General features: G+C 43.1%; 5 protein-coding genes across 7 annotated transcripts in view; all 5 read right to left on the minus strand.

Moving 5' to 3' along the window:
- LOC143805890 (cytochrome P450 2A5-like) overlaps positions 1-12,021 on the minus strand; it is a 15,657-nt gene extending 3,636 nt beyond the window's left edge. The window contains exons 1-9 of the mRNA XM_077285636.1: positions 11,948-12,021; positions 11,405-11,600; positions 9,683-9,845; positions 8,947-9,096; positions 7,415-7,575; positions 7,132-7,308; positions 6,854-6,995; positions 5,327-5,514; positions 4,981-5,122 (exon numbers count right to left, since the gene is read on the minus strand). Of these exons, the coding sequence (XP_077141751.1) occupies positions 4,981-5,122; positions 5,327-5,514; positions 6,854-6,995; positions 7,132-7,308; positions 7,415-7,575; positions 8,947-9,096; positions 9,683-9,845; positions 11,405-11,587 (1,306 nt within the window). The 5' untranslated portion in view covers positions 11,588-11,600; positions 11,948-12,021. The remainder of the gene's footprint in view (positions 1-4,980; positions 5,123-5,326; positions 5,515-6,853; positions 6,996-7,131; positions 7,309-7,414; positions 7,576-8,946; positions 9,097-9,682; positions 9,846-11,404; positions 11,601-11,947) is intronic.
- A 16,045-nt stretch (positions 12,022-28,066) lies between these two features.
- Positions 28,067-52,264, minus strand: LOC143805891 (cytochrome P450 2G1-like). 2 transcript variants are annotated; one of them, XM_077285637.1, is made up of 10 exons: positions 52,085-52,264; positions 47,585-47,777; positions 36,735-36,897; positions 35,756-35,905; positions 33,808-33,968; positions 33,534-33,710; positions 32,596-32,737; positions 30,574-30,761; positions 30,142-30,283; positions 28,067-28,351 (listed from the first exon to the last, which is right to left on the minus strand). In XM_077285637.1, the coding sequence occupies exons 2-10, from the start codon at positions 47,762-47,764 to the stop codon at positions 28,170-28,172; spliced, it is 1,485 nt and encodes a 494-aa protein (XP_077141752.1). In that variant the 5' UTR covers positions 47,765-47,777; positions 52,085-52,264; the 3' UTR covers positions 28,067-28,169. The 2 variants fall into 2 exon arrangements, with proteins under 2 accessions (XP_077141752.1, XP_077141753.1); XM_077285638.1 differs by lacking the exon at positions 47,585-47,777 and having other exon boundaries at positions 52,085-52,217.
- Positions 52,265-55,994: 3,730 nt separating this feature from the next.
- Positions 55,995-118,204, minus strand: LOC143805887 (cytochrome P450 2A5-like). Of its 2 annotated transcripts, none has more exons than XM_077285630.1 (10): positions 117,936-118,204; positions 67,351-67,542; positions 64,273-64,435; positions 63,775-63,924; positions 63,003-63,163; positions 62,745-62,921; positions 58,760-58,901; positions 57,982-58,169; positions 56,926-57,067; positions 55,995-56,225 (listed from the first exon to the last, which is right to left on the minus strand). In XM_077285630.1, exons 1-10 carry the CDS (start codon positions 118,113-118,115, stop codon positions 56,038-56,040), a joined length of 1,683 nt encoding a protein of 560 aa, XP_077141745.1. In that variant the 5' UTR covers positions 118,116-118,204; the 3' UTR covers positions 55,995-56,037. The 2 variants fall into 2 exon arrangements, with proteins under 2 accessions (XP_077141745.1, XP_077141746.1); XM_077285631.1 differs by lacking the exon at positions 117,936-118,204 and adding an exon at positions 78,667-78,930.
- LOC143805893 (cytochrome P450 2C18-like) lies at positions 105,481-117,544 on the minus strand. The gene is made up of 7 exons (XM_077285642.1): positions 116,377-117,544; positions 116,048-116,208; positions 115,670-115,846; positions 115,434-115,575; positions 112,572-112,759; positions 110,700-110,841; positions 105,481-105,709 (listed from the first exon to the last, which is right to left on the minus strand). The coding sequence occupies exons 1-7, from the start codon at positions 116,489-116,491 to the stop codon at positions 105,528-105,530; spliced, it is 1,107 nt and encodes a 368-aa protein (XP_077141757.1). The 5' UTR covers positions 116,492-117,544; the 3' UTR covers positions 105,481-105,527.
- A 9,672-nt stretch (positions 118,205-127,876) lies between the features above and the next one.
- Positions 127,877-140,495, minus strand: LOC143805888 (cytochrome P450 2A13-like). Its single transcript, XM_077285632.1, has 10 exons — positions 140,198-140,495; positions 139,503-139,727; positions 136,757-136,913; positions 135,212-135,361; positions 134,626-134,786; positions 133,015-133,191; positions 131,982-132,123; positions 131,699-131,886; positions 130,406-130,547; positions 127,877-128,959 (listed from the first exon to the last, which is right to left on the minus strand). Exons 1-10 carry the CDS (start codon positions 140,315-140,317, stop codon positions 128,778-128,780), a joined length of 1,644 nt encoding a protein of 547 aa, XP_077141747.1. The 5' UTR covers positions 140,318-140,495; the 3' UTR covers positions 127,877-128,777.
- Between the last annotated feature and the right edge of the window lie 463 nt (positions 140,496-140,958).

Raw genomic sequence — 140,958 nt, forward strand, 5'->3', positions numbered from 1 at the left:
AGGTAGGTAACAAGATCTCCTGGGATCTATGAAAACTAGTGGCTACTTTAGGGAGATAACAAAGGTCCGTTTTTAAAATTATTCTATCAGATGTCACGGATAGATAAGGAGGGTCAATTGACAAGGCATGGAGATCACTCTCTTCTAGCGGATACTAACGCTACTAACAGTATTGTTTTTAGCGAGATGTTCTTTAATGAGGCCGCCTGTAGAGGCTCAAACGGGCTTTGTTTCAAGGCATCTAGGACCAGAGATAGATCCCACTGAGGCACCTGTGGTATATGAATAGGTTTTGATCGTTCACATGCTGATATAAAACGAGAAACCCATCTATCTCCCGCCACATCATAACTAAAGAGGGCTCCTAGAGCTGAAACCTGGACTCTTAGAGTATTTACAGACAGTCCCAATTCAAGTCCTTTTTGTAAGAACTCCAATATTGAAAATATAGGTGCTTCAGCGGAAAGTTGTGCAGTATGAAATTGAAGGAATTTTTTCCAAACCCTGACATAGATTTGGGTAGTGGAAGGCTTTCTACTCTTCATAAGAGTATCTATAAGCCCACTGGAAAAACCCCTTAGAGTTAGTAAGTGCCTCTCAAATTCCATACCGTCAGATTCATGCCTTTTACCCGAGGATGGAAAAACGGTCCCCGAGACAACAGGTCCTTGGTCTGAGGCAGGATCCAAGGGTCTGTAGTTGACATCGCCCTGAGCCAGGAGAACCATGGCCTTTTGGGCCAGAATGGGGCTACCAACAGAACTCTTGCCCCCTCCACCCTTATTTTTCTTATTACTATAGGTAATAGATTCCATGGAGGGAATGCATAGGCCAGGTCGTATGTCCATGGCACCTGAAGGGCATCGAATATGTCAGGGTTGTCCAGTCTGCAAAGGGAAGCAAATGTTTTGACCTGACGGTTGGACCTTGTTGCGAATAGGTCTATTTGTGGCACGCCCCATCGGTCTGTTATCAGCCGGAAAATATCTCTGCTGAGCATCCACTCCCCTTGATGAAGGGTATGGCGACTGAGGAAATCGGCACGAATGTTGTCTATACCTCTGATGTGTACCGCTGATAAGGACAACAGATGACTTTCGGCTAACGTCATGATGTCCGATGAGATTTCCATAAGATTTTCTGACCGTGTACCTCCTTGATGATTTAAATAGGCTACTGCCAAGGTGTTGTCTGAGAGGACCCTTGTGTGAGAGCCTCGTAGCTGGGGAAGAAAGTGGAGTAGGGAATAATATATGGCTCTTAATTCTTTTACATTAGAGGAATTAGCCAATTCTGACCTGGACCAAAGGCCCTGAACCACCTCATCACCAAAATGTGCTCCCCAGCCCTCCGGACTAGCATCTGTGGTTACTACAGTAGAAGGGGTAATGACCCATGGTACCCCCTCTGATAGATTTCCCCAATCTAACCACCATGTAAGGGAGTGTACTACCTCTGCCGTTAAGAAAATTGTTCGATCTAAATGTACCCTATTTTTAGTGTCGTCCTGTAATACCAATTTTTGGAGTTGCCTGGTATGGAATTGAGCCCATTTAACCGCAGGGATACATGATGATAGTGAACCCAACAATGACATGGCATTTCTCAGTGACATATTACGCTTTTTGATAGCTAAATCCACTTTGCTAATGATCGAAAACTTTTTATCATCAGGCAACCAACATTTTTGGTCTACTGAATCCAGAAGGAGACCTAAAAATCTCTGACAAGTGACGGGTTGGAGTCTGGATTTTTCCCAGTTAACAATCCATCCAAGCTTTTGTAAAGAGGATACTACCTCCTCTAACCTTTGCTCACACTAAGAAATTTTTCCCCACAATTAGTAGGTCATCCAGATATGGGATGACTAACGTGTCTTTTAATCGTAGAAAGGACATTACTTCCAAAAGTAACTTAGTAAAGACCCTAGGAGCCATAGATAGACCAAAGGGCATTGCTCTATATTGAAAATGACGAACTTGACCGTCTATAACCACTGCTACCCGAAGAAACTGCTGGTGTGACTGGTGTATAGGAAGATGGTAATAAGCATCTTTGAGATCAAGTACTACCATGTAACAGTTAGGGAACAAATTTTTAATGCCTGATCGAATGGATTCCATTTTAAATGTTGTGGGTTTTATGAACATGTTTAGTTTTCTCAAATTAAATATAGTTCTATAGGATCCGTCAGGTTTTGTAATCAGAAACAAGGGGGAGTAGAACCCCTGCCCCGTTTGAGATGACGGAACCTCTATTAAGACCCGTTTTGCAAGAAGGGACTTAACTTCTACTTCCAATGCTTCTTGTTGTAGTTTGGATTTTAGGGAGGTGAGCAGAAAGGAATCCGGAGGTTTTCGGATGAAGTCTAGGGTGAGGCCTGAGGATATTAATTTTATGGCCCATGGGTTGACAGTTATTTCTCTCCACTGATTGATAAATCCCAGTAGTCTACCGCCCACTGGTGGAATAGGGTTCCCGGAATTTTTCGGCTGGTTTGAAGGGACGTTTGTTAAACAAATTGCCTTTCTGCCTGAAGTCTTTGTTCCTCCATTGCTCTTTAAAGCTTCCCTTTCTGCCAAATGTTGGCCTCCTAAATGCCCTTCTGTAAGCAGGAACAAAGGGATTAGGAAAACCATTTTTACGTTCACCCGCCTTAGTGAGTATCTCATCCAGAATAGTTCCAAAGAGGTACTCACCCTGACAGGGTATGGCACACAACTTGGATCTGGACTGGGCATCCCCCTTCCAGTTCTTTAACCATAAGGCTCGGCGGGCAGTATTTGCGAGGCTAGCTGTCCTGGCCGCCAGGCGGAGAGAATCCACGGAGGCATCAGATATAAATGCCGCAGCGCTCCTAATTAAGGGGATGGATGCCCGCAATTTCTCCCTAGATATACCACTCTTGATATTCTGGTCCAGCTGGTCTAACCAAACCAGCATAGATCTACTGGTACATGTGGTTGAGATTGCCGGCCTAAACGCAGTGACAGGCCTCCCACGATTTTTTCAAAAGTGCATCCGATTTCCTATCCATGGGATCAGATAAGGAGCCTGCATCTTCCACTGGTAGGGAAGAACGGCGGGAAGTGGATGCGACAGCCGCATCAACCTTTGGAACTTTAGTCCAGGTATTTAAATCTTCGTCCTCAGAGGGGTAATGTCTCTTACAGGACACTGGTGTAAACCCCTTCGGCCCCTTGCTCCACTCTTTTTTAATGAGGTCTTTTATAGTCTGGTCTACTGGGAATACGTGGCCCTTTCGCTGAGATAGACCTGCGAACATAACCTCCTGGGCCGTTTGGGGTTCTTTAACCTCCGACACCCCCATAGTTTTCCTCACTGATTTGACTAGACTATTTACTCCCTCAGTCGGGAAACAGACATGTTCCTCCTCATCTGAGGAACCAGACAAGTGGGAGACGTCTGAATCAATCTCCCCACTTTCCACCGACGTGTCAGCATTAGGTGAGGATTTTCTCCTACTCCTCTTTTCAACACTGCCTGAGGGACCACCACCACTCAACGATTGGAGTTCCTCCCGAATCATAAGCCGTATTTCGTCCATTTTAACGGACTCCTCCTGCCGCAGGGTGTCATCTATGCATGCCTGACACAACCTTTTAGAATAAGAGTCAGGCAGGGGCTCAATACACATAGCACACTGCTTGTGCTTGGTCTTCTCCTTGCTTTTTGCCTAGAGGGACATAAGCAGAGGAGACCAATATAAGCTCTGAAGGAGCTGTATACCCAAACATTCTGAAGCATACTATACCGATTGTTGGGTGGATCGTCCGGTCTGGGGTGTGGAACGGGATGATTTCCTTCCCGATTTATCAGTGGAATCACTCTTCCTGGAGTGTCCACTATTCCTTTTTGCAGCATTACCACTTTGCATTAGTGGCTCTTCTACAGGGTGCTCACTGACTTCCTCGTGGGACGACAATGCGCACTGTTTTCCCTTCCTAACGGACTTTTATAGTGCGGACTATCAATCCCAGCCCCCGCAGCTGCAATCCCCCTTTTTTTTTTTTTTTTTTTAATTACCTGCATCAGGAGACCTGCGAACACCGCCAGGAGGAATCCAACATGGCGGTTCCCCCGGAAATTCAATGCCGACCTCAGGGGGTCGGCCATACTACATCCGGGATTCTGGACGCACTGCGCATGCGCCTGCCGCATTTTTTCGGCACTGCAACCCCACGCATTGTACCTGAGGGACCGGGGGGAGCCACAGCTGTTCAGCGCCACACCGTTCCAGACCGGGATCGACCAGGTAACTTGATATTCTGGTCCAGCTCACACTGCTATGGTCGTCCTTCAACAACGATGTCCCAGCAGGGAGATCGTTGGAACTTTTCAGGCCCCACTATTCGGCCGGTGCAGACGAGGGGGGAACCATCAGGAATCCCTGACTCTGCTTTTACTCGCTCTGGAGCCCCTGCCACTCAGCAGAGACGTACAGGCGGCATCCAGGCGAGTTTTCCTCTTCTCAGACACCGCTGTACAGTGTCTACAGAGATCTTCTCTGTGGGCTTCCTTCTAGGAACAGGAAACCAACTGAGGAGCGAGGGGGGGCCGCCCCTTTTATCTCTCTGTAGGTTTCCTGTTCCTAGGGGCAGATCCCCTCTCTCAGTGGGTGCGGTCGTGGCGAATAGAAAATAAAGATTGTGTCAGCCACCCTACAAAGGTCCAGCCATAAGTTGCGCACACATTTTAGCATCTGTCAGGATCATCGTTAATTTACTAGACAACTGGTCACTGCACTAGAAACATTAAGGTTTGTGTGGATTCGACAGACCTTCAGAATAAAGTGGACCATGTAAGTCTTTGTAGATGTGGTAAATATTTACTACTTATCCTAGTTCTGGCCAAGTATATGATGCATTGACAGAATCAGTGATCCCAGTTTAAGCCACTACAACACCATCAGTGGACAACTGCCACAATACACTGATGACAATGTTTTGACCAAATTACCTAATGAGAAAGGCACAAAGGCGTCATTCTTACGGAAGCTTCCATTAGCATTCAGGAAGTTTGTGGGATCAAACTGTAGAGGGTTCTTAAAATATTTGGGATCCTTCAAGACAGAAGTCAGCAATGGAAAAATTGCAGTGCCCTGCAAGAGAAGAACCAGAGCATGAACTTTACCTCAAAATGACATGAGCTACAATCTTTGAATCTATGGTTTCACTGTATTAAACAGTGGTTTACCCCCTTTGGATGAGCACATGACAATCAAAGTTTCCCAAAAAATAAAAAAAAAATAATAAATTGCTTGGACTACCAGCCCCTATAGAATTGAGAGAACTGAAATGCTAACCTTAGGAATGTTGTATCCTCGGAACCTTGTGTTTCGAATGGTTGCGTGTGAAAGTCCCATTGGAGTGATGTCCGCGAACCTTTGAATTTCATGTACAACGGCATTCGTGTAAGGCATCTTGTCTTGATCTTTTAATGAAGGACATCGATTCTGGCCAATCACATGATCCACCTCCACATGAATCTTTCCTTTTTGGCATAGATGACAAATCATTTTAAGATGTTATACAAAGTATAGTAAATATTCCTCAGCAATTTCTATGTGGCATCAGAAACGTGGACAACTTGGGTTGTCTACAACATGGCTCTAGTTTGGCATTACCAGGAACTACCCATTCCCCTCCCCCCTGCCAACTACAGTCTTGGTTTGCAGACATGTTTTGGTCAGTGGCCCTTCAGGCAGGCTGCCCAATTTGGTTTGTATGAGAGTCCTGACTGGTCTAAAGGGTAATGTCTCTCCTATGCCACGCAATGCTCTGTTACTGGTAATTGAGGATTTGGTCATCTCATGTCCTAAACTTTGTTACTTTAAAAGATTAAAAAATAAAGTTTAAGCACCATTTAATCACTTAATTCCATCTTTAACAAAATTGTGTTAATTGGTTCTCTGCCTTGGCCAATTTACTTGGGAGTCAGAGAGCCGTATAACTTGGAAGATATTTCTATGCAGCCGTCACGCTTGGGACATGAGCGCTGAAGGCCAGTCCAAGAGTTGCAATCCTCATCTATGTTTTTTGGCTGTATGACACTTCCATAAGGGTCCCCTTAATAAAATCATAACGTGACCTTCTAATAGGTTACCGCTAGTGGTTGTAGGCCCCATGGTTAGGAAAGCCTTCAGTAGCAGTTCATATTTCCAGCAGCTTAGCCCAAGTGAAACTGTAGCTTTACAAAATTCCCATTCCAAACCATGTGGTTGTTTGGTGCAGAATAGGACAGGTCCTACATTGAGAGACTCTTAACCTGTCTACTCTGGTCAAAAGTTAGATATCAAAGAGAGACCCTTTATTCACTTACTATAGACTTTATGAAAATAGGTATTGATTTGTAAGCTTAACCAACATCCATCCATTACAAAAATACCTCAACCTCAAGACTATGCTTCTATAGCATCATAGTCCACAGCACAGATAAATGTTGACCCCAATGGGGCTCATGATCTAACTTCCTAGTCTATGTTTGAATGTGGTAGGAACTAGAGAAATCCATGCAACCACCGCAAGAACTCCTTCCAGATGTTGTCCTTGTGGGATTTGAACCCAGGACCCCAGCATCTGTGCTAACCCCTGTGCTGAACTAAACGCTCTCTTCTGGAGATCATGTTTTATAAGACTAGGGCAATTTTTTTTTTTTTGTAGAAAAATCAAACACCATGCCTGTTCATAAGTTGTGTCTAATAACAGCTCAGTTCTATTCACTTTAGCCAAGTTGGAAATTAAGAAATAAGCGATTAACTTTTTATGATGGAAAGCAGCCATGTTTTTATAGTCCTTGACCAACCCGCCAACAAGAAAAGAGAAGCACTTACTTTCCACATGTGGATATTTGAGCAGATAGAGCAAGCCATACTGCAGGGTTACACTTGTCGTTTCTGTTCCAGCGAAAAATAGGTCGATGATCGTACCAGACAAATTATCAAAGTGGAATTCAGTTTTTGGATTGTACTTCTCCTGCAAAGTCACAGAATATTTGTAATTGTCATAGGCAGTGTGGTTAGTTAATTTTATAGTGTTCTATGTAGATACTATGAAAGCCAACTTTTTCTTCACCTTTCATAAAAAGTTTTACATAATGTTTATACATCACCTCCTCCATCTTTATTATATAAGCGTCAAGGAAACTCTTGGGACAGTTTGGGTCAAGTGTCACTTTGTGATTTTCCATGGACTCTGCAATAAAGTCTTGCAGTTTTGCCAAATTTATAAATATTCTCTGATGGGGTCCAGAAATACGACTGAGGATACTAGGAAACATGTTAAGAAACTGGAAAAAAAAAAAAAAAAGTTGGTTTGATAATTCTGCAACCCCTTCTGTAGTAGGGCAGGTTCTCTAAAGACTTAACCAAGAGTATAGAAAATTATTAACTTACCATTCCCCAAGATGTAGACATAAGTATGGTCATTTCTTTCAGCAAGGTATAAAAGGTCCTAAATTTGACATCTTGATAATCAAAACGTTCTCCAAACACAACGGAGCAGAGAACGTTGCAGATAGCCGAGGTCAATATATGTGCTGGGTTAAAGGGAGTGCCTGAAAAGAGGGAGGAGGCATTTGATTTAACAGAATTACAGATGTGCCCTTCCTGAACGTGGCCTAAAATGGGAGATGGATGGGGAGTGGAGACAAGTTTTTATTTACATTTACTGTATATTCTTGGAAAACCCTCTAGGTTAGAGTGCACACTGCAGTTATTTGATAGAAAAGGCACAGCTAGGTTACTGAGATTCTAAGGCTGGAGTCACACTACCGTTGAATATGAGTGATATGCAAGAAAACATTGCATAGCACTTCGACCAGTGTTAATCTATGGGGCAGCTCACATCACTTTTTTGTCATGCGTATTCAAGGTGTGTGTTAAAAAAAAAAAAAAAAATGCAGCATGTGATAGTCACCAAGACTCGGCCAAGACTCGCCAATGCAAGCCTATGGATGCAAGAAAAACCTCAGACACCACACGGACCATCAGTGTAGCTTGTGACAGATATGCACACATTATTTCAACCCATTTAGCCATTAAACTCAATGGTGAAAGACAGTTAGAAATGTAAAGCCATATGCAAGCATAGGTGTGGAAAAAAAAAAAAAAAAGTTGTATTGCAAACATTACACACGGATGACCATATGGAGAACACTTGTGCGACTCGGACTAATTTTGCATACAGCAAGTGTGACCCCAGCCTAAATATGTACACTTAGAAATTTTTACATAAGACCTGTTGTGTGCATTTTAAGATATGCAACATGTCAATTTGTGCTGAATTTTGTAGTATTCACGCTTGCAATTCAACATGTAATACATGTGGAAATAGAGTTGAAGAGTTGCAGAAACTCCACATCTAATCCATAAAGTGTGCATACACCAAGGGTTATTCTTCAGCAGTACCACATTTCAGAGCCTCCACTTTGCTTGACAATTTGTATGCAGTAGTCTGGTCTTTTCTAAGATTCTGCTGGCTTCTATGACAAGTTAATAGTCTTAATGTGTTGCTTATTCTAAAGTCACTGTTAGCTTGTTTGATCTATATGCAAATATAATGAATAGGAATAGTGCTCTAGAAGAGAGCTGATGGTGCTGGCTGGGGATATTTTGCATGACAGCAGTACATAGGAAAGGGGGAGGTCAGCAAGTGTAACTGAACAAGAGCAAATGGATTGGAGAAGGGTGGCTGGGATTTCAGGAGTTAACTCCCCAACCTGCAGTGCAAGTACCACACGGTCAGGCTCTGATGGTCAGTTTCCTCAACAAGCTATAAACTATGCAAGACAGAAGATTTTACAAAAGGAGAATGTCAGCAGATTAAAAAAAAAAAAAAAAAAAAAAAACACACCACAACCTTTCCAAATTACAAGTTTCATTAGCACCCCCCCCCCCCCACCCTTTCCAATTATTTTTTAACTCACCTTTGGTCTTCTCAATCTCTTCAGTCAAGTAATGCGCTTCCTCTTGTATACGTTCTTCAATGCTTTTTGCTCCCATTCCAAATTGTATCAAGGCAGAAAGAGAAAAACTGCGCAACTGTCTCCATCTCTCACCATTGGTCAAGATCAATCCTGATTAGGAGAAAAACAGACACTTCTCCATATCAAGTAACTGCCACTGCCATTTTGTGATGTAAGATCTGTGCTCTTGTGGGACATTTTTTGTTCCTTCTCTTTTCACCTCCAAAGTGTTAAAACACAGTTACAGCATCAGAGCCTGTTCAATCCACTGATAGAGAGCATCTAAGAGGTGTGAAAACACACGAGAAACTTAGCTGGTCAACAAGTAGAAATTTCACATACTGCACTCCAAAAGCAACAAGTATGAAAATTTCTGCAAGTGTAGTGATGCAGTGTAAAGTGGGAATGAACAGCAGACTCATGGACACTGGGAATTTCAGAGTCCTCAACTTTCTGGGTTCAAATGACAGGTACTCAGTGATATTGAATGTTTTTATGATGAGTTCCTTGGATTCTATACAGTTTAACAAATTATTTGTCAGTACTTTTGCATACATGAGATTGGCCTTTTGAGAGCCACAACTTATTTTTTTTCCCCATTTAAAAACTGTTACCTGCCACCTCCCCCCCCCCCCCACCATAATAGGGAGCAATTCTTAGCCAAGATCCAATTGTCTCAGCAAGATCTGTAACACACCATAATCTCTGAAGAGCAGATCTCCAACTTCTGAGGGTCCTCTCATGCTGAATACTTCTCCATTATCTACTAAAGCCTCTTTCACACAATCATAACCGATAAGGACCACAACGGGTGAGTTGGACAGGTAGATGGTGAACACTGGACCGAAAGTCTCACTGAGCTGGAAGACAAAGATAAAAGAAATAAAATATGAATTTTACACTATATAAAAATATGATGCAACATTTGGCACATGGATCAGTAATTTATGGCAAAAAAACAAAACCAAAACAGATAGTCCTTTGATAATCAAACTTCAAAATTAGTTTATGGGGTGCTAGGAATATGGTCAGAGTTTTATCATGCAACAACAGTGTTAAGGAAAGATCATGAGTGGTAATTAATTAATGGATGATCGGGAGTAGGGGGATGCAGCTGCAACTTCTTTGCCATGTATGGACTGGATAATGGGAAGAGGATGAACAAGTTGACCCCTTATGCTACAGCACTTATGTTTTGGCCTGTGGAGCATCGTTACATGCCAATATGCCTGATATTTAGGCATTAGAAATTAGTACGGTAAATCAATTTGATATGAAGTTTAGGAATTCACTGAAGCTGGCAAACTTGAACAATGTTGGAGCCTGTGGCTGGGCATCACAGGCAGGCTCGGACTGGCCGACAGGGTAACAGGGGAATCCCCTGATGGGACCCTGTGCAGAAATGGGCCCCCAACCCTACTATATGGGCTTTATTTGGCATAATTAAATTCACTCTGTACATAAAAATCAGCATCTCATCATTCATTAACTAAACTACCCAGTTTATTATAGAGATAGAAGTAAATTTGTGAATGATGGCAGTATATTTGTATGCAGGTGAAAAGTGAGCCCCCACAGTCAGTTACTGGTGGGCCCTTAGCACCCCAGTCCAACACTGATCACAGGAGTACAAAGATGTCAGCCATGGGGGACCTTCAGCAGGCACTGGGAAGGGGATGGGTGTCAGACACTCCAATTGGGCATCTCAAGGGAACTTGACAGCCGATACATTGATGGACTGCATGTATCAGGCGCTGGTTGTATGGTTTCAGTCATGCATGTGAGGGAGAGGGTTCTAACAGTTTCTCACCTGGAGGAACACTCCCTGCATGTATAGGTTGAAACTAGTGATGAGCGAAAGTGGTCAGGCAAGGTGTTATTCAAGCATGCTCGAGTACAATCCAAGTGTGTCTTTGGCATGCTCAAATATAGGTTTCACGCAGCAGATTTTAGACAGTGGCAACATATGAGAAGATTGCCTGACAGCTGCACCATATGCAGGGATTGCCCAACAGGCATGAATCATACAGCCACGGGGTCTGGAACATATTATACGAGCAATGCGAAGACACTAAGATATAACCCGAGCATGCTCGATTGTCACTAGTTGAGATCTGTTAGTCATGGGCAGCAGGCAGGGAGAAGCCTTAATCTATTTCATAGCAGTTTTTAAAGTAGGATTTTCTCTGACACAATGCAGTGTGAGTCACATAGCCAGTGTGTGATACATGTGCCTGAGAATCAGGTAGTACACATCAGATGTCAGGTTCCCTTTACATGTAAGGGAGCCTACTCCATACAAGGATAGGGGTTAAACATGTGTGGTGTATGGCAGAAAAAAAAAAAAAAAAAAACACGTTAGTGAATATGGGGGTCTAGAGAATATGTATGGATATGGGACATTTGAACCCAGACTAACCTGCAACAGAGACTCGGGCATTTCTTTATTATCCACATGGAACGTGGTGCCCAGAAAGGGCAGTGGCGGTGGTCCAGGGGGCAGATTTTTCTTTTTGAGAGTCTTTCTCCATGCATAGATATACAGGACAAGCAAGAACAAGATGCCAAAGATAATAGTCCGGGGTTCGATATCCAGCTCCATTGTGATCAGTAACCTGGAAGACACACAGGAGTGCATTTTACACAACATAAAAAAAAAAAAAAGCCACACACAATTCTTGGATACTGTTCTACACTAATATATATATATATATATATATAATGCAGTAATAATTTGTATAGTGCAATGTCAGTCTGACCCAGATGTGGCAGCTAGCATTTGTAATCTTATAATATGCACCACTCATCAATGGACCAATAAAAAGGAGATGTGAAATATTCTATATATATTTTCCCTTTCTTTAAGCAAGTACATGAAACACAATTACTATAATAAAGAATAACAGGCAAATAATGAAAACACCAGCACAGGTGCCCATACAATAAAAAGTATAGGAAGAACCTGTAAGTTGCAGCAGAGGCAGGAGAAAGCCCCCACAGGTATCACTAGACCTATGGCTTCATCAGGGGTAAAGTAAGGCAGGTTAGAAAGAGTCCTTTATATATGCGACACATAAGGGATAATCAATTAATTAGTTACCACATGTGGAGACCAGCTGTCCAGAAGATCAGCTCCGTGGTAGCAGAAAGCAGCATGGAGTCATGAGTATAGCATTTGTGCAGTGTCAAGACATAAAGTTTGCTGATAGTGTTCACTGTGTCTGCGCTATTAACAATAAAGTTGTGTGAAGATAGACATAAAGTTTGTTGAAAGTGTTCATAAGTTGATAATAAAGTTAGGTGAAAAAAATTACAATTGTAGATTTACTTTTCATGATTTTTCATGTATGTATTGATATGGTTTACATTCTTGTAGATTGCTCTCAAATGTCTTCTTTACATGTATTGATAGTGTCTAGATCCAAATAGCTGCCTATAGCTGTCATACCTCCCAACTAGAAATAGGGGCAGAATATGCGGCCCATGTAGCACGCACTGGAGAACTTTGACCGTCTCCCCTTGCCACACCCCGAGCTGTATCCATTTATCATTTCTTTCTACCCTGGCAGGAGGAGATGTCAGATGCCCAAGACGGCAGGACCGTCGGACTGTCCGCTGTATCCAGGACAACTAGTTGGAACTAGAGATTAGTGGATTCACCCACGGGACTCCAGTCCAGCATGCAGGTCAGCCCTATCTGGTGGCTGGGCGGACAGACCGTGAATCTCTTACTTCCGGCATCCGCGGCGCCTCTTTTGATTACCCAGAGCTGACGCAACGTCATCTGTGCGTCCTGCTCATCTCTAGTGGGGACCTATGGGATTATTTTTTGTTCATTCACTCAGTCAAAGCCGCCAGAACTTTCTTATCCTTATGTAGCTTCACTATTAAACATCTGGCTTGTTGGTGTCTGTAAGGCCGTGTTCACACATAGCGTAAATGCTGTGTCTTTTGTTTTCCACAGGTGTCCTCACCAAACTATGCAATAACAATCTTCTCTGACTATTGCAGTTTTGTTACACTTTTTTTTATGAATGCACCTTTTATTTGATATATTTTGGTGCAAGTGCAGATGTGAAGCAGCATTTTTTAAGTGTTTTTTTTTTTTTTATAAAGTAACCGCAGTTTTTAAAATGCTTTTTTTCCAGGCTCTCAATAGAAGCCTCTATAAAAGGAGAAAAAAAAATTAGAGAAGATTATTATTGAGTCATTTGATGTGGAAACCTGCAGAAAAAGTTTACGCTACATGTGAACACAGCCTCAGCATTTTATTTGTTTTTCATTTTTTTTTGCTCCATTTACCGATAATCATAAATATTCTGATCTCTGTGTTTTACAGGTTATTATGATTACAGGGACATGACATTTTCTGATTTGTGATGTTTATTATTTTTTAAAAGTGCATTAAAATTTACATCTCTGTAATTGTTTGTTTTACTTTTTTTTTTTGTTATTTTGCAGGAAGAAAAAAAATACTTTTATTTTCCCTCTAGAATACAGAGACATAAAGATTCACTGCTATATACACTATAAGGCTGCCGTCACACTATCAGTATTTGGTCAGTATTTTACATCAGTATTTATAAGCCAAAACCAGGAGTGGGTGATAAATGCAGAAGTGGTGCATATGTTTCTATTATAATTTTCCTCTAATTGTTCCACTCCTGGTTTTGGCTTACAAATACTGATGTAAAATACTGACCAAATACTGATAGTGTGACAGCAGCCTAAGGGTATGTGCACACGTTGCGGATTCCATTGCGGATTTTTCCGTATCCGCAGGTAAAATGATTTGCGTTTTTACCTGTGGATTCCCTGCGGGTTTTGTGCGGATTTCACCTGCGGATTCCTATAATGGAATAGGTGTAAAACGCTGCTGTACAATGCATGGAAAACTGCTTGGATCCGGGTATGTGCACACGTTGCAGATTTTGCTGCAGATCTGCAGCGGATTGGCCGCTGCAGATTCGCAGCTGTTTTCCATGCGTTGTACAGTACCATGTAAACCTATTGAAAATCAAATCCGCAGTGCACATGCTGCGGAAAATTCCATGTGGAAACGCAGCGGTTTATTTTCCGCAGCATGTCAATTCTTTGTGCGGATTCCCCAGTGTTCTACACCTATTTCTTAATAGGAATCCGCAGGTGTGAAAACGCAGGCAAAATCCGCACATAATCCACACTAAATCCCCAGGTAAAAAGCAGGGAATTTTACCTGCAGATTTTGCAGAATCTGAGCAGGAAAATCCTCAACGTGTGCACATACCCTAACTCTATGCACTAGTATAATCTTCTTATGGGTTCAGAGCCTACAAAGTAGCTTGATGTATAGAAAACTCCCCCAGCAGTGTCAATGCAGGTTGTGGCTCCTCACTTTAGCTGTTGTCTGTAATTTTAGAGGTTATGGGTTTGATTCCCAGGGATCAAAAAAGAGAAAATCACATTATTTTGTAATTGTTTTTCAAGCCTCCATGTCTCCTCCACAGTTCTTCAATTGTTGTCATGTACTTTTTGTTTAGTATGTTTTTAATGTAATGTTCTAATAAAACCTTGCTTATACTACTTTTGGTGGTTTATGGATTACGCAACCATCTTTTCAGTATTGCAAATCGGGACAATCCATCTGTATCTGTCAGTTTAGTTTTTGGTGTTTTTTGGCCTGTTTTTCATCAGCAAGGGAAAATACACAATATAAGGCCAGCATCACACTAGGCGTATGAAAATACGGTCCGTTTTTTACGGCCGTAATACGCAGAAATGTTCCCAAAATAGTGATCCCTATGTCATCTGTAGGCAGGGTGTGGCAGCGTATTTTGCGCATGTCATCCTCCGTATGTAATCCGTATGGCATCCTTAGGCTGGAGTCACACTTGGCGTAAGACAATACGCCACGTATTATACGTCCGTACTACGGCCGTAATATGGAGAAATGTTCCCAAAATAGTGATCCGTAGGCAGGGTGTTTCAGCGTATTTTGCGCATGGCATCCTCCATATGTAATCCGTATGGCATCCGTACTGCGAGATTTTTGCGCAGGCTTGCAAAAGCGACATCTAATGGATTTATGTGCTCAAATGTTCGGGAAAACATATATACAGTATATATATATATATAGAGTACAATGAAAAGAAAAAAATGAGCGGCACAGTCCCATCTATTGAACACACGGACAATCACTTCTGTGGGGAAACCCAGATCGGGAACCCCTTGATGCAAAAACTAGTGCGACCACGGTGCTCCTCATGGGAAAACAAAGTCTATGTGAAAATGCTGGGAATGAGATGAAGCAGAGAGGGCACTCACCGGTCTTCTTTTAAAAACACTTCTTTATTAGAAACTAGACATCCAGAGTAAAGGCAGCGGCCGGGGGAGAGAGAAGGAGCAGGGGTGGACGACGGCCGTTTCGCGCTTGTCCTGCGCTTCTACGGGTCGATTAGTGTTCAGGACCGGCAGCGGTATATAGTGTGCCAGACTGGACACCTCCCACCGCTCAATCCCTCCCACCAACCGGAAACTACACCAAGCACATTATAAAAAACTTAAAAAGACAATTTAAAAACAAATAGTATCGGAGTACAAGCATTTACAGGAAGTGCATTACAACAAGGCATTAGTATATTACACAGCAGAATTTCAAAACCGCCGCGCTCAGCGGCGAACCAATCCCATTAGTTTTATAGAGCAGACACTCCTACGCCACCTATAGGAAAATGGACATATCGACCCTGTCGTTAAAGCCAAGCGGACCCATGGCGCCAACGCGCAGGATCCACCTGGCCTCACACCTCAGGAGCAGATTGTCCAGATCGCCACCCTGAATGGGCAAAACCACCTTCTCAATACCAGCAAAGGTAAGGCACTCAGTCCTACCTCCATGTTTCTCCCTCATATGATTGATCAATCGCGGGACTCCCTTCCCGGACACCACAGACTTACAGTGCTCCCGAAATCGAATATACATCGGCCGAATGGTTTTGCCGATGTAAAAGTACCTACAAGGGCAAAACACAATATATACCACATGATCGGTCTTACATGTGATAAAATCTTTAACCACATGACTTATGGATCCTATCTGAAGGCATCGATCTAAGAGATGTTGCTGACAACATGGACAGTGGCCGCACCTGAAATTCCCTTTGAGAGATCCTCCTAATAGCCAATTATTACTCGGCTTAACCACCCGATTTTTTACTATTTTGTCTCGCAATCTGACACTCCTCCTGTTAGCTATAAGTGGGCCTCTGGCAGCTATTTCAAATAGGTGGCGTAGGAGTGTCTGCTCTATAAAACTAATGGGATTGGTTCGACGCTGAGCGCGGCGGTTTTGAAATTCTGCTGTGTAATATACTAATGCCTTGTTGTAATGCACTTCCTGTAAATGCTTGTACTCCGATACTATTTGTTTTTAAATTGTCTTTTTAAGTTTTTTATAATGTGCTTGGTGTAGTTTCCGGTTGGTGGGAGGGATTGAGCGGTGGGAGGTGTCCAGTCTGGCACACTATATACCGCTGCCGGTCCTGAACACTAATCGACCCGTAGAAGCGCAGGACAAGCGCGAAACGGCCGTCGTCCACCCCTGCTCCTTCTCTCTCCCCCGGCCGCTGCCTTTACTCTGGATGTCTAGTTTCTAATAAAGAAGTGTTTTTAAAAGAAGACCGGTGAGTGCCCTCTCTGCTTCATCTCATTCCCAGCATATATATATATATATATATATATATATATATATATATGTCATTGAGACACATATATATATATTCTGTATTTAGATTTCATTCAGTGCGATATCTGTGAACAGCCGCTAATTCAATTGCCGGCTTCTCATTTCTCCTGCACAAACCCGACAGGATATGAGACATGATTACATACAGTAAACCATCTCATATCCCCTTTTTTTTTGCATATTCCACACTACTAATGTTAGTAGTGTGTATGTGCAAAATTTCAGCGCTGTAGCTGCTAAAATAAAGGGTTAAATGGCGGAAAAAATTGGCGTGGGCTCCCGCGCAATTTTCTCCGCCAGAATGGTAAAGCCAGTGACTGAGGGCAGATATTAATAGCCAGGAGAGGGTCCATGGTTATTGGCCCCCCCTGGCTACAAACATCTGCCCCCAGCCACCCCAGAAAAGGCACATCTGGAAGATGCGCCTATTCTGGCACTTGGCCACTCTCTTCCCACTCCCTGTAGCGGTGGGATATGGGGTAATGAAGGGTTAATGCCACCTTGCTATTGGAAGGTGACATTAAGCCAGATTAATAATGGAGAGGAGTCAATTATGACACCTATCCATTATTAATCCAATTGTATGAAAGGGTTAAAAAAACACACACACACATGATTTAAAAGTATTTTAATGAAATAAACACAGCGGTTGTTGTAATAATTTATTGCTCTCTCAATCCATTTCCAGGCCCTCGCTTGGAAAAATAATAAACGCACAAGATACATACCTTCTGATGTCAGATCACATCCAACGAGGTAATCCATCTGAAGGGGTTAACTAATATTACAGGCACGAGCTGCGATAAACCACTCGCTCATGTCTGTAATCCCCGGGTGCTGAAAGGAAAGCAGTGATCTATACTTACATTGAGTCGCGGTGATGCGCCCCTGCTGGATGTTCTCATGAACTGCAGCCTGGGAACTTTTTCCCACGCTCCAGGTCATATGAGGACATCCACCAGGGGGCGCATCACCGCGACTGAAGGAAATGTAGGTCAATGACCTACATTTCATTCATTCGCCGGGGATTACAGGCACGGAGCACAGCTGCATTAGCAGGGCTCGTGCCTGTAAAATTATTAACCCCTTCAGATGGATTACATCGTGAGAAGTGATCTGACATCAGAAGGTATGTATCTTGTGCGTTTATTATTTTGCCAAGCGAGGGCCTGGAAATGGATTGAGAGAACAATAAATTATTAAAACAACCGCTGTGTTTATTTCATTAAAATACTTTTAAATCATGTGTGTGTGTGTTTTTTAACCCTTTCAAACAATTGGATTAATAATGGATAGGTGTCATAATTGACGCCTCTCCATTATTAATCTGGCTTAATGTCACCTTCCAATAGCAAGGTGGCATTAACCCTTCATTACCCCATATCCCATCGCTACACGGGAGTGGGAAGAGAGTGGCCAAGTGCCAGAATAGGTGCATCTTCCAGATGTGCCTTTTCTGGGGTGGCTGGGGGCAGATGTTTGTAGCCACGGGGGGGCCAATAACCATGGACCCTCTCCTGGCTATTAATATTTGCCCTCAGTCACTGGCTTTACCACTCTGGCGGAGAAAATTGCGCGGGAGCCCACGCCAATTTTTTCCGCCACTTAACCCTTTATTTCAGCAGCTACAGCGCTGAAATTTTGCACATACACACTACTAACATTAGTAGTGTGGAATATGCAAAAAAAAAGGGGATATGAGATGGTTTACTGTATGTAAACCATGTCTCATATCCTGTCGGGTTTGTGCAGGAGAAATGAAAAGCCGGCAATTGAATTACCGACTTTTCACTAACACCGCTGCGTATTTCTCGCAAGTCACACTGCTGGTCCGTGTGGAATCCGTATTTTTCTCGCCCCCATAGACTTTCATTGGCGATTTTTTTGCGCAATACGCTGACAAACGCAGCATGCTGCGATTTTGTACGGCCGTAGAAAGCCGTATAATACTGAACCGTAATATACAGCTAATAGGAGCAGCCCCATTGAGAATAATTGTGCCGTATGATATGCGAGTTTTACGGACGTAGTTTCTGCGCTCTTACGTCCGTAAAACACGCATGTGTGACCCCGGCCTTACTGTGATATTTTCTCGCAGGCTTGCAAAATGGACATACAATGGATCCATGGGCTCAAATATTCGTTAAAACATATGTACAGTCTATATATATGTATATAGATATATATGTCAGTGAGACACATATATATATATATATATATATATATATATATATATATATATACAGTGGGGCAAAAAAGTATTTAGTCAGTCAGCAATAGTGCAAGTTCCACCACTTAAAAAGATGAGAGGCATCTGTAATTTACATCATAGGTAGACTTCAACTATGGGAGACAAACTGAGAAAAAAAAATCCAGAAAATCACATTGTCTGTTTTTTTATCATTTTATTTGCATTTTATGGTGGAAAATAAGTATTTGGTCAGAAACAAACAATCAAGATTTCTGGCTCTCACAGACCTGTAACTTCTTCTTTAAGAGTCTCCTCTTTCCTCCACTCATTATCTGTAGTAATGGCACCTGTTTAAACTTGTTATCAGTATAAAAAGACACCTGTGCACACCCTCAAACAGTCTGACTCCAAACTCCACTATGGTGAAGACCAAAGAGCTGTCAAAGGACACCAGAAACAAAATTGTAGCCCTGCACCAGGCTGGGAAGACTGAATCTGCAATAGGCAACCAGCTTGGAGTGAAGAAATCAACAGTGGGAGCAATAATTAGAAAATGGAAGACATACAAGACCACTGATAATCTCCCTCGATCTGGGGCTCCACGCAAAATCCCACCCCGTGGGGTCAGAATGATCACAAGAACGGTGAGCAAAAATCCCAGAACCACGCGGGGGACCTAGTGAATGAACTGCAGAGAGCTGGGACCAATGTAACAAGGCCTACCATAAGTAACACACTACGCCACCATGGACTCAGATCCTGCAGTGCCAGACGTGTCCCACTGCTTAAGCCAGTACATGTCCAGGCCCATCTGAAGTTTGTTAGAGAGCATTTGGATGATCCAGAGGAGTTTTGGGAGAATGTCCTATGGTCTGATGAAACCAAACTGGAACTGTTTGGTAGAAACACAACTTGTCGTGTTTGGAGGAAAAAGAATACTGAGTTGCATCCATCAAACACCATACCTACTGTAAAGCATGGTGGTGGAAACATCATGCTTTGGGGCTGTTTCTCTGCAAAGGGGCCAGGACGACTGATCCGGGTACATGAAAGAATGAATGGGGCCATGTATCGTGAGATTTTGAGTGCAAACCTCCTTCCATCAGCAAGGGCATTGAAGATGAAACGTGGCTGGGTCTTTCAACATGACAATGATCCAAAGCACACCGCCAGGGCAATGAAGTAGTGGCTTCGTAAGAAGCATTTCAAGGTCCTGGAGTGGCCTAACCAGTCTCCAGATCTCAACCCTATAGAAAACCTTTGGAGGGAGTTGAAAGTCCGTGTTGCCAAGCGAAAAGCCGAAAACATCACTGCTCTAGAGGAGATCTGCATGGAGGAATGGGCCAACATACCAACAACAGTGTGTGGCAACCTTGCGAAGACTTACAGAAAACGTTTGACCTCTGTCATTGCCAACAAAGGAAATATTACAAAGTATTGAGATGAAATTTTGTTTCTGACCAAATACTTATTTTCCACCATAAAATGCAAATAAAATGATAAAAAAACAGACAATGTGATTTTCTGGATTTTTTTTTCTCAGTTTGTCTCCCATAGTTGAGGTCTACCTATGATGTAAATTACAGACGCCTCTCATCTTTTTAAGTGGTGGAACTTGCACTATTGCTGACTGACTAAATACTTTTTTGCCCCACTGTATATATATATATATATATATATACACACATATATATTGTATTTATATTTAATTCAGCGCTAGATAGCAGAAAAGCCGGTAATCCAATTGCCGGCTTTTCCTATCTCCTTCACAAACCCGACAGGATATGAGACATGGATTACATACAGTAAACCATCTCATATCCCTTCTTTTATTACATATTCCTCTTTACTAATGTAAGAAGAGTCTTGGTGTCAAATTTGGGGGCTCTAGCTAATAAATTATATTCTGAAAAGTTCCCAGGCTCGAGTTCATATGAGTTCATCTAGCAGAGGGCGCATCACCGCGACTCGAAGTAACTACAGGACATTCCCCTGCATTCCATTAATTCACCAAGTTTTACAGACAGGAGCACAGCTGCCTTAGCAGAGCTCCTGGGTGTAAAATGATTTAACCCCTTCAGATGGATTTACAGCGTGGGACAAGACTGAATGACAGAAGGTATGGAATATTGTTGTTTGTTTTGTTTAACTTTATTTCAGGTGACAAGGGTCTTCAGGTGGATTAAGAGTATAATAAAATATTAAAACAACATGTGTCTTTATTTCATTAAAATACTTTTTAATAATGTGTGTGTGTTTTATTAACCATTTCGTACTATTGGATTAATAATGGATAGGTGTCATAATTGACGCCTCTCCATTATTAACCTGGCTTAATGTCACCTTACAATAGCAAGGTGACATTAACCCGTCATTACCCCATATCCCACCTCTTCATGGGAGTGGGAAGAGAGAGGCTAAGTGTCAGAATAGGTGCATCTTTACAGATGTGCCTTTTCTGGGGTGGCTGGGGGCAGATGTTTTTAACCAGGGGGGGGCAATAACCATGGTCTCTCTCTAGGCTATTAATATCTGCCCTCAGTCACTGGCTTTCCCACTCTGGTGGAGAAAATTGCGCGGGAGCCCACGCCAATTTTTTCCGGCATTTAACCCTTTAATTTAATAGCTAGAGACCCCAAATTTTACACAGAGACACTTCTTACATTAGTAAAGAGGAATATGTAATAAAAGAAGGGATATGAGATGGTTTACTGTATGTAAACCATGTCTCATATCCTGTCGGGTTTGTGAAGGAGAGAGGAAAAGCCGGCAATTGAATTACCGGCTTTTCTGCTATCTAGCTCTGAATTAAATATAAATATATATATATGTGTGTCTCACTGACATACAGTGGGGCAAAAAAGTATTTAGTCAGTCAGCAATAGTGCAAGTTCCACCACTTAAAAAGATGAGAGGCGTCTGTAATTTACATCATAGGTAGACCTCAACTATGGGAGACAAACTGAGAAAAAAAAATCCAGAAAATCACATTGTCTGTTTTTTTATCATTTTATTTGCATTTTATGGTGGAAAATAAGTATTTGGTCAGAAACAAAATTTCATCTCAATACTTTGTAATATTTCCTTTGTTGGCAATGACAGAGGTCAAACGTTTTCTGTAAGTCTTCGCAAGGTTGCCACACACTGTTGTTGGTATGTTGGCCCATTCCTCCATGCAGATCTCCTCTAGAGCAGTGATGTTTTCGGCTTTTCGCTTGGCAACACGGACTTTCAACTCCCTCCAAAGGTTTTCTATAGGGTTGAGATCTGGAGACTGGTTAGGCCACTCCAGGACCTTGAAATGCTTCTTACGAAGCCACTCCTTCATTGCCCTGGCGGTGTGCTTTGGATCATTGTCATGTTGAAAGACCCAGCCACGTTTCATCTTCAATGCCCTTGCTGATGGAAGGAGGTTTGCACTCAAAATCTCACGATACATGGCCCCATTCATTCTTTCATGTACCCGGATCAGTCGTCCTGGCCCCTTTGCAGAGAAACAGCCCCAAAGCATGATGTTTCCACCACCATGCTTTACAGTAGGTATGGTGTTTGATGGATGCAACTCAGTATTCTTTTTCCTCCAAACACGACAAGTTGTGTTTCTACCAAACAGTTCCAGTTTGGTTTCATCAGACCATAGGACATTCTCCCAAAACTCCTCTGGATCATCCAAATGCTCTCTAACAAACTTCAGATGGGCCTGGACATGTACTGGCTTAAGCAGTGGGACACGTCTGGCACTGCAGGATCTGAGTCCATGGTGGCGTAGTGTGTTACTTATGGTAGGCCTTGTTACATTGGTCCCAGCTCTCTGCAGTTCATTCACTAGGTCCCCCGCGTGGTTCTGGGATTTTTGCTCACCGTTCTTGTGATCATTCTGACCCCACGGGGTGGGATTTTGCGTGGAGCCCCAGATCGAGGGAGATTATCAGTGGTCTTGTATGTCTTCCATTTTCTAATTATTGCTCCCACTGTTGATTTCTTCACTCCAAGCTGGTTGGCTATTGCAGATTCAGTCTTCCCAGCCTGGTGCAGGGCTACAATTTTGTTTCTGGTGTCCTTTGACAGCTCTTTGGTCTTCACCATAGTGGAGTTTGGAGTCAGACTGTTTGAGGGTGTGCACAGGTGTCTTTTTATACTGATAACAAGTTTAAACAGGTGCCATTACTACAGATAATGAGTGGAGGAAAGAGGAGACTCTTAAAGAAGAAGTTACAGGTCTGTGAGAGCCAGAAATCTTGATTGTTTGTTTCTGACCAAATACTTATTTTCCACCATAAAATGCAAATAAAATGATAAAAAAACAGACAATGTGATTTTCTGGATTTTTTTTTCTCAGTTTGTCTCCCATAGTTGAAGTCTACCTATGATGTAAATTACAGATGCCTCTCATCTTTTTAAGTGGTGGAACTTGCACTATTGCTGACTGACTAAATACTTTTTTGCCCCACTGTATATATACCTATTCTATGTGTAGACATTTATTCTACCTATTCGATTGCATTCTGTCAGTGTGATTTTACTGTACACCGCAATGAATTGCCGGCTTTTCTATAGAACACCGCTGCGTATTTCTCGCAAGTCACATGCATGGTCCGTGTGTAATCCGTAATCTTCTCGCCCCATAGATTTTCATTGGCGTATTTTTTGTGCAATACGCTGACAAACGCAGCATGCTGCGATTTTCTACGGCCGTACAAGATCGTATGATACGGATCCGTAAAATACGGCAGATAGGAGCTGCCCCATAGAGAATCATTGTGCCGTATGCAATCCGTATTTTCTGTGCCTCTCATACGTCCGTAAAACACGCCAGTGTGACGTCGGCCTAATTCTGATTAAATACAGTTATAGCTGTCAGTGCCACCATCAGGCATTGCTGTCCTAACTACTGTATGGGGACCGGTGAGTAGAAGAAAAGAGGGGGCATAGACCCAGTCCAGGCTCCACTCTTATACTTTTGCTCACTCGGCCCCAGGGTTTTATAAAGTGTTGTGCGCAGCTCACACCTCGGTGCTCTGAGCTTTCCTGGAGCTCCATGGACATCAAACACAAATGGTTGCACAGTTCCTGCTCCATCCCCCTTTTTTGGATGTCTGGTCAGGTGAAGGTACATACGCGATGACATAATTGCGTATGTGCCAGCATGTATGCGCCACTGTCTGCTGCCAGGAAGCCAGAAGCAAAGCTGCACCTGCAGGGGATTGTCAGTGAGGTAAGTATGAAATACTCCTTTTTTATTTATAAAATTAATTAAATGTGTGAGAAGAAGATTGCAAATGATGAAGTGAGTGTGAAGGGGGACTATAAATTATGAAGTGATGGGGGACTGCAAATTATGAAGTGATGGGAGAGGAGGGGGCTGTAAATGATGAAGTGAGAGGGGAGGGGGACAGCAAATGATGAAATGAGGGTGAAGATGACTGTAAATGATGAAATGAGGGGGGAGAGGGAAAGCAAATGATGAAGAGAGGTGGTAAGAGTACTGCAAATGATAAAGTGAAGGGGAGCATGACTGTAAATCATGAATTGAGGGGCAGACGGGGGACTGCTAATGATGAAGTTAGGGGGATTGCAAATGATAAAGTGAGAGGGAGGGGGACTGAAAATGATGAAGGCGAGGAGGACTGTAAATAATGAAGTGAGGGAGGACTGCAAATGAAGTTATGGAGAGGAGACTGCAAATGATGAAGTGAGGGGGGACGAGGGACTGCAAATCATGAAGTGAGGGACAGGGAGACTGCAATTGAATTGAACGTGGGGGAATAACAAATGAATTGAAAGTGGGGGTGTGGAGAACAAATGATGACTTGGGGGTGCTGGTGGAGGACGAATAATGATTAATTTTGAGGGTGGAGGAGTAAATGATGTACTGAGACTGGGGGATTGGGGACAGTAAATAATGATGAATTGAGGGTGGGGGACAAAAAATGATAAATTGGGGTGGGGAAGAGAAAATGATGTATTGATTTTGGGGAGAGCAGTTAATAATGAATAGATGGTGGGGGTGAGAGAGCGAAGACATGACATAATGAATTTATATATTTATTAGGTGTGGAAAGAGGCTATTGAGACTTAGTGGGGGGCAAAATGGTGGATTAAAATTTATATTTGGAATGGTGGGTTGCATAATAATTAATTATGTATTAATGGTGGGTGCATGTCTGTATTCAGCTGTGTAGTGTAGAAGAAAGTGAAAAAGTGGAGACTGTGCTCAGGAAGTGGTGCTCTAGATAACAATGTGTTATATTATGCAGAGACAAGTCCTGGAAGAAGTGATGGCCGTCTGCTTTGGACAAAAAAAAAGCAAAAAAAAGCAAAGATGAAGGACTTAAACTAGAGATGTCACTGGGGAGTCAGTGTGTTACTTGTACACTGACACTATATACTATATACAGAGCGCCTGTTTATAATGTCATAATGTCACTGGTGATCCCTGTATTACCTGTACACTGACACTATATGCAGAGCTCCTGTGTATAATGTCACTGCTGATCCCTGTATTACCTTTTATTACCAATTATTATTGTTTAGGTTATCCTGATATTAGAAAAAAATCCATTTGAAAATGGCGCCCACCGTGCCGGCATAGTAGCAGCTGTCGGTGTATGAAGAGGTGATCCGATAGCTGCTAATGCACAAGCGCCAGCGGCACCATCTTGCTAGAGAAGAAAAACAATTCCTCCTCCAAGATGGAGCTGGCAGCGCATGCACAGTAGCAGCTATAGGATCACCTGTATATATACCGATAGCTGCTACTGTGCAGGCACAGCGGGAGCCATTTTCAAATGGATTTTTTTTAATACCAGGATAACCTCATCTCATCTTAAACAGCGGGCACACATGACAACTTGGCCGCTGCAGGGAGGCTGCGACTGACACTGCGCGCTACTAAATATCAATGAATACTCACTTACATAGTGTTAGGGATAGTGGAACGCACCAAATAATATAAAGGAAGATATAAGGTGCGTTCGCAGCCCGGGGTCCACCGTGCAGAGATATTACCTGCTGCTCAGTAATGGCGGACAGTATATGGCAGTATAATGAGAACACACACGGGTTAACGTCCCCTGGTATGTATGGAGACGTATCCTGTTGGGTCACAGAGCCGCTATACCCTTGAACGAATGCCAGTGTTCAGTCACAGAACTCTACCCCAAGGACACAGGGTTAGAGAGAGTCCCTCTAGACCCACTGGCGCAAGACGCCGCACCTGCGGTGCCATGGAAAAACTATAATAAATTGAGTGCACTGGCGTACACCACTAACCTCCCTAACTAGGGACCGAAAAACACACTAGTTGCACACGGCGCTGCACTGGCGAACGCTGCTAATGACGCTGTAGGAAATGTGCTCTGTGCTGGATGGCACTTAACTGATGCTAGTCAGCTCCAATCACCCATACTCAAACAACAACGCTAGGGAAGGGGTTCAATGAAAAGCTTTCACCAAAATATACATGCATCCATACACACCATATTTTGAGGTTATACTAGCGCATGGCCAAGTGGCCATGTGCACCTTTTATAGTCACAGCCTTCCTGCAACTTCCTAGTGGTCCAATCAGAGCCGCTTGAGGACCTGGGCATGTGACCCTCAACCTCCAATGAGAAGTTGTCCCCCGGGCATGTCAGTAGGCAAAAAGCAGGACTTAGTCCCAGGAACGTCTGCTCGCCGCTGACTAATGCTGGTTACAATAGCTGGACCTGGGACGGCAGTAGTAATCAGATGCACAGTATCAGCCTGAGTCAGACTCTGGGACCAACGTCTCTGCTGAGCAGGCTCCTCTGTGGCTGGGGAAGAATGGGAGACCGCAGAGGACATGGTTCGAGATTCCCCCTGTGCAGCAGTGGGAACTCGACACCTAACACATAGTCCTGGGGTGAAGAGCAGTGAGTATTCCAGCCGCTGTCCTCTGCTTACAAGCAGCACATGACATCACTGCCATGTGCTGCTTGCAAGCATAAATCAGCTTCTGTCACCGGAACAAGATGGAGCGCAGGGACAGTAGGTAGAATGGTTTAATTTTTTATTGTTTTTTGATGGGGGTCATGCATAGAAGGATAGTGATGAGGAGCCATGCATACCAGGATAGGGATGAGGAGCCATGCAGACCAGGATTGGGATGAGGAGCCATGCAGACCAGGATGGGGATGAGGAGCCATGCAGACCAGGATGGGGATGAAGTGCCATGCATACTAGGATGCGGATGAGGAGCCATGCAGACCAGGATGGGGATGAGGAGCCATGCAGACCAGGATGGGGATGAAGTGCCATGCATACTAGGATGCGGATGAGGAGCCATGCAGACCAGGATGGGGATGAAGTGCCATGCATACTAGGATGCGGATGAGGAGGCCATGCAGATCAGGATGGGGATTAGGAGCCATGCATACCAGGATAGGGATGAGGGAGCCATGCATGCAAGGATAGAGATGAGGAATACAAGGATATGGATGAAGAGCCATGCATACCAGGATAGAGATGAGGAGATAATGTATACCTGGCTTATACTCGAGCCAATAAGTTTTCCCTTTTTTTTGTGGTAATATTAGGCGCCTCAGTATATACTCGGATGAGCTTATACTCAAGTATATACGGTACTCTATTTTCAGACTCGTGTTTGCCCTTCCTCAGTGCAAAGCAAGGGATCTCATTTGGCTACATACAAATAGAGTATCTGGTTTTGATTTTATCCTAAGACATAAAGCAATGTTAGTTTTCTTTACTTTTTGGATTGCTCTTTCCAGTAGGTGGCACTAGAGTTCTAGTCCTCTTCCTCTTTGAAGAGGTAATTTGCGCATTGAACACATCACTATGATGCACAAAGGCTTCTTTTACACACTCGTAGCCAATAAATGTACAGTAGTTATCACCAGCCCATCCTTCATACTGAGGTTTAAAAATAGAAAGATAGCTGTGTATATTATTGTAACAATTGACAGATTAAACCTGTCATTCAATGGTAAAATGACCAAAAATGCGGAAGACAACCTTACAATATGTGCTAAAGTAGCGAATTCCAGAGTATGGGAGACAAATGGGAGAATTTTATGATCATACAGGAGCAAATCAAAGAAGGAGATCTTGTGAGGACATGAGAGAAATCTAGCACAAGAGTAGAAAAATTTCTACACAGAGATACTGTAGCATGCACAACAATATTTCATAATGCAACTTTTAATATTTATTTTTCTTGTATAACAAACCAGTAAATTATTGCAATTGTTAACCAATAAAGAAAAAAGTTTCCCAAGAACTCTTCAGTCATCTGGGGATCACAATCATCTGGTACGTCCTTGGTATTGCCCCATTTTTATTTGGTTCTGGGGTGATCTCAATATCCTCCAGGGCTACTACTGGTTTCAGGTGGAAATTCTGTAATATATTTGTCAGAAACAGAAATAATTCCATCCGTGCCAGACCTTCTCCAATGCAACTTCTTTTGCCTGTGGAAAAAGGTTAACAAAAAATGATAACTGGACAATCCAACATTTTTGTAATAAACTAATACAAAACAAGATGACAACTTTGATAAGTCCAGGACACCACATTAATAATTGGTGTTGCAAAGAGTGAAACTTGTAATGAGTTTTATCACCTTGGAGCCTGAGGCAAAAGCAGTGCATGATAAAACAGTCAACTGCCCCAACTGCATTCCAAGGCTTTAACTCTCTTTTTTGGTCAAAGAAAAGTAAAGTTTATACATGTTTTGAAAATTGTGTGGTATTGAGAAGAGACAATGACTGAACATTGCATTGAAAAGTATTCGGTTTATCAAAACGACAAACTTCTAAAGTTGATCATCATGGTTTCACTACCGTGTCCTGTACATCACTGCCTCACCCTTTTCTCTATGCACATTATTTCTCGTTCATCATTACCATTTTTCAGATGTCTCATCTTTTAGTGCCAGTGACTAATAGCTAATGCTATAATGGCTAATCTAGGTCTAAAAGTATCTTTAGGCAGGTGCAGATGAGCGTACAGTCTCTTATCCAATAGAATCGGACTGATCATGCAAATTACACTCTGATCAAACTCTAATCAGAGTTTCATCATAGTATGATCCAATTATCTCAGAAGAGAAGATGGAGAAAAATAAATTTTCCATCTTCTTCATTCTGTGAGTCCGTGGAAATCGAACTGTACTCAAATGTCAACCGATGTCTCACAAGCAGTCATTGACTTGCATGGCCAAGTGCGAGCCAAATATCAGATCAAGCTCGGGCATGCAGCTATTTTTTTCTTTGAGAGTCTCTGTCCAAGGTACAAATTGTGATTCCATGCAAATATGCTCATCTGCATGAGCAAAGGCCATTTAGTTGACATTAGGCAAAGTAGGCAAAGAGGAGGCCACTCTTAATTGGATCCCATAAACAGTTACAATGCCTAATACTCTTTTTGTTACCCCATTGAGCTCCAACCATGACAATCACATAGAGCAGCCACTGACCGACTACATAAATTCCTTTTAGAACAGTACACAGGGACTAAAAAAGGCAAGTTATGTAAGGATCATGGCCAACCACCATGTGACAACTTTGGATGTGACTTTTATAGCTACTTTTTACTCTACCGCAAACCAATGCCGTTTTTAGAAAACATAAGATTTCAGTGCAGATTTCATAACTGAATTTAACAATAAAGTGCAAAATCTGCCATCTATGTGGGCGACACCTAATACTTGTCCCCATTCTGGCTAAATGTGATGTTACGATGTATGATGCTTTGACAGAATCAATGATCCCACTTGATGCTTCCATAAAACCATCAGTGAACAACTCGTGATGAGCGAGTGTACTCCTTGCTCTGGTTTTCCCGAGCATGGTCGGGTGGTCTCAGAGTATTTCTAACTGCTCGGAGATTTGGTTTTTGCTGACACAGCTGCATGATTTATGGCTGCTAGCCAGCCTGAGTACATGTGGGGGTTGCCTGGTTGCTAGGGAATCCCCACACGTATTCAAGCTGTCTATAAGCTGTAAATCATTCAGCTATGACAAAGAAAACTAAATCTCCGAGCAGTTACAAATACTCGGAGGTCACCCAAGCATGCTCGGGAAAACCCGAGCCACAAATACACTCGCTCTTCACTATTAACAACCATTGTGATACACTGCTGACATCCCACCTCTTTAATTGAAAAGATCAATCCATATTGTTACTAAATTGTGCCTGGGAAATATTTGTGGAAGTAAGGAAACATTTGACATTTTAATTAATGTGGCAAAACCATTACCTAATGAGAAAGGCACAAACGCTTCATTCTTCTGGAAGCTGCCATTATCATTCAGAAAGTTTGTGGGATCAAATTGTTTTGGATTCTTAAAATATTTTGGATCCTTCAAGACTGACGTCAGCGCTGGAAAAATGACAATATCCTGTAAAGATGAAAACCAGAACATGAACTTCACCTAAAAAAAAACAAAACAGAACACTGGACAGCATCATGAACCTTTAGAATCTTATAGGGTTTCTTGAAACATGATTTTATTTTTCTTTTATGTAATTATCACTTTGGTTTATGGTTTACTTTCTTTGACATCAATAAAACCTTTATCTTTTTGGAATTATGTTTAAATGACAAGTCCATCTTTGGGACTCCTATAAAAAAAATGATGGGACATGCCACCACAGTACCACCCAGCTTTATAGTTCTCTCACTTCTGACCTTGGGAATGTGGAACCCTCGAAATGTTGTGTCTTGACTGGATGCATGTGGAAGTCCCAATGGTGTGATGTCTGCGAACCTCTGAATTTCATGTATAACGGCATCTGTATAAGGCATCTTGACTCGATCGTCTACTGAAGGACATTGATTCCGGCCAATCACCTGATCCATCTCCTCCTGAATCTTACCTATGTCAATACACATTGGAATTCATGGTTTTTAGAGGGTAACAAAAATATAAAGTTCCTCCATTACCTTTTATTGTTATATTATATGCATTATTGTGTAGACACATCAAATTTTATTGTATAGAAATGGCTAGGTGTCACCAGAAAGGTGGTCATCGTGGGTTGTTCACATCAACATTGCTCTAGTTTGGTTCTACCAGGAACTACCATTTCCTGGATTAACCAATATAGGATTCAGTGCTCCATTGTGCTAAAGTCTGCAGGTATTAAACAATTATTCCTGTTTATTGGAGGGAATTATTGCCCACTAGGACATTTGGAGACAATTCGTACTTGGATTCCATGTTTTCTCTGGAAAAAAAAATCATATTATTCAAGTCTGAAAGAAGCATTGTTACAAAATCCATTCAGTTTTTCTATTCCATAAGTGGAGGTCACTTTTTGACTAAAATAATGGTCTCTTGCAACGATATGAGAGGATTGGATCAGTTTATATCCTAAACTATGGGACTGTAGGCAATAAAATTTAGGGGCCATTTTATGTTTTTGATAAAACACTTTTATAAATATGCGCTTGATTAATTCTCAGCTTTGGACAATTCCTACGTGTTACGCAGGGATCACACGGTCGTAGATTCTCTCATGCGAGAGAATTGGGCCGATTATTCTTATGTCACTCAGATCAAACTCCATTGGAGATTGATCCGAGTGTGATCCGATTCCCTTGCATTTGAGAATCGCAGCACAGGTGCAGAGAATACGAAGGACTTAATTTCTCCCTCTTTTCCATTGTCGATGACAACCGAGTGCAGTCCAATGTTTCATACGCACCCGTAGACTTGAATGGGTGCACATGATCTGATCATCAGAGCCACATGCAGCATCCTGCAATTCTCTCATGCTGAAAATTTCTCCATCCTCTCCATTCTGTTGGTCCATGTAAATTGAACTATAATCAGAAGCCATGCGAGTGTAGTCCAATGTTTTCCACATAATTATTGACTTTCAGGGCCGAGAGCGATCCAAATATAGCTTCAAACTTGGGTATGCTGCAATTTTTTTCCTTGGACATGCAATAACATGGTGTCGAGTGCTATTTGGCAAAACAATAGATATCACTTTTCTTATTATTATGGTAATCTGCACGAACCCTTTGAAGGATCCATTGAATATAAACTAATCATGAAGTGCCGTCCTGCTGGGACCAATGGTCCAGTGTTTAATTTTCCAGAAGCATATCCAAAGTGAAAATGTGGCCTTACAAAATGGCCATTCCCATCAATGGGTAGCCTTTGTAGAGCAGAATAGGACAGGTCTTACATTACGAGAGATTCTCTCATTAGGTGCTCTACTCTATGGCTAAAAGATGCAAGGGAGATCCTAAAGGGAACTCTTCTTGTTTGCTCCTAAATAGAGTTTATGAAGATAGGTTTTGGAAAGTTGACAAACCTCTGCAACGACATCCATGTCTATAGTTACATTTAAGTTGAACCATAGTGTTGAAACCTCCTAAGCTCTCCCTTTATGAAATCTGAGATCATCATAAAATAAATCATCTCGCTTCAGATTAGAGGATCATTTCCTTTTGAAAGACTATTCTAATTATGAAAATGTGGCTGTTTTCTTCCAAAAACAACAATGTGCTTGTCCACATTTTGTGTCTGGTATTGCAGCTCAGTCCCATTCACTTTTACCAAGCTGAGCTGCAAAACAAGATATAACCAAAGAACAGGTGTGCCACGCTCTTTTTGTTGGAAAGCAACCATGTTTGTATAATCCTTGACAGCCCTTTTAGGTTTTACCAACCTTCTGATAAGAAAAGGGAAGCACTTACTTTCCACGTCTGGATATTTGAGCAGGTAGAGTAAACCATTCTTCAGGGTTGTGCTTGTCGTTTCTGTGCCAGCGAAAAAGAGGTCCAAGACTGTGCCAAATAAATTATCAAAGTGGAATTCAGTTTTTGGATTGCTCTTCTCCTGCAAAGTCACAAGAGTAATTGTAAGTGTTTGTCGTAGACAGATTGTTTGGTTTATTTTGTGATGAGCTATGCATTATCTATTTGTTTTCCCAAAATAAATTAAAGCCATCACCTTTACCTGCTCGATCACAGTCTATTGACCTGTTTCTAAGCCCCGAACTACACCTGCATAAGTAAAAAAAATATCTGAAAAACTTCTGGCATAGGGCACGGTCCAATCCAATGAATGTCTTTTTTCGGCAACTCCTCAATTCCTGCACCTGTTGTCCTCATGGCTTGGTTGATGTGGAAGATGGGTCCTACGTCAATCACAGATAGTCTTGAATCTTGCATGCTCTATACTCTGTCATAGTAAGGACAGATCAAAGTCCTGTACTGCACATGTGCTGGCACTACTTCACTTCTGGGTCAATAGGTACCAGCACAAGCACATAGAATCTTGCCCTGCGCTTAGTATGGCAGAGCATACAGTGCCTGCGCAGACTGGTGCCTCAACTGTGCAGGTACATGATTTATTGTAATCTGTGGATAGCACAGGATGCATCATCCACATCAATGAAACCAGGAGAATGTCAGTTGCAGGGATTGAGGAGGCGCGAAAAATGAAAAAAAGAAGACACCCTTCGGCCTGGACCACACCCTATGCAAGAAGTATATAAGGTATTTTTTGGCACATGCAGGGGGAATTCGAGGCTTAGAAACAGGTCAATGGACTGTGGTAACAGTGTAGATAAAGGTGGTGTATTTTGTTTATACTTTGAAAACCTGAAGACTGTTTCCCTTTAATACATCACCTCCTCCATCTTTATTAGGAAGCAGTCAATGAAATCCCGAGGACAATTTGGGTCAAGTGTCACTTTGTGATTTTCCAAAGATTCTGCAATAAAGTCTTTCAGTTTCTCCAGATTTGTAAATATCTTCTGGTGGGGTCCGGGAATAAAGCTGAGGGTCTTGGGAAAGATATTGAGAAGCTGAAAAAAAAGAATGCAATAATTGATAATTTTGCATCCCCTTCTATATTAGGGCAGGTTCACCAAAGACTTAGAGTTACGTAAAATGTTAACTTACAATTCCCCAAGTGGAAGACATAAGTAAGGTTATTTCTTTTAGTAAAGTAAGAAGGGTCCTAAATTTTACATCTTCATAGTCAAAACGTTCTCCAAACACAACTGAGCAGATAACATTGGAGACAGCCAAGGTCAGCAGATGCGTGGGGTCAAAGGGGGTGCCTGGAAGGACATGTTCAAATCTGTTAAATCAATTACTGATGTCACCTTTCTCGACTTTGCTCCTGACTCGACATACAATGTGTAAAACGAGATGACTAGCTAAAAAACAACATAAAAACAAAACACATGTTTTTAAAAAAAATCTGGCTATGCTCTGTTCTGTGGCTCACTTCCTTAATTTTGCTGATCAGATGTGGTTCCGTAGATCGGACACCCACTGATGAATAGGCCTTCAATATATTCTGGGAAAACCTCTTTAGGTTAAATGCTCATGAAGCAGATTTTCATGTGGAAAATACATGGTGTAATACAGTACCTGCTAAGTTAATGACATCTTAAAAATCTCATCCACATGTTGTGAAAATGTTCCACATGAATAGACCTGCTGCAATGTATGGATTTTAAGATCTGCAGCATGTCAATTTTATGAACAAAAGTTATTGTGGTCTTCACTCTTGCAATTCATAAATTGAAACTCTCAAATCACAACAAAATCCACATGTTAAACTTGAGGATTTGCTGTGGAAATAATACATTTAATCCATAATGTGTGCATACATCAAGGGTTGGTCTCAAGATGTGTATTCAGCAGCAAATACTTCACAGCCTCCTTCACGTCCTTTATGCTGGGGAAATGCACTCCTGCTTGAGTGACTGTTCTGGTGCAGCAGCTTCGTACTTTTTGCTAAGCTTCTGCTTACTACTGTGACACAGACAGTCTTTGTCAGGGGCTTGTTATGATGTTTCCACTGTTATCATTATATTTGCACATAGATATAGCAGGCCCTTAGCACAAACTTGTGGCTCATGTGAGCAATAAAAAGCAGAACTCCCCCCAGAAATAGCTAAATGTATGGGCTGATGCTTGTGATTTTCAGGACTGATAACAGCAGCTCTGGCTCAGGAGTAGACAGGAAGAGGGAGATAAGCAGTTGTCTAAATGCTGTATAGAAATCAATGGACTGACGAGAGGAGGCTGCGAACTCAAGAGTTAACTCCTGAACCTGCAATGCAGCTACTGCACATACTCAGCCAGGCTCTGTTGCATGATCTTCTTGGCAAGAAGCTGCAAACAATGTAAGATAAGGCTGCTTCCACACTAGCGTCGGTACGGGGCCGTCGCGCTGCATCGGCCCGACGTACCGACGCATACTGTGAAGAAAATGCCCGACGTTGGCAGTGGAAGCAGTCTTAGGACGCTTCCGCTGCTTCATTGTAAGGTTCGGGGAGGAGGGGGCAGAGTTTCGGCCATGCATGTGCGGTCGAAAATGGCGGTCCCGACGCACAAAAAAACGTTACATGTAACGTTTTTTTGTGGCGGCAGTGCGCCAAAACACGACGCAACCGCCGCACGATGGTTGCGATGTGTGGCACTGCGTCGCAATACGTCGGTAATGTTAGTCTATGGGGAAAAAACGCATCCTGCAGACAACTTTGCAGGATGCGTTTTTTCTCCACAATGACGCATTGCGACGTGCAGTGCTCAACCCTAGTGTGAAAGTAACCTAAAAGCTCTCACAGCAGGAGAATGATAGCAAATATAAAAAATAAGTAAACTGCAAACTTCTTATTTTCATCCTGTCTAACTATTTCAATTTTATTATATGAAAATGCATCTTTAATGTTCCAGGTAAAGATACAATATGTAATAAACCATGGGATATACAGTGCTTTATTTATATTATTACATTCAATTATAGCATAATTCTTAATTGCAAAACTGAAATAATGTAAGTCAAACTTCAACGCCTCATCGGCATATCTCCTCCTAAACTTTTTTGACTCACCTTCATTCTTCCCAATCTCTTCCGTTAAGTATCGCGCTTCTTCTTGTATACGTTCTTCAATGCTCCTTTTCCCCATTCCAAAATTTCTCAGGGTAGAAAGAGAAAATCTGCGTAAATGTTTCCATCTTTCACCATTGGTCAATATCACTCCTATGGTTAGAAGACAATAAACAGACTATACTTCTCACTTTCAAGTAACCGCTACAACCATTTAGGGTTGCAACTATTTTGGCATGTTATGTTTCAGTCGGCTTGAGTACAACATTTTGGTGCATATTTTTGGCACAAATTAAGCCAAACCAATAAGTGGCGTTTACTTAGACTAGACATTCTGAAGCAGCACTAAATTTATAAAATGGCATAAACCGCTGTGATAAATCTGGTGCATTTGAAGACTATCTAGTCCATGGGGGATATTATATTAGGACAAATTTTTATGGTGGTTCTGAACCTATAGCTCAATGAAGTAAGGTGCAAAAACTTAAATTTGGAGAATATTTTATTTTGAGCAGCTTGCGCACGAGAAAATGGAATCTATGGTAGCTATAGGTTTCAGCTACAGCATACATCTTTTTTCTGATAGATTAGTTGAAAAAAAGAAAAACAACAACAGCTCATCATTCGTAGCGGCAGAGTTCTTTTTCTTTGCAAGGAAGCCCCATGGTAGCTCAATAACAGGGTTTAAGGGGAAGCCGTTTCACTTTATGGAGAATGCCAGGCTGGTGTAAGGAGACATTTAGGCCTTGCAATGCTCCTCTGAGAATTTAAATAGACTCCTCTGAATGAATATAAAAATATATTTATATTTTTTCTGCTACTTTTATACACACTCATGCACCAAATTGCCTGAGCGCAACCTAACTGAAAGCCATACGTTTTATTTTTCATTTAAGCTTTTTTTTTTTTTTTTTAAATTAAGCCACAATAGGGTGTAATATTTAGCCAAGGTCCATTTGTCTCTATGTAAGATGTCACTCACCATAACCTTTGAAGAGTAGATCTCCAAATTCTGAGGGTCCTCTAAAGCTGAACATATTCCCATTGTCTATCAAAGCTTCTTTCACACAATCATAGCCGATAAGGACCACTGCAGGTGCGCTGGACAGGTAGATGGTGAACACCGGACCATAGGTCTCACTCAGCTGGAAGAGAAAAATATATATATATTTTTTTTAAATATTGAATTTGTCTGCCTGCTAGTGATGAGTGAACATACTCTGATATGATGTTGGAATGCCTGCTGCAGTGCAGTAACACACAACCTCCACCAGGGGGTGCGGGTGAAGGAAAACAGGTATACTCACAGTGAAATCAAAGAGCAGCAGGCAGGAGCCACTAGGTGGTGAAAGAGTAGTCAGACAAAGCCGGATCAGCAACAGAGAGGGAATGAAGTACCAGAGGTCACAGCAACACACGTAGTCAGAAACAAGCCAAAGAAGTCTGAGCCAAACGGGAGCAGGAAAACCAGAAACGCAAGACAGTCAAACAGGTCAGAGAACAAGCTGGGTCAAATACCAAGGGTTCACAATACGGAGAGAGAGTACAACAATGAGCAAAGTAACAGGGGAACACAGGAACCAGACCTAGGTAAGTGGGCAGAGGAGAAATCTAGGTATAACGGGGTGAGCTGCTCAAGCCAGGTACAGAAACTATAACTGACACTGCTTGCAGGTAACAATCGACTGAAATAGCGAGACAGATCCCAAAACAAGGCAAGGAAGATTAACCCCGGCATGACCATCCCGGTGAGAGAATAATTAGAAACAAACCCCAGACTGGATCATTACAGATGTTATCTGAGCATGCTCATGCACTGAGTGCCTTCGGCGTGCTGGAAAAATACGGTCGAGTCTCCACAGCTGTTTGACAGCCCCAATACATGTAATGCAGCCGCGGGGACCCAAACATATTACTCCAGCACGCCAAAGACACTCGGTCAGCACCCAGACTAGAGACTCTCATCTGAGAAAACTGGACCAAATATGCAAATGACACTCTGATCAAATTCTGATTAGCGTTTGAGCATAATGGGATCTGATTTTCTCCGATGAGGAAAAGGTGAAAAATAAATCTCTCCATTGTGCCAGTGCACAGAAAGGCTGTCCGATGAAAAAGAATCGGACATGTGCAAGGATCCAAAGACTAACATTGCTCAGAGTGAAATATGATGTTTTTGTCGGATTGCACTTGGACCAAAGATACGGTCATCTGCAGGAACCCTAAAAATAATTTAACAGCTAATAAATGCTGCTCATGGTTTGGGCACCATGTATCAGGTACTAGCTGTATGTTCTCAGCCAGGTATGTTTGACTTTGAAACACTGCGACGATTCAGAAAAAAGTACCGTATACTTTGAAATTGCTGGTGACTAGTGTTGAGCATTCCGATACCGCAAGTATCGGGTATCGGCCGATACTTAGCGGTATCGGAATTCCGATACCGAGATCCGATACTTTTGTTGTATCGGGAATCGGTATCGGGATCGATATAATGTGTAAAATAAAGAATTAAAATAAAAAATATTGCTATACTCACCTCTCCGACGCAGCCTACACCTTACCGAGGAAACCGGCAGCCTTGTTTGCTTAAAATGCGCGCGTTTACTGCCTTCCGTGACGTCACGGCTTCTGATTGGTCGCGTGCCGCCCATGTGACCACGACGCGACCAATCACAACAAGCCGTGATGTAATTTTCAGGTCCTGAATGCCTAATTCTAGGCATTCAGGACCTGAAAATTACGTCACGTTCCCTTGCTCCGAAACGCGTAGGAATTGGCCCTCTACACTCTCCATAGGCTGTCACGTGAGCTATCACGTGTACGTGACGTCACGGAAGGTCCTGCGGTCAGCAGTGTACCTATCAGCCCAGCCGAGCAGCGTGCAGAGACTGCACAGAGATAACGAGTGCGAGATTTTCTGTTACCGGCCGGGACAGTATCTGCACCTCGTAAATCTAAAAGATTTTGTTGCCAAGCCTGCAAAACAGACTGCATTGACCTTGGATTACATGAACGAACAGAACATCACCAAGACACAGCGGAGAAAGACAACTATATCAGCGGTCGTACCTTTCTGGTTCCTTCATCACCAGGTTATTACACATATGTTTCTATTATATTTATTCGTAGTAGTTTTAATGAGTTTATGAGTCATTGCCCACATATAGAATTGTAAATTGTTTTTGTCTCTGAGATTTCGCTCCGCTGGAGATCCCGCACAGCAGGTCAGGATTGTAATTTCCTTGCTCCGGGGCGACCCTCAGGATTGGGCATTTGCATTGGCACCAGGGGATCCTGCGTTGCTCAATGTGGATGCGTTTTTTTTTGGCCTTGGGGTTGCTTTATGAGGAACCTCATTTAGAGATCCAGGCTGAAAAAGCCTTGATGGCCCTGTCTCAAGGGCAAGATGAAGCTGAAATATACTGCCAAAAATTTCGTAAATGGTCTGTGCTCACTCAGTGGAATGAGTGCGCCCTGGCGGCGAATTTCAGAGAGGGTCTCTCTGATGCCGTAAAAGATGTTATGGTGGGGTTCCCTGTGCCTGCAGGTCTGAATGAGTCCATGACAATGGCTATTCAGATTGATCGGCGTTTGCGGGAGCGCAAACCTGTGCACCATTTGGCGGTGTCTACTGAGAAGGCGCCAGAGAATATGCAATGTGATAGAATTCTGTCCAGAAGCGAACGGCAGAATTTTAGGCGAAAAAATGGGTTATGCTTCTATTGTGGTGATTCAACTCATGTTATATCAGCATGCTCTAAACGTACTAAGAAGGTTGATAAGTCTGTTTCAATTGGCACTTTGCAGTCTAAGTTTATTCTGTCTGTGACCCTGATTTGTTCTCTATCATCTATTACCGCGGACGCCTATGTCGACTCTGGCGCCGCTTTGAGTCTTATGGATTGGTCCTTTGCCAAGCGCTGTGGGTATGATTTAGAGCCTTTGGAAGTTCCTATACCTCTGAAGGGTATTGACTCCACGCCATTGGCTAGTAATAAACCACAATACTGGACACAAGTAACTATGCGTATTAATCCGGACCACCAGGAGATTATTCGCTTTCTCGTGTTGCATAATCTACATGATGTTTTGGTGCTTGGATTGCCATGGCTGCAATCTCATAACCCAGTCCTTGACTGGAAAGCTATGTCTGTGTTAAGCTGGGGATGTCAGGGGGCTCATGGGGACGTTCCTTTGGTTTCCATTTCGTCATCTATTCCCTCTGAGATTCCTGAATTTTTATCTGATTATCGTGACATTTTTGAGGAGCCTAAGCTTGGTTCACTACCTCCGCACAGAGATTGCGATTGTACCATAGATTTGATTCCGGGCAGTAAATTCCCTAAGGGTCGTTTATTTAATCTATCTGTGCCTGAACATGCTGCTATGCGTGAATATATTAAGGAGTCCTTGGAAAAGGGACATATCCGTCCTTCATCATCTCCCTTAGGAGCCGTTTTTTTCTTTGTATCTAAAAAAGATGGCTCTTTGAGGCCGTGTATTGATTATCGGCTTTTGAATAAAATCACGGTTAAATATCAGTATCCTTTGCCACTACTGACTGATTTGTTTGCTCGAATAAAGGAGGCTAAGTGGTTCTCTAAGATCGATCTCCGTGGGGCGTATAATTTAGTGCGAATTAAGCAGGGGGATGAGTGGAAAACCGCATTTAATACGCCCGAGGGCCACTTTGAGTATTTGGTAATGCCTTTTGGTCTTTCAAATGCCCCTTCAGTCTTTCAGTCCTTTATGCATGACATTTTCCGTGAATATTTGGATAAATTTATGATTGTGTATCTTGATGATATTTTGATTTTTTCGGATGACTGGGACTCTCATGTCCAACAGGTCAGGAGGGTTTTTCAGGTTTTGCGGTCTAATTCCTTGTGTGTGAAGGGTTCTAAGTGTGCTTTTGGGGTTCAAAAGATCTCTTTTTTGGGGTACATTTTTTCCCCCTCTTCCATTGAGATGGATCCTGTCAAGGTTCAGGCTATTTGTGATTGGACGCAACCCTCTTCTCTTAAAAGCCTTCAGAAATTTTTGGGCTTTGCTAATTTTTATCGTCGATTTATAACTGGTTTTTCTGATGTTGCTAAACCGTTGACTGATTTGACCAAAAAGGGTGCTGATGTTGCTGATTGGTCCCCTGCTGCTGTGGAGGCCTTTCGGGAGCTTAAGCGCCGCTTTTCTTCCGCCCCTGTGTTGCGTCAGCCTGATGTTGCTCTTCCTTTTCAGGTTGAGGTCGACGCTTCTGAGATCGGAGCTGGGGCGGTTTTGTCGCAGAAAAGTTCCGACTGCTCCGTGATGAGACCTTGTGCGTTCTTTTCTCGTAAATTTTCGCCCGCCGAGCGAAATTATGATATTGGTAATCGGGAGCTCTTGGCTATGAAGTGGGCTTTTGAGGAGTGGCGTCATTGGCTTGAGGGGGCTAGACATCAGGTGGTGGTATTGACCGACCACAAGAATTTGATTTATCTTGAGTCTGCCAGGCGCCTGAATCCTAGACAGGCGCGCTGGTCATTGTTTTTCTCTCGGTTTAATTTTGTGGTTTCTTACCTGCCGGGTTCTAAGAATGTGAAGGCGGATGCCCTTTCTAGGAGTTTTGAGCCTGATTCCCCTGGTAATTCTGAACCTACAGGTATCCTTAAGGAGGGAGTGATATTGTCTGCTGTCTCCCCAGACCTGCGACGGGCCTTGCAGGAGTTTCAGGCGGATAAACCTGATCGTTGCCCGCCTGGTAGACTGTTTGTTCCTGATGATTGGACCAGTAGAGTCATCTCGGAGGTCCATTCTTCCGCATTGGCAGGTCATCCTGGAATCTTTGGTACCAGGGATTTGGTGGCTAGGTCCTTCTGGTGGCCTTCCCTGTCGCGAGATGTGCAAGGTTTTGTGCAGTCTTGTGATGTTTGTGCTCGGGCCAAGCCTTGTTGTTCTCGGGCTAGTGGATTGTTGTTATCCTTGCCTATTCCGAAGAGGCCTTGGACTCACATCTCGATGGATTTTATTTCTGATCTCCCTGTTTCTCAGAAGATGTCTGTCATCTGGGTGGTGTGTGACCGTTTCTCTAAGATGGTCCATTTGGTTCCCTTGCCTAAATTGCCTTCCTCATCAGAGTTGGTTCCTCTGTTTTTTCAGAATGTGGTTCGCTTGCATGGTATTCCGGAGAATATCGTTTCTGACAGGGGGACCCAATTCGTGTCTAGATTTTGGCGGGCGTTCTGTGCCAAGATGGGCATTGATTTATCTTTTTCGTCTGCTTTCCATCCTCAGACTAATGGCCAGACCGAGAGAACTAATCAGACCTTGGAGACTTATTTGAGGTGTTTTGTGTCTGCGGATCAGGATGATTGGGTTGCCTTTTTGCCGTTGGCGGAGTTTGCCCTCAATAATCGGGCTAGTTCTGCCACCTTGGTTTCTCCTTTTTTCTGTAATTCGGGGTTTCATCCTCGTTTTTCTTCCGGTCAGGTGGAGTCTTCGGATTGTCCTGGAGTGGATGCTGTGGTGGAGAGGTTGCATCAGATTTGGGGGCAGGTGGTGGACAATTTGAAGTTGTCCCAGGAGAAGACTCAGCATTTTGCCAACCGCCGTCGTCGTGTTGGTCCTCGTCTTAGTGTTGGGGACTTGGTGTGGTTGTCTTCTCGTTTTGTCCCTATGAGGGTTTCTTCTCCCAAGTTTAAGCCTCGGTTCATCGGCCCGTACAAGATATTGGAGATTCTTAACCCTGTGTCCTTTCGTTTGGACCTTCCTGCATCTTTTTCTATTCATAATGTCTTCCATCGGTCATTATTGCGCAGGTATGAGGTACCGGTTGTACCTTCCGTTGAGCCTCCTGCTCCGGTGTTGGTTGAAGGTGAGTTGGAGTACGTTGTGGAGAAGATCTTGGACTCCCGTGTTTCCAGACGGAAACTTCAGTATCTGGTCAAGTGGAAGGGCTACGGTCAGGAGGATAATTCTTGGGTGACAGCCTCTGATGTTCATGCCTCCGATTTGGTCCATGCTTTTCATAGGGCTCATCCTGATCGCCCTGGTGGTTCTGGTGAGGGTTCGGTGCCCCCTCCTTGAGGGCGGGGTACTGTTGTGATTTTGGTTTTTGGGAATCTCCCCCGGTGGTCAATGGTGGTATGGAACTTGTGTGCTTCACCTTCTCTGTTCACCTGTTTCCATCAGGATGTGGGAGTTTTCTATTTAGCCTTGCTCCTCAGTCATTCCTATGCCGGCCAACAATGTAACCAGAAGCCTTTCAGTTGCATGTTCCTGCTTCTAGACTACTACCAGCTAAGTTGGACTTTAGTCCTTAGTTTGTTTTTGCATTTTTGTTCCAGTTCTCAGTCTTTGTATATTTCTGAGGCTGGAAGCTCTTGTGATCTGAAATTGCCACTCTGGTGTCATGAGTTGATATTAGAGTCTTAAAGTAATTTCAGGATGGTATTTTGAAAGGGTTTTCAGCTGACCGTGAAGTTCCCTTTTCTGTTTTTCTACTATCTAGTAAGCGGACCTCTATTTGCTAAACCTATTTTCATACTACGTATGTCAATTTCCTCTGCATTCACCGACAATATATGTGGGGGGCTACTGTCTGCCTTTGGGGTTAAATTTCTCTAGAGGTAAGCCAGGTCTGTACTTTCCTCTGCTAGGGTTATTTAGTCCTCCGGCTGGCGCTGGGCGTCTAGGGATAAAACGTAGGCACGCTACCCGGCTACTGTTAGTTGTTGCGATAGGTTTAGCTCACGGTCAGCTCGAGTTCCATCTTCCAAGAGCTAGTCTGTATTTATGTTCTCTTGCCATTAGGGAACCATGACACGATACTTTGCCGGTATCGGCCGATACTTTCAAGTATCGGACGGTATCGCTCAACACTACTGGTGACCAAGCTGCATGGGACAGAAGACTAGCCAAAAAGACCGGATCCTGGCCACTTTTCCCTGCCCATTCACCTGGAGTGACAGGTGTGTCCCCATGTCCATGTATAGGGAGAGACCTGCCGGTCACTGGCAACATGATTGGAGAAGCCGCCGTGGATCCGCCCGTCCGACTAGTCTCTTGTTCTTTGCATCTTGGTCCCCAGTGGCTTTTAGGCTGCCATCAAACTAGCAGTTTTTGGTCAGTATTTTACATCAGTATTTGTAAGCCAAAACCAGGAGTGGGTGATAAATGCAGAAGTGGTGCATATGTTTCTATTATACTTTTCCTCTAATTGTTCCACTCCTGGTTTTGGCTTACAAATACTGATGTAAAATACTGACCAAATACTGCTAGTGTGACAGCAGCCTTAAATTATTTTCTCAGAAATGCCACCGTATTTCATTGTCAAAGATACCTAGCTAAGATCATACATCCAGTGCCTGATACCTGCTGCCTGTGGATCGGGAAGCATGTATCAGCTGTCAGGTTCACTTTAAATGCACTACCATATGTTAGGAAAGGTTTACACATATATGTGGCTATGAAAATGACATGTATTATAAGTTTAATCTATGTATATATTTACTTAAAATGCCATATTTGAAAAGAGTAAATGATTGATTGTTTTGATTTCCAGGAGGAGTTCCAGAAGAACACCCCAATGCAGAGTTCTCAGATAGGATACTGAAGAACAGGTGTTTTATAGGGAATAAAAAAGGGAAATTTGACTTGGATTAAACAAAGTATGTATATTTTTGTATTATGAAAAGGTATACAATTTTCAGCTGTTTAGTGTGGGGAAAATAAGAATTTCATACACTGACAATTTTGCAGATTTTCCCACCTACAAAAATGAAGAGGTCTGTAATTTTTATCATAGGTACACTTCAACTGTGAGAGACAGAATCTAAAAGTAAAAACCAGAAAATCACATTATATGATTTTTATTTGAATTATTTATACATCATTCATATTTTTAAGATTTCTGTGTCACAAAAAGCCATGAGACCTCTGGAGAACTAGTGCAGGATGTGCCATTAATGAGGAGAGATTGCCATCTGCTGGTCAGTCGAAATCAAGTGGAACCAAAGTGTTCTGGAAGATTTGCAGGGGGAACCACCTTGTGTGCTGGATTGGATCAGGTGATCCTCTGGAAGGACTTCCCTGATATAAAAGCCCTGCACGCCCAACCATGAGAAGATTTGGTGCCATGGAAGAGTGCAGGGCAGACGTGCTCCAGAGACACCAATGAGACCACCATGACAGGTCTCAGTGGGAAGTTTGAGGCACCCAGGTGCCAGTCACCACCTGGCAAGGTCTGGATCCCCCAGAAGATATTCCCAAGTACAGCTTACACTGGTCACAGTCGGAGTTTGTGCCCTGCACTAGTCAAGCATCCAATGCCAACTACGCCTGTCAAAAGTTGAGGCCCATTCCTCTCTGCCCCGAGCCTGAGAGATTTCTGCCGATGGGAGAGGCGGGCCTGCTATTGTGGAGGAACAGTGCGAGTGAGAAGGGCTGTCACTTCCAGCTATCACCTATGGCACTGGAGGTTGACTGGGATTAGGAGTGCAGATTGGGAGGGGGATGATTGGTGCATGGGAGGCTCAATGGGCTTTAATAGACTACGTCAAGAAAAGACTTATGGCCTATCGGGGAAACCGAGTGACCCCCGCTAGGGCCAGAGCTTTGAGTGAGACCTCAGGTTGTGACTCCCAAGACTGAGTGCACCACCTTTGTGAAAAGGACACTAACGTTAAGTAGTGAAAGACTTTCTTGTTTGTTCTAAACCTGTTCTTATTCTTTCTACTGTTAAATCTTCTAAATCTACTAACACTAATTGTTTAAAAGTTACTGTTGTATAAAAATAGCATCATATCAACCCCTGCCCGTTTCCACCTCGTGAACTCTGCTCGTTGCATCCAGACACCTGCATTACATCTGCTTGGTGTCATTTAAGAGGATGCTCCATTATTTACTTACAGTGTAGGCAAATCTGTCCTGGTCCGTGATGGACACTTAGGAGCACGGCTCATTACATGATATAGATCAGATAGTGGAACTGCAATTGGCAACATTTTTCAGGTCCCATTGATGCCAAATTAACCCCTTAATGATATATGACCTACATGGTCTGTTATATGCTCCTCACACACGGAGCTTGCATCTTTTCCTGCGGATTTACTCAGCCATCATGTGCCTCTAACAGCTGCGGGTGGAGCTAGGCTCCACCCAAGGTGGTTGATCTGTCAAATGCCGCTGCCAGTCTGTGAAAGAATCATTGACAACATGTCGGCAGTGGGGGCATGTCATTCTATGTGCCATTAGGCACATCTATGATGTGATTGCAGGCACCGATGGGCTGTCATGATGGATGAGAGTCTGCTGAAGTCCCTTGTGCCTGTCATGATAGTACTCCTGTGAAAGCCAGCCCATGGCTGGTATTCATAGGAGTCCATTATTTTTCCTCTATACAGCAATAAGGTGACATTGTATGATCGTTTGTCCTATACCTAGCAATCACAGCTTCTGGTTCCCTAAGGGGACTAACAAATACAGTGAAAAGTAAAACAGAAAAAGTTTTGAAAAATATGAAATACATAAAATATAAAAGTTTAAATCAGTCCTTTTTCATCCATTAAAAATTATTCGCTGCATTCGTAAAAGTCTTATCTAATAAAATATAAAATAAACTAAGCTAATCTGTAAACAAGACACTGCTACAACACAAAAAAAAATGTAATAAGGAAGAAATCAAAAGATTGTATCTACCCCTAAATATCAATAAAAATCATTGGCTCAGAGCGCAAAAAGCAAATCCTCACACAGCTTTATTTCCCGAAGATTGAAAAAAAATGTTATGGCTCTTGGAAAATGGCGACACAAGGAATTTTTTTAATGCAAATTTCTGAATTTTTTTCACACTTAAAATCCCGCCAAACCTATGCATGTTCGATATCACTGCACTATTGTACCGGTGAATCATATTGCCAGGTCATGTTTACCATAAAATGAATATTTTTATAATTAAAAAAAAAACAATTGTGAAATTACACTATTTTTTGCCATTTTGCTACACTTGGAATTTTTTCTCCCACTTTCCAATGCATCACATTATTAAACGAATGGAGTCATTCAAAAGTACAACTCATCCCACACAAAACAAACCCTCACACGGCTATATCGACGAAAAAAATGTTATGGCTCTTGGAATAATGGGAGGAAAAAATTAAAGTGTAAAAACAAAAAATCACCCCATTGTAAAGGGCTTAAAAGAATTTTAAAGAAATTGATCAATTACTTACTTGTACAGTTTTTGTAAGGCCAGGGTCACATGATCATGTTCTCCACATCTGAGGAAATTGGTCCAATTATGCTAATCACACTTGGATCAGAGTGTGATCTGATTTTCTCAAAGGCGGTGGAAAAAAAAATTCTCCACTTTCTCTATTATGTCGATCTGTGAAAATTGGACAGCACTTGGATGTCCTATGAGTGCAGACCAATTTTTTTTCCAAGAACTCTTAAGGGATGAATGGGGTGATACCCTTCGATTTTCGGAAGCAATTTGTACATGCTGCAATATTTTTTTTTTTCCTCAGACCGATGGAGAAAAATTGGACATTTGCATGGCCCCATAGAATAACACAAGGACTAGTGACGAGCGAATGTGTTATCCGAGCATGCTCAGGTACTATCTGAGTGCCTTCGGCGTGCTTGAAAAATGATCGAGTCCTCTTGTCAGCATATTTCGCGGCTGTTTCTTAGGCAAGGCGTGGGGACTTGAACATATTTTTCAAGCCCGTCGAAGACGCTCGGTTAGCACCCGAGCATGTTCCTTATCACTAATGAGGATGTGTACTATCCCTTAAAATACGGATAGCACTTGACCGAGTTATGCCGTCGTCTGCACGAGTCCCAACTCACCTTCATCAGAGACTGTGGCATTTCCTTAGTGCTCACATGCAGCATGGTGCCCAGTAAGGGCAGCGGCGGTGGTCCGGGGGGCATATTTTTCCCCTTAAGATTTCTCCTCCATGCGAAGAAATACAGGACGAGGCTGAGCAAGACGGTGAACAGGAGAGTCCCGGATACTCCCAGCTCCATTGTGGTCTGTAATCTGAGCACAGGGAGAGGCACTTATATACAGTATTACAGACAATGTATACAGGAGCACATTATGCAATCTGTGACCTTTAAACTTTCCTGTCCACTGTTCAAGATTTACACTAGGATATCAGCAGACGAGAGATTTACACTGCTCCTTTAAAGGACATGGAAGCGGACATGGAGTGCCGGCAGCAGTACCGGGTATTGAGGCTCAAGTTTCTCGCATTGCACTCGCAAGTGTGACCCCGGCCAAATGATGAATCAGGCAAGAGGTCTGGAAATGTTAAACTCCTCCCTACCGTGGCAAACATAAAAAAAAAAAAATGTACAGATGTATAAAAAAGTGATTTTGAAAAAGACACAAATCGAAAGACGAACTTGCTGCAAACAAAACAAAAAGATGCAAAACACTGAAAACTAAAAAAAATAAAAAATGGGGGTCTTACATTACAATCTCTCCAGCCATCTTTTTTCTCTGCCAGGAACAAAAAGCACTATATTAAATTAAAATTACAAAAAGAAAATGCATGAACAGAAGACTGGTTGCACAGTCTAAATTTTAACAATAGAAATCATTATTAGGCTCTGTTCACAACTTGCTTTTTTGTAGGGTTTTTTTTTATGCTAATTTTCATCTGTGTCTTCCAGTACCAGCAAAGCCTATGAGATTTCAGAAATCTCGTGCACACACTTTGGTTTTATTTTCCTGACTGATTTGGAAGAACTGCTGCGTTTTTGCAAACTGCAACATGTCACTTATTTTCAGCACTTATAAGGCTACTTTCACACTAGCATCGGGCTCGGCCCGTCGCAGTGCGTCGGGCCGAGGTCACCGACGCTAGCGTTCTCTGTGCCGCACAACGGGGGCAGCGGATGCATTTTTCCAGCGCATCCGCTGCCCCATTGTGAGGTGCGGGGAGGTGGGGGCGGAGTTCCGGCCGTGCATGCGCGGTCGGAAAAAGCGGACCGTCGGCAGCAAAAAACGTTATTTTTTGCTCCCGGCGGACCGCTACAACACGGCGCAACCGTCTCACGACGGTTGCGACGTGTGTCAATGCGTCGCAAATGCGTCGCTAATGTTAGTCAATGGGAAAAAAACGCATCCTGCAAGCACTTTTGCAGGATGCGTTTTTTTGCCAAAACGACGCATTGCGACGTATTGAAAAAAACGCTAGTGTGAAAGTGGCCTTAATTGTATTTGCAGCGGGTTTTTTTCACCAACAGGAAACAATGAGTAAGTGAAAAAAATGCAAATATCAGTTTTTAATGCAAAAAGGGAAGTTAAATCAGGCTTGTTGAGGGGTATTATACTTTATCAACATGCACAAGAGACTGCAAAAACTAAGGCTAGGTTCACATTGCGTTAGGGCAATCCGTTTAGCGCTAGCGGATTGGGCTAACGCAATGTTTATTTAGGGGCCGCGTTCAGGGGTCACGTTAACGTCCCCGCTCTCGCAGATCCCCGATCTGCGAGAGCGGGGAACGGACCTCGGGCGCGCCGCGGATGCTGCAAGCAGCGTCCGAGGCGCGTCACAGAAGAACGGCACATCACTAGCGCGAGCCGAAAAAGGCACGCGCTAGTGATGCGCTGCAGGCGAAATTTACATTGCTGTCAATGGGTGCGCTAACGGACCCGTTGCACGGCGTTAATTGCGACATTTTCGCCGTGCAACGCTGTCCCTTAGCGATCACCCACTAACGCAATGTGAACCTAGCCTAAGCAAAGCCTGCTTTTTGAAAGCAGCTAAAATTCGCAAAAACACGTGTGAACATAGCCTTAATAATAAAGGATCAGTGAGCAAGATTTATACCTGTGCTGACGATCAGTGATTACATCATCATTGCATCATTAAACAGAAAAAAGGGAGGAGCGGCAAACACAGATCAATCATTATGTCAACATTTTGTGTGGCATATCACTGCAATAAATGTTGTGCAAAACAATTAATGTGGCATTATATGACAATACGTCAAAAGGATATAGGAATCCAACAAAGTAGAATTCACAATTGTGTTCAAACCCATAAAAAAAAAAAAAACAAGCAAACAAAAAACTTCACATACTCAGTAATAGTTTATTTAAAAAAAGCTCCATGATGAAAAATAATGAAACCCAAAAAGTGATCAAAATGGCCCATGTTTTTGAATGGTATCTTTTATTTAACTCCTTTTTAAGCTCTCTTCTTTAACTCCCTTTTTTTCCCCAGCGCTGGGTGCTGAAGAACGCTCTCATTATTCTCCCCTGCTCTGCCAGCGATCAGTGCTAGCAGGGGACAATATTGAGAATTGTATTCAACTGATAACAGCAACAGCAGGCGGCTGATGGGACAACTACTCCCATCAGCCTACACCTGCTGCCGCTAATAGCAGTGAGAGCAGGCGGCAGCTAATGTGAGTATTCATCAGCCACCACCTGCGCTATAAATAAATAATTTAAAAAGCTATGTGGATTCCCCTGTATTTTTGATAACTACCAAGGGAAAAATTGACAGCTGCAGGCTGCATCCCTTAGCGTTCAGCTTCAGCAAGGCTGGTTATCAAGAATAGAGGGGTCCCCACACTGCTGTTATTTAAAATTATTTAAATAAAACAAGTGCTTATTTTTATTTTTCGGCGTTGACTACACTCGTTGGACTGGGTGCAGGTACTGCGGTGTCTCTGATTCAACTATTTGGGTAAGATTAATTATATGTGAGTTCATGGTTGTGCACCTATTATGAGGTTACTGCTTGTTGAGAAGTTATTTATATCCAGCTACCCATTTTAGTTGAACACTACTATTTACTGCAGACATTTGGTCTATACATATATTATTTTGTATTCATATATATACTGCTTGCCCCTTGCATCCTTTGGATGTTTCCGACGCACATATACATTTTGTCTCCCCCACGTACCTGCTCTTTAATGTGACATTTAAATAAAGCTTATTTTACTTTATATTACATTGGATCTGTTCAGTCACTTTTTCCTTTGATTTTGCTGTTGTTAATAGGCTGGGAAGCTTTATGGCTATTGACCCATTCCTCGGAATATTAACACCAGCCCCCAGCTGTTGGCTTTCCTTCAGCTGGTTAGAAAAATTAATGGGGACCCCATACCATTTTTTAAAATGTATTCATTTATTTATTTAATATGCGCGATACACAAATGGTGGGTGCTGACTACAAGTCTCAACAGCGTAGAGGTCGTGCAGATAGCAGAGAGACCAGGCGACGATGATTAGTGCTGGATTCAGCACCCGGAGTCTGGGAACAGTGCTAACTGCACTGCTTTTCTCATACTCTGGTACGTATCACACTGATGACATACTGATGTCATACGTGTGTCATCAGTGTGCACATATGCGGGACGAATGTTGGCAAAAAATGGACAAATCAACTTGTTTTGCCTATGGACACATGGTCCATGGAAACACGCAGACAGGTGCGCAGACCCATAGATCTGAATGGGTCTACGTGTGTAAGTGTCACCACACGTACTGGAAACACTGATGTGTGAAGGAGGCCTAAGCCTATCTGCTTACAATTAATTTTTGGTAAGTTTTAGACTCGACCGGGAACTGCATATTCGCCCCCTATTGATTTGAATAGAGAGTGAAGGTGCCATATCCAGCTGTCACCATAGAGTTGTTGGAGCTGTGCAGCAGCTGAGAAGTTCCGGCCACTGCTGACAAACAAAACATCTGCTCTGTGGGAATGCCGGGTATCGCAGCCCCCCACAGATCAGACATTGATGACTTATGTTAAAGATCAATGTTAAAGTTCCCCTTTAATGCCTCGGTGTACAGATGTGTCCTACATTTCCCTCGAGAAGCTGGTTGACATCCTCTATTAGAGCTGCAGTGGTGGCCACATTGGTTGTCATCCAACTTTCCCAGTTTACAGTTCTAAACTTTTATTCACTTTTCTTCACACATGTCCAGTTAAATGCTTTCTTCTGTGGTGTTCTTCTCGAGTATCTGCGCTGTCACGAGTGACTTCTACCCAGAAAACCTTTGCACGCTCTCAATAATGCATCCTATAAACACTACTGCCCCTATATACACATCACACCCACATCCCAACTCCACCTCCAGCATGACACACAGTCTGTGAATATTGTGAAAGAGCAAGCAGCGAGTAAAAGGAAAAATAATGGAAATGCAAATACCCATAAAGGGATCATAAAATCAGACACTTATCTGGGATTTTATCTAGACCCGTCGAACACCGCTCAAACATCTAATAGCGTCAATGATTGTGTTCAGTAGCAGATCAAATTTTGGGAGTCAGACAGAAAGATTTCCAAAATAAAAGTAGAGAGGGTGAAGCTCACCTGGATCTCGATCACCCAGGTGTGCGACTGGAGGAGGAATTGTTACCTAGGGGGAGTAAAGTTTTCTCCTGCAAGCTGCAGGCCTTGTAGACTATGTCCTCTCTCTTGGGTTGTCCTCCCCCATCTGATCAGGAAGTAGCACGGTATGCTTTACATACACGCAGGGCCATTCTTCTCCGCTATCTAGGAAACCTATCCAGCAAGCTCACTGTGTAGTCAGCAGGGAAACCGTTCCCTCCTCCCTTCATCACGTCCTCCATATGTTGTTCTTCATCGCATTTTGCTTTATTGCATACTGGATGTATTATATCATTTTCCTCTAAGGTTTTCTTCCCACATTTGTTTTTATGGTGTTGTTTTTTGTTTTTTTACTTCTGTAGTTTTAGATACTTTTTTATTTTTGATACCCAGATGCATCTTTTAAGCTTTTACTTTCTAACGTCACACCTAAAGTATTCTTCGGATAAAAAAATATTAGAGACCCCAAAAAGGAAAAAAAAATGCAAAACAAAGTTTGATGCATCGAATAAAAAAAATATAATAATCAGGGGCTCCAACGAAAATTAGACTAACTTTCTGTGGAGTGCCAAATATATTCCTTTTAGTTAAAAGCTAACACAGTGTTTTTTGCCACAAAAGGAGCAAAAACCATAATAAACAATCAACAAAAATACATTCAATATAAGGCATAGCCATCAGCTTTTTTTTCATTAATTAGTAGTACACATGAAAATAAGAAACCTTTTAATAAATCCTCACGGACTGACCATTTATTCTCAAAATTCTCAATTCCTGGGTAAAATTTGTCTTCGGTAAGCACTATGTCAGATCTTTTGGATCTCCTAAAAGTGAACCCGCAGAACCACAGCAAACCTCGCAAGGATAAGCTGGCCTGGTGGACCACCCCCTTTACAGGGAGCGTTAGGGGCAGGCCCAAGGGAAACTGTTGCCGCAGAAGCTGATACCGGGGAACAGGAAGTAGGAGAGGAAAGACATGGAAGTGGCTAAGGCAGAGACACAGGACAGAGTGGCAGTGACTGAAACACAAAGTGAACTGTATATGGTGGATGCTCAGGACAGACAGGGTGAGGCGGAGACACAGGATGGGCAGGATATGGCGGACAGACAGGATTTGGCGGAAACACAGGACAAGCAGGGTATGGTGGATGCCCAGGACTGACAGGATAAGGCATAGACACAAGATGGACAGAGTATCGCACTGGAGAGAGCAAACCTCAGAGGGACCTGGGTCAAGTGAGGACAAATGACAATCAGGCAAGGAGCAGAGGAAGGAGATACCTTAAATAGACCGAGTCCTGCAGAACTTCTGGGTCGAAATCCTCCAGAGTCATAGAGAGGAGGAACCGAGCATCTGCAGAGCAGAGGAAGGAAGTGCGCATGCACAGAAGGAGTTGGAGAGAGGAGTGCGCACGCGCACCCGACGGGAGCCAGGGACCGGTGGCAAGACTGGAGGAGTAGAGACCGGAAGGAGCGCGCACACCGCAGGAGCACTCCGGGTCGGGTAAGTATGTCGGCGAACAGAAAGGTGAGTAGCAGGCATGGCAGCAGGAGCAGCGGCAGATGCGGCGGTGCGTAGAGGAGCTGTGACACACTAGTTATCCCATTACTGAGATATAGGATGATAGTTGGTGCTTATAAAGTTCTGTGGAGAACTTGAAGAATTTCTGTCTCCGCCTTTAGCTCCTCCCCTCCCCATGGATCATTATGAGCACAAACTGTCATCTCATATTTAAGTAATGAGAAAATCTGCCTTCACTGAATACAGATTTTACCCAGGAATTAATCATGAAAAATAAGTCCAGGAGGAGAAAGAAGATTTCACAGATAAAATAAATTATTATTTTGGTTATTTTCATGTGTTCTATTGATTTATAAAACAAAAATGAAAATGGTTACTCTTTAAGACAGGCATTTTATGTGTTAGTCTTGCTAAACTGACGTGATTTTTCATGAATATTCTGGGTGGACCTCGTCACGCCCTGTTCTTCCTAAACTCCGCCCAGTTTGGTGGCGCTGGCCAGGAGGAAATTAACGTTATTCTTCCTGGCAACGTTTGGGTTCGTCTTAGGGGAGGCGCCAACAGGATTTCAGTCATTCTCAGTGTATACAGAACGAAGGCTGTAACCGCACCCCCAGCCATGACTGACAGCAAAATCAGCATTAGAGCCGGCTTTCAGCCAATGCCGGGGGTTCAGTTAGAGCTGAAACATGCGCCGGCGCCACCCGTATGACTGAAAGCTGAAACTTAATTTCCGCCCCATAAAAGATGCATGGAAATTTCAGAACTTGGACTGCACTTGGTGTTTGTGAACCTGAAGATGCAAGTGAAGAGGATGTAATTCATGGGCACAGAAGGGCAAATTTGTAAAAACTATCTTCTAGCTCACAGCAACCGATTACAGTGCAGCTTACATTTTACCAGCAGTGAGTAAGAAATGAAAACTGCTCTGTGATTGGTTACGAATGAGGAATAATAAAATATTTCTTTCTTTCAGACAGTTTAGTAAAAGAGACTTTATTCTTTAAGTAGCGCATAGAAATGAGTAAATTGATTCAATGCAAATTAAACTTGTGGCTAAGGGTACCGTCACACAGTGGCATTTTTATCGCTACGACGGCACGATTCGTGACGTTGTAGCGATATCGTTACAATCTCGCAGTGTCTGACACGCTACTGCGATCAGGCACCCTGCTGAGAATCGTACGTCGTAGCACATCGTTTGAAACTTTCTTTCGTCGCTGGATCTCCCGCTGTCATCGCTGGATCGTTGTGTGTGACAGCGATCCAGCGATGCGTTCGCTGGTAACCAGGGTAAACATCGGGTAACTAAGCGCAGTTACCAGCGTAAAAGTAAAAAACAAACAAACCGTACATACTCACCATCTGATGTCCGTCAGGTCCCTTGCAGTCTGCTTTCCGCTCTTACTGTCTGCCGGCCGGAAAGTGAGAGCAGATCACAGCGGTGACGTCGCCGCTGCGCTCTGCTCTCACTGTACGGCCGGATCTCAGTGAGAGCAGGAAGCAGACTGCAAGGGACCTGAACGGACATCAGATGGTGAGTATGTACGGTTTGTTTGTTTTTTTACTTTTACGCTGGTAACCACGGTAAACATCGGGTTACTAAGCGCGGCCCTGCCTTCGGCATCGCTCCAGCGCCGTGATTGCAACGTGTGACCACAGTCTACGACGCTGGAGCGATACTCATACGACGCTGCGACGTCACGAATCGTGCCGTCGTAGCGATGTAAATGGTACTGTGTGACGGTACCCTAAGTTTTAGGAATTATCGGGACCAATGATTTGCTTTGCGCTAATTGCCAAAAATGGTCACTGACATTTTATACATTGCATAAGATGGCATCAGCAAGAAAAGACTCACATGACCTAATTTGCAGCCTAACGGACTCCCCCATGAAGCCTTGCAGCTATCACTTTACATAATATAGCACAGCCAATCAGGAGGGACTATCATAGCCTGTATAAAAGCAAAGACGGGGAATGCAGCAGTCATTTTGAGGTGAAACTGGATAGTGAAAGGATGTAACAGCTTAGCAATAGAGATAAGGAAAGAAAGCAATAAAACAGTGGACAACCTCTACAGATGGTGTGTGATAGCACAGAGATGAAGATCAGATGCCATTCATTTATCTGTAGCCATGTATGTTGAGGTCACTTTGATGCTACTAAGGTTGTGTTTGGGTTAAAGAACTTGAAAGGGGTTGGATACAGTCTGAGGGGACATCAGAGAGTTTTGTGCAAGGAACTTGATAGCACACACAGACATATTTGATCCAATGTCATTCCAATCAGTTACCTTGCCAACGTTTTCTCAAACAATGCAATTGGTTTTATGTATTGTCTTCAATAACATGAATAAAATGAAGAACATACACTATAAAGAGAGGTTTATTCTATTTTAGCAGTGGTTGGATTATTGACCTCGGGGTTCAACATAGAGCTGATACGTTCTGGCGGTGACTCCATTTGTCCCGGGTTCAGGGGTTATTTCAAGATCTTCTGGTGCTTTGTTAGATTTCAAGTGAAACTTCTGCAATATGTTGGTCAACATGAGGAAGAGCTCCATGCGAGCCAACCCCTCTCCTAGACAGCTCCTCTTTCCTATGGATAATACGTAAAGGGTTAGAACTCTTCAGAATGTGCCATATTGATGGGACATAAAGAAATGTTTACAATACAAATCTGGAAGATGGCGTATTGTCTTCAGTTATTATCAGTCAGCTTTACCTTATCTTCCACCACTGAGAAAAATGTACTGCTGTTGACAATACAGACTCATTATTAAGTTAGGTCATGAGAGAAATGTATTAAAGGGAATCGATCAGGATTTTTTAGCTATGTATTCTGAGAGCAGCATAATATAGGCACAGAGGCCCCAATTCCAGGGATGTGTCACTTATTAGGTTGTGTGTTGTAACTTCAGTGCAATCAGTGTTTTATCAGCAAGAGATTATCACTGCAGGACTAGGTCTCACATGCAAGCCAGTACAGCTAATCTTCGCAGCCACGCCCACGTCACTGATTGGACGCTTTCTGACAGTGTACAAATGAAGCTGCCAATCAGGAGTGTGGGCGGGGTTATGTACAGCTCAGCATTTTAACAACTGTTACATCTACAACAAAGAAATCAGGGATTTTATCCAATCTACACCAAGCAGCCCAGTAAGTAACACATCGCTGGAATTAGGGTCCTTGCCATTACATTATGTCGCTCTCAGATTCCACAGCAAAAACCTGCTGAAAGATTCCATTTAACTCCCAACTTTTTACGTAACTGACCCTCATACTCATGTCATATTACCAATAGAGAATGGAAGAAAAGCCTCGTTTTTCTTAAAGCATCCATTTTCATCCAGGAAATGTCTTGGATCAAACTTTTCTGGTTGCTTGAAATACTTGGGATCTTTAAGAACAGATGTCAATAGTGGCGAGACGATCGCATTCTGAAACATAAGATTAACAAGAATGAAGATCAGTAAGTAAGAGGTAATTAATTCAGACCATTGAAATACTTTCTAAGCTCCTCTATTCTACTTTAAAGATTGTCTCCAGTCAACAAATATAAAAAAACCAAACAGATTTTTCTTGGCAAACTTGGCTATAAAATTACTTTTTAAGGTTTGCATCTAGGCCACCCTAAGTTTTGAAAAAGCACAAGAGGGCGAACTTATTGTAAAACTGGCCACAAGGAGTAGATAAAAGTCAGACAAAAAAGGGGAAATATTCCGGCACAACCATCCAGGAATAAAATGGATTCTTTATTGAGACGTGGTTAAAACACTAAAAGGCGAGGCCTCGTACCTGACGCTTTTCAGGTGTATACACGCCCTCAGTCATAGGCTGTCTGATAGATAAAAGTCAGTCAAATCCCCTATATTTGGGTAGTTATCTAATATCTATGGAGGCTTCCGAAAAGTAGAAGCCATATTTAATTTCTTCATGCACAATCCTCTTTTCTTGCCGAAGATAAAAAAAAACTCAGACATCGGCTTCTTCCTCACCCTTATTGATAAAAACAGGCAATCATCCAGTTCATATATGTGTATGACGGAGTTGGCCAATTTTGGAGCTGTAGCTGATTTTGATGACAAATTTAAAAGATAGGTCATCAATATCATAGTTATGGACGGCTCCTTTAAGATATGAAAAGTTTGAGTGTAGTACCTTTCAGCAATGTATCCTCACCCTTTGCTCTTTGAATAAACTGAGGTTTTATGGATTCTGATTTATAACTGACCAGTGACCACTATTGATTGAATACATATATCATGATATTTACTGGATAAAATTTCTCTCTAAGCAATTAACAACAAAAAAGTCACAATTTTTTTGTAATGATCCTTCCTATTATTCTCACCTTTGGGATGTTGTATCCTCTAAATACGGTATCCTTACTGGCCGCATGTGGAATCCCCATAGGGACTATGTCAGCAAATCTCTGGATTTCGTGGATCACTGCATCTGTATATGGCATATTAATACGATCCTCCAAGGCAGGACATCGACTCTGTCCAATCACGTTGTCAATCTCGTCCTGGATCTTCTCTGTAGATAAAAACAACATGTTCACTAGATCTTAACCGGTAACCAAGTCCAGCAACCAAACTACCATACTACCTGTATTATTACCTTCTAAACCTATATGATGATTTATAAAAAGTTGACAAAGTCACCAAAATTTTGAAAATTTTGATATATTAATTATAAGCACTAGCACAATTGGAAAACCCTCTTTAGAAATCCATTACTTGTCCATACAAGGAAAATCTTATTGCCAATGTTTGCCTCCAGTAGGCCCACATATTCTATGCTAAATCCACCACCATACATAAGCCATCAGTTCTGTTATGTCTCCCTTCTCTTTCCTCATGATCTAAAATCTCTTGAAATCCCCTTCTGCATTCTTTGACCTACCCATTCATATCAACCACAAACTAAGTGAATGGATCTTCGAAAGAATTGCAGCTAAGTTTGGAACTTAATAGGTCAACATGCTCCTAATATGTTTAGAATGAATGCATGGCAACCATATACACATTGTGAAAAGTTGTCCAATGTGTCATCCACTTCTTAATATTATGAAATATTTGACGGAGTGCAGCACAATTACTGTAACTACTCAGGACTTTACTTACTTGCCACATCGGGGAACTTGAGGAGGATGAAGAGGGCATTTTTCAGAGTTGTACTTGTAGTTTCAATTCCAGCAAAGAATAGATCTATCACCGTTCCAAACAAGTTCTCAAAGTGGAATTCAGTGTCTGGTTTCTCTTTCTCCTGTAGATTTGGACAAATCATGTGATTGGCCACAAAATATTGCTAGTTGACATCAGATTTTCAGTGCTTTTATAGATGTTATGATGCTGGAGTACCCCTGGAAGAAGCCACGGCGAAACGCACTTCGGAAACTTTAGATAATACACAATATGCACTATGCATCTATTATGAGTATATGGCAATTTTATCTATATATAATTGTCTAAGGGGCACTTCTGTCTGTCTGTCTGTCACGGAAATCCCGCGTCGCTGATTGGTCACGGCCGACAGGCGAATTCGCCCCTTCCTACTCTCTGTCAGTGCCCCCTCCAGTCAGTGCTCACACAGGGTTAATGGCTGCGTTACATCGCGTTATGCTGCAGTGTAACGCAGTCCGTTAACGCTGCTATTAACCCTGTGTGACCAACTTTTTACTACTGATGCTGCCTATGCAGCATCAATAGTAAAAAGATCTAATGTTAGAAATAATAAAAAATCATTATATACTAACCTTCCGGCACCTTTCCTGCTCCTCGCGATGCTCCGGGCCATGCATTGCGGTCTTGCGAGATGATGACGTAGCAGTCTTGCGAGACTGCTACATCATCTCTCGAGATGGCTATGCATTCTTGGAACCGGAGCGTTGCGAGGAGCATCACTAAATGCCTCGCCTGGATCCGGGGGCTGACGGGAGGTGAGTATATAACTATTTTTTATTTTAATTCTTTTTTTAACAGGGATATGGTGCCCACATTGCTGTATACTACGTGGGCTGTGTTATATACTACATGGACTGTGTTATATACTGAGTGAGCTGTGTTATGTACTGCGTCTCTGTGCTATATACTACGTGAGCTGTGCAATACATTACGTGGCTGGGCAATATACTATGTGGCTGTGTTATATACTGCGTGAGCTGTGCTATATACTACGTGAGCTGTGCTATATACTAGGTGAGCTGTGCTGTATACGTGGCTTTGCTATATACTACATAGCTGTGCAATATACATAGCTGGGCAATATACTATGTGGCTGTGCTATATACTACGTGGCTGTGTTAAATACTACTTGGGCTGTATTATATACTACGTGGCCTGTGTTATATACTACGTGGGCTGTGCTATATACTGCATGGGCTGTGTTATACACTGTGTGGGCTGTGCTGTACACTGCATGGGCTGTTATACACTGCGTGAGCTGTGTTATATACTACGTGGGCTGTGCTATATACTATGTGGACTGTGTTATACACTGTGTGGGCTGTGTTATACACTGTGTGGGCTGTGCTATATACTGCATGGGCTGTGCTATATACTACATGGGCTGTTATACACTGCGTGGGCTGTGTTATATACTACGTGAGCTGTGCTATATACTATGTGGGCTGTATTATATACTGCGTGGGCTGTGTTATACACTGTGTGGGCTGTGCTATATACTACATGGGCTGTTATATACTACGTGAGCTGTGCTATATACTACGTGAGCTTTGCTATATACTACGTGGCTGTGCTATATACTATGTGGCTGTGCTATATGCTACGTGGCTGTGCTATATGCTACGTGGGCTGTGTTATATACTACGTGGCCTGTGCTATATACTACGTGGCCTGTACTATATGCTACGTGGCTGTGCTATATGCTACGTGGGCTGTGTTATATGCTACTTGGCTGTTGTATATTTCTCTGCTGTATCTGTGCATCATGGTATGTGTTAAAGAGGGGGGCCCACTGAGACTCTTTCGCCCCGGGCCCTCAAAAACCTGGAGCCGGCCCTGACTTCACTGATTTGACGCGCCCGGCCGGCCGAATCCTGTGTATAAATTGCATTATTCTGCAGTCTTCATAAATACATACATGTTCTAGAATACCCGATGTGTTAGAATCAGGCCACCATCTAGTACTATATATTTGGCATGTTACTGTAGTTATACATCTAGTAGTCATCCATTTACTCTATCGATTTACCGTACATTTTTACTATGGTCAGACACTACAAGTATTACATTATTTGTCTTATATGCATTATTTTTTACTATTTGTCCTGCGTCTGTATCACGGTAACTTGCCTCAGTTGACAATTAGTATATACAGTATATTTATATACTCTTTCCTTATTGCCTTCCGACTTTTATATCTTCTTTGGCATGTTCTAATGATAATATCACCCTTTCTTTTTATTTTGTATTTTGTTAATTTTAAGTTTGAAGTAATAAAGTTTGTATTTTAATACACTTGTGGTCATAAACTGTAAGTTTTGTATTTGTATGCTGTCTATGACTACCATAATCTTCTCTATCCTTCATATTGCCCCATTAGCTTGCTGCCACTATTTGTAGGTAATATATAGGTAAACTATACAGTAGTACTTGTAAAAAAAATTGTAAAATGAGTGCATATTATGTGTAAATCATATACCCGAAGTCATTGGGCAGTTATGTGGAGTCACCATTGGTAACCTTAATGACATCCCCGCCGGTCACACGCAGCCGGGTTCTTACTCTCAGCTCATTGTCTTCCGGCTGGCGTGGTGAGAAGTCGCATCACTGATGTGACCACTCACCAAACCATCTGGATCGTCGTGGGACAAGGGCATTAATAGATTATCGGCAGAAAGTTGATTGTAACTGTTTTTGTTGTTGTTGAATAAATGGATACAAATGACTTAGTGTGTTTATTTCAATGAAAGGACTTTTCTGTGTATCTTTATTACATTTGACAAAGGGGTTAGTATTGGAGGTGTCTTATAGGCGCCTCTCCACTACTAACCAGTAAAGGCTAAGCAAACAGCTGTAAGCTCATATTAATAGCCTGGGAATCTTTATGGCTATTGGCCCCTACCCGGAATATTAACATCAGCATCCAGGCTTCCCTCAGATGGTTATGAAAGTTAGGGGGGTCCTAAGCAATTTTTTAAAAATTTAATTATTTATTTGACACACGCTGCACAGACAGGGGGTGCTGACTCCAACTCTCATCAGCGTCGCCTGGTCTCATTGATCACAGTGACATCAGGCAACAATGATGAGAGCTGAATTCAGCACCCAGTGCCTGGGAACAGCGCTTATTGTATTGATTTTATCATTCATGTGTCATCAGTTTGCATGTGTGCAGCACGCATTTTGTCCGTTCACACGGCCGGCATGAAAAACGTGACATGTGCACATGACCATTAAATACAGTGGGTGTGCATATGTCCAAAAAAATGGACTGCATACAGACATAGAAAACGAACGTGTGAAGAAGGCCTAATACTGAAGGAAGAGAGGAACTGTCAGAATCATGAGTGGAAACTCTGGTGGGTATGTAACAATTTTGAAAAACACTAAGCTAAATATAAGACTAACAGGACTAACATGCAGTCTGTAGTAGCAGTTAAATGATCTAATTCAAGTGAATGAAATGGATTTCCAATTGCAGAATTTTCTGCAACAAAATATGGGAGGTGTGAATTCACCATTAGGATGAAAATGAACTATAAAACAAACCTATCTGTACACTTTGCCATTAAATCGAATCAATGAAAAATGGCTGTGATGAGAGTTATGACTGTGCGACTCGGGGAAGTGCAAACACTGACCTAATCACTCCGGTCATACTATTAGCACCTATTGCGTGCTGATAAACTTATTTTTCTGCCAGAATGTTGAAGAGTCTTCTGGCTTCCTCTTCCAACTAGGCATCATTACAGACTTTAGACAGCAGACCCTGATAGAATACAGAGCTCACATTCTGTAGACTACAGTGGTCAACTTATGGCTCCCAAGAAAAGAGGAAGTGTGAAGACAGATGAGGAACAGAGCAGAGTACAGAGGTGTGGTAAAAATCAGGATGAGGAAAATGTTGTTTTATTATTTACAATACCTCCTCCATCTTTATTAGGAAACTATCAATGAAGTCTCGAGGGCAGTTCACATCTATTGTATTTTTGTGGTCCTCAACAGCTTGAAGGACAAATCCCTTGAGCTGATCCAGGTTTCTGAAGACCTTTTTATGAGGTCCTGGGATATAATTTGACGTCTTTGGAAACAGATGGAGCAGCTGTGGAAAGAATGTATTTTTACTACCTGACTCAATAGTTGGAACTCATTTTTATTGAAAATTTACTGTATGTTGACTTACAAGCCCCCATGCAGAGGCCAGAAGGAAGAACATTTCGTGCAGCAGTGACAGTAGGGTCATAAACTTCTCATCTTCATAATCAAAGCGTTCTCCAAACACAATTGAGCAGATGACGTTAGAGACGGCCAAACGCAATGAATCAGTTGGGTCAAACAGATTTTCTACATATTAACACAAAAGATTGATCAGAATTTGGGGTAAGCTCCTAACTGCAGGTATTTCCTTCAACTATTTTATACTGATATTGGACTTTCGAGATTTTGCCTGTTGAGAGATGAGCAGATTAATTTGCATGACTCCAATACAGAGTTCTGGTCAGTGATATTTAGATGGAAGTCTCGCTGATTCCTTATCTTCTGATGTCCCTAGGGCAGCATTTGATTCATCTGAGCTGGTGCAATGTCATTTGTTCGACATGACACACAGATGATGTCGTGCCAGCCTTGGACTATCAAGAGCAGCAACAAAGATACTGGAAGATAAGAGATTCATAGGACTTCCGTCTAGCCACCAGGCATCACTGATCAAGAAGCTGGACCAGAGTTCTGCAAATAGATCAGCTTATCTCTAGTCACTGTCACTAAATGCTCTTTTATGGAGGCTTTATAGTTTTTGCAGCTTAACATTCATAAGGGCATACTGTGACTGCCATTGATATCAGGAGAACCATGTCTGGGTCTCTTGGCTTCCCAACCATGCCCTCCATCCGGCATCTGGAAAATACCTTCATTACAACATCAGTATCCAATAATATACATAAGTCCTCACAAACCTCCATTATTTCTGAACCTTTCTACCAGAAAACGGGCTTCTTCTTGAATTCTCTCCGCGATGCCTCTTTTCCCCATCCCAAAGTTCCTAAGGGTGGTAAGTGAGAATCGACGTAACAGTTTCCAACGCTCTCCGTTGCTAAGCACAATCCCTAAAATCAAAGATGAAAATCAGCAATGTAAAAAAACTAGAAGGGTGTAGCATATTAATAATTTATGCATGTGTAATTGAAGGATTTTGTTCTACATTTAATCTCTGGAAACCAGAGAGTATTTTCTCTTGCTGGAAACCAGAGAGTATTTTCTCTGGTTTCCATGTGTTCACTGATATTTGTATACACCAATCCCTTTTGTCTTTTGGTTTGTTGTCTCCCTTCTTGATGCTTTTTGTTTGGTAGACCATGTGGCCAACATGTGTTTTGCATTTAATTCGCTGGTATCCAGTATTTGCCGTCTCATTTCCTGATTTCTATAATTGTATAAAATATATCACTACTCACCATAGTCTTTGAAAACTGAACTCGCAAAAAATGTGTTTCCTCGCACAGTGAACACATCACTATGATCCACTAAGGCTTCTTTTACACAATCATAGCCGAGAAGGACCACCATGGGGATATTGCCAATAAATATAGTCATCACCGGCCCATACTGCTTACTGAGCTGAAAAATTTTAAGATAAAAAGACAGTTCAATTACATTGTCACAATTGGCTCATTGAACCTATCATTCAATGGTAACATGATCAGAAGTGAGTCAACAGTGAAGGAGCCAATTAGTGACAAGCGAGTATGCTCGTTACTCGAGTTTCTCAGAGCATGGTCGGGTGGTCTCCGAGTATTTCAGCATGCTCGGAGATTTAGTTTATGTCTATACAGCTGCATGATTTGCGACTGCTAGACAGCTTGAATACATATGTGGATTGCCTGTTTGTTAGGACCAAACCCTGGTGGGTTGTTTGAATTTCAAATTGCATGCTTGAGCTAGATTATTTATAGGCATGAGGTCTTGCAGGACGTGGGTACATAAAAGAAACCCGTGGTTTTTCCTATCAGCAGGAGTATAGAGAGAAGGAGAAAACCCTTTTTTAGGAGAGTTACAGAACCTACTTCCTGAAAAAGAAATTGTTTGATACCCTTAGAGCAACACTCCCAGTCAATAGATATGATACCATGTAGTCACAGTGATCAAGATAAATATCTGTGATAAGTTCAAGTATGGTATATTGTGCTGCTAAGCTACTGTTGCAAAAGGCTAAATAGTATAACGTGCAGGACTTCATTTAAAGAGGCGAAATCCCTAACAAGGACTTGGATTCAAGCTGTGTTGACCACATCGCCGTCAGGAGCTGCACTCGAGTTGAACAAATATTGTTCTGTGTTCACATTTGCACTCTAATAACCACTGAGGTAAGTAAGGTAATTCCTGTGCAGACTATACTTTTACAGAAATTAGCCTTGCTGATAACAACAGCAGAAGCTTCTGACCTCCTGGAGGACTAGTGGTGTAGCGTATGATCCACAGGACCCCCAGTGCTACAGAAACAAGTTATAGTTGGCTTTTGGGTAATATTCAAAAATAATATCCAGCCCAGTGGAACCACTTAAAGTGACACTTAAAGTAAAAGTAGTAACAAAACTTTTGAGCCTCTTTGTGATAAGCAAAGTAAAAAAATAGAAGTATCTGTTTTACTATTAAACATTGTCTGCGACCTTCCATTAAAGTGCATCTAGTCAACATACTGACTAAGGTCTAATTCACATGTCCTGGTGATTTCTGTATAGGAAGTACCAGTACCAGTGCTGGTGAAGTCCATGCCTGTGTGTGCAGATGTGACAGCCATGTGCCGTCTGTGTTTACTGTCCATGTCTCATTGTGTCCATATGTTACATCCATGTGTCATCCATGTGCCCTTGTGACATGTACCGGCTCCAGGGAAAAAGCGGTACAGTTTGTGCTGTTCCCTGGCTCCGGCCAACTGCTGAAGGCAGCTCTCATCATTGTCTCCTGCTCACACTGAGATCAGCGTGACCAAGAGACAATGATGGATGTTGCACTCAGCAGCAGCTTTGCATCTCCTGTGTAAAATAAATAATTAAATTAATAAAAGCGGAGTGGGCTCCCATGCAATTTTCATAACCAGCAGAGAGAAAGCTGGTGACTGATGTTAATAACCCGGGACAAGTGGCAATACCCCAGAAGGTACCCATGTTATTAATAGCAGCTCACAGCTGTTTGCTAAGCCTTCTCGAAGGAATTTACGAAGGACCACAGAAAAAAATGGCGTAGGGTCCTCACTATAAATTGTGACCAGCAAAGGCTAAACAGACAGCTGTGAGTTGAAGTTAAGAGTCTGGGAAGGGAGATATTGCCCCCACCAGGCTTCCAACATCAACCCTCAGCTGTCCCAGAAATGGAGCATCTATTTTGTTGGTTGATTATTTTATACAGGAGGTACACAGCTGCTGCTGAGTAATACTCCCATCATTGTCTCCTGTTTGCACTGATCTCAGGACCAGGAGACAATAATTAGGGCTGTCTTCAGCAGCTGGCCAGACCAGGGAACAGCGCAAACTGTACTGCTTCTTCCCAGGTGCCATTACAATGCACATGCATCAGTGTGCAGCACGCATTTTTCACAAATTTTCACCAGAAATCACGGTCCTTGTGAAAAACTTGACATGTGCACACCACCATTGAATACAAGTGGTGTCTGTATTTGCTTTCCTTAAAGAATGGACCACATATGGACATACAAAACAGACTCGTGAAGAAGGCCTAAGAGAAATGCTTAGTCGATCTGAATCATTGCAGCTTTGTAAATGATCCTAAAAACACAGGTCACCATGAACAATGGCGAGTGCAACATAGTTATAGTGCAACATATACTTCAAAATGCCTCTTCAGAGAGGAAGAGGACTTGAACTCTAGTGCCACCTATTGAAAGTAGCAATCCTAAAAGTCAATATCGACCCTTTAATGAGCCATGCCATATGACTTAGGATAAAAGCCAAACCAGAATCTAAATTTGCAGATGTGTTTTGGTGTATTGCCGGTTACATCGGTAAGGTCCAGGGGCCGCCAGAGGGGTGAGTGTATCCATATTTTTTATTTTAATTCTTTTTTTTTTACATGAATATGGATCCCAGGGTCTGAAGGAGAGTCTCCTCTCCTCCAGACCCTGGGAACCATACACTGGGAACTTCCGATTCCGATTTCCGATATCACAAAAATATCGGAACTCGGTATCGGAATTCCGATACTGCAAATATCGGCCGATACCCGATACTTGCGGTATCGGAATGCTCAACACTACTTGCAATATCACTTAGGATAAAAGCCAAGGCAAACCAGAATCTTAATTTGCAGATACTTGTTAGATTGCTACCGCCAAAAAGTGGCACTAGAATTCAAGTCTTCTTCCTCTCTGAAGAGGCAATTTGCATATTTAACTCACCATAGAATCATTTTATGGCTTATAAGTCTCCTTCAACTGGCATGTCAGGCATGTCAATCTCCACAAGGAGAAATGTTACCCTTTATATACCTCTGAAAAGATATAGTTCAGTACTACTCACCTTCACCAATGACTGAGGCATTTCAGTAGTGCTCACGTGCAGAATAGTTCCCAGTACTGGGAGCGTAGGTGGTCCAGGGGGTAAGTTTTTACCTCTCAATTTTCTTCTCCATTCACGGATGTACAGGACCAGTGTGACACACAAGGTCAGAAAGATGGTTCCTGTTACTCCAAGCTCCATATTCTTTGTATACTGGAAAAAGAGAAATAGAAAGAATGATACAACCAGCGCACAAGAACAGGCTGCACCTAGCAGCGGGGAAGTGTTGTCTAACAGTCTTTCATTTGAGTTCACGTGAGTCCAATGTACAAGATTGGCGTAGGTTTTATGGAGCAGAGTGACTGTATGTGTTCACCTACTGACGGCGGTTATTTACACAGGATGATAAGCGGCTCTGAGTGAATAAGAAGTCTATCGCTAAATAAGGTAATTTCACACGGCGATCCGTATAAGGAGTCTGATGTGTGTGTTGTGCAGGACATGTGTACCTTTACCAGGAACAGAAGCTCATGGAAAATATACCTATTATATCATATTTGTTTGCAAAAATTGTTTATAGTGAATTCTTTGAAAAATATATTGTAATGAGAGGATACTCTGGATAGTTACATCTTCCGCTCTTTACCAAACCATGGACAAACATCTCACTAGGAAGTGTCACGTTGAAATAGTTCAACTTTACTAAACACAACAAAAGGTGCAATGACACAACAAGCTATTTGGTTAAGAGGGACGCTCTTAAGTTTGAAAGTTATCCGTGGGATAGGGTATAACTCTTCGAACTCTTGAGGTCCGACCAACATGAACCGCACAGTTGCACAGTGATGCTACATTCATTTTTACTGTAAGCCCTTGAGATCAGCCGAGTCCAGATTTTGGTAAAAATTATTTTTAATGTTACAAAAGACACCAAAATAATAAAACCCAGAAGAGTTTGTGTAACCTCCTTGACTGGGATTTTGTTTAGCTCATAGGGCCTGCTCATAATACTGTGTTGCCTCACACAGTCTCACACGATATCTCAATTTTTGCTTGATATTTGCCACTCCCTCTCTTATCACTAGCCCTGCTCCCAAGGACTTTGCCTTTCTGACCAAGATCCAGCTTATTCAAGGTTCAGTCCACTCATACTTTTCTTTCAAATACATCTACATGTTTTAGGCACAGAATATTTAGGCCATACTTCAGGCCCACTTGACTTTCACGCCCATGGACACTAGGACGGCAATTTCACTTTAGTACTGACTTTTATTGACACCACTATGCTAGTCCATACTTGTTCAGGACACACAACGCCTGAAGGGCAACTCATCTTGACTATGGATCACAAGGATAGGAACTCATCTTGACTGTGGATCACAAGGATAGGAACTATCTTCAGCCCCCAAAAGGGCATAACTATAGCTAACTACCATTAAACCCTTCACCTCGAAGCCTGTTTTCACCTTCCTGACTAGGCCAATTTTCTTGATTCTGACCACTATCAATTTATGAGGTCAAAACTCTGGAATGCGTCACTGGATCCAACTGATTCAGAGAATATTTTTTCTTGATTACATATTGCACTTCATGACAGTGTTAAAATTTCTTTGATATGACTTATGTTTATTTGTGAAAAAGTTGACAAAAACTTTGAACATTTCACAATTTTCAACCTTTTCATTTTTATGCCCTTAAATCAAAGTCATGTCACACAAAACAGTTAACGAATAACATTTCCCACATGTCTACTTTACATGAGCACAATTTTTGAAACTTTTTTTGGGGGGAAAGTTAGGCTACGTTCACATTTGCGTTGTGCGCCGCAGCGTCGGCGCCGCAGCGCACAACGCAAACAAAAACGCGGCAAAACGCACGCTAAAACGCTGCGTTTTGCGCCGCATGCGTCCTTTTTGGCCGAAAGTTGGACGCAAAAAAAATGCAACTTGATGCGTTTCTTGCGTCCAACGCTTGCGGCCATGCGGCGCAAAACGCAGCACAACGCATATCCATGCGCCCCCATGTTAAATATAGGGGCGCATGACGCATGCGGCGACGCTGCGGCGCCCGACGCTGCGGCGCTGACCGCAAATGTGAACGTAGCCTTATAAGGGTTAAAAGTGGACCAGCGATTTGCAAAACCATTTTTTTAGGGACCACATCACACTTGAAGTGACTTTTAAGGGCCTATATGACAGAAAATACCCCAAAGTGACACCATTCTAAAAACTGCACCCCCCTCAAAGTATTCAAAACCACACTCAAGAAGCTTATTAACCCTTCAGGTGGCTCACAGGAATTAATTGAATGTGAAAGGAAAATATAATTAAACTTTCTTTCACAAAAATTTTCTTTAGACCCATTTTTCTTATTTTCACAAGGGTAGCAGTAGAAATTGCGCCATATGGAGTACACCAATACAGGACATGTGGAGGAAAACTACTGCTTGGGTGCACGGCAGGGCTTGGAAGGGATGGAGTGCCATTTGACTCAATAGCAGTTAGATTTTTGAGCCCTGATGGTGTTATCCGAGTTCTTTTTGTTACCTTTACAATCATTATACTCTGACTTATTATATTCGCAGGTGAGTCCAAAACTTTTCTGAGGAGGACCTAAGATTAAAGGTGCCGTTACACTAAGCAACTTACCAGCGATCGCGACCAGCGAAGTGATCGCTGGTAAGTTGCTGTGTGGTCGCTGGGGAGCTGTCACACAGACAGCTCTCTCCAGCGACCAAGCGACTTCGGCATCGCTGAAACTGTCTTCAGCGATGCCGAAGTCCCCATGTAAAAAAAAAAACCACTACATACGCACCTTCTGTCGTCCTTCATGTCCCTCGGCGCTTGCCGCACTGACTGTGTCTCAGCGCCGGCCGGCCGTAACAGCGGTGCCCAGCGGTGAACCGCTGTTACTGCAGGTTCACCGCTGGGCTCTGCTTTACGGCCGGACGGCGCTGAGACAGTCAGTACGGCAAGCTCCAGGGGACGTGACGGACAACAGACGGTGAGTATGTAGTGTTTTTTTTTTTTACTTTTACCATGGTATCCATGGTAAATATCGGGTTACTAAGCGCGGCCCTGCGCTTAGTAACCCGATGTTTACCATGGATACCAGTGAAGACATCGCTGGATCGGCGTCACACACGGCGATCCAGCGGTGTCAGCGGGAGAGTTGCGACAAAAGAAAGTTCGTCCACTCTCCCTGCAACCAGCGATATCCCAGCAGGATCCAGATCGCTGCTGCGTGCCAAACATAGCGATATCGCTATGCAGGACGCTGCAACGTCACGGATCGCTGGCGATATCGCTGCAACCTCGCCTAGTGTGACGCGGGGGCTGGCTGGCAAATTTTAGCCTGGGGGGCAACCACACAGCAGTGGCCCATGAGTCGCGGCCCATCCTTAAAGGGGTTGTCGGATCTTAAGCTACATGTCTAAAGTCACTGTGTGTGAATCCCCATATCGTGCACACTGAGAGGATTCTCTGGTGCCGGCGCCGGGAACAGGTGGTCTTGTGACTGCAAGCATGCGAATGAATATATATATATATATATATACATATATATATATCTATATATATAATTGTCTAAGGGTTTTTCCGTCTGTCTGTCTGTCTGTCTGTCCTGGAAATCCCGCCTCTCTGATTGGTTGAGGCCGCCAGGCTTCGACCAATCAGCGACGGGCACAGTATCGACGTAGATGTCATAATGGTTGCCATGGCGACGATGATGTCATAAAGGTTGCCTCGACCAATCAGCGACGGGCACAGTCTGCCGCGAATTCTGGAATCATCATTGTCCATATACTACGGGGACATGCATATTCTAGAATACCCGATGCGTTAGAATCGGGCCACAATCTAGTATATATATATATATATATATATATATATATATATATATATATATATATATATATATATATATATATATATATACACTCACCGGCCACTTTATTAGGTACACCATGCTAGTAACGGGTTGGACCCCCTTTTGCCTTCAGAACTGCCTCAATTCTTCGTGGCATAGATTCAACAAGGTGCTGGAAGCATTCCTCAGAGATTTTGGTCCATATTGACATGATGGCATCACACAGTTGCCGCAGATTTGTCGGCTGCACATCCCAAAGATGCTCCATACAAGGCAGGATGGATCCATGCTTTCATGTTGTTTATGCCAAATTCTGACCCTACCATCCGAATGTCGCAGCAGAAATCGAGACTCATCAGACCAAGCAACGTTTTTCCAATCTTCTACTGTCCAATTTCGATGAGCTTGTACAAATTGTAGCCTCAGTTTCCTGTTCTTAGCTGAAAGGAGTGGTACCCGGTGTGGTCTTCTGCTGCTGTAGCCCATCTGCCTCAAAGTTCGACGCACTGTGCATTCAGAGATGCTCTTAGGCCTACCTTGGTTGTAACGGGTGGCGATTTGAGTCACTGTTGCCTTTCTATCAGCTCGAACCAGTCTGCCCATTCTCCTCTGACCTCTGGCATCAACAAGGCATTTCCGCCCACAGAACTGCCGCTCACTGGATTTTTTTTCTTTTTCGGACCATTCTCTGTAAACCCTAGAGATGGTTGTGCGTGAAAATCCCAGTAGATCAGCAGTTTCTGAAATACTCAGACCAGCCCTTCTGGCACCAACAACCATGCCACGTTCAAAGGCACTCAAATCACCTTTCTTCCCCATACTGATGCTCGGTTTGAACTGCAGGAGATTGTCTTGACCATGTCTACATGCCTAAATGCACTGAGTTGCCGCCATGTGATTGGCTGATTAGAAATTAAGTGTTAACAAGAAGTTGGACAGGTGTACCTAATAAAGTGGCCAGTGAGTGTATATATAAAACACACAGTCCTACTGTATACAGTGACAGTCACACACACAACCCCACTGTATAATGACAGGCACAGCCCCACTGTATAATGACAGGCACAGCCCCACTGTATAATGACAAGCACAGCCTCACTGTATAATGACACACACACGCACAACCCTACTGTATAATTAATGACACACACACAGCCCCACTGTATAGTGACACACACGCACGCACAGCCCCACTGTATAATGACAGGCACAGCCCCACTGTATAATGACAGGCACAGCCCCACTATATAATGACACGCACAACCCCAATGTATAATGACACGCACAGCCCCACTGTATAATGACACGCACAGCCCCACTGTATAATCTCACACACAGCCTCACTGTATAATCTCACGCACACACTGTATAATCACACACACAGGGCTGGACTGGGACAAAAAAAAAAACAGCCCTGCCACACAAACCCCACCAGCCCACATACTATAACACTCCCCATCCCGATCAGTGAATTTTGCTATGCTTTGTCCTGCCCTTCAACACTTCTCTTAAAGGCGTTATTTGAAGAGCCACATGTGAATGGCGCCACAGTGCGCATGATCGAACACAGGTCCATTTACATGGTGCTCTTTACACCGCAGGCAGGCATCAGGGACACCCTGGGGATGAGGAGAGCCCAGAGGATGGCAGAGGACTGAGGAGCACAGCGCCCAGTGACCGCTCTGCAGAGGACTCACAGCAGAGGTGCCATCTCCCTCACAGGGGACCAGCGCTCCTCCTGCCGCCCAGCAGTATCTGCTCCGGAGCCAGGCGCCTCCTCCTCTCCTTCATTAGTGCCCCCGGCGCCTGCGTTGTAAGTTGGAAGGGCAGCGCAAGCTGCGCATGCCCGAAAAAAAACTTACAGCGCAGGCACTGGAGACGCTAATGAAGGAAGAGGAGGTGGCGCCTGGCACACAGAGTACTGAGGGAGGCGTTTGTGTCAGGGGGGAAAAGACATGCCCCCCTGACAAACTACAGGTATGACAGGCAAATTCTAAAAACAATTACTTCAGCATTGGAAGGGACCAGAACTAAAAGAGCCACCTTCACAGAGTGCAGCATTAGAGCTGCACAAGATGGCTTTTTTAGTTAAAACCGCCGGGGGGGTGAGGGGGTGACAGGTTCCCTTTAATACAGGTGCTCATTAGGGTGGAATAACACTAGCATATGGCATTGGATGTGATCTGCCAATGATACTTGGCTCTTGCTCTGCTGTGAGCATGATCCGAGTGTCCGTGCTCCAATGCTCTCGCAGCACAAGTGTGGAGGAGACGGAGAAATTAATTTCTCCATCTTCTCAATGGTCTGACTCGCCGTGTATCAGACTGCAACATCTGCTGAGAAAAAAAAAAACGACTGCACACGAACAGCAAGTGAGAAGAGAATCGTACCACTTTTGTGGAAGAAAATGGAACCGATTTTTTTTTTATACACTATATTAGTCCATGTGGCAACATTTCACTTCCATATCAGAGAAATGTGCAGTTATGGATCCGAAACGTTGCCACATGAGCCAATAAGGAGTACGCTACTTTTCTCACAATTAATCAGAGTGATAGATAGACAGATACACACACATACATAATAAGAATAGATACTGAGAATTACACCATTTATGCAGGACAGTAGAAGTATACACAGCTCCACAATATACCGTATATACTTGAGTATATGTCGACCCAAGTATATGCCGAGGCACCTAATTTTGCCAGAAAAAAACTAGGAGAGCTTATTGAGTCGAGTATAAGCCAGGTATGCATTGTCCCCACACCCCCGTCCTTGTATGCATGGCTCCCCTGTCCCTGTATGCATGGCTCCTTATCCCCGTCCTTGTATGCATAGCTCCTCATCCCAGTCCTTGTATGCATGGTCCCCCCATCCCTGTCCTTGTATGCATTGCTCCTTATCCCAGTCCTTGTATGCATGGCTCCTCATCCCCATCCTTGTCTGCATGGCTCCCCCGTCCCCATGGCTCCTCATCCCCGTCTTTGTATGCATGGCTCTTTATCCCCATCCTTGTCTGCATGAGCTCCTTATCCCAGTCCTTGTATGCATGGCTCCTTATCCCCGTCCTTGTATGCATGGCTCCTCATCCCGGTCTTTGTATGCATGGCTCCTTATCCCCATCCTTGTCTGCATGGGCTCCTTAGCTCCTTATCCCCATCCTTGTATGCATGACTCCTTATCCCCGTCCTTGTATGCATGGGCCTCTTATTCCCATTTTTGTATGCATGGCTCCTTATCCTCGTTCTTGTATGCATGGCTCCTTATCCCCGTCCTTTTATGCATGGCTCCTTCCTTGTTCATGTATGCATGGTTCCGATAAAAAAAAAAAACCACATCCTACTTACCTTCCCTGCATGCCCTCGCAGCATCTCGTTTTGGTGCCAGCAGCTCCTGTGGCTGGGTGATCACGTGTCCCCCACTCATTAAGATAATGAATATTTACCCACGCCTATGGGAGTGGAGAGGGGTGAATACTCATTACCTTAATGAGAGGCAGACACATGATCGCTCGGCCTGAAGAGCTGCTGGCGCCAGAACAAGATGCAGCGAGGGAGCGCAGGGAAGGTAAGTAGGATGTGTGCTGGAAGCCGGCGGCTGTGGCTGTGAACCCTATAAGAGAAATGAATAATCACAGCACTGGAATATTTTGTGACTCGCTGCTCCCCCTCCGTTTTTCTGGGACAATGACTCGTGTATAAGCCGAGGGGGGTGTTTTCAGGACAAAAAAAATATGCTGAAAAACTCGGCTTATACATGAGTTTATACGGTATACTACAATCTATTATATACACAGAGGCATATTATATACCGTGTTAAGGAATATAGAGCGGTGTATATATTATATTAGATGGTGGCCCGATTCTAACGCATCGGGTATTCTAGAATATGCATGTCCACGTAGTATATTGCCCAGCCACGTAGTATATTGCCCAGTGACGTAGTATATTGCCCAGCCACGTAGTATATTGCCCAGCCACGTAGTATATTGCCCAGCCACGTAGTATATTGCCCAGTTACGTAGTATACAGCACAGAGCCACGTAGTATATTGCACAGCGATGTAGTATACAGCACAGAGCCACGTAGTATATTGCACAGCGATGTAGTATACAGCACAGAGCCACGCAGTATATTGCCCAGCCACGTAGTATATTGGCCAGTCATGTAGTATATTGCCCAGCCACGTAGTATATTGCCCAGCCACGTAGTATATTGCCCAGCCACGTAGTATATTGCCCAGCCACGTAGTATATTGCCCAGCCACGTAGTATATTGCCCAGCCATGTAGTATATTGCACAGCGATGTAGTATACAGCACAGAGCCACATAGTATATTGCACAGCGATGTAGTATACAGCACAGAGCCACGTAGTATATTGCCCAGCCACGTAGTATATTGCCCAGTTACGTAGTATACAGCACAGAGCCACATAGTATATTGCCCAGCCACGTAGTATATTGCCCAGCCACGTAGCATATTGCCCAGCCACGTAGCATATTGCCCAGCCACGTAGCATATTGCCCAGCCACGTAGCATATTGCCCAGCCACGTAGCATATTGCCCAGCCACGTAGCATATTGCCCAGCCACGTAGCATATTGCCCAGTGACGTAGTATATTGCCCAGTGACGTAGTATTCAGCACAGAGCCACGTAGTATATTGCACAGCGACGTAGTATACACCACAGAGCCATGTAGTATATTGCCCAGCTACGTAGTATATTGCCCAGCCATGTGTGTCACAGGTTAAAAAATAAAAAATAAACATATACTCACCTTCCGAGGGGTCCCTTGTAGTTCTATCGCCTGTGTGCCATGCAGGAGGCAGCTTCCGGTCCCAGGGTGTGATGACGTCGCAGTCACTTGACCGTGACATCATCGCAGGTCCTTCTCGCGCAGGCGCTCAGGACCCGTGATGACGTCGTGGTCACATGACCGTGACATCACGGCAGGTCCTTCTCGCAGACCATCCTTGCCAACGGAACCTGCCGCTTGCATGGACCGGTCACCGGAGCGTCGCGAGGAGTGGGAAAGGCGGCGGAAGGTGAGTATATAATGATTTTTTATTTTTTTTAAATTATTTTTAACATTAGATCTTTCTACTATTGACGCTGCATAGGCAGCATCAATAGTAAAAACTTGGTCACACAGGGTTAATAGAGGCGGTAGCGGAGTGAGTTACCCGCGGCATAACGCGGTCCGTTACCACTGGCATTAACCCTGTGTGCGGTGACTGCGGGGAATAAGAAGCGGGCGCCGGGCATTGACTGCAGGGGAGTAGGGAGGGACTAATCGGACTGTGCCCGTCGCTGATTGGTCGCGGCAGCCATGACAGGCAGCTGGCGATACCAATCAGCGACTTGGATTCCATGACAGACAAAGGCCGCAACCAATGAATATCCGTGACAGACAGACGGAAGTGACCCTTAGACAATTATATAGTAGATAGTGTAGAGATGTGGCAGCAGTGTATATATAGTGTGTGTACACCAGTCACAGTATCACATACAATATATAGGTGACACTACAACTATACACATCAGTCGCAGTGTCAACTATATATTGTATATATATATATATATATATATATATACATAGCGCCATACTATACAAACATCTCTACACTCTCTCTCTATGTAATATATATATATATATATATATATATATATATATATATATATATATACACCGTATATATATTCAAAAAATATATACACACATCTCTACAATATACGGTAATTAGGACAGAATTATACTATGTTATGATGCATACATCACGTAGGAGACACAGAGGCTGATGTACATAGGAGACACCGCGACTGCTGAATATATATCACATTGAAGCTACTGTATATACAATATATAGTTGACACTGCGACTGACGTGTATAGTTGTAGTATCACCTATATATTGTATGTGATAGTGTGACTGGTGTACACACATTATATAGATGAAACTGATAAAATAAAATTATATATATATATATATATATATATATATATATATATATATATATATATATATATATATATATATATATTAGACACAGATAGATAGTGCTGCTATACACAGCAGTATCACCTATACAACGTATATGCAGTAGTCTATACATTATACAGGTGATACTGCAAATGTTGGATACACGATATATAGGCGATACTGCTACTGCTGTATATAATGATAGTATCACCTATATATCATGTATACAGCAGTCTATATACATTATATAGGCAATACTGCTACTGATGTGTATATATGTTATATATAGGTGATACTGTTGTGTATATATGTACGTGTGTGTGTGTGTATACACACACACACACACACACACACACCAGTATCGCCTATATAACGACATATATACACAGCAGTATCACCTATATACACATCAGTAGCGGTATTGCCTATATAATGTGTATAGACTACTAAATATACATTATATAGGTGATACAGATGTATATAATCACTATACTACCTATATAATGTATGTATAGCAGTCTACATCTTATATAGGTAACACTGCTACTTATATGTATACTAGACTGTGGCCCGATTCTAACGCATCGGGTATTCTAGAATATGCATGTCCCCGTAGTATATGGACAATGATGATTCCAGAATTCGCGGCAGACTGTGCCCGTCTCTGATTGGTCGAGGCCTGGCGACAAACCGTCGACCACTCCATATAAGGTATGGTCTACAAACTGCCGACCACTCCATATAAGGTATGGTCTACAAACCGCCGACCACTCCATATAAGGTATGGTCTACAAACCGTCGACCACTCCATATAAGGTATGGTCTACAAACCGCCGACCACTCCATATAAGGTATGGTCTACAAACCGCCGACCACTCCATATAAGGTATGGTCTACAAACCGCCGACCACTCCATATAAGGTATGGTCTACAAACCGTCGACCACTCCATATAAGGTATGGTCTACAAACCGCCGACCACTCCATATAAGGTATGGTCTACAAACCGCCGACCACTCCATATAAGGTATGGTCTACAAACCGCCGACCACTCCATATAAGGTATGGTCTACAAACCGCCGACCACTCCATATAAGGTATGGTCTACAGCGGGATTTCCAGGACAGACAGACAGACAGACAGACAGACAGACAGACGGAAAAACCCTTAGACAATTATATATATAGATACTTTATATAGGTGGTACTGCTGTGTATACATGTACATATATGTGTATACATACATGTGTGTGTACAGTATACTGTATATACAGTATGTATACACACACTGCAGTGTCACCTATATAAGGTATATACGCATCAGTAGCAGTGTCACCTATATAAGATATAGGCTGCTATACATACATTTTAGTGGTATAGTGATTATATACAGCAGTATCACCTATATAACGTATATATATAGCAGTCTATACACATTATATAGGTGCAACTGCTGTATAGACATTAAAAAATCATCTTGGGACTCACCCAGGTCCCTGAGATGGGGGGGGGAGGTCGGGAGGATGAAGGGCTGAGGTGTGTCGGGTCCTCTCCAGCGTCGGCAGTGAAGAGGATCCCAGGCATTGGTGAGCAGTCTTCTCTGACGCTGGTACAGGCCGGCCAGCGTCAGACACAGTCAGGTGGAGGCGTCCTATGCGCGCCGGACTTTTCAAATGTGCGCGCGTGGTCTCCTGCTTGCCCGCGCTGACACGGGCAGCAGACGAGCACGCGCAGGAACTAGGACCGCGGCCGTGCTCGCGCACTAGCGTGGGCCGCCGCGGCACTTATCAGCGCGGGCAACGCGCGCACACAGGACCTGGCTTTTAAAGGGCCGGCTGGAGGGATGCGGCGCGCTATGTATTAAAATCGCTGCCGGTCCTCCAGCGGCCATGTGCAGCTGCTCAGGCACCGGCCCCGGGGGCATATGCACTCCTGCCACCTGGCCCAGTCCGCCCGTACCTTAAGTTATATGAAATGTCTGCAATAAGAACTGACTGGGCTTGTTCTATTCAGTGCTATATCAGAGAGAAAGGTCAATAGTGCTGATGATAGTGACACAGCAGAGGAGACTAGGGGTAATGAACATTAATATCTCCCAGTAAAGATATGAAGCGACATATACATTAGTTCAACAGTCCCTCTTATCAGACCAAATATAGAAATCATAAGCAGTTGGAATTACCTTAAATGGTTCTAAAAGTTCTGAAAATTGCTTATAGGGCATCAACTTATTCCAGTCCATTGTATAAAATACTCACTATTCACATTCGTTCCTGTCTGACATATAGCCCACAATCTAATATCTCTAACACACACAATATGTAGAAAGCAACAGCGCTAATTACTCAGCAACTAAATCCCACGATACATAATTATGCCAGGATTCGCCTAGAGGTTAACTCCTTCACCACAATACACAGAGAAATTGTCACAGTCACCAATATAGACATGAAATACCATAAAACTCACAAGACCATGAGACCGCAAGTCATAAATTTCCTAAAGCACCAAGGATCTCTGCGGAGATTAACTTTTAAAACAAAAAAAAGCCGGATTACTCACCGGTAATGCTCTTTTAGTGAGTCCACGACAGCACCCTACTGGAGAGAGGGATCCGCCCCGCAGGAACAGGAAACCTATTGAGAAATAAATGGAGGCGGTCCGCCTCTCCTCCTCAGTTTTGATTTCAGAGTACCCGGAGGACCGCCAGTATTAGGCAAATATCATTTATTTCATTGTTTAAACTTATTTGCTTATGATTAAAAGGATTTTACTCAAATAATATGTATTTATATTAATCTAGGGAGGGATGTAAGAGGGTGCTGTCGTGGACTCACTAAAAGAGCATTACCGGTGAGTAATCCGGCTTTTTACTCTTCGCCACGACAGCACCCTACTGGAGATCTTTCAGAGACCATCACCTAGGGAGGGGACCACCGTGCTGAGGACAGTCCTGCCAAAGTCTAGGTCAGAAGTTGACGATAGGTCTAGCCTATAGTGGTTATAAAATGTAGAAGGATTTGACCACGTTGCCGCCTTACATATAGTTTCAATCGGGACGTCTCCCCTCTCTGCCCAGGAGGATGCCATCGCTCTGGTAGAGTGTGCCGTTATGCCTTCCGGAGGGTTTTCTTTCCTCGCGGAGTAAGCCAGTCTGATAGCCTCTCTGATCCACCGGGATAAGGTACTTTTTGTTACTCCATGACCCTTCTTGACGCCCTGGAAGGAAATAAACAGAGCCCTACTCTGTCGCCAGCTGCTGGTCTTTTCAATGTATTTTAACACTACTCTTTTAACGTCTAGAGTGTGATATTTTTGTTCTTCAGGAGTGGATGGATTACTGAAGAAAGTGGGCAAGATTATTTCTTGTGACCTGTGGAATTTTTTTGCTACTTTGGGCAGGTAGGAAGGGTCTGGTTTAAGAATTAGCTTATCCTGAAAGGTTAACAAAAAAGGTGGATCTATAGAGAGTGCTTGGATGTCACTGATTCTCCTAGCTGAAGTCAGTGCTACCAAGAGGGCCGTTTTTAGTGATAGACATTTAATTGGTATTGAGTCTATTGGCTCGAATGGAGAGTCTGTTAGGGCTTGTAAGACTAAATTTAAATCCCAGGGTGGAATCCTAGGTATGTTAACTGGATTCATTCTTTCGCAGGCCGTAATAAATCTGGATACCCATCTATCCCCCGCGATGTTATGGCCATAGAGGGCTCCTAGCGCTGAAACATGAACCTTTAAGGTGTTTACAGTTAGACCTAGTTCTCTCCCTTTTTGAAGAAACTCCAGGATAGAATGTATCGGAATTTCTGATGTGTCGGTAGATGTATGGAATTGAAAAAATTTTCTCCATACTCTTGTATAGATTTTTGTGGTGGAGGGTTTTCTACTATGGAGAAGCGTATCAATTAAACCCCCCGAGAATCCTCTCGATCTTAACATCTGCCTCTCAAGTTCCAGGCCGTCAGGTGTAGATTGTCCACCTGAGGGTGGAAAAACGGACCCTGGAAGAGAAGGTTGGGCGTTGAGGGGAGGACCCAAGGATCTGAGACCGACATGGTCTGTAACCATGAGAACCATGGTCTCTTGGGCCAGAATGGAGCTATCAGTACAACTCTCGCCCCTTCTTCCCTGATTTTGCGTATAACTTGAGGAAGCAATATGATCGGAGGAAACGCGTACGCCAGACTGAACTGCCAAGGGGCTTGGAGAGCGTCCAGAATGTCCGGATGATCCGCTGGAGATAGAGAAGCAAATCTCCGGACTTTTCTGTTTTTCCTTGTGGCGAAGAGATCTATCTGAGGACGGCCCCAAAGAGATATTATGTCCAGAAATATCTGCTGGTTTAGACACCACTCTCCTTGCCTCAGGGTGTGTCTGCTTAAGAAGTCCGCCTGCTGATTGCTTGCTCCCCTTATGTGCAATGCAGTAAGGGATGTTAGGTGACTTTCTGCTAGATTTAAGATTTCCGTAGCAGAAGACATCAGAGTCTCTGATCGCGTACCTCCTTGCCGATTTAGATACGCCACCGTGGTGGTGTTGTCGGACAGGACTCTGACGTCTTTTCCCCGAATCTGTGGGAGGAAATGGTATAAGGCGTATTTTACAGCATTCAGTTCTTTAAAGTTAGAGGAGCTGCAATTTTCTTCCCTGCTCCATAAACCCTGGCAATAATCGTTCCCCATATGAGCGCCCCATCCATGAGGACTGGCGTCAGTGGTTATGGTGTGAGATGGCGTTATTACCCATGGAACCCCACTCAACAAATGGTTTGAGTCTAGCCACCACTCTAAGGAAGTTAAAACCTCCTGAGATAAGGTTATTTTTGTATTTAGGTGACCAAATAACCGTCTATCCTCTTGTAAAATTTGATGTTGTAGGACTCGAGTGTGGTGTTGAGCCCATCTCACTGCTGGTATACAAGAGATAAGAGACCCTAGTAACGACATAGCTTGTCTTAGGGATATACGAGGATTAGTTATTGCGGCTAGGACTTTGTGTCTGATCAGTAGGATTTTTACCTGCGGCAGGAGACACTTTTGAGATATGGAGTCTAACTGGAACCCCAAAAACGCCTGACGGGAAAGCGGAGTGAGTCTGGATTTGTCGGTATTGATTATCCAGCCCAGGTCCTGTAGAGAGGAAATTGCGTGAGCCAAACGATCGGCACATTGAGTAACTGAATTTCCTATTACCAAAAAGTCATCCAGATAGGGCACAATCAAAGTTTCCTTCTGGCGTAGGTATGCCATCACCTCTAGCATTATCTTGGTGAAGATCCTCGGTGCTGTTGAGAGGCCGAAGGGTAAGGCCGCATACTGGAAGTGACGAACCTCGTTGTTGATTTTTACCGCCACTCTGAGGAATTTTTGGTATCTGTTATGAATGGGGAGATGATAGTAAGCATCCTTTCGATCAATGCCCCCCATCATACAGTTTGGGAAGAGGAGTTTTATGGTGGACCTAATGGACTCCATTTTAAATGTATAATTTTCAATGAATGAATTGAGTTTTTTAAGGTTTATGATGGTTCTGAAAGAACCGTCGGGCTTAGAGATTAAGAATAGGGGAGAATAGAATCCCCTACCCTCCTGTCCCACTGGCACTTGGACTAGGACCCGTTTTGATATTAGGGTTTGAATTTCAAGCTCTAAAGCCTGTTGCTGTATAGGCGAGCTGAGAGTTGTTATAATATAAGACTCGTGGGGTACACGAGAGAATTTTAATTTAATTCCATCTCGGACGATATTTAAAACCCACGAGCTAGATGTTATCTTCTCCCATTGGGTGGTGAAAAATTTAAGTCTGCCCCCAACTGGTATGTCCTCAGTATTTGTCTTTTGGGGGGTTGGGTCTTCTAAACATGGTACCTCTCTGCTTGTCGTCTTTAGGGGTCCATGTTGTAGACCTATCCGTTTGCCTCCTTTTGCCAAACGGCCTCCTTTTAAAGGCTCTCCTGTAAAACGGAATAGAGGTTTCAGGAAAAGCTTTCTTCCTGTCCTTTGCCTTTTTGAGTATCTCATCTAAGGTTTTACCAAAGAGGTACTCACCCTCACATGGGATTGCGCATATTTTAGACTTAGATTGCGCGTCCCCTTTCCAACTCTTCATCCATAGGGCTCTTCTTGCGTTATTTACAAGGCCCGCAGATCTTGCTGCTAAACGGAGTGAGTCGGCGGAGGCGTCTGCCAGAAAGGCCGCTGCTCCTCGTATCAAAGGGATGGCTGCTCTTAGTTTTTCCCTCGAGCTTTTCTTTTCAATTTGCTGGTCTAACTGATCAATCCAGATGATCATTGACCGGGCCGCGCAAGTGCTGGCTACTGCAGGTTTGAATATCCCTGTAGCCGCTTCCCAGGAACGTTTAAGGGATGATTCAGCCTTACGATCCAAAGGATCGACCAATAGTCCCGCATCCTCCACAGGTAGAGTGGATTGTTTGGAGGTAGAGGCTACAGCTGCGTCGACCTTAGGGACTTTGGTCCAAGTAAGAAGCTCCTCGTCACTAAACGGATATTTGCGTTTTGAGGCTGAGGGTAGAAAGCCTCTCTGATCTTGCTTCTCCCACTCTCTTTTTAGTCCATGAGCCGGGCCAGATATCGGTACCACCCGGAGTGACTAATTTTCTTTGGTATTTTTAGGTAGATGCATGTCTGTAGTTTATTTTTTGATATGATAGCCCTTACATATACGTAGCTTATTAACCCCTTCAGCCCTAGGCCTATTTGTACCCAAGTGCCTAAGCCAATCTGACCTGTGCCACTTCATGGGCTAATAACTTTGGAACGCTTTCACCTATCCAAGCCATTCTGAGATTGTTTTCTCGTGACATATTGTACTTCACGTCAGTGCTAAATGGGAGTCAATATATTTTACCTTTCTATATAAAAAAATGCTAAATATTCGGAAATTTTGGAAAAATCGGCAATTTTTTAACTTTGAAATTCTCTGCTTTTTACAAAAATACTGATACCCCCCATAATAGTTATTAATTTACACTCCCCACATGTTTACTTCATATTGGCATCATTTTGAAAATGAAACCTTATTGTTTTACGACGTAATAGGGCTTATAGTTTTATGCGCAATTTTTCACATTTACAGCAAAACCCACTTTTCAAAGGACCAAGTCACTTCTGAAGTCACTTTAAGGGGCTTACATAACAGAAACCACCCATAAATTACCCCATTTTGCAAACTACACCCCTCAAGCTGTTCAAAACTCATTTTTAAAAACTGTTAACCCTTTAGGTGTTCCACAGGAATTTTAGCAGAATGAAGGCGAAATTTCAAAATTTCATTTTTTTTCCAGATATTACATTGTAATCCAATTTTACCTGCAACCTAGCAAGGGTTAACGGCAAACCCAAACTTGGTTACCCTAATTCTGCAGTTTATAGAAACACCCCACATGTACTCGTAAACTAAAGTATGGGCACACAGCACAGCTCAACACGGAAGGAGCGCTATGTGGTTTTTGGGTGGCGGATTCACTGGAAGAAATCTAGGGGGCCATGTCACATTTGAAGGCTGCCTGAGGTACCCCCACAGTGGAAACCCCAAAAAGTGACCCTATTTTGGAAACTACACCCCCAAGGAATCTTTTAGGGGGTATAGTGACCACTTTGACCCAACCAGTGTTTCACAGTAGTTGGAAACACTTGGTTGAGAAAATGGAAAAAGTGCATTTTTTACATGAAGGTGTCATTTTAGGCTCATTTTTTTATTTTTAAGAGGTGTACCAGCAAAAAATGCACCCCACTATTTGTTCACCAATCTCTCCCGAACACAACAACACCCGATATGTTGTCGTACACTGCAGTATTGGGGAACGGCAGGCCTCGGAAGGGAAGGAGCGCCAAATGACTTTTGGAGTGCAAATTTTACTGGAAGAAATCTAGGGGGCTATGTCACATTTGAAGACACCCTGAGGTGCCCCAACACACGCACACACACTGACACATACACGTTCTGTGCTGAACAGGACTCTCCGGTCTTCTCTGCAGAGCTCCTATCTCCCTCTGTAGAGGCTGACACCTATTTCAGGATGCAGGCCTTAGAGATCTGTGTGTTGAATCCGGTGTAATCGCTGAAGGATCAGTGTCTGGAGTGATGGACGGCCGGAGGTACAACAGAGCAGTGAGACTACACAAGCTGGTCTATGAAGCACTTATGAGGCTTGCATGGAAAAACTTCCTTCCATGGCTAGAAGAAAACCATGCAAGGGACCTTCACCATCTGGATGAAACACTGAAGAACATCACAAACTTTCGCATCAGTGTGTCGCAGGGATCCTTCGAAAAGCTCTTGGATAATGAATCTTGCACACTTACCCTGAAGCTCTTTCAAGTTTATCTTGAGACCCTCAGAAATGAACAACTCTCAGCATTCTGGATGTCATACTTGGACATGGTCGAGACCATGCTGGCCCTGGTTCGAGCTTCAAGAGAAGGCAACTGGATGCTTCACCTAGGAGCAATCCGACAGATGATACCATGGTGTTTTGCCTATGACAAGGTCAACTATGCCCGATACCTAACCTATTACTATGCCACAATGTCTCGGCTGCCCATAGAACACCCAGAGGTCCATGAATACTTCATGCAAGGTGGCTTTTCGGTCCAGATCGGTAGCAAGAATCCTTTTGGACGAATTCCTGTGGACCAGACCATTGAAGAGACAATCAACAAAGACACCCAGACACCAGGGGGCACAAAAGGCTTCAGCCTCAAAGTTGGAGCTGTTTCCAGGTTCTACCTGACATCAGAGTACCGCAGTATGTACTTGAGGCAGCTGAGGGCCCTGGTAGGCCAACAATATACTGACTTCAGCCATTCAGACCTACAGGTGTCTAGGATTAGAAGAGATGAAGCCGATGTCCAATCTTTCGTTCAACTGCTGGAGACAGGTTGGGTGAACCCCTTCAACAAAGAGCATAATGGTGAACTTATCAGTTTGTCAACAGCGACTGTAGCACCACCAGATGTAGCCAAAGACCTTCAAGGGGCATACAGTATAGGAGAGGATGCATATCAAACATTCAAGGATGAGCGTTTGGGTACCGATAAGCCAACTACATTGTTTCATGACAAGATGACGAAGAACAAACTTAAAACGTTCTCTAACATCCAAATGAAGACACGCAGACAAGGTCTTGGCAAGGAGGTAATTTTGAAGGCTGACAGAAACCTATTTGGCCAGATGATACTTGTAGCTGAGAACAGAAAGCTACAAATGAGTGATGTCTTGACTCATCCCCTGGGTCCATTGCCATGGGCACTTGCCAATGGTGATGGGTCTATCCGCAAGACCAACAAGGCTGCCCTCGCAAGGGAGTTGGAGAGGAATGCTCGTCCTGCAGAAGTGATCCCCGAGCCCTCTGCAACCATCATTGATGGGATGAGCCTGGTTCAGAAACTGAAGGGAAACAATGCAACATTTGGCCAGCTAGCAGGCACAGCAATGAGTCGCGCTATCCATGAGGGTGCTAAGAGCAAGCGCATTGATATTGTCTTTGACGTCTACAAGGAGACATCCATCAAAGATACAGAAAGAGTCAACAGATATGAAGGCACAGGGATCCATTTCAAGAACATTCAACATGGGCACAACATCCAGCAGTGGAAAAAGCTTCTAAGTAGTTCCTCCAACAAGGCAAGTCTCATAAAGTTTCTGGTAGAAGAATGGAAGGCGAAACACCACAGGGAGAAGCTTGAGGAGAAGGAGCTGTATGTCACATGTGAGCAGCTCTGCTTTAAGATCACCAAAGAACAGTGGGAAGAGGCTGCTGACCTTAAGTCAAATCAAGAAGAAGCAGACACACGCCTCCTTCTCCATGCTCTTCATGCAGCAGAATCTGGTTACAAGTCGGTCATCATCACTTCGGAGGATACTGATGTCATGGTCCTGTGTCTGGGCATGTGCCACAAAATCCCATCCCACCTGTTCCAGAAATGCGGTACACAGAACCGGACAAGATTCCTGGATATCACCACTCTGAGCCGAACATTGGGAGGCAGCGTATGTGATTCATTGATTGGTATGCATGCATTTACAGGCTGTGACACCGTCAGTGCATTCGCTGGCCGTGGGAAGATGACGACACTCAAGCAGTTGAAGATGAACAAGACATACCAGGATGCCTTTCAGGAAGTTGGTCGTTCATGGGAAGTGTCTACCGAACTTTTTGAGAAGTTACAGGAAATCACCTGCCACATGTACCTGCCAACTACCCAAACAACTGAGGTAAACAGGCTCCGTTATCAGCTGTTCTGTGCCAGACGTGGAGTGGTAGAGTCAAGTCAACTCCCTCCTTGCCAGGACTGCCTTTTCATGCATGCACTGCGTGCAAACTACCAGGCTGCGATCTGGAGGAGAAGTCTGCAGAGCCAGCCATGGGTTGCAAACCCAACAGACTGCGGTTGGATGATAGATAACGACGGAAAGCTTGTTGTCAAGTGGATGCAAGGGGCACCAGCACCAGAAGCTATTATACAGCTACTGTCCTGCAAGTGTGTGCGGTCATGTGAACTTCCTCAGTGTACTTGCCTCAGCAATGGCCTGAAGTGCACAGACATGTGCAGATTACAGACATGCCAGAACAAGGGTACTGAAGACGAGCCAGTAGAACAACAGTCAGATTCAGAGTCCGATGTTGAAGATATTATGGAGTAACATATATATATATATATATATATATATATATATATATATATATATATATATATATATATATATATATGCACATGACATGTTCAGTGTGTATTTACATAACTTGGATTAAATTTTGTTACAAATACTACATCTAGTCACTCCGGGTGGTACCGATATCGTCATATTTGGTTCTTGGCTCATGCTAAAATTCCTGTGGAACACCTAAAGGGTTAACAGTTTTTAAAAATGAGTTTTGAACAGCTTGAGGGGTGTAGTTTGCAAAATGGGGTAATTTATGGGTGGTTTCTGTTATGTAAGCCCCTTAAAGTGACTTCAGAAGTGACTTGGTCCTTTGAAAAGTGGGTTTTGCTGTAAATGTGAAAAATTGCGCATAAAACTATAAGCCCTATTACGTCGTAAAACAATAAGGTTTCATTTTCAAAATGATGCCAATATGAAGTAAACATGTGGGGAGTGTAAATTAATAACTATTATGGGGGGTATCAGTATTTTTGTAAAAAGCAGAGAATTTCAAAGTTAAAAAATTGCCGATTTTTCCAAAATTTCCGAATATTTAGCATTTTTTTATATAGAAAGGTAAAATATATTGACTCCCATTTAGCACTGACGTGAAGTACAATATGTCACGAGAAAACAATCTCAGAATGGCTTGGATAGGTGAAAGCGTTCCAAAGTTATTAGCCCATGAAGTGGCACAGGTCAGATTGGCTTAGGCACTTGGGTACAAATAGGCCTAGGGCTGAAGGGGTTAATAAGCTACGTATATGTAAGGGCTATCATATCAAAAAATAAACTACAGACATGCATCTACCTAAAAATACCAAAGAGAATTAGTCACTCCGCTTGGTACCGATATCGTCAAATTTGGTTCTTGGCTCATGGACTATTTAATCAATGTTTTCACTGCTGGAATAACCGGAAAACATCTCCTCTTTCTGTCTGCCAAACCCGCGAACATTATTTCTTGCGCGGTTTGCGCACCCTTAGACTCCTCACACCCCATGGTATTTCGAATAGATTTTACCAAGTTGTCCACACTGTCCAAGGGGAAACATGAGCGTCCCTCAATCTCTGATGAGGATGATGACGCTGGACATGATGATAGGGAGGCATCTGACAGTATCGGTTGGTCACTGTCGGAGTCTGACACAAGTGTTGGCGTTTTAGATTTAGAACTACGCGGTTTTTCCTGGGTCATATTTTTTAGTTCTTCTCTAATAATGGCCCGTAGGTCCGTAATGGACACTGCTGCTCCCTGTGTTTCTTTTAAACAGTCCTCACAAAGTTTTTTGGGGTATGAGTCAGGGAGGGGCTGGTTACACAAGGCACATTCCCTGTGCTTCGTTTTTTGTCGTTTTTTGCTCTAAGCGTGTAAGTAGAGAGAGAAAGGGAAAAGAGAGAGATAGGGAGACAGCGTTAGCTTAATAGGTAGAGTTCACAACTCACCCAGTGAAGCAAATAATACCGGATCAGAAGGCCGAGATCCTGTTCTGGAACCGTCGCTTTTACGAGCGGTGTCCGAGGATCCTCTGGCGTGATCTTTGGCGGGGGGTACTGGAACTCCGGTTGTAGGGTCCATGACACCTGGGGATGACATCTCTGCATCGCCGATTCAGCGTTAGTGAGCGCTTTAAATAGAGCGCCAAAACGTTTTTTTTTTTTTTTCTCTTGCGCATGCGCAGATCAGTGCCGGCTCCCCCGCCCTGGATCCGGCCTAGGCGCCCCGGAAGTCCAAGAACCACTTCCGGGGTAGCCTGTATGTGCGGCGGTCGGCGCACGCGCGGCCCGGGATTCAACGCCGGCCGCTGGAAGGTCACCTTACCCGGCTCCTGCTGCCGTACCGCACGCTGGGAAGGACGCCGGTCGGCCTTTCCCGGACCCGGCCGTCTGCCCGCTCCATCAGACGAGGGGGGAGCCGTCTAACGGAACTCCCCCGACGCTGCTTCTGAGCCGCAGCCCCTGCCGTTCTCACGGATACTGCGCAGGCGGCATGCAAGCCCAGGTATGTCTTCTCAGTAAGAGTCCTGTCGTTCCCGCAGGAACAGGAAACCTAAACTGAGGAGGAGAGGCGGACCGCCTCCATTTATTTCTCAATAGGTTTCCTGTTCCTGCGGGGCGGATCCCTCTCTCCAGTAGGGTGCTGTCGTGGCGAAGAGTAAAAATATCCTTTAAGATATCCCAGACCACAAGCAATGTTAACTCTAGAGCATCAGAAGAATTTTAGCTAAACCCTAGACCAACAGGGATTTTAATATTAAAGCGGCTGTCTGGGCAGAATATATTGATGGCCTATTCCCAAGAGAAAAGAGATTGTTGGGGATATGATACACGGTACCATAATGAACCACTGTTACAAGCTCTGCTCTGCAGTACTGAGCAGCAGCCACTACACATTGAATCTAGCTTCACAGTGCAGCTCCAATTGGTGGCGGATTATAATAAGGTCAATCTGGGCAGTAGCGTGGGGGGCCCTGGGCTACCGCTCAGATTGACCGCCGCCATCAGGGCATTACTGCCCTGACTGGTGTATGGGCCTGGTGGGCAGAGGGGGCCCACATCGGGCCCCGTCTTATCTGCTCACCAGGCCCCTACCGGCGCTGCGGCAGTTTAACGCTATTGACGTGCGGGCGCGCGACCGCACGTCAATAGTTAACAGCCGCCAGCCAATTGGAAGCTGGCAGCTGACGTCAGCCGCAGTGCGCACGTCACCGGCGAGTGCGCGCTGCTGGAGGGAGCTTCGCCGCTGGAGCACGGACAGATGAGAAGAACTCGTTTTTTGGGGGTTTTTTTTAATTGCGAACGGAAATCCGGGGGGCCCGGGCCAGAGTGCTGGACACTGGGGGCAGAGATGCTGGACACTGGGGGCAGAGATGCTGGACACACTGGGGGCAGGACTGGAGACAGATGGGGCAGGATTGGAGACATGGGCAGAATGAAAAACATGGGGGCATGTTTGGAGACACTGGGGGCAGGATTGGAGACAGATCGTGCAGGATCATGGGGCAAGATAGATATGATGGAGACGGATGGGGAGATCATATGGGGCAGAATGGATACTCATGAGGGCAGGATGGGAGAAAATATGGCTGAAGCCAGGAATGAGATACATGGGGCCAGGATGGGGGATATTATTATTACCATAGGGGCTAATTAAGGGATATTACTGCAGTGATGTATTTATTTTATTTTTTGAGGACACTGTTTTAAATGGGGGGCAGTCCTGTTACTGTGTAGAGTGACACTATGTCGCCTCTTTTTCTTCATGTGGTGTAATGTAGAAGTTGGGAAAAACTAAGTAATGTGTTCTGCAAGCAGAGCTCGAGATAACTGTTATTTCCTGTAGAGATGAGCCCTGGCTGGAAGAAGTGATGGCGGTCTATGCTGGATGAAAGATGAAGGACTTCACCTAGAGGCGTCACTGGTGAGTCAATGTATGCAACCTGTAAAGCGATGCGTCACGGGGGAACTGGGTAGGCTAAGGTAGGTTACCCGGGCCCCTGCGATATCCCTCAGGCTAGGGAAACCCTGTCTGTCCCTTTCCCAGAAGTTACACTAAAGGTGTGCATATCTGGGCCGCCAGGCCTGACCCTGACTCCTGTTTCAGCCCTAAGCTGAAACCACCTCCCGCCACCCAGTGAAGAGACCACACACCAATCCCCACAGAAAGCACAGACAGGGAAAACTGAAAAACTCACCACGCCATAGACACACAGGAATACACTATAATGTGAACAGGGCAAAACAAATACAAATAGGAAGGAGGAATATGACAAAGGATTATACACCACCAGATACGATATTCCTGCAACAAGACCACCACTCCAGACCGGAATCACTAGGCAAAGCACAAGCTATAATCGGCGACGCCCAAAGTCCAGAATGACTATTTAAAGGCCATGGGCGTGACCCAGCCTTCAACCTGATTACCAGCTAGATTAACCCCGAGCAAGCTGGATAAAATCTAGCCGGCGCCACTGAGCGTGTAGTGGACGTAAGTGGAATTACTGCTGTCTGTCGGACGCCCTAGTGTGAACAGCGTCCGACATGGCAATATGTTAGCGCTATATAAAAATAAAGATTATTACCTATACACTGACACTATACATTGCATACTATATACAGAGCTCCTGTGTATAATGTCACCGGTGATCACTGTATTACCTCTACGCAGACACTGCATACTAAGTACAGATCTCCTGTGAATACTGGCACTTATGGTGATAGGAAAAAAAAAAACACAATACTAACTGAAGGGTAAATTGACTAGATCAACGGATGTTTGACAGGTTATAGTTTCACACAGCAACTATTTTTCTGGAATAATCTGGTTCAGGTATATGATGACCCTGTCACATGACCGGGGGGGTCCCACAGTGTCTGAACAGCCCGAGGCCCTGGCTACCCTTAATCCACCCCTGGCTCCAATTAATGTGCTTTCAACCAGCTGGCGCTGGAGTTTGTAATAGCTGATTCGTTGATTTGACGGGTGTCGGATGCCAACCGGTCTGATAGTGTAAGGGGTATGGGTTCAGTTCAATGCCCTGCACTCCTTTCATACATCCCTGGTGTGTAAATATGCCTGACAGAAACAGTATGTAACGCCAAGGAAGGTTACCCTAGATTGGACCCACTAGGTCGTGGTACAGAACTTCCCCAGGGCGACCTAACCCAAGTTCAGCCAACCCCTTTACAGGGTCCATCAGGGACAGGCCCTGGGGATTCTAATACCATGATTGCTGGTGCAGAGGGGACGACTCGTAGGGACCAGGGTATAGAGGTTGGGAACTCGAGAAGTGGAAGCAAGGGAGAAGGAGGCAGAAGAGACACGAGTACCGTGGCACAGGAGGTAGCAGCCAAAAGGACGGAACACAGGGGACTGGGATAGAGGAGACACGTGGGGGACTGGATAACGGAGATAGACACTAGACATAAAAAGGAACCAGGAGGGGTTGGAGGAGCACCGGGAGTGGGAGTTGGGAAACTGGAGCGGAGATGCAGAGTCCTGTTAGCACCAAGAGCATCGACAACAGGAGGCACTGTAGGGAAGACAGGAATTAGGCAGGGAAAACCAGATACGGGAGTACACACAGAGAGTGCATACGGGGACCTGAGCTTAGCGCGCAGATGCGATAATCAGGCATGGCCCAAGGGAGATGGCGGCAAAAAATGCCAGGTTCATACCCGCCATTGGATGAGAGACACTTCCGGGTTAGCTCGCGGCAGGCCCCTAGAACGCGAGAGTCGTGCACCCCCACGTCTTCAGCCGAACAGGGAGCACGCGTGCACACCGGAACTCAGCTGCCGGCCAGGAGGCAGGAAGCACCAGAGAGGAACATGAACGCCTCTGGCCAGCAGTGTGCCGAGACGATGGAGCAAGCGAGGGGCGGTGAATGTCCGAGGACCTAACACAGTATATTTTATGTGTCATGTTTCCCTATGTTCCTGTGAAAGCTGATATACCTCATGTGTCTTATAATACTATTATAATGTGTAATGTAATCTATATATATTAAAATGAGTGTATGTGTGTGTGTGTATCAGTCATGCCCACTCCACATAGCCCCACCCAATTACTAAGCATCTTTCATTTCTCCAGAGCTGTTTAAAAGAAGCTGAGCTGTGATTGGTTGCTATGAGCAGGCTCGGACTGGCCCATAGGGTAACAGGGGAATCCCCCGGTGGGCCCCTGTGCAGATCTGGGCTCCCAACCTCACTATATGGGCATTATTTGGCTTAATTAAATTGATTCACTCTGTACATAAAAAAGCAGCATCTCATCATTCATTAACCAAACTACCCAGTTTATTATTATATAGAGATATACTGTAGGTAAATTTGTGAATGAGGATAGTATAATATTTGTATGCAGGTGAAAAGTGGGCCCCCCAGTCAGTTACTTGTGTGCCCTTAGCACCCCAGTCCGACACTGGCTATGAGCAACAGTTTTCCCACTCCACAACACCTCAGCACTCATCGGGTGGGAGAAATCTAGCATCCCTGGGAACATAAGCTCCCAGCCATTATCTGCCCCCCAGAAAGGAGCAGAGAGCACATGACAGAAATTAATCATCCCCTCCTCTATTACTGCCGTGCTCTATTGCTACTGGCGTAGAAAATCACATCATCAGTGGCTGCACACAGAGCCACACTGCCAGGTTACATAACAGCCCATCCCCAGGAACTCCCTCCCTCAGCGCCACCCAGCTCGGCACTATGGGATGGAGGATGTGTGATGGGTATATGGGCACTGAACTATAGGATGGAGGATGTGTGATGGGTATATGGGCACTGAACTATGGGATGGAGGATGTGTGATGGGTATAAGGGCACAGGACTATGGGATGGAGGATGTGTGATGGGTATATGGGCACTGAACTATAGGATGGAGGATGTGTGATGGGTATATGGGCACTGAACTATGGGATGGAGGATGTGTGATGGGTATAAGGGCACAGGACTATGGGATGGAGAATGTGTGATGGGTATATGGACAGTGGACTATGGGATGGAGGATGTGTGATGGGTATATGGGCACTGGACTATAGGATGGAGGATGTGTGATGGGTATATGGGCACTGAACTATGGGATGGAGGATGTGTGATGGGTATAAGGGCACAGGACTATGGGATGGAGAATGTGTGATGGGTATATGGACAGTGGACTATGGGATGGAGGATGTGTGATGGGTATATGGGCACTGGACTATGGGATGGAAGATGTGTGATGGGTATATGGGCACTGAACTATGGGATGGAGGATGTGGGTTGGGTATATGGGCACAGTGCTATGGAATAGAGGATGTGTGATGGGTATATGGACACTGGACTATGGGATGTAGGATATGTGATGGGTATATGGGCACTGGACTATGGGATGGAGGATGCATTATGGGTATATGGGCACTGGACTATGGAATGGAGGATATGTATGATGGGTATATGAACTTGGGACTATGGGATGGAGGATGTGTATGATGGGTATATGTGCATGCGACTATGGAATGGAGGATGTGTATGATGGGTGTATGGACACAGGACTATGGGATGAAGGATATGTATAATGGGCATATGGGCACTGGACTATGGGATGGAGGATGTGTATGATGGGTATATGGGTATGCGACTATGGAATGAAGGATGTGTATGATGGGTGTATGGACACAGGTCTATGGGATGAAGGATATGTATAATGAGCACTGGACTATGGGATGGAGGATATGTACGATGGGTATATGGGCACTGGACTATGGGATGGAGGATGTGTATGATGGGTTTATGAGCACTGAACTATGAGATGGAGGATGTGTGATGGGTATATGGGCACTGGACTATGGGATGGAGGATATGTATGATGGGTATATGGATGCGGGACTATGGGATGGAGGATGTCTGATTGGTATACGGGCACTGGACTATGGGATGGAGGATGTGTGATGGGTATATGGGCACAGGACTATGGGATGGAGGATGTGTGATGAGTATATGGGCACTGGATTATGGGATGGAGGATGTGTGACTGGTACGTGGGTACTTGACTATGGGATGGAGGATGTGTGATGGTTATATGGGCACTGGACTATGGGATGCAGGATATGTTTGATGGGTTTATGAGCACTGAACTATGAGATGGAGGATGTGTGATGGGTATAAGGGCACAGGACTATGGGATGGAGGATGTGTGATGGGTATAAGGGCACAGGACTATGGGATGGAGGATGTGTGATGGGTATATGGGCACTGAACTATGGGATGGAGGATGTGTGATGGGTATAAGGGCACAGGACTATGGGATGGAGGATGTGTGATGGGTATATGGACACTGGACTATGGGATGGAGGATGTGTGATGGGTATATGGGCACTGAACTATGGGATGGAGGATGTGGGTTGGGTATATGGGCACAGTGCTATGGAATAGAGGATGTGTGATGGGTATATGGACACTGGACTATGGGATGTAGGATATGTGATGGGTATATGGGCACTGGACTATGGGATGGAGGATCCATTATGGGTATATGGGCACTGGACTATGGAATGGAGGATATGTATGATGGGTATATGAACTTGGGACTATGGGATGGAGGATGTGTATGATGGGTATATGTGCATGTGACTATGGAATGGAGGATGTGTATGATGGGTGTATGGACACAGGACTATGGGATGAAGGATATGTATAATGGGCATATGGGCACTGGACTATGGGATGGAGGATGTGTATGATGGGTATATGGGTATGCGACTATGGAATGAAGGATGTGTATGATGGGTGTATGGACACAGGTCTATGGGATGAAAGATATGTATAATGAGCACTGGACTATGGGATGGAGGATATGTACGATGGGTATATGGGCACTGGACTATGGGATGGAGGATGTGTATGATGGGTTTATGAGCACTGAACTATGAGATGGAGGATGTGTGATGGGTATATGGGCACTGGACTATGGGATGGAGGATATGTATGATGGGTATATGGATGCAGGACTATGGGATGGAGGATGTGTGATTGGTATACGGGCACTGGACTATGGGATGGAGGATGTGTGATGGGTATATGGGCACAGGACTATGGGATGGAGGATGTGTGATGAGTATATGGGCACTGGATTATGGGATGGAGGATGTGTGACTGGTACGTGGGTACTTGACTATGGGATGGAGGATGTGTGATGGTTATATGGGCACTGGACTATGGGATGCAGGATATGTTTGATGGGTTTATGAGCACTGAACTATGAGATGGAGGATGTGTGATGGGTATATGGGCACTGGACTATAGGATGGAGGATATGTATGATGGGTATATGGATGCGGGACTATGGGATGGAGGAAGTGTGATTGGTATACGGGCACTGGACTATGGGATGGAGGATATGTATGATAGGTATATGGGCACGGGACTGTGGGATGAAAGATATGCGTGATGGGTATATGGGTATGGGGCTATGGGATAGAGGATATGTATGATAGGTATATGGGCATGGGACTATGGGATGGAGGATATGTTTGATGGGTATATGGGCACTGGACTATGGGATGGAGGATATGTATGATAGGTATATGGGCATGGGACTATGGGATAGAGGATATGTATGAATATGATGAGTATACGGACATGGGATGAAGGATATGTATAATGAGTATATGGGCACGGGACTGTGGGATGAAAGATATGCGTGATGGGTATATGGGCACAGGACTAAGGGATGGAGGATATGTTTGATGGGTATATGAGCACTGAACTAAGAGATGGAGGATGTGTGATGGGTATATGGGCACTGGATTATGGGATGGAGTATGTGTGATGGGTACGTGGGCACTTGACTATGGGATGGAGGATGTGTGATGGTTATATGGGCACTGGACTATGGGATGGAGCATGTGTCATGGGTATTTACGGGCACTGGACTATGGGATGGAGGATATGTATGATAGGTAAATGGACGCGGGACTACGGGATGAAGAAAGTGTATGATGGGTATATGGGCGCAGGACTATGGGATGGAGGATATGTATGATGGGTTTATGGACATGAGACTACTGGATGGAAGATATGTATGATGATATATGGACACTGGACTATGGGATGAAGGATGTATGATAGGTATATGGGCACTGGACTATGGGATGAAGGATGTGTATGATGGTTATATGGGCACTGGACTATGGGATGGAGGATATGTATGATGGGTATAGTATGGGCATGGGACTATGGGATGGAGGATATGTATGATAGGTATATGGGCATCGGACTATGGGATAGAGGATATGTATGATTATGATGAATATACGGACATGGGACTATGGGATGAAGGATATGTATAATGGGTATATGGGCACGGAACTATGGGCTGAAAGATATGCGTGATGGGTATATGGGCACGGGACTGTGGGATGAAAGATATGCGTGATGGGTATATGGGCATGGGACTATGGGATAGAGGATATGTATGATAGGTATATGGGCATGGGACTATGGGATGGAGGATATGTATGATGGGTATATGGGCACTGGGCTATGGGATGGAGGATATGTATGATAGGTATATGAGCATCGGACTATGGGATAGAGGATATGTGGGTATATGGACACAGGACTATGGGATGGAGGCTGTGTGATGGGTATATGGGCACTGGATTATGGGATGGAGTATGTGTGATGGGTACGTGGGCACTGGACTATAGGATGGAGGATGTGTGATGGGTATATGGGCACTGGACTATGGGATGGAGGATGTGTCATGGGTATATATGGGTACTGGACTATGGGATGGAGAATATGTATTATGGGTAAATGGACGCGGTACTATGGGATGAAGAAAGTGTATGATGGGTATATGGGCGCGGGACTATGGGATGGAGGATATGTATGATGGGTATATGGACATGAGACTATTGGATGGAGGATATGTATGATGGTATATGGACACTGGACTATGGGATGGAGGATGTATGATAGGTATATGGGCACTGGACTATGGGATGAAGGATGTGTATGATGGGTATATGGGCACTGGACTATGGGATGGAGGATATGTATGATGGGTATAGTATGGGCATGGGACTATGGGATGGAGGATATGTATGATAGGTATATGGGCATCGGACTATGGGATAGAGGATATGTATGATTATGATGAGTATACGGACATGGGACTATGGGATGAAGGATATGTATAATGGGTATATGGGCACGGGACTATGGGCTGAAAGATATGCGTGATGGGTATATGGGCACGGGTCTGTGGGTTGAAAGATATGCGTGATGGGTATATGGGTATGAGACTATGGGATAGAGGATATGTATGATAGGTATATGGGCATGGGACTATGGGATGGAGGATACGTATGATGGGTATATGGGCATTGGACTATGGGATGGAGGATATGTATGATGGGTATATGGGCACTGGACTATGGGATGGAGGATGTGTGATCAGTATATGTGCTCTGGACTATGGGATGGAGGATATGTATGATGGGTATATGGACACGGGAGTATGGGATGGAGGATGTGTGTTGGGTATATGGGCACTGGACTATGGGATGGAGGATATGTATGATGGGTATATGGGCACTGGACTGTGGGATGGAGGATATGTATGATGGACATATGGACACAGAGTATGGGATGGAGGATGTGTGTTGGGTATATGGGCACTGGACTATGGGATGGAGGATATGTATGATGGGTATATGGGCATGGGACTAATGGATAGAGGATATGTATGATGGGTATATGGACACGGGACTATGGGATGAAGGATATGTATGATGGGTATATGGACAAAGGACTATGGGATGGAGGATATGTATGATAGTTATATGGGCATGGGACTATGGGATGGAGGATATGTATGTTGGGTATAAGGGCACTGGACTATGGGATAGAGGATATGCATGATGGGTATATGGGCATGGGCCTATGGGATGGAGGATATGTAAGATGGGTATATGGGCACTTGGACTATGGGATGGAGGATATGTATGATGGTATATAAGCACTGGACTATGAAATGGAGGATTTGTGATGGGTGTATCGGCTTTGGAATATGGGATGGAGGATGTATAGTGGGTATATAAGCACTGGCCTATGTGATGGAGGATATGTATGATGGGTATATGGACACTGGACTATGGGATGGAGAATGTGTGATGGGTATATGGGCACGGGACTATGGGATGGAGGATGTGTGATTGGTATATGGGCACTGGATTATGGAATGGAGGATGCGTGATGGGTATATAGGCACTGGACTATGGGATGGAGGATATGTATGATGTATATATGGGCACAAGACTATGAGATGGAGGATATGTATGATGAGTAGTGTAGAGCATTCCGATACTGCAAATATCGGGTATCAGCCGATATTTGCTGTATCGGAATTCCGATACCGAGTTCTGATATTTTTGCGATATCGAAATTATGCAGTATAATGAAGTGTGGGCGGTGCGTGGGCGGAGACTGCATGTGTGCATGTGCGCATGTGCGGGCGGTGTCTGTGCGTGACCGTGGGGCTCTCTGCGTGTGTGCCGGGGCTCTATGCGGCATGCGGGGTGTCTCTGTGCGGCGTGTCTCTGTGCGGCGTGTGTGGTGTCTCTGTGCGGGGTGTCTCTGTGTGGCGTGCGGGGTCTCAGTGCGGTGTGCGGGGTGTCGCTGTGCGGCATGCGGGGTCTCAGTGCGGGGTGTCTCTGTGCGGTGTGTGGGGTCTCTGTGCGGCATGCGGGGTGTCTCTGTGTGGCGTGCGGGGTGTCTCAGTGCGGGCATCGTCCGATGGGACTACAAGTCCCAGCGGACGATGCCTGCTACACTGACAGTGATTGACACATTAGCCAATGATGGGACAGTAGTAGTCCCATCATCCGGCTAATGTGTTAAATTATGAAAAAAAAATACTCCATACATACTACATACATACATACATACATACATACTACATGCTACATACATGCTACATACATACTACATACATACTACATACATACTACATACATACATACATACATACATACTATATACATACATAACATACATACATACTACATACATATATACATACTACATACATACTACATACATACTACATACATACATACATGCTACATACATACACACTACATACATACTGCATACATACTACATACATATATACATACTACACACATGCTGCATACATACTACATACATACATACATACTACATACATACTAAATACATACTGCATACAGTACAATCATACATTACATGCATGACATACATATAAACATACAGTACATTAAACATAGATTACATACTCACCATTACTTGTCATTTTGATCCCCGAAGCCAGTGTCATCTGTAAAAATATGAAAAAAACAAATAACCAATATACTCCCTGTCCGCAGAAATCCACGAGTGTCCCACGACGATCTCCCGTGGAGAACAGCAGCAACAGCTGTTGCAACCGCTCTCTAGGGACTCCAGGAACACAATGACAAATTTTCCCACCCAGCATTTTGCCATAAAGTGAGATTTGTCCTAAGGTAACCTCAGTGATGCACTGCAGGAGCCATTGTCTCCTGTCAGTGTTTCACTTAGGGTCCTATAGAGCAGTGACATCACCCGATGTCACTGTTCTATAGGGGAGATCGTCGTGGGACACGCGTTATTAATTGGACTATGGCGGACAGGTAGTATACGGTTTATTATTTTACGTTTTTTGCAGGCGCTGAAATATGGTAAGTATGGTGAAATGAAGAATATTAAAATACTTTTTCCTAATGTGTGTGTGTTTTATTAACCCTTTCTTACTATTGGATTAATAATGGATAGGCATCTTATTGACGCCTCTCCGTTATTAACCCGGCTTAATGTCACCTTACAATAGCAAGGTGACATTAACCCCTTATTACCCCATATCACACCGCTACACGGGAGTGGGAAGAGAGGGGCTAAGTGCCGGAATTGGCGCATCTTACAGATGCGCCATTTCTGGGGCGGCTGCGGACTGGTATTTGTAGCCGGGGGGGGGGGGGGGCAATATCCATGGCCCCTCTCTAGGCTATGAATATCAGCCCGCAGCTGTCTGCGTAGCCTTTCTGGCTATAAAATATAGGTGGACCCCACGTCATTTTTTGGGGGGTCTCCCTATTTTAATAGCCAGTAAAGGCTACGCAGACAGCTGCGGGCTGATATTCATAGCAGGTTACAAATATTGGCCCCCGGCAGTCGGCTTTCCCCCTCCGGCCCAGAAAATTGCGTGGGAGCCGTTTTTTTCCGTTTTTTTTTTTAATTCAAAGCTCATAAAGGCCTCTTTCACACTTGCGTCGGTACGGATCCGTCGCTATGCGTCGGGCCGACGTACCGACGCACGTTGTGAAATTTGTGCCCGACGTGGGCAGCAGATGCAGTTTTTCAATGCATCCGCCTCCCATTCTGAAGTCCGGGGAGGAGGGGGCGGAGTTTCTGCCGCGCATGCGCGGTAGAAAATGGCCGACGCGACGGACAAAAAAACGTTCACTTGAACGTTTTTTCGTGCCGACGGTCCGCCAAAACACGACATGTAGTTTTTGGTGCAGGTTTTGATGCTGTTTTTTTGGTGCAGTTTTTGGTGCGGTTTTTGATGCAGTTTTTGGTGCAGTTTTCGTTCCGTTTTTTGACCGGTTTTGATGCATTTTTTGGAAATAAATAAACGGAAAATATTCATGATTTGAATGGAAACATGCATGAAAAAACGGATTCTGTGGCCAGAGTCATCATTTCACATCTGTTTCATCCGTTTATTGCTGGATCCGTCACTGTGCACTTTTTCGCCGGACAGAAAAAACGTTCCTCTGTATGTGTTTTCCGTCTGGCGGAAACAGCTTTTTTGACAGATCCTGCAAAAACGGATGAAATGTGTGGCCATCAGGCGCAATCCGGCGCTAATACAACTCTATGAGAAAAAAACGGATCTGGCGGAAAAAAACGGATACGGCGGAAAAAAACGGATCCAGTGGAAAAAAACGGATCCAGCGGAAAAAAAACGATCTGGTGGAAAAAACAGATCCGGAGGAAAAACCGGATCCTACAAATGTGCTCGCAGGATGTGTTTTTTCCCATAGACTTGTATTAGCGACGGATCGCGATGGTTGGCCACACGTCGCGTCCGTCGTGCAATGGATCCGTCGTGTTTTGGCGGACCGTGAGCACGAAAAAACGTTCATGTGAACTTTTTTTGTCCATCGCGTCCGCCATTTTCTACTGTGCATGCGCGGCCGAAACTCCGCCCCCTCCTCCCCGCACTTCAGAATGGGCAGCGGATGCGTTGAAAAACTGCATCCGCTGCCCATGTCGTGCACAAATTTCATAACGTGCGTTGGTACGTCGGCCTGACGCATAGTGACGGACCAGTACCGATGCAAGTGTGAAACAGGCCTTTATGAGTGTTGAATTAAAAAAAAACGGCGTGGGCTGCCACGCAATTTTCTGCGCCAGACTGGGAAAGCCGACGGCCGGGGGCCAATATTTGCAACCTGCTATGTATATCAGCCCGCAGCTGTCTGCGTAGCCTTTACTGGCTATTAAAATAGGGGGACCCCCCCCAAAAAATGACGTGGGGTCCCCCTATATTTTATAGCCAGAAAGGCTACGCAGACTGCTGCGGGCTGATATTCATAGCCTAGAGAGGGGCCATGGATATTGCCCCCCCCCCCGGCTACAAATACCAGGCCGCAGCCGCCCCGGAAATGGCACATCTGTGAGATGCGCCAATTCCGGCACTTAGCCCCTCTCTTCCCACTCCCGTGTAGCAGTGGGATATGGGGTAATAAGGGGTTAATGTCACCTTGCTATTGTAAGGTGACATTAAGCCGGGTTAATAACGGAGAGGTGTCAATAAGACGCCTATCCGTTATTAATCCAATAGTAAGAAAGGGTTAATAAAACACGCACACATTAGGAAAAAGTATTTTAATATTCTTCATTTCACCATACTTACCATACTTCAGCGCCTGCAAAAAACGTAAAATAATAAACCGCATACTACCTGTCCGCCGTAGTCCAATTAATAACGAGTGTCCCACGATGATTTCCCCTATAGAACAGTGACATCGGGTGATGTCACTGCTCTATAGGACCCTCAGTGACACACTGACAGGAGACAATGGCTCCTGCAGTGTATCACTGAGGTTACCTGAGTTCAAAGTCTCACTTTATGGCAAAAAGCTGCGTGGGAAAATATTTCATACAGCAATGCCATAAAGTGAGACTAGGGACTTTTTTTTTACAGCGGCGGAGGAATACCTTCCTCCGTCATTGTGTTCCTGGAGTCCCTAGAGAGCGGTTGCAACAGCTGTTGCTGCCATTCTCCATGGGAGATCGTCGTGGGACACTCGTGGATTTCTGCGGACAGGCAGTATATTGATTGTTTTTTTTTTCATATTTTTTACAGATGACACTGGCTTCGGGGAACAAAGTGACAAGTAATGGTGAGTATGTAATCTATGTTTAATGTACTGTATGTCTATATGTATGTCATGTATGTAATGTATGAATGTACTGTATGTAGTATGTATGTATGTATGCTGTATGTATGTAGTATGTATGCAGTATGTATGTAGCATGTATGTATGTATGTAGCATGTATGTAGCATGTATGCAGTATGTATGTAGTATGTATGCAGTATGTATGTAGCATGTATGTATGTATGTATGTAGCATGTATGTAGCATGTATGTAGCATGTATGTAGCATGTATGTAGTATGTATGTATGTAGTATGTATGTATGTAGTATGTATGTATGTATGTAGTATGTATGTAGCATGTATGTAGCATGTATGTAGCATGTATGTATGTAGCATGTATGTAGCATGTATGTATGGAGTATTTTTTTTTCATTCAACACATTAGCCGGATGATGGGACTACTACTGTCCCATCATTGGCTAATGTGTCAATCACTGTCAGTGTAGAAGGCATCGTCCGATGGGACTTGTAGTCCCATCGGACGATGCCTGCACACACGCACAGAGCCCCCCACGCCGCACAGAGCCCCCCCATGCCGCACAGAGCCCCCACGCCGCACAGCGACACCCCCATGCCGCACAGACCCCCTCCACGCCGCACAGAGACCCCCCATGCTGCATAGAGCCCGGACAGCCCACATACAGCCCTGGCACGCTGCATACAGCCCCGGAAGGCACGTACAGATCCCTGGCAGGCCTGCACAGACCCCGCCCACACACAAAGACACTCAGTGTCCGCCCACGCACCGCCCACACTCTTCCCCCCTCAGGCACAGCATATAGAAGGACAGAAAGGGCTTATGTACGTTCCGATATTTGTGTCCCATTGACTTGCATTGGTATCGGGTATCGGTATTGGTGATATCCGATATTTTTAGGATATCAGCCGATCCAATCCGATACCGATACTTTTGAATATCGGAAGGTATCGCTTAACACTGATGATAAGTATATGGGCACGGGGCTATATGATGGAAGATATGTATGATGGGTATATGGGCACTGGACTATGGGATTGAGGATATGTATGATGTGCATATGGGCATGGAACTATGGGATGGAGGATATCCATGATGGGTATATGGGCATGGGACTATTTAATGGAGGATATGTGTCATGGGTGGGTATATGGGCAAGGGACTATGGGATGGAGGATATTTATGATGGTATATGGGCATGTGACTGTGGGATAGAGGATGTTTGATAGGTATATGGTCACTGTACTATGGGATGGAGGATAATCATTATAATTTGTTATAACTAACCACAGTTAGTTACTATGCCCGGGCCATGCCGGGATCTTCAGCTAGTGTACATATATTCCTGTATTGTGTAGATGTAGGGAAAGTGTGAGATATGGCTTTAGCCCACTAGGGGGGCATACTAGAACTAGTTAGTTTGGAGGGGCCAACTGAGAGTAAGTTAGAGAGCTTCTTGGAATTTAGTCAAAGAAGGCTCGGAGCCAGGACAGGACAGTTGTGTCCCGTAATGATCAAGCTGGGGAGCCCAGCCGTCCAGGGCCTGTGGGCTGATAGTCACACGGTGGTGGAGGAAGACAGGGCAGCATGAAGATGGTAGCAGCTAATATCTTGGGAACTATCCTAAATGTCCATGGCGAAACGGACAACACTCTCTGAAATGTAATTGTAAAAAAGCTTTATTATTGATGCACTTGAAAAATTGTTGTCATCGTGGTTCCACACAGAGCTCATAAGTCCTAGCTACCACTCCATTTTTTCCAGGTTCTGGTGTAATTTCAAGATCTTCTGGAGCTTTGTTGGTTTTCAGGATAAATTTCTGTAATATAGTTGTCAAAATAAGGAAGATCTCCATACGAGCCAATCCCTCTCCGAGACAGCTCCTTTTTCCTGCAGATAGTAAAATGAATCATGTTTTTTCACTTGCAAGATTACAGGTACCATAACCTAAACTCACCCATATCCTGAGGTTATGCTCTAAGATAGGAATATCCCATTAATCTCGTTGTACAAGACAACTATTAATTCAATGGAAGGGAATAGTAGTATTTTATACTGAACATTTGTAGGAAATAATACATATTTGCCAGTTTACCAATATGCGGTCCATTTACCCTAGTAGGGCATATAGAAGGGGTTTGTCTTAGTGAGACAACCCCTCAAAAAGCTCAATTTCCTTGGTGCACCAGTCCTGGTAATTAAAGGGAACCTGTCACCACGTTTTTGGAAGATGGGATAAAAATAGCGTTAAATAGGGGCAGAGGTGGGCGTTACATTAGTGTGTGTGTTATGCGTTTATTACCCACCTAAGTTGCCGAAATAACTTTGCAAAGTCTCCGTTTTCGCCTGTCAATCAGGCTGGTCAGGTCGCATGGGCGTTGTCTTCCCCCAGATTTGGCGTAGTTTTCCGTTGGTGGCGTAGTGGTGTGCGCATGCCCAAAGTCCGGAATCCTCTTCCAGGGGATTTAAAATAGCGCGGTGTTCGTTATTGCATTGGTGATCGGTGGGCGCGGCCATCTTCCTTTGGCCGCGCGTGCGCAGAAGCGGCGCTCTGCTGGCCGCGGCTTCAGGAAAATGGCCGCCGCGATATCCATCTGCGCACGCGCGGCATCCCGCGGCCATTTTCCTGAAGCCGCGGCCAGCAGAGCGCCGCTTCTGCGCACGCGCGGCCAAAGGAAGATGGCCGCGCCCACCGATCACCAATGCAATAACGAACACCGCGCTATTTTAAATCCCCTGGAAGAGGATTCCGGACTTTGGGCATGCGCACACCACTACGCCACCAACGGAAAACTACGCCAAATCTGGGTGAAGACACCACGCCCATGTGACCTGACCAGCCTGATTGACAGGCGAAAACGGAGACTTTGCAAAGTTATTTCGGCAACTTAGGTGGGTAATAAACGCTTAACACACACACTAATGTAACGCCCACCTCTGCCCCTATTTAACGCTATTTTTATCCCATCTTCCAAAAACGTGGTGACAGGTTCCCTTTAAAGGAACACATAACATGATGTAGTTGTGCTTCGCTTTAAAGGGGTTCTACAGGAATAGGAAAAAGCAACTACCATTGACAAAAACTTGTCTTAGAATGTTAGTAGAAAAGGTTAAGTGCCTACAAACATGTGAAGTATGAGGCTCAAGCTTTGTTTATCAGCCGTTCAGCATTCAGAAAACAGTGTGGACAGCAGTGTGAGCAGCCTTTTTGCATCTCAACACTCCTGGTACCTCTAGTATTCGATTAGACAGGGTGGACAGCAGTGCAAGCAGCCTATTCTTATCTCAGCATCCCTGATATCTCCAGTATTACATCAGATAGAAAGGGAGGACAGCAGTATGAGCAGCCTCCTGGTACTTATATAGATCATATAGAGTGGGCAGTAGTGGGGGCAGTCTCTTCTTAAGTCAGTATTCTTGGTATCTCAGTTATTAGATCAGATCTACAGGGTGGACAGCAGTGTGAGCAGCCTCTTCTTATCAGATATACCGGATAGACAGCAGTGAGAGCTGCTTCTTCTTACCTCTGCAGTCCTGGAAAATCCAGCAGTGTGAGTGACCTCTTCTTACCTCAGCATGCCTGATCGCTCCAGTATTAGATCAGGTATGTTGCACAGCAAGGTGATCAGCTAAGTCCTGTATTAGATCAGATAGACAGAGTAGACAGCAGTGTGAGCAGCCTCTTCTTACCTCAGCACCCCTGGTTTCTCTAGTATTAGATAAGATAGACAGGGTGGACAGCAGTATGAGCAGCCTCTTACCTCAGCACTCTGGTATTTACAGTATTAGATCAGATAGACAGGGTGGTCAGCAGTGTGAGCAGCCCCCTCTTATCTCAACACTCCTGGTATCTCCAGTATTATATCAGATAGGGTGGACAGCAGGGTGAACAGCCTCTTCTTACCTCAGCACTCCTGGTTTCTCTAGTATTAGATAAGATAGACAGGGTGGACAGCAGTATGAGCAGCCTCTTACCTCAGCACTCTGGTATTTAGGGTACCGTCACACAGTGCCATTTTCATCGCTACGAAGGTACGATTCGTGATGTTCTAGCGATATCGTTACGATATCGCAGTGTCTGACACGCAGCAGCGATCAGGGACCCTGCTGAGAATCGTACGTCGTAGCAGATCGTTTGGAACTTTCTTTCGTCGCTTGATCACCCGCTGACATCGCTGGATCGTTGTGTGTGACAGCGATCCAGCGATGCGTTCGCTTGCAACCAGGGTAAACATCGGGTAACTAAGCGCAGGGCCGCGCTTAGTAACCCGATGTTTACCCTGGTTACCAGCGTAAACGTAAAAAAAACAAACAGTACATACTCACATTCCGGTGTCTGTCCTCCGGCGTCTCAGCTTCTCTGCACTGTGAGCGCCTGCCGGCCGGAAACCGAGCACAGCGGTGACGTCTGACGTCACCGCTGTGCTTTCCGGCCGCTGTGCTTACACAGTGCAGAGAAGCAGAACGCCGGGGGACAGACACCGGAATGTAAGTATGTACTGTTTGTTTTTTTTACGTTTACGCTGGTAACCAGGGTAAACATCGGGTTACTAAGCGCGGCCCTGCGCTTAGTTACCCGATGTTTACCCTGGTTACCCGGGGACTTCGGCATCGCTCCAGCGCCGTGATTGCAACGTGTGACCGCAGTCTACGACGCTGGAGCGATAATCATACGACGCTGCGACGTCACGAATCGTGCCGTCGTAGCGATGTAAATGGTACTGTGTGACGGTACCCTTACAGTATTAGATCAGATAGACAGGGTGGTCAGCAGTGTGAGCAGCCCCCTCTTATCTCAACACTCCTGGTATCTCCAGTATTATATCAGATAGGGTGGACAGCAGGGTGAACAGCCTCTTCTTACCTCAGCACCCTGGTATTTACAGTATTAGTTCAGATAGACACGCTGGACAGCAATGTAAATAGCCTCTTGTTACCTCAACACTTTTGGTATCTATTTTATTATTTCTAAATATGCACTGGGAGAACATCTTCCTACACATGAAGGAAGAAGGTGGCACTTCATACGCTTCAGGCACACAAGCATTAGTTCTATTAACATTCTAGGAAAGGTTTCTGTCAGTGTAATATGGTGACAGCCATTTGAATGTCCTGTAGTCATTATATCTATCAAAACTTGTAGATTAGCTAAAGGAATTTAGAAATGTATTCCCAATGACATGTTTTTTCTTTCTTCATTTAAGTGGACGTCCCCTTAATTCTCAGTTTCAAAAAGTATCTAAGTGGTTGATGATCCACTAAGCATGAAGTGACAGCATATCATAGCAATATGCCACCACTTTATAGCATTTAAACCATCTTTGTGTACGGAAATGAAATGCAGAGATAAATGCAGACATACATCAAAAAGTTTTATATTGTTTGCAATATTTAATCACTATTATACAATACTAGATGGTGGCCCGATTCTAACGCATCGGGTATTATAGAATATGTATGTATGTATGTACGTCGCTCTGTGAGTTGGGGGTTAAATTCCGCGCCAATATCGCTGATTGGTCGCGGCCAGCCAGGCGCGACCAATCAGCGAAGCGTGGTTGAAATCTTGCTCAAATTCGCAGACTGCGTTTCGCTGATTGGTTGAGGTTGGCCGGGCATGACTAATCCCTGAAGCGGTGTTTAAATCCCGAGGCAATATCGCTGATTGGTCGCGGCCGGCCGCGTAGTATATAGCACAGCCATGTAGTATATAGCAGCCACGTAGTATATAGCACAGCGATGTAGTATATAACAAAGCCTACACAGTATATAGCACAGCTACGTAGTATATTGCACAGTCATGTAGTATATAGCACAGGCACGTAGTATAGAGCACAGCGATGTAGTATATAGCAGCCACGTAGTATATAACACAGACATCCACTTAGTATATAGCAGCCACGTAATATATAGCAGCCACATAGTATATAACACAGACAGCCACGTAGTATATAGCAGTCACATATTATATAGCAGCCACGTATTATATAGCAGCCACATAGTATAAAGCACAGCCACTTAGTGTATAGCACTGCGATGTAGTATATAGCAGCCATGTAGTATATAACACAGCCCACGTAATATATAGCACAGCCACGTAATATATAGCAGTCACATAGTATATAACACAGACAGCCACATAGTATATAGCACAGCCACATAGTATATAGCAGTCACGTAGTATATAGCAGCCACGTAGTATATAGCAACCACATACGGTAGTATATAACACAGCCCACATAGTATATAACACAGCCCACGTAGTATATAACACAGGCCACATAGTTTATAGCACAGCCCACCTAGTATATAACACAGCTCATGTAGTATACAGCAGTGTGGGCACCATATACCTGTGAAAAAAAGAATTAAAATAAAAAATAGTTTTATACTCACCTTCCGTCATCCAACGAAGCTGTCCCGATGCGCGCGATGCGACCGGCAGCTTCCATTCCCAATGATGCATTGCAAAATTACCCAGATGACTTGGCGGTCTCGCGAGACCGCTAAGTCATCTGGGTAATTTCGCAATGCATCTCTGGGAATGGAAGCTGCTGAGAGCATCGGGAGGAGCGGGAAAGCTGCAGAGGTGATGGAAGGTGAGCATAGCATGATTTTTTTTTTTAACATTATATCTTTTTACTATTGACGCTGCATAGGCAGCATCAATAGTAAAAAGTTGGTCTGGGATGGGGCGACACACTGGAACTGACTGGAGTCGAGTAAGGAGAGGGCACTGACTGGACAGAAGAAGGGAGAGGCCAATTCGCGGCCAGAGTGTGCCTGTCGCTGATTGGTCGCAGACAGACAAACAGACAGACAAACAGACGGAAGTACCCCTTAGACAATTATATAGATAGATTATAAAAGTTATTATTACCAATAGAAAATGGCAGGAAGGCTTCATTGCCCTTGAAAGATCCTGCTTCATCCAGAAAGTGGTTTGGGTCAAATTGCTCAGGGTTCTTGAAATACTTAGGATCTTTTAATACAGAAGTCAGTAATGGAGAAACAATTGTGTCCTAAAAGTAATGATAATGATTGACTAAAATATAGAATTTGTAATCAGTTGGCAATGATACTTTAATTATTTAGTGTGACTTACAATTTGGGTGGTATCAAGTTTTTAATTAAATAAACACTCCCAACAATTTTTTATCCTTTTGATATATTGCCATCATCATATCATATAGCACTGTGTACTTACAATTGCAAATTTTTCCTTTCAGGCTAGTTAATTCTTTTACCTCTGCTCTATGTAGAAGCAGAAAGTCTAGTTTCCCTGCATGACTCATCCCCCTCTTCAATTCCTGACTCAGCGGCTCTCATTTCCCTTGCCAGGGACTTTTGCAGTGACTTATGACTCATACAGGGAAAATTGACCTACTGTTTCTACACAGAGATTAGAAGAATTAAGCTAGTCAGTTTTTAATCTCATGATGTTACAGACCTAATGGAATAGAGAAGAATTAGCTGGGTAGAAAGGCAAAATGAACAATTGTAAGTACACAGTGCCATATAATATGATGACTGCAATATATTAAGAGGATTAAAATTTAATCGTAGTGCTTCTTCAAGATGTGGTAAAGCATTTACTCTGCTATTGAATATTTCTGCATTGGGCAATATATTATAATATTATGCTATACCTGTAGAAAAAGACATGGACCGCTCAGCCAAGAATCATAAATTGATCTACTGCAGCCAAGCAAAAATTTACAAAACTAAACATGCGTTTCTTAAGGTACCTTCACACTGAGCGACTTAGCAACAATAACGATAGCGATCCGTGACGTTGCAGCATCCTGGATAGCGATATCGTTGTGTTTGACACGCAGCAGCGATCTGGATCCTGCTGTGATATCGCTGGTCGTTGCTGAAAGTCCAGAACTTTATTTGGTCGTCAGATCGGCGTGTATTGTCGTGTTTGACAGCAAAAGCAACGATGCCAGCAATGTTTTACAATGGTAACCAGGGTAAATATCGGGTTACTAAGCGCAGGGCCGCGCTTAGTAACCCGATATTTACCCTGGTTACCATTGTAAAAGTAAAAAAAAAACACTACATACTCACCCTCTGATGTCTGTCACGTCCCCCGGCGTCCGCGCTGCTGCTCAGAGCTTCCTGCACTGAATGTGTCAGTGCCGGCCGTAAAGCAAAGCACAGCGGTGACGTCACCGCTGTGCTTTAGGGCCGGCGCTTACACAGTGCAGGGAAGCTGAAGGCGAGGGACGCGACAGACATGGCAATGTAAGTATGTAGTGTTTGGGTTTTTTTACATTTACACTGGTAACCAGGGTAAACATCGGGTTACTAAGCGCGGCCCTGAGCTTAGTAACCCAATGTTTACCCTGGTTACCCGGGGACTTCGGCATCGTTGGTCGCTGGAGAGCTGTCTGTGTGACAGCTCTCCAGTGACCACACAGCGACGCTGCAGCGATCGGCATCGTTGTCGATATTGCTGCAGCATCGCTTAATGTGACGGTACCTTTAGTCTAACATTGTGATCAGACTGTATGAAGCTACTGCCACATTGCGGTGAACCTCTCAGTGGGTCCCTGACATAGAACGAGTGATTTCTGAATTTGTCGTCCATGTCCTTTTCTACAGTTGTAGCACATTTACATGACAGCATCATTCTTATCCAATGGCTAGATCTGGCATTGATTATACCAATTCCTTTGAAAATAGTGCTTCTATTTCTGCAATGTGTTTCTTATTCTGTACAACTGTTATATCTCAATCTTCTGACCCTTGGTATGTTGTATCCCCTGAATACTATGTTCTTGCTAGCGACATGTGGAAGGGCCACAGGTGTGATATCAGCAAATCTCTGGATCTCATGAATGACAGCATCAGTATATGGCATTTTGACTCGGTCCTCTGCTGAAGGGCATCGACTCTGTCCAACCACATTGTCAATCTCCTCCTGGATCTTTTCTATGGAGGTAAATATACTGTATTTTAAAACAGTTAAATTCAGATATAATTTAACTATGTTTCTACTTTTTTTAATCTAAAAGGTGTTTTCAAGTTTGGAAGTTATCCTCTATCCATTTGTTAGGTTTTAACTTCATGATCGCTGGAGATCTGACTAGTGATGGGTCAACCAGTGGATGTTTGAGTCTAACGGGTTCAGCCAAACATCTCAAAAAAAAGTTCAGCTTGGGTACCTGAAGCCAGACCCCATTCAGATGATTGGGGGGCCTGAGCATCAGTTGTTTGCCATGCTGCCATGTACATGGCAAACATGGGTTCTGATCGGCAGTAAGATCATTATCACCTGTCAGAGAGCTGCATTTCCCACGCTGTCGTCTGAGCCAGCAGCTGTGATCAGCGGTAAAAGATTACCACCATTTTTTAAATAATTTAAATAAATAATTTAAAAAAACTGCGTGGGGTCCAACCCATTTTTGACAACAGCCAAGCTAAAGCAAACAGCTGGGGGCTGGTATTCTCAGACCGCAGCAGCCCCAGAAAAGGCACATCTATTAGATGCTCCAATTCTGGCACTCTTCCCACTTTCCTGGTATGGTTGCAAGTGGGGTAATAGTTGCGGGTTGATGTCAGCTGTTTTATGGCCGCTGACATCAAGCCCACAGGTTAGTAATGGAGATGCGTCTATAAAACACCCCCATTACTAACCCCATAGTTAGATTGTAAAAAAGACATAGCCAGAATAAAATGCTATAATTGAAAGACAGACACAAAATCATTTATTTGAAATTAAAATGAAAAAACACAGTTATACTCACCTTACACCTATTTCTTTGAAGCCCGTGTCACCTGTAAAAAAAAATGAAAATAATAAGCAACCATTATACTCACCTTATGTCTAATCCATTGATGCCCATGTCCCCTGGAAAAAAAAACAGAAAATAATAAAAAAAAATATTTCATGGCTCCAATTCTCAGGATTGATGGTTAACCCAATGGTTAGACCCCTGTAATCGGGAAGTTATTCTCTAATCTATGGATAGAGAATAACTTCCAAAGTTGAGAATACCCCTTTAATATATTTTTAACTACTGACCAAAAATTGTAAAATGCTTTTAACTCCTTCTAATCAGCAACATTACCTTTTTGACTTTCATTTTCTCCTTATCTGCTTACATGAGCCATATGATTTTTCTATTTTTCTGATGATAGCCATATGAGGGCAGGACAAATTTTAGCTTAAAACAAATAATTAAAATGCTGTGAAATAGAAAACAAGCAAGTGGACTGTATTTAGCATAAGTGGTGTAGCGACGTTTTGGTTCTCAAGCAGCCTGCCTACATTTTATGATATATACTGTGTGTTTATATATATACTGTATATATATATATATATATATATATATATATATATATATATATATATAGTATATACACATGTATAAACATATATATTTTGTGGGTAAAGCAAATATGAACTTTGGTAAAATATCTGATTTGTGTTGCCATTGTTGGCACCCATGACTTTATTACTTTTACGTCAGCTAATCTGTGCATGGCTTGTCGTTTGTGTGACAAGCTTTTTATTGCATTTTTATGGAGAAGTGCAGCGACAAAAATTAGAAAATCTGAAGTGTATTTTTTTTTGCTGCTTAACATGCAGTACAACTAATATTGTATTTCTGATAAATCTGACGTTTTTGATGACACGATCATGCCAAATATGTTTCATTTATATAAGCTTACTGGAATGCCATAGCGCAAATATGTTTTCATTTGCATCATGGCAATCCAGTAAGCTTAATTATAGCTCTGTTATATGTTTTTCAGCTTGTTATCTGCCTAAAGAATTTGGCTATATTTATACCTGAAGACTTCTCCATCAAGTCCTGATGCTTTCTCCACCTAAAGCACGTCTCTGTGTTCATTCTCCTACATTCTTTTCACTTTATTTTTTGGTCCCAGTTTGGGATTTGAACTTGTAATCACTTGATCACTTATGCCATATACACAAATACTGCATTATTGCAGTAAATAGTAAAATTGATATTCTCCTATGCATCATAAGTGCTTTCAACTTTATCTTCATAGTTGGACCAACATGGCGGCCTTCAGTAGGCCCCCGATATTCTAGGTTACCTTTGGCTGCCATGGACATGCACTGCCAATCCAGCTATTTAAATGCCACTTTCAGTGATTGACAGATGCATCCAAATGGTTAAGTAGCAGAGATTAGAGCAAGCGCCAGTCGCCAATGCAACAGACAGATGTCGGCTGTGTAATACTGCTTCCATCTGCCAGGTATGATGCGGTCTAAGTTTCCCCATATACCTCCTGTATTTAAATGACATACATTTATGTTATTTGGTCGTAAAGGGGTTAAATGAGTTACCCCATTACATCTACCTTTGTCTATATGGCCTATTTGGCAATGTAATGCATTGTCGTCTGCAGCAGCTTTCCTTTGATTACCTGGTCTGCATGGGTAGTCCAGATGGGACAATACATTTAATTCTTGCCCTTTGGCTGCGTTTAATATCTTTCCAATAAATAGAATTACAGAAAGCTGAGTTGAAATATCAGATACAAACTATGGATGATAGGAAGGCTATTACTGAGGGACAAAATCAGAGACCCATCTAGATTGGAATTTAACATATAGATGATAATTTCTTACTTGTCACATCTGTGTGTTTGAGTAGTATGAGGAAAGTGTGCTTTAGTGTGGTGCTGGTGGTTTCTACTCCAGCAAAAAAGAGATCAATTACAGTCCCGAATAAGTTGTCAAAGTGAAATTCGCTCTTTGGATTGTACTTTTCCTGTGGAAAGTAAGGAGGATAGTATTGTGAGATACAGGCTTTTTGAATCACTACACTACAGTATATAATGTTGAGTAGATTCTGCCAACTTCACCTCCTCCATCTTTATTAGAAAGCTGTCAATGAAGTCTCGAGAACAGTTGAAATCAATAGTCTTCTTAAGACTTTCCACAGACTCTAGAACAAATGTTTTTAATTTTGCAAGATTTTTAAAGACCTTCTGATGAGGACCAGGGATGTATGAAAGGGTCTTGGGGAACACATTAAGAAGCTGTGGAAAGAAATGCAGTTTAATGCTCTGAGACATGATTTCAGCGTAGAACAGCCAATCTACTCTACAACACTGGTTTACAACAAATGGCTGACCCTATCCCTGGGGCACAGAGCTAAAGAATGGACCCAATTTGTATCAGTCAACAAGATCTTACTTCGTGCTAACACACATAAATGAAGAGAGAAGATCTATACTTACAATACCCCATGGAGAAGAAAGAGTTAGGAATAGTTCCTTTAGTAAGGAAAGCAAAGTCATGAACTTCTCATCCTGATAGTCAAATCGTTCTCCAAACACAATGGAGCAGATGACATTGGAGACGGCCAGACGTAGCAAATCAGTGGGATCGAAAGGGGAGTCTAGGGAGACCATGAAGCATGAGATCATGGGTTTAGATACAATAAAGTTCTTTATCTCTACTGCTAACCAAAGACGAAGCCACTGTGAAATGTAAAATGGTGGACAAAGCCTTAGATATAAATGTAGGCGGCATTATTACATACAGAACATTATGAGGGTTCACGCACCTCCAGTTTTCCTAAATTCCTCCCCTAGACATCGAGCTTCTTCTTGAGTTTTTTCCTCAATACTTTTTTTCCCCATTCCAAAATTCCTCAGTGTGGTGAGTGAGAATCGGCGCATCAATTTCCAGTGTTCCCCGTTGCTCAGGATCACACCTTGTGGTTAGTATCAAGTTAACGTGTTAAAGTAAGACAAGTGGCTTCATGTTTGAACAAGAGCAGAAATGCATTTAGAAATCTACACACAAATATTGCAAGATTATTTTTATTGAAAAAAAAGACCATAAGTGACATGATAAAACTAGTAAAATCACAATATCAAACTCACTTCATACGGAATCCAACATCTGCTGGGCTGAGCTGATCTGTACAGTACAGGTGGTTAATAAATGAGTAGCACAATACCCAAAAGAGCATATAAGAGCCACAAAAACCAATGGTCAATGGAAAACCAATCAAAACCACATAGGATAGGTTCCTATGACAGCAGTAGAAAGCCCCTGTCAAAAAGTCTTTGTACTCCTACGAAATCCAGACTGTGACTGGATTTCGAAGCAGATCAATAAATTCCCAATATGCTGTACTACTGAATTATTGCAGTATATAATGGAAGGTTTACAGCAACACTAATGAAACAACTTTAATGAAAAAGTTATGGATTTCAGAAAATGATCACCAAAATTTTTTTTTAAAAAGTTTGGTATCAACATAATTGTTCTCACATGGAAAATCATCTTGCCAAGTCAATTTTTCCTTCACAATTAGTCATGTTAATACAGTTCTACCATTTCTTTTGTTTTGTTTGTTTTCATTAGCGCTGTTAAAACAAAACTAAAAAAAGGCAGAATTTTATTTTTTCATTTTTTTTCTCTGCACTTGGATTTTTTTCCCCATTTTCCAGTACATTATATAGTAAAAATAAAAGTTTAATTCAAAACTCCAACAAGTACGAGCCCTTATATACTGTAGGTAAGACGGCAGAAAAATAGAAAACAAAGGTATGACCCTTAGAAGAAGAGGAAGGAAAAACAAAAGTGCAAAAATTTAAATTGGTTGCACTCGGAAGGCAAACCATTTTACTACTTTTTTAATATAAATATAGCTTAAAGGTGTATACTGTACATATACTGTACATACACATTTGTTATGGATGTTTTTATTATTCTACATGAAGAAGCTTACCAAAATCTTTGAAATCAAATTGACCTAAATCTGACAGCTCTTGCGCTGAAAGCATCGCTGTGATCCACTAAGGCCTCTTTTACACATTCATAACCGGCTAGGATTACCATTGGGTTATTAGCCATATAGATGGTGAAAACTGGTCCATAATGCTCACTCATCTAAAAATAAAAAAATACTAGTTTAATAAAGGGCAGCAGGATACAAAATATAGAATTAAGCACCACCGCTTTAGGTTCTTTATAATGCATAAGACAATGTATGGCATTTTATTTTGGTTAGTTCCTTTAAGTGTGTCTTGAAGACCACTTTTCATTTTGTAGGTTTCAAAGCTGTAAGTTAAATCCAACTGCAACATGATTATTGATATTATCAGTACTCACCTTCACCAAGGACCTTGGCATTTCACTGGTGCTCATATGGAGCATGGTGCCCAGTAGAGGTATAGGGGATGGTCCAGGGGGCAAGTTTTTCCTCCTCAATTTTCGCCTCCATTGGAAGAAATATAGGAAAAGACTAACACAGATGGCCAGTAGAAGAGTTCCTGAGACTCCCAGCTCCATCTTTAGACAGTCCAGGAAAAGTTCTTTAGAGTTACCATACTGGTAAATACGCACTAAGAGCAAACAGGATCCTTTATCTCTAAAACTGTGATTTCTTCTCACGTGAGGCCAATGTACAAGGCTTGTAAGTAAGTTACAAAGGGCAGAATTATGTAATCTCTCTAGTAAGGGCGAGGCGGTTCTATAGCTATAATGATGACTAAGGCACAATGAGAATCTGGCAATTATGTTGCATCCTCAGAGAATTGCTCAATGTCTTTCTAGATAGCTTCCTGCTTTAATTATTCTTTGGGGATATGATTAGCTTTGACCTCTTCAAGACTAAACCATTTTGAGGCCTCTTATTTTTGTGCGTAAATGCAAAAATGCAAGGCTTACAAATAAAACTGGACACCTTTCATATGGCAAGAAGATTTCAGTCTGCAGTCATAATTCTGTCATTCATTTTCTAAATCTTGTGATTTGCAGATTGAAGCCTGAACCAAATTTCTCTTGTGGGAGTGTCCCTTTCAGTAATATAGGCTGGGTGTGAGGTTTGTGGGTATCAAGTTTGCTGTGGTCTTCATTTGCTCATATCAGCACAATTTCCATTCTGCACTTTTTTAATATTTTTGTGTTTCTCTTTATCTATAGCCTATTTTCTTTGTCCTCTCTCAAACTGTGGGTACTTTCTTTCCATCCCCCTCTGTGGAGATCATGTACATTTCCCTTTATACTGCTATCTCTAACACTAAGAGAAGGGAGGGTGAGAGCAAACAAAGCTTTTTAGAACCAGGATGGGGGGCTCTTATTACACAAATGTAAGTCGATTTGATGCAATTCAATTATGTTTAGAGTTTTGTGCTTCTCACAAAATCACCTAAAATGTAGTGATTAGCTAATATGTTCGGAAATTGACCACCAAACATAAATTCGGCACAAATATGGCACATTTGGATTCGTGATCAGAAGCACAAGCAAAATTTTATAAAAGCGTAAAAAATCAGTAACATTCGGTAAAAAGAGAAAATATTTGCTTAGCCACAAAAGTATTTTCAGCACTTTAGCAAAGATAATGATGTTGTATCATGAGTAGTGTTGAGCATTCCGATGCTGCAAGTATCGGGTATCGGCCGATACTTGCTGTATCGGAATTCCGATACCGGGATTCCGATACTCTTGTGGTATCGGGTATCGGGTATCGCAACAACATTAATGTTAAAATGTGTAAAAGAGAGAATTAAAATAAAAAATATCGCTATACTCACCTCTCCGACGCAGCCGGGACTTCAGCGAGGGAACCGGCAGCGTTGTTTGTTTAAAATTCGCGCTATTACTTGGTTACGTGAATTCCCGGCTTGTGATTGGTCAGGTCGGCCATGTTGCCGGGACGCGGACCAATCACAGCAAGCCGTGACGAAATTACGTCACGGCTTGCTGTGATTGGTCCGCGTCCCGGCAATATGGCCGCCCTGACCAATCACAAGCCGTGACGTCACGGGAGGCTGGACACGCGCCCATTTTAAAATGAGCGCGTCCAGCCTCCCGGCTTGTGATTGGTTGACCGCGGCGCAACCAATCACAAGCCGTGACGTCACGGGAGGCTGGACACGCGCCCATTTTAAAATGAGCGCGTCCAGCCTCCCGGCTTGTGATTGGTTGACCGCGGCGCAACCAATCACAAGCCGTGACGTCACGGGAGGCTGGACACGCGCCCATTTTAAAATGAGCGCGTGTCCAGCCTCCCGTGACGTCACGGCTTGTGATTGGTCAGGGCGGCCATATTGCCGGGACGCGGACCAATCACAGCAAGCCGTGACGTAATTTCGTCACGGCTTGCTGTGATTGGTCCGCGTCCCGGCAACATGGCCGACCTGACCAATCACAAGCCGGGAATTCACGTAACCAAGTAATAGCGCGAATTTTAAACAAACAACGCTGCCGGTTCCCTCGCTGAAGTCCCGGCTGCGTCGGAGAGGTGAGTATAGCGATATTTTTTATTTTAATTCTTTCTTTTACACATTTATATGGTTCCCAGGGCCTGAAGGAGAGTTTCCTCTCCTTCAGACCCTGGGAACCATCAGGAATACCGTCCGATACATGAGTCCCATTGACTTGTATTGGTATCGGGTATCGGTATCGGATTGGATCCGATATTTTGCCGGTATCGGCCGATACTTTCCGATACCGATACTTTCAAGTATCGGACGGTATCGCTCAACACTAATCATGAGTGTTTCTCACGTGTTTGATGAGGGGAGTGGTTTTCCAGAGCTCAGAGGTGCGGCATTCTTGTAAACAGTAATTTTTATTTTTTTTCCTAACTTTATGTGTGCACATTGCGACTAGCCAATCAGGGCGCTGGAAAAATTCACAATGTCCTGACACAACAGATTGTGTCATTGGCTGCTGAAATCACATGTCCCTCTGCATGGACATCTTGTTTTAGCACCATTTTGACACTAACAGAGCAGAGAGACTGCTCCTGACGCTGGCACTGTTAGCAGCAAGAATTTAGCTAATTAGCTAGGCGGTTGTATATCGGTCAGATAGTTTAGCTAGCTAGGGTCCAGTGTGGTTGTGAAATTGACCTTTCAGCTCCAGCATTTTGCTTGTCATTACTGAAGTCTACAGACAAAGCCAGCAGGGCACATGTCATACAAGTTTGTTGTGCACTGCTTCTATTGTACTCCATGCATGAGTATAGCATTCTAAATCTTTTCTTTCACTAACTAAATGTGAAAAAGCCTGCTGTATCCTAACTTCTCATTTAGTGGTGTGGTGATATGAAAATGTCTACAGATATAACGCACATTAAAAAATATATATCGTATCCCACTTTGTCATTCTGTTGGGTTGAAATTAAGTTGTCTGCAGATCTCATAACAAAAACATTTTTTCTGTTGCTAAATGTCATACAGTAGGGGACCTGACTTTCAAATTGTTTGTATCATCTAGTGTGTTATAGAGGCCTGTTCCAGAGACCTCAAAAAATCTTCTGATACTACCATCATACAGAAGGGGACCTGACTTTCAAATTGTTTGTAGCATCTAGCGTGTTATGGAGGCCTGAGACAGATGCCCTCAAAAATTGTTCTGTTACTAACATCATACAGTAATAATAATAATAATAATTTTTATTTATATAGCGCCAACATATTCCGCAGCGCTTTACAACTTATAGAGGGGACTTGTACAGACAACAGACATTACAGCATAACAGAAATCACAGTTCAAAACAGATACCAGGAGGAATGAGGGCCCTGCTCGCAAGCTTACAAACTATGAGGAAAAGGGGAGACACGAGAGGTGGATGGTAACAATTGCTTTAGTTATTTGGACCAGCCATAGTGTAAGGCCCGGGTGTTCATGTAAAGCTGCATGAACCAGTTAACAGCCTAAGTATGTAGCAGTACAGACACAGAGGGCTATTAACTGCATAAAGTGTATGAGAACACGATGCAAGGAACCTGATTATGTGGGGTTTTTTTTTTCTATTTTTAATAGGCCACACAGGGATAGTTAGGTTAATGCGTTGAGGCGGTAGGCCAGTCTGAACAAATGCGTTTTTAGGGCACGCTTAAAACTGTGGGGATTGGGGATTAATCGTATTAACCTAGGTAGTGCATTCCAAAGAATCGGTGCAGCACGTGTAAAGTCTTGGAGACGGGAGTGGGAGGTTCTAATTATTGAGGATGCTAACCTGAGGTCATTAGCGGAGCGGAGGGCACGGGTAGGGTGGTAGACTGAGACCAGAGAGGAGATATAGGGTGGTGCTGAGCCATGGAGTGCTTTGTGGATGAGGGTAGTAGTTTTGTACTGGATTCTGGAGCGGATGGGTAGCCAGTGTAATGACTGGCACAAGGTAGAGGCATCGGTGTAACGGTTGGTGAGGAATATGATCCTGGCAGCAGCATTCAGGACAGATTGAAGCGGGGAGAGTTTGGTAAGAGGGAGGCCGATTAGTAGAGAGTTACAATAGTCCAGACGGGAATGAATAAGAGAAACAGTAAGAGTTTTTGCAGAGTCGAAAGTAAGAAAAGGGCGAATTCTAGAAATGTTTTTGAGATGCAGATAAGAAGAGCGAGCCAGTGATCGGATGTGGGGGGTGAATGAAAGCTCGGAATCAAGGATGACCCCAAGGCAGCGGGCATGTTGCTTTGGAGTAATGATTGAACCGCACACGGAGATGGCAATGTCAGGCAAAGGTAGGTTAGTAGAGGGAGAGAACACGAGGAGTTCAGTTTTTGACAGGTTCAGTTTCAGATAGAGGGAGGACATGATGTTAGAGACAGCGGTAAGACAATCACTGGTGTTTTCTAAGAAGGTCGGAGTGAAAGCAGGAGAAGAGGTGTATAATTGGGTGTCATCAGCATAGAGATGGTACTGGAACCCAAATCTACTGATTGTTTGTCCAATAGGGGAAGTATACAAAGAGAAGAGGAGGGGGCCTAGGACTGATCCTTGAGGAACCCCAACAGTAAGGGGAAGGTGAGAGGAGGAGGAACCAGCAAAACATACAGTGAAGGATCGGTCAGAGAGATAGGAGGAGAACCAAGAGAGAACGGTGTCCTTGATGCCAATGGAGCGGAGCATAGTGAGGAGGAGCTGATGATCCACAGTGTCGAATGCTGCGGAAAGATCCAATAGAATTAGCATGGAGTAGTGACCATTAGATTTAGCTGTTAGTAGGTCATTAGAGACTTTAGTGAGGGCAGTTTCAGTAGAGTGTAAAGAGCGGAAGCCAGATTGAAGAGGGTCGAGAAGAGAGTTATCTGAGAGATAGCGGGTAAGACGGGAGTGGACCAGGCGTTCGAGGAGTTTAGAGATGAAGGGAAGATTAGAGACAGGTCTATAATTAGCGGCACAGTTTTGGTCGAGGGAGGGTTTTTTAAGTAATGGATGTATGATGGCATGCTTAAATGAGGAGGGAAAAATACCGGAAGTGAGGGAAAGGTTGAATATTTTTGTTAGGCGAGAGGTGACAGCCGGGGAAAGGGACTGGAGGAGATGTGACGGAATGGGGTCACTGGTGCAAGTGGTCGGGCGAGAAGATGCAAGGAGCCTGCTTACTTCTTCTTCCGTAACTGGTTCAAAGTCAGAGAGTGAACTAGATGCAGTGGGGGAGGGAGGACAGTGCCTGGTATGAAGAGATTGGGAGATGATTTCCTGTCGAATGTGGTCAATTTTTTCTTTGAAGTAATTGGCCAGATCGTCAGCGCGGAGATCTGTGGTTGGGGCCTGCTCTCTTGGGTTGAGTAGGGACTGGAAGGTGTCGAAGAGACGTTTAGGGTTATTGGACAGCAAGGTGATGAGGGTGTTGAAATAGGTTTGTTTGGAGAGGTGAAGGGCAGAGTTGTATGTTTTTAGCATGAACTTATAATGGATGAAATCTTCGGGTAGATTAGATTTTCTCCACAGACGTTCGGCGCACCTAGAGCATCGCTGCAGGAAGCGTGTTTGCAGCGTGTGCCACGGTTGTCGCCATCTGTGTCGAGTTGCTCTATGTATAGGAGGAGCAGCAGCTTCATCCAGGGCACTTTGCAGGGTTTCATTGTAATGTTTCAGAGCAGAATCAGGACATGAGATGGAGGAGATTGGGGCCAATGAGGACTGCAAGTTCTTCATAAGTTTCTGGGTGTTAATGGCCTGTATGTTTCTATAAGTGTGGAAAGTGGGGGTGGCCTGAGCGGGAGGGCAGTTCTTGATAGAGAATGAAAGAAGGTTGTGGTCAGAGAGCGGGAGAGGGGTGTTTGTGAAATCATCCACTGAGCAGAGTCGGGAGAAGACCAAGTCAAGGGAGTTTCCATCTTCATGCGTTGGAGAGTTAGTATGCTGTGAGAGGCCGAAAGAGGAGGTTAGAGATAAAAGGTGAGAAGCAGACGGGGAAAGGGGAGAAGCAATGGGGATGTTGAAATCACCCATGATAAGGGTGGGGGTGTCACAGGAGAGAAAGTGTGGAAGCCAGGTGGCAAAGTGATCCAGGAACTGATGAGAGGGGCCAGGAGGACGATACACCACCGCCACTCGCATGGAGAAGGGGACGTAGAGTCTGACAGCATGGACCTCAAAGGAAGGGAATACAAGTGAGGGTACTTGGGGGATAACTTGGAAGGTACATTTGGGTGAAAGGAGCAGCCCAATGCCTCCACCTGCTCTGTTGTCTGATCTTGGGGTATGAGAAAAGTGTAGTCCACCATAGGAGAGAGCAGCAGCAGCGGTGGTGTCTGACTGCTGGATCCAGGTTTCAGTAAGAGCCAGGAGATTAAGAGCCTTAGAAAGGAAGTAATCATGGGTGAAGGAGAGTTTATTACACACAGAGCGAGAATTCCAAAGAGCACAATTGAAAGAGACAGAAGGCATGCATGGAATATTAATAAGGTTAGAGGGGTTTCTGGGTGTAGCAGTTGGGAGGTTTGACTGGCTATAACATGGGGGGCCGGGGTTTGGAGAGATGTCTCCAGCGACTAGGAGAAGGAGGATAGAAAGAGTGAGCAGATGGTTAAGTGATTTGTGAGAGCGTCTTTTGTGTTGGATGGTGGGACTGAATGGATCTGCGCTGTTAAGCAATGTGAACAGAGCATGAGTGCTATACATAGGAGAGGTAAGGACAGAGGGGCCGATATGGATGGAGTTTAAAGAGTTTATGCAAGGGTGGTGAATGTGAGTGAATGCAGCAGCCAGGATGTAGATTATACAGATACATATGGTGAATATTTGTTCTGTTTCAAGTGAATAGGGAGTAGGTTTAGATTGTCTTACCTGTCTAACTGCCATGTTATAACTGCGTCATACTTAGAAAAAAAATATACTTTGAAAAAAAGTACACGAATAATAGTGCACGAATGCACCCCTGCATGAATGCATCCCCAAGTTATGTCCACATTTATAGAAGGCTAGCTCTTAGATCTCACTTTTTTTTTTTTTTGGAAAAGGGTGTTTCTCCCCCTCTTGTTACCAATCAATCTAACTCAATTGAGACAGCAGGACACAATAAATGTAGTGATCAGATAAACAAATGTCCAGGTCTGCATGGATCATAAACCCCTTTGAAAAAGTTATGTGATCTCTCTACATAGGGACAAGCAAAAGTGAGTTAAGTATCTATTATTATTATTATTATTATTATTATTATTTATTGTTATAGCGCCATTTATTCCATGGCGCTTTACAAGTGAGGAGGGGTATACATAATAAAAACAAGTACAATAATCTTGAACAATACAAGTCATAACTGGTACAGGAGGAGTGAGGACCCTGCCCGCGAGGGCTCACAATCTACAACACAAACAAATGCATAATAAGATGACTAGCATATATAGCTATATGCAGGATTCAATGCCGAAGATAGAATGAATCAGATACCATCCAAGCCGCTTGCTCTCAGGGAATGGAGCAATAGACATGCAGGATAGTTCAGTTCAGGGAATGAATGATATGTTTACCATCCAAGCCGCTTGCTGTCAGGGAATGGAGCAATAGACATGCAGGATAGTTCAGTTCAGGGAATGAATGATATGTTTACCATCCAAGCCGCTTGCTGTCAGGGAATGGAGCAATAGACATGCAGGATAGTTCAGTTCAGGGAATGAATGATATGTTTACCATCCAAGCCGCTTGCTGTCAGGGAATGGAGCAATAGACATGCAGGATAGTTCAGTTCAGGGAATGAATGATATGTTTACCATCCAAGCCGCTTGCTGTCAGGGAATGGAGCAATAGACATGCAGGATAGTTCAGTTCAGGGAATGAATGATATGTTTACCATCCAAGCCGCTTGCTGTCAGGGAATGGAGCAATAGACATGCAGGATAGTTCAGTTCAGGGAATGAATGATATGTTTACCATCCAAGCCGCTTGCTGTCAGGGAATGGAGCAATAGACATGCAGGATAGTTCAGTTCAGGGAATGAATGATATGTTTACCATCCAAGCCGCTTGCTGTCAGGGAATGGAGCAATAGACATGCAGGATAATTCAGTTCAGGGAATGAATGATATGTTTACCATCCAAGCCGCTTGCTGTCAGGGAATGGAGCAATAGACATGCAGGATAGTTCAGTTCAGGGAATGAATGATATGTTTACCATCCAAGCCGCTTGCGGTCAGGGAATGGAGCAATAGACATGCAGGATAGTTCAGTTCAGGGAATGAATGATATGTTTACCATCCAAGCCGCTTGCTGTCAGGGAATGGAGCAATAGACATGCAGGATATACAGTAGGGGACATCTCACTTTCAAATTGTTTGTAGCATCTAGTGTGTTATAGAGGCCTGATCTAGAGGCCACCAAACAATTCTTCTGTTACTAAAATCATACAGTAGTGGGCATCTCACTTTCAAATTGTTTGTAGCATCTAGTATGTTATAGAGGCCTGATCCAGAGGCCACAAAAATTCTTCTTTCACTAACATCATACATTAAGGGATATCTCACTTTCAAATTGTTTGTAGCATCCAGTGTGTTATAGAGGCCTGATCCAGAGGCCCCCAAACAATTATTCTGCTACTAAAATCATACAGTAGTGGGCATCTAACTTTCAAATTGTTTGTAGCTTCTAGTATGTTATAGAGGTCTGATCCAGAGGCAACCAAACAACTCTTCTGTTACTAAAATCATACAGTAGTGGGCATCTCACTTTCAAATTGTTTGTAGCATCTAGTATGTTATAGAGGCCTGATCCAGAGGTCACAAAAAATTCTTCTGCTACTAACGTCATACAGTAGGGGACATCTTGCTTTCAAATTGTTTGCAGCATATCTTCTTTGTCATACAAGCCTCATCCACACTCAAACAATTCTTTCTTCTGTGACTAAAGCGATTAAGCATGCTATATTTCACATTGGAATTTACTGCCGCTGAAATTCAGCGCTTTTCAAAGTTAAAAATCTAATATTTAGCTGCTAATACTGTGCTCCTACCACACTGAGAAAAATGACAGGGAAAAAGTGAGGCCGTGTTGGAAAGGGAATTAGGCTTGATGTTCAAGGTGTATGTGGGGTAGATGGTAATGTTTGTGAAAGCACTAGTAAACCAACAACATCACATCCTATGCAAAGACAATTAACAACTTCTGTTACTGGACGGGTTCCTCCAGTACCTTCTTTCTTTGGCAGATGGCAAGCGCAGCTTTAAGTGGTCTCTCCTCCTCTTCTTCCACTTCAACATCACTTCTCCCTCTCTCAGCACTGCAGCCAGCCCACGGTACCGCAGTTGTGGTCACATAAAACATTGTTTCCTCCTATGCCTGACAAAGCTAAGATGTTGAACTTCACCATCTCCAATCTGTTGGTCATGGAAATGCTGCCTTTCTGCCTGGTAGATACAGACGGTTTGCAAAAGTTGATGGCAGTCGCAGTCCCCCAGTACCAAATGCCCAATCGCCATTAATTTTCTAAGAAAGCTGTGCCTGTGCTACACCAGCATGTCACAGCACAGTCCACAGAGCTCCTTTACATGTCCATGTTTCCCGTTCATGTGGTATCCATTTTTTTTCATGTACTCATTGCAACCTATGCTGCTATGCACATGTCCATGTTTTTACATGTGTGTACATGCAAAACACAAAAAGATATGTCCATTTCTTTCCATTAGCATGGATGATAAGGGCTAATACAAGTCTTTGGGTCTGTGAAAAACATGTACAGCACACGGGTGGCATCCAAGTGCCATCCATGTGCTGTACATGTGCTGTCGTGTTTAGCATTGCAAAGCAGAGGAGAAGTTTTATAATTTATTTCTTTCTTTATTCATATTGGAAAAAAAACAGATGACCACACTGATGGAAAAATTGTGTTTTTTTCTTTATTTTATGCAATCAAAATATACAGATATTCACCCGTGTCTTATAAACTGTAACGCACTGCGCATTTCGGACTACTTCATCATGGTGTAACCAGGAATATTTTCTCTTCCTTTTTATAACCTATGTCAGAATCTCTGAGGGATGTATCTCAAATTAAAACAGAAAAAAAAGAAAAAAGAAAATCCCAAAAAGGACCCAAATGAGCACATATACTATAGTAAGTAAATAGTAATAGTACAAGTAAATAACATTACTGTTAACACTATTTTGATAAAAAAAGAATCAAAGCCATCACACCTCGAGAAGGTGCACCTAATTGGGATGGTCCTATCTAGGGCGTAGCTCCCCTTTTTTTTGAGATGGGAAGCAATATAGATGAAGTGCCTATGGGCAGGTGTCTGAACAGTCAGGCCACGGTCCTACTCTATCTAAATTGAGGTTGACTGACACAAGTTAAGGTTTTAATACTAGAGATAGGACCGTCCTGATTGGGATAGACATGGTCGCAATTTGATAGCTTTTAAGCTTTTGTTGATCAAAAAAGTATTGACTAAGAATTCTATGTTATTTCCATGTACTACTATTCACTCAGCTCATGTTATTGGAAAGTTCATTCAGAAGCATAGGTGGCATAGTAACGTCCAATGATTGCCTACACCAGAACATTGTAAGGAGGCATAACAACAGTAGATGTGGGTAAGGTCTTATACACAACAAGGATTTTGGTACAGAAAAGATTTTTAGAACACAAATGTCAAATAAATCTGGAATTATATCAGGTCCATAGATTTTATCAAATTACATGATTTATATTTTTGTTTCCCGATTTAAGAGATACATGAAGGTTTTCGATTGAGTTACCAAAGTAGAGAGGACCTTCTCAGCGAGGGACAACATACATCTCATATGATCGGGGTCGTGAGCCATTGGTATTGGGTTCAGGTGTAATGTCCAAGTGTTTTCTATCCACTGTGGGCTTTAATGTAAATTTTTGCAGTATTGTAGTTAAGAAGAGGAAAAGCTCCATGCGAGCCAGGCCTTCTCCCATACACACTCGCTTTCCTAAGGACACATAACGATTACACAGGTCAACAACAAAAATTTTTTTTTCTGGTGTCCAAAATATTTTAATGAATTTGGGGTATTTTTGGGGTGCTGATTCTGAATATGCTATCAGTTTTGCCAGATTGGCTCAAGTTTTTGAGATTTTTGGTATCTTATTTATAGCACTTGTTGGTAAATGCGACGCATCATCTCATTAATTTCTTTGGATTAGTACTTGAACTGAGCAGTTCTCAATATAGTTTTGTGTTAATTAGTGTTCTAAAAGTTTGTTCATAGCTTGATTTTTGCACTAACTTTATGTTGTTGTCTGTTTTCCAGTGAAAAGCATGAACTCATCAAGAAGAAGTTGTCTTAACGATCCAGACTCATTCTGTTACATTTGTGGTGAATACACACTGCCAAAACATAGAAGAAACATAACAGACTTCGTAAAAAAAGTGTATTTTGCCTATTTTGGGGTTATGCTTGGGGACCAAGACAAGTTTTGGGCACCACACATAGTGTGCAAAGCATGTATCGAATTATTACGAAAATGGAGCAAAGGACAAAGAAAAAGCTTCAAATTTGGTGTTCCAATGGTGTGGAGAGAGCCAAAAAATCATCATGATGACAGTTATTTATGGTAAACACAGGTACAGGCACATCTTCACAATGAGGGACAGGCCTTCTTGCAGATTCCATGTTACTCCCATTTTCGTTTCTTATGCTTATTGAATCCTTGCACTTGCACTGCACAGAAATAACAGTCATCATGATGATTTTTTGGCTCTCTCCACACCATTGGAACACCAAATTTGAAGCTTTTTCTTTGTCCTTTGCTCCATTTTCGTAATAATTCGATACATGCTTTGCACACTATGTGTGGTGCCCAAAACTTGTCTTGGTCCCCAAGCATAACCCCAAAATAGGCAAAATACACTTTTTTTACGAAGTCTGTTATGTTTCTTCTATGTTTTGGCAGTGTGTATTCACCACAAATGTAACAGAATGAGTCTGGATCGTTAAGACAACTTCTTCTTGATGAGTTCATGCTTTTCACTGGAAAACAGACAACAACATAAAATTAGTGCAAAAATCAAGCTATGAACAAACTTTTAGAACACTAATTAACACAAAACTATATTGAGAACTGCTCAGTTCAAGTACTAATCCAAAGAAATTAATGAGATGATGCGTCGCATTTACCAACAAGTGCTATAAATAAGATACCAAAAATGTCAAAAACTTGAGCCAATCTGGCAAAACTGATGACATATTCAGAATCAGCACCCCAAAAATACCCTAAATTCGATGAAATATCTTTGGCACCAAAAATGCTGTTGACCAGTGTTATACACAATTAACCATCATTGCATAAAATACTACACATAAGATTTTTCACATTTACATGATTGGGTCTCCATCAAGATTTATGATGTGGAATATAAATAATAATTATAATACCTGCAGAAAATGGAATAAATGAATCATTTTTCTTAAAGCCACCATTGTTATCCAAAAAATGTCCAGGGTTAAACATATCGGGGTTTCTGAATTGTTTTGGGTCTTTAAGGATGGAGGTCAGGACTGGAAATAGCAAAGTTCCCTAAAATGTAAATGTATGAAATATGTGAACAAGTATAAAAAATAAAAATAAAGGAAACAAATAAACCAGCCTTCATTAATAAGTATGGTACATAGTGATTTCTGGGATTAGATTTTTTTTTTTCAGAAACAGTGCCATGCTTGCCCATGCACTGAATCAGGAGTTGCAGCTCAACGGTATATAATAAATTAGACCATGCAACATTATTATATAGTGAAAATGCTCACAGTGGGAAATTTTAGTCAGTCAACTGGAAAACATGCCAGTTGAGGTTGTGCTTTAAAACAAAATAATCATGTGATCCTAAAAATGAGACATCTATAGAGCCAGTGGAGGCAATAATTGCCAAAAAATTGACAATAAAGAATCATCTTAGAAGGATATCAAGTGGGAAAATCTGAGCCAATAAGGAAGCAGTGGGCTGACCCATATTAACAGCCTTAATCCCCATTCTCTTCAACTGATTGACAATTCACCATAAACTGTCTCGCCTCCTACTGCTGCTGAGATCTCACACTGCTCAGTACAAGCTGCAGCTGTCAGTCCATCTGGGTGGGTAAAGAATGAATACCCTTTAACTAATGAGCGCTTTCACTCTATAGTTGGACTTATAAAATTATCATTTGAATATTAGAATTATTGTGTAGATCCATTCTGTACACCATCTCTATTAGGCTTATGAGATCTATTTAATAAACTTATCATTTTGTACTGTGAAATCTGGTGACAGATCCACTTTAAATCAACACTCTGCACTTACAATTGCTCATTTCCCCTTTCTACCTGCTAATTCTTCTCTTTTCCTTTTAGGTCTATGAGATCACGTGATTAAAAACTGACTGTCTGAATCCTTCAAAGCTCTATGTAGAAACAAGAGGTCAACTTTCTCTGCATGACTCATGAGTCAAAGCAAACATTTAAGGCAGGGGGGAGACAGTAGCAGCTGGGTCAGGAGTTGAAAAGGGGAATGATAAAGGCAGGGAAAAGAGAATTCCTGTTTCTATATTGAGCAGCGAAAAAAGAAGAATTAGATGGGTAGAAAGGCAAAATGTGTAATTGTAAGTACACAGTGCTGTATAATATGATGACTGCTATATATGAACAGGATAAAAACTTTGATGAGAGTGTTTTTTTAAAGAAGATCAGCTTACCTTTGGAATATGGTAACCCCTGAATGTAGTATCTTTGCTTGCAGCATGAACCATTGCTACAGGGACAATATCTGCAAATCTTTGAACCTCATGAATCACAGCTTCGGTATACGGCATCTTACTCTTGTCTTCCATTGTTGGAAAGCGATCGTTGCCAATGACATGATCAATCTCCTTGTGTATCTTGTCTAATTACAGAAAAAGAAAATGTTATACACTATAGGACTATATGCTGTATATATATATATATAAGTTAGTTGTGTACTTTATCTTCTTATATTACCCTGTATTTCTGGAAATTTCATCAGTATGAGGAAGCCATATCTGATTGTCAAGCTTACAGTCTCTGTTCCTGCAACGAACAAGTCCAAAACTGTTCCCTGTAGGTTCATCTCATGAAATTCTGAGTTTGGATTCTTTTCCTCCTGAAAACATATTGACATTTTAATACAGATGAACAAATTTGCTTCAAATTGACAGAAAATTTTGGTTTCACCAGAACTTGAAGTTTTGAAATTTGGTTTCCTCAATTCAGGCTGCCATTGTGCGTGTCTCTTTTAATAGCCAGAAAAGGGTGAAATAATAATAATAACTAAAAATGTCCTGGTACAGCAGTTCCTCGCATGATCCCCTGTCTGTCTCCAATCAGTGTTCTCTTCAGTCTTCACTTATAGGGGCCTATGGTGCTGACTCAAGTGACATAATGAAGGAAGGAGGAGTACGGTGGATCCCTGGTGCGGTATAAAAACTTCCGACTTATTACAATGCATTTCAAAGTAGAGCCTACTAGTCCTTTCACAGGCATAATGACATCGTGGGGTGATGCACGTCAAGACGTTGCGTGAGGCCTACTGAGCAGCAGAGGTGCCAAAGAGTGAAGAAGACTGAGAACAGAAGAGTTGATAGGAGCTGGAGGGAGGAAGTGAGCGGGCAAAGGACCAGGCAGGGAGATGTGGTGCCAGGACATGTGAGGGGTGAGGTGAGTGTAACTTTTTTTAACCTCTCTGTTTATTATGCTCAGAGGTCTGGAAAGACCTCAGATTATTAAATAAAACATTTTAAGGAGCAATAGTTTTAAGTCATTGAATAGATTTAGTGCCAATTTCCCAGATGAAGTTGAGCAAATCTGACCAATTAAATTTCATCAGATTTGCTCATCTCTAACATTAGTTTAGTAATAATAAATGACAAAGCAGTGAAAACTCCTTCACCACTGGTAAAAGTAGCAAGGGTATAAATGGAAACCAGAAACAGTGGATCCAACCATTCCACAAAACATTAAGCTAGTATTATAAATTTCCTGTGCACAATCTCACCTCTTTCATCCTCATAAGGAAGCAGTCTATAAAATCCCGAGGACAATTTTCATCCAAAGTGTTCTGATGGGCTTTCATTTCCTCCGACACAAATTCTTTTAATTTTTCAAAACTTTGAAAGAGTGTCTGGTGAGGGCCAGGAATACGGGCCATCAGTTTTGGAAATAGGCTAAGAAGCTAAATATAAAAAATAAAAAAACAAGATTAAAATATTCATATGAAAAAAATTATTAACCATATTTCAAATTGAATTCAAATGTCATGTCTAAATTACAGTATATGGCAGATATTCATTAGATTATTGCTGCCTTATAAATTTTTGAAATATTTTTTTCCTGAAATATGCCTGCCTAGGCTCCAAATTTTTTTTCTTCTGAATTGCTTATATTAAAATTCCAAAGTGAACAATGTTTATCTCATATTGACACCTTACTGAGTGAGTGGCCTGAAAAAACGTTCCATAGCTGCCAAATGCTCGCTGAAAATATCTCGATAGGTAAAATGTTGAGTCCCTTCTGTCCGAGTTGGCCAGCATAAGGCCAAAATTGAAACTTTTTTATTTTTATTATTATTACCTCTCTTTTTTGTACACCACTGGTATGTAAAGTCTCCAATAATCCGAGTCATGGAGAAATTCAACTTCAACAGGCTTTACAATAGTATAGGCCCTATATAGATGGTTCACCACTGTCACCAATACTAGGGCCACAGGCAGATTTTTTTTCCCAAACACCCCCAGTATGACAGGAAATAAGCAAATAAAAGACCCCTCTTTGATACTTGCTTATGTTTGTTCCTATCTCTTAGGGCCTGGTAGGAGATGTTTTAAAGGTGTGTGATTAAGGTAGGGACTGTCTGTTTTTCTGGCAATAACTGGGTTGGATAGTGTAGATAGAAATGACTTCAGTCTTCAGTTATGTTACTTTGTTGTGGGCAAATGTCATTAAAGGGAATCTGTCAGTAGGATCATCCCCAAATGATACCTTGATATCTACAATCTGATGTATATTCCATAGAAATCCATTTTTTCTTAATATGTAAATGAGCTGTTAAGATCTGTGGGCCGGACATAGATCTTCTTGATAAACTCTGGAGGCAGATTATTTTAAATGAAAGGGGGTGATACCAGTGTGAGACTTGTAATGAATGACACTTTGCTCTTCTGATCTCAGTGCATATCTGTTTGCGTTTACAACAAACACAGTACAGCAGAAGTGAACTTTGTCTCATTACAAACACTTTGTAGCTGCAGTTGCAATCTCAAAGTGCTTCAGGCAGCCAGTGTGGGAGTAGGGGCAGTGCAGCAGAGCTGACAGCAGTGTGAGAGGGCAACTACAAATGCGTTTGTAATGAGGCATAATTCAGTTCTGCTGTGCTGTTAGCTCTGCTGTGCTGTTAGTTCTGATCTCATTGCAGAGCTGTGTATGATTATGAGAGCAAAGTAATATCAATGACATTATGAGGTTTAGTGGAAAAACAAAGTACAGCTAAGTCTAATTATGGTCTATGGGAAAAAGATACATAAAAAAGCTGAAAAGAAGTGATTACAAAACATACAACCTGAAGTTTTGATTATGTATTGTACCCTTCAAGAATTTTTTCATGACTTACCTGTCCCCAACGGCTGTTGAGCAGCTTATCAAAGGCTTGAATATATGATAGGAGAGACATAAATTTATTGTCTTCATAGTCAAATCTCACACCAAACACAACGGAGCAAATAACGTTAGAAACAGCCAGTCTTAATAAATACGTTGGATCAATTGGAGTGTCTGTAATAAATCATTTAGAATTAGTCAGTGACTATATCAATACTTCATCATCTTGATTTTGTTACAAAAATTAATCTAAAGTTGTACACTAATTGAATTCACAATATGTGTTATTCGTCTGATTTCCAGATCTGCCAAATGGCACTCAAAACTCTGTGTACAGAATCAAAAAAATTATCACTGAATTCATCAGTGGGAAAGATAGGTGCCGGACCTCTATCATTTAGATATTAATAATCTATTTTATTGTTAAGTCATTAATATAATTCTAGTGGAAAACCCATTAAATAGTCATTTTCCAACATGGGCAGTCAACTGTTGTAAAAAAAAACAACCCTGCCCTAATGATAACCCACCTTTGTTTATTACAGCTAAGTATAATTGATTTCCAATTGTTGTTTGCATCAATTTTAATCATCACCTACCTTTTATTTTCATAAATCTCTCTGTAAGACATTGGGCTTCTTCTTGGATTCTCTCTTCAATGCTCCTTTTTCCCATTCCAAAATTTCTCAACGTCATAATAGAAAATCGACGAAGAGTCTTCCATCTTTCTCCATTGCTCATAATGATCCCTAAAAGGTGAATTTTAGTAAATATTAATATTATATTCATATAAACCATTATAGCCAGCCATTAAAATGATAATGCCATTGGTATTATTGATGATGTCCCAGTAAAAATTAAAGATAATAATATTAGAAGAAATTAATATTTATTTCATATTCAGCCATTGAAATTCGTCTACCATTACTGTTAGTGATTTTTCTATGACAAAAATACCATACTAGAAAAAACTAATTTAAAACTTCCGAAGCCTTTTCTATAATTTTCTATCTTTTTACCGGTATGTTATGTTACAGAAGTACATTCTGGGACCCTTCAGGATGCAAAGCTCAGGTATGACAACTAATTCTATAATCCCTATAGCTATACACCCAGAAATGTACTTTTCTAGCCAAAGAAAATACAACATGTGGGTGAAACATTACCTTTTTTTGTATGTCGGAACTTTTCTGGCCACAAGTGGTGGACTCAATCTCAACACATGACCTTTATGTAAATCAGAAGAAAGTAAGCCAAAATCACCAATTTCAGCGGGAACAGCCAACTACATTTGAGTGTGGACCCCCTCACTCTCCCCTGACAGATAATGTTGGAGAAGCGATGGATCCGGTCAGTTGGAATTTCAATTTCAGATCCTTTTGGTTTTCAAGGGATATGTCACTACCAGAGTTGACGTGCAACTGTTCTGTTCTGGCAAACCAGGAGCAGCATGATTCAGAGCCTAGCTGAGCGATCCCCATCTACACACATGGGAGAGACTAGCAAATCAACTGGAAGGAACATGTCCACAGACCACACTGAACTAGTCATGTATCATCCTATAACTTCTAGTTCTTCAAACTATGTTTCTTCTGGCATATCAAAACATTTCAGAGTGAAAAGATGCTAGGCTGCAATTATGAAGCCAGGTTATGATTCGTAGTGCTCATGGTTTGGGCAAAATGCATCTAGTGACGAGTTCCCTTTAATGTTACCTCTGCAGGGCCCACTTCAGGGTAAATGTAGGATAAGATGACTTTTCCCGGCAAACAAGGCTGATCAATCTAGGGTTAGAAGAGGCAGGCCCGAATCAGCAAAATACAACTCCAGCTTCTTTTTAGAAGGTTCATATGTGTCTTCATATTGTGTCACTATAGACTTCCAAGTGCAATTATATTGTGATTAATGTTCCAATAAAGAAAAATGTATAGGCATATTGAAACTAAGATTTTTTCATTTGCAATAGAAGGAAGAAGAACTCTGGTTGAAGGAACAGACTTCACCAGAGAAGTCCTAGCTGTCCGGGAACCTTGGAGAAAGTATTCAGATATAAGGAATGGGAATTCTTAGAACTCTGTTTTGGTACTAAAATAATATGAGCGTGAAATGAACTTATTTATAAAGGTATACACTTTAAATCTTACCATAATCCTTAAAACCTGGTACTTCGATTTCTGCTCTACTACTGAACTCATCATCGTGGTCAACCAGTGCCTCCTTCACAGCATCATAGCCAATCAGTATGACTGCACTTTGGCTGGAAAAGTAGATGGTATACACCGGTCCATATTTCTCACTCAGCTACAATGGAATATAAAAATTTATATTTGGCATGGAATATTTATTATTTGATGAGTATTCAGGTTGTAAATGCTTGTAGACTAGAATTTTAAATAATATTTTGTGCAAAAGAATGGCTAATACCATGGTAGGACGAGATGTGGGTTAAAGTCTTGGAAGTCATTGTGAAGAGGAGCAATGTCAAAATTTAAAAAATAATAATAAAACCAATTATTTTACTTATTTTTTTTTTACCAGTAATCTCTTTTTACAGTGAGATTTTCAGCGGAAAACTCATTATGTCTGACAACTGGATTCCCAATATATTGTCCAGAATCAGAAGAACTTGTGGTCTCAGCCATTCAACCTCTTAGTGGCATATTCAATAGCAACCACATTATCAATTGACCTTCACAAAAGTACTATTGCAGGATAGTTTTACATACCTTATACTTCTCCCCAAATCAAAAAGACATGAAGGAAATAATGGGAAGTCTATGTATTTATGGAGAAAAGTGCAGAAAGCAAGTGTTACTGTTCTGCTCCTAGGTGGCCAAATGGTGACTAAGCAGCTACCTTGGTGATCGCTGGAACCTCTAGTGGTAAGGTCAGACTTGTGCGGCAGGTAGCTGCCAGGTGCCACTCCAGGGTGACGTCCAGCAGTAGCGACTCACCCCAAATGGCAGAGACGTTAGTTCAGATTCTCAATAGGGCAGGACGGCCACTTGGGACAAGTTCAGACTGTGCCGACAGGATGGCCATGGGGACAGGTTCAGACTGTGCACAAATCAAACCTGTCCCTGTGGCTGTCCCATCTGCTATCCGGAGACTGCACAGTCTGAACCTGTCCCCATGGCCATCCTGTCGGCACAGTGACACACTGGTTTCAGGAAACAGTTCAGGCACCGCCAATGTGGTTTCAGTGTCAGGGTTCAGTTCTGGGTACTCAACCCCCAATGTGGCAGACAAGGACAAACTATACTGGACCAGTGGTACACAGGATACAGGAACAAATTAAACAGACTAAGGACGGGGGACCTGACATCATACACTTGCACACACTAGCCACCTAACACTAAACTATAGCAGTTGCTCAGGCACCTCCAAATAAGGGAGGGTGCCTTTCATACAAGATGTCTCCCAGCAATTGGCTGGGAGACAGCTTGGCGGTAAGGACTTTAACTTAGTGCCACCAAGCTATTAGTTGGGAGTCCTTAGCTAACGCGCATACTGCCCCTTAAAGAACAGAGAAGTGCACGTGCTCACTAAGCATGCCACAGGTGCACAGCATGGTGTGCACAGGACACTTTAGGAGGTGGCAGGAGCATGTCGGGGGACTATAACGAAGGCCAGTGCAGTGAGTAAACCGGTGTCCCTGCATGGATGGGGAAGAGAACACCATGAAGAGGAGCTAGAACTAGCGCTACAGATACTCACCTCTTCTGGTTCCAACATTAGGTGCTGCTTCCTGCTTCTGTCACTTGTCTTATCAGTTCTTCAGGTTGCAAGTGCAACCCACTGCATACCTCCAACATCATGACTTTAGGGCTTATAGGCCAGCTTAAGGGGTGGATCACCAAGTGAGAATTCAAGTAGTTGACATCCATGCCAATCGTTACACTACTTTGCCATCTGTCCCTACAACTTCATTACAAACTCAGGTTTGGTAGGCAGTTCCAGTTTAATGAATCCACTCTGCTGTTTCACCAAAGATAGCCTCCAGATTTTCAACCCTACTACACTGATTGGCTCTGGTACATCACTACAATATGCATCCTTATATACCAAGCTCAGCTACATCATTGGGCTCTGCTATATTGTAACAGTGTGCTTACTACTATACTTTCTTATGTTTTCATCCTGCTCTTCCTGTATTGCATCATTATTTCATCCTTTGTGTGCCCAATAAACATACATTTGGTTGTCCGTTAGTGAACAAACTGAAATTACACATGTCCAAGTTAACTAGAATCGAACCTGTTGCCAGTCTAAAAAAATGATAATTTTTCAATCCTATTTCAGGAGTCATACATCTTCACTTTCAAAGCTGCTAACCAGTTCCTGCTCCTCAAATAAAGGGATAATTTTTGGATGCCTTATGAAAAGTCTTCTTCATTTATCAAAGAAAAAGGCTGTTGACATTCCTCAAACAAGGATATTTTTTGCATCTTCCCATGTGAAAAAGATTCAGCTTCTTCCATTTGCACTACCTGTGTATAAACACCAGCAAGTCAGACACCAGCCCCCCAAAACAGATATTTTTGGACCATTTTTATTTACATAGCCTAAAACGTCTAATAACGCAGTGTGTTGTTTAGTAGGCCATTCGTTACCAACCGATTTCCCTCAGCCAGATTAGTTGAGGTGATTTGGACATTAATAATGTTTGCAATAAGGAGCTCAAAAGGCATTCAATAAAGTCCCAGAAGACATCATCGTGTTATACATGTATTTTCATGGCAATCAGAAGCTTTGCAGTTTTGTGATTCACGGTATAGATATCAAATCGACTTTTTGGGGAAAATTTTGCAAAGTTGGCGAATTTGAGTTTTAAACAATTCACCCAGCTCTAGGGGCATGCTTACGATAGTTAAAAAAATACTTACATACCTTAACTAAAGTCTGTGGTAGATCAGAAGTGCCAATCTGCAGCATGTTCCCCAGGAGAGGTAAAGGTGTTGGTCCTGGAGGCAGATTGTTCTGTTTTATTCGATTCCTCCATTTAATAAGATATATTAGGATAGTGACTCCAATAGTTACTAATAGCGTAGCTGCAATATTCACTGCCATCCAAACGTGCACAATGTATGTATATTTAATCCTGATTAGAAAAAGCTGAGACACGGAACAACATTGTAAGCAGCATGTGATCACTACGGAAGGGTTGGGCGAGCATAGGTTAAGTGTAGAGTTACAGTCATGTTACATAATAGACTGTGGTGACTCCAGTTTGTCATGAGAACACAGCACTGTGACTAGAGCTATTGCGTGTGAGGAAAAGTGTATGTTCAGCATTGTGAAATAATGTGGCTAACGATTGCTTAGAAGTAGAACACGGGAATGAACAGTAAGGAATGGAGAAAAGTATTCTATGAATGGGTTGAGTAAAATAGATATTTTGTATGAAGGTAGTTCTAGCTGTCAATATTGCTAAGTCAATTAATTATTTTACTACAAATTTTCTGAAAATTCAGATTCGCCTGAGGTTTAAATAATGTGAGATCCAGCAAAATGAGGCTCATACAGTTGCCATATTGCTGGAATGTTTAGAGAACAGAAGCGTTAAAACAATCCATTTATCTTACTTTTCTTTTCGTTCGCCTCATTTCTATCATGCCAAATGGCCACATGTTCCTCTTCCTCTGTCTTCTCCCTTCTCCTTTTTTCTTCTGTCTTCTTCTGTTACGAGATCTCAGCATTATCATTCTCCACTAGGCCTTGCTCTGTCACATCAGAATGATTCACATAAGTGACTGCAGTCATGTGCGTTACTCAACATGTGTCAATAGGAGGCCCAGAAGCTGAGAAGAAAAGACAGAGAGGCCAAATGGGGGGATCGAAGAGGTATGAAGAGGGCTGAGGTGAATTTAAGATTTTTTTGTTCACTTCTTACTATGCGATTCAATTCACACTGAATGCAATTGTAAGGGGGTGTCGCTTTCCTACCCCTTTAAATGTGCAAACCCTTTAAATGTGTATGCTGTTATGTACATATTTATGATGTTGTGCGTTGTAGTATAGGGTAAGTGTAGGACCCGTCATCAGAAACTAGATGGGGCACTACAATGTATATAGTCTGTGTTAAGTAAAGTGTCTTCCTGTTTTATAGTCAGTAGGGGCCTAGTGCCCATGCTGGGCAGACAGTTGCATGACTTGCAACTTGCAAGCCATATACACAGCCATTCTGAGTCCGGACGGACAGAGGGTACAGCTGAGGCACCAGCGCTTTCCACAGTACAGAACAGGAGTCAAGAAGTGGTCCTTGACCAGAACAGGGACACAGGTCACTCACCATGTGGCACTTCATAGCTTGGGCTGACGCCTGTGGTGCTGGTGCGAAACAGAC

Source organism: Ranitomeya variabilis, chromosome 2 (assembly GCF_051348905.1).
Source record: "Ranitomeya variabilis isolate aRanVar5 chromosome 2, aRanVar5.hap1, whole genome shotgun sequence".
Classification (NCBI taxonomy): Eukaryota; Metazoa; Chordata; class Amphibia; order Anura; family Dendrobatidae; genus Ranitomeya; species Ranitomeya variabilis.

What these genes read in the sequence shown, in the direction of transcription:
- LOC143805893 (XM_077285642.1), bottom strand. Translation starts at nt 116,491, where the DNA reads ATGCGCCGATTCTCACTCACCACACTGAGGAATTTTGGAATGGGGAAA. An exon ending in GGAATTTAGGAAAACTGGAG is followed by an intron (nt 116,209 to 116,376) that starts GTGCGTGAACCC and finishes TGGTCTCCCTAG; the next exon opens with ACTCCCCTTTCGATCCCACT. An exon ending in CAAACACACAGATGTGACAA is followed by an intron (nt 112,760 to 115,433) that starts GTAAGAAATTAT and finishes TTACCTCCATAG; the next exon opens with AAAAGATCCAGGAGGAGATT.
- LOC143805891 (XM_077285637.1), bottom strand. Translation starts at nt 47,764, where the DNA reads ATGGAGCTGGGAGTATCCGGGACTCTCCTGTTCACCGTCTTGCTCAGC. An exon ending in TCCTAATAAAGATGGAGGAG is followed by an intron (nt 32,738 to 33,533) that starts GTGATGTATTAA and finishes GTGACTTTGCAG; the next exon opens with GAGAAGAGCAATCCAAAAAC. An exon ending in GTTTGTGCCTTTCTCATTAG is followed by an intron (nt 28,352 to 30,141) that starts GTAATGGTTTTG and finishes CTTTTTCCACAG; the next exon opens with GCAAAAGAAGTTGCATTGGA.
- LOC143805887 (XM_077285630.1), bottom strand. Translation starts at nt 118,115, where the DNA reads ATGGAGCTGGGAGTCTCAGGAACTCTTCTACTGGCCATCTGTGTTAGT. An exon ending in AAGGTTCAGAAATAATGGAG is followed by an intron (nt 63,164 to 63,774) that starts GTTTGTGAGGAC and finishes GTTAATATGTAG; the next exon opens with AAAATCTGTTTGACCCAACT. An exon ending in CAAGTTCCCCGATGTGGCAA is followed by an intron (nt 58,170 to 58,759) that starts GTAAGTAAAGTC and finishes TTTTATCTACAG; the next exon opens with AGAAGATCCAGGACGAGATT.
- LOC143805888 (XM_077285632.1), bottom strand. Translation starts at nt 140,317, where the DNA reads ATGATAATGCTGAGATCTCGTAACAGAAGAAGACAGAAGAAAAAAGGA. An exon ending in ACCAGGTTTTAAGGATTATG is followed by an intron (nt 135,362 to 136,756) that starts GTAAGATTTAAA and finishes TTCACCTTTTAG; the next exon opens with GGATCATTATGAGCAATGGA. An exon ending in GGGGTTACCATATTCCAAAG is followed by an intron (nt 130,548 to 131,698) that starts GTAAGCTGATCT and finishes TTTACATTTTAG; the next exon opens with GGAACTTTGCTATTTCCAGT.